Source organism: Daldinia childiae (genome assembly GCF_008694065.1).
Source record: "Daldinia childiae strain JS-1345 chromosome Unknown Scaffold2, whole genome shotgun sequence".
Lineage (NCBI taxonomy): Eukaryota > Fungi > Ascomycota > Sordariomycetes > Xylariales > Hypoxylaceae > Daldinia > Daldinia childiae.
Window position 1 is genome coordinate 4,193,219 of NW_022984643.1, and position 140,939 is coordinate 4,334,157.

The following is a 140,939-nucleotide window of genomic DNA, read 5'->3' on the forward strand; positions in this document are numbered from 1 at the left end:
TAGAGACAGCGACTTGGCTAGACGCCTTCCTAAATCATGTACAAGAAAATATCGAGAATGAATGATAAGGCTGTATGCAACAAGGTATAGGTAGAGATAGGATGCCGGTACTTCAATAGACCTGCATATAAGCGAAGATCGCTGCGGCATCCGAAATCGTGACAATATAAACATGTGATTGGTTCCCCGGCACGGGAGTGGCTAGATAGCCGTGTTTACCAATTCATACTTATTTTTCTTGTCTGCCGCCTTCATTTGTACATGGATATACGTATACGCACCAAGAATATCACACTTATGGAACGCCGCCATAGTGACACGATATCGGGACTGACATCTGCTGCACCCCTGAGATGAGACAATTATCGTCAAGAGAACTCTCCCTATTTTCCCCAGCCGTATCTCCATTCAGAAAAGTATCTATTGGCCGACCTCGTGTTCTCGAATATTATCAACCCCTTACTATTTTTACTATTACCAAAATGTCAAGCGTATGAGAGATGAGCCGTTGGGTATACAGCCAACTTAGCTACCTGGAATCACACCATTTTCTAACAATCCCAACTCACTCACTCTTAGTCATTTAATGTGAAAGAACAAGCCCAGAAATGAGAATATTGTAGGCATAATAGAGATATTCATTGTAGATACCTTTTGAAAGCCACAAGCGTTGACAATAGCAACAAATCGAACTTTGATACTTATTAACGTGAGCTAAGTTGCTCGCTTATCAACTATATAACAAGTGTTTTTAAGTCTTTTAGGGGACGTAAATCAAACTCATTCATCCCAATACTACTTTTAATGAGAGGCGGGATCAGACTACGTTTGTATCCATTTCTAGGCACTCGATGTTATATATCTAGCTAAGCTAGGACTCCTACAGATAGACCAAGCAATGTGCCCCCTATCTTAAGTGGCCGTTAAGGATTTGAGCCTCCTTTCGTTTTTGTGGCTGAACGGCCACTAATTCCGCCATCGATTCTGTATAGGCGTCGATGACTACCTCCTAGCTAGGTAGTCCGGTATCCTTATTAATATAATTCTATATCACTATATGGCTTTTGGATAGATTAGCTACGTTGATAATCTAAAATTATTTGTTTTATGTCCGATAAATGGATATCAAGGGTTTTATACTTTAGATAGGCGAGTGATCAAATATGCCTGGCATATTTCTACTATATCTATTTCTCTAGTAATATTTAATACTAGAGCGTTAGAAATTACCTTAAAGTCTTACAGCGCTGAGGATAAAACTCAGTAGCATCACTAAACAAGTTTAAAATCGGTCACTGTGGAAATTTTATCCCAAAGGTAAACTTAATAAGAATCATCTTCAATATACCAACAAATTCCATTCTCATTCATCCAACAATCTTTTCGTACAACATCCTCTAATGCTATAGGCACCTAAACAAAAAAGGGTAGACCCCAATGATCCATGATATTATCGAGCTAGCGAGAAGCAACGGTAATTGACATAAGAATGAAATAATTTCAGGGTATTACCCTCTCCCGCCCCCTTTCTTATCCCGCCTTGTATATCCTAAACTTCATAATATAGATCCTCTATTAATTACAGCAATGCCATGTAGTATATTAACCAGGATCTGGCGATATATCTATTAGTTGATGACAACAGCGTTTATTTCTGTATAATAGTTAGCACCATGTACATTACTAAATTTGTCTGTGGTGGTTACTCACGCGTCTGCTGGATGATAGCCTGGATTTGAGGAACAAGGGACTGGTCGATGAGAGAAGAGATGTCAAAGCCGCCAATGCCGCCGATGAGACCGAGGTCGAAAACATTGAGCTGGAGGGAGCTAAGGTCGAAGTTGCCGAAGATACCAAGGCCGCCAAGCTGGGACAGGAGAGCAATCTGCTGCAGCTGGAGAAGAGCGTTGATATCAAAGCCGTTGCCGGCGAAGAGCCCCTGGAAGTTGCCAATGTTCAAGTTGTTGAAGGCACCCAACTGAGCAAACGATTGCAAGTCGAATTGGTTGATAGCGAGCAGGTACTGAAGATCCTGGTTGGCAAAGGCGAAGTTGTTGAAAGCGCCAAGGTCGATAGTAGCTCGCTTCTCAGGAGTAGTGATAGCAGTAGGAGCAGCGGTGGCGAAAGCAGCGAGAGCGCTGGCAAGGATAGTGGAGGCCTTCATATTGAATAGGTAGGTATAGTGAATGTTGAAAGATTAAAATATTAATTAATATGAGCACAGCTGTGTGTATCAGTTAGTCTTGTTGATCTTTTTAAGCTCATTGGATGTTATCTGACTTACCTCGAAAGTTTTAATGAGTGTAAGTAAAGAATGAAGTAAACAACGAGCACAGCTATCGAATGTTAGTTGAGGTTGTCGAACCAGTTAAAAGGCTCAAGGCTTACCTCTGAAGGAATGAATGAGAGAATGGATTGAGAGGTCTGAAGATGTCTTTGGATTGGTGGTGGAGGAGAAAAAGAAACATATCTGGATGGGATGAACATCATCTTATATATCAAATGGAAAGCCATGTTGATCGGATGGCATGAGGGCTAGAAACAACGCCAAGCTTTTGAGGAGACAATAATAACCCGGAACATCGTTGAAGGAGAGTTCCGGTGCGTGTCAAAATGTAGAAACCGTTAGGCGGATGTGCGAGTAGTAAAACAAGCCGAGCCTAAGGAACATGTCCGGAATGGAGACATTCAACAGCTCGTGGGAATGTCTTGGCAGAAATAACCATGAGAATACCATAGTGATTGCAACCTTGCATGGACGCAAACATCAATAGCCGATAGCCCCTGCTCATTGCGTGCTGGGCTCAACAGAAAAAAAGAGAGGTTGTCTAACGGGGGGAGCTATAGGTAACATTGATTATTCACGGGAAGGCTTTTTGCCGGAAGCCAAAGCGTAGATCAGAAGTGCATCTCAAGGGTAATAGTAGTCTAATTAACCTTAGCTGGAACAAGATCTGACTATGCTAATCGTCTGTCATGTACTATACCATGAGGTGTACTTCTCTTACTACCCAATTTCCCCGCATGGACTGGTGACTCTTTGACGCCGTTACATTAAGCTAGTTTAACAACTCGCTTGATCGTCGTCAAGGGTTGGCGATATCGTTTTCCGCAATTTTCGCTATCAAAAAAATAGCATACCTGTTAGTAAAGCGTCTTGATCATATAGTAGAGAAATTTGCCTACAACTATCACTTCCAATTAATTCTCGTGTGTACAAAAGTTTGAAGTGGTTTGTATGGCAGATGAGTTGAAGTTGGAAGACTGTTGTTACCAAAGCGCTGTCAAGTTCTTGGCAAAGTCTTAACTAGGACAGGGGTTAAACGCAGGGTCTACTTTTCACTCTCAAGGTGCCGACTAGCCGGCAATACAGACCTGGGTTCGGGTTTTCAAGAAAGTACGTCTCGGACCTACTATTCACTCTCCCGGATGGTGTATTGAGAAGTGACAATCTCATCATGATCAAGGTTATCTTAATGACAGGGCTATATCAGCCAATCATAGAGTCATGTTACTCATTTTAATGTTTTGAAGACCCCAGATCCACAGGGGTCTCTGTCACTCCTAAGAGATCTCCCGACACGGCACTAAAGAAGCCTAGACCAGGTCTGTTCATCTATTAGTCTAGGGTCTCGATGCTACCCCGAGATCCGTTCCTGGATATCGGATGTGTTACAGATACGACACACAGACCTAAGGCATGACTATATTTCGTATACTCCTTACATATGTCATGTAACTATACCCCTCGGCCATGGCTACACTGGAACCTGACATATCCGAACTTGGTACAGAACACATGGTAGTATTTCGGACCCAATATTTGTGTTCATCTGATGATGTTGGGTCTAAACAAACTTGTTTCTTCGACTCACCTTATCCATGGGTTTCCGTGCTATCATGTCAAGTCCCACTGGGACGGATGGCTCTATCTTCGATTTTGAAGATACGTAAAAACATATTAAATAGAGTACGTACATAGAGTACAATGTTTCTCTAAGCGTGTCTGGACTTATGTATGGAACATCCACATGTTTCCTAGTTTATTTAGGTATAAATACAGGTAATCTGTCAAAAAGCCCATTCTAAACTATCTAACCTAATGGGTAGCTAATTAATAGGAATACCGGGAATGCCATTGTGACAGTATATCTTAACTAATATTTTCTCTCAAGTTAAAACACTCGTGGTACCTAGTTGAAAACAATCTTGGGTAGGGACACAGATACAATTAAAATTTCAATAGATTCTAATTTACAAGTCTATATAGACACTATGATTCTGATCATAGCTAGACATAATTTGACCTCGGATTTCGAACAATCAAATCTTTCCTCCTAGTCATATGACCTTATTTGCCATTCTTGTTCTGACACTCCTTTCTAGTCACAAGAGTGCGCTTATTCTCACGGCTAGCCTGCTTGACAGATGCACTAACGGTACGCTTGATGATGTCTAGAAGTCATTAGTAAATCGCTTTTAACACAAGTTAAATTTACTAAGAAGGGCTTACTGAGGTTAAAGTTGTTAAGGAGAAGTTCCTGTTGAATGAGCTGCTCAATGGAGAATGAATTGACGAGTCCAAGTTGTTGAAGCTGAGCAAGTTGCTGGAGTTGAAGGAGAAGCTGGATCTGGTTCCCGACACCAATGTTGCTGATGCTACCGAGGTTGAAGTTGCAGATACCTAGCGAGAGCATGAGATTTCCGATATTCTCCTGAAGATTGCCCTTGATATCATCCTCATTGGCGTTGTCGAGATTCTCATCAAGGTTCTCATCATCATTCTGGTTGTCCTCTTCATTGTCATCTTGGTTTTTGTTCTCTTCGTCAGCATTTTGCTGGTCGTCTGCGTTTTCTTCCTCATTTGCATCATCATTCTGCTCGCCATTTTCATCGACATTCTCTTCCTCGTTTGCATTGTCTTCGGCATTATTCCCGGCGTCATCCTTGTTCTCTTCGCCTTGGTCAGAATTAACCACTTCGGAGCCGTTTCCAGCGGCAGTGCCATTATTTGCTAGCCCGGAACTCAGCACGGCAACTGAACGCTGATTTACGGGAAGTCTTTCCACAGCAAGGATGCTGGGCAAGTAGGCAATCAATGCCAATGTGGTGAAAAGGGGACCGGTCGTAAACTTCATCTTGTCGTTAGGTATGTATAAATATTATAATAAATATACCGCTAGAAAGTTTTATGTTAGCACACGCTCTAGTACTATTGTCAGAGCCAGAGAACGTACTTTCAAACGGGGTTAAAGACAGAAGAGAATCGAAAGAGCGCAGCTACTATTCGTCAGTTACGAGCTAAGAGATTCATGGTCTATAAATACCATACCTCTAAAATATGAAATGTTAAGGAGTGTGGTGTTTGATAGTTTTCTTGAATGATAAGATAGTAAGATTTCTCTAAGTTGGGGAGTGCGTGGGTTATATCTTCATTTTCAAGTATCAATCACTCCTATACTCCTACGACTCTCTTACATCTTCACGTGAGAAGGCATATGGGTATTTTAGCTTTGATGCCATCACCGAAACCTCATTTAGCTTGGCAGCGAATATTATATTGCCATAAGTCAGTTAACATCAGACGTTACTTGATCAAGGAAGAGCAGGAGCATCACCATGATCTCAAGACGAGGACGCCAAGCCTCCTGATCTACTCGGAAGGCATGTTGTTAGTATTTTTTCAGACCATACCATATGCACATATAGAAACGTAAACTTCGGATGATGCTACCCGGGATAAATTATTAGAACGAGCTAATCTTGCAGGATCTCTTAAGAACTGATTCGTATTGTACCGATTCAATGGTAGGAGGTATACTGAGCGAGGTCTGAATTGGTTCGGATGAGTGACAGGCCATCCCCACGCCAAGAACTATTCCTAGCCGGGTGTTATGCTTCCCGAGCTTTTGCCTCCTGTGTCTTAGGTACATATTCTGACACCGCAAACCCGCATGATCGTCATTCCGAAGTATGGCCCAATAGCTTTTCTGTATGGATTGTGTTAGGCCAAGGTGACTAAATCTTTCTTTTGAAATATAACTCTTAATCATATATACCTACTTCACGCCTACTCAATTGATCGGATACGCTCGTTTGTCTATTTACATATTGTATTATATGTAGGGATATGCCGTGTCTTGATACATTTGGGTCTGGAGGATAGATAATAGCGAGACTATTAAGGGCGAGAAAACTACCTAAGGTAAGTCACCTGAATGTGCACCATCTTAGGGGAGTCATCTTGATAGATAGTACCTACCTCCTTGCATATGTCTTGACTACCTAGGTATATCTCTAGCAAACATGTGTATATGGACATGGTTAGAGAATAATTTAACAGTACTAGCCTTTTTTTTAGATGTAGGGGCCACAACTCATCGTAATCCGAAATATTGGCAGACGGCACACTTATTCGTAATTTATTTCTCGCCCCTTATTTAGTATGGTGGAACCTTCTATCAACCGGTCTCTGAAACTATCTCTATGGTCTTGCGACTGGGATGGTTGCAAACAACCAGCCGTTCAAAGAGCTGGAAGCTGTCCCCTCTGCAATAAACATCTATGTCGAACTCATCTGCAGGATGAATGGCATGAATGTCCCAAGCCAGAGGCACGTATATCATTGCTCCTGAATATATACCAGGTAGTCATACTATCCCTAACGTTTCTAGGAAAATTGGAACATGTACGCTTCTCAATACGTGGCCGCGGAAACTCGCCAAATGGACGAACTATGCCGTAGAATAGACAGTGCTAAATTGTGCGCACGCGCGTCGCTGCGTAGAGGAGGAATTCCTTGCACTGTCAACTTGTCGGCAAAGAACCTTTCGTCTATGATGGGTGGCCAAAATTGCCATGCCGAGATTACCTTTGACGACAACGTGAAATGGCTCGCTCGATTCCGTTTGTCAAATATCTCATCGCCTCCACTAGAATGTCGCGACTACATCCTTCGGAGCGAGGCAGCCACAATGGACTTTTTACAGAAGCACACACGTATCCCCTCCCCGAAAGTTTTCGATTGGGCATGCGAATCAGACCCAAGTAACCCATTGGGACGGGTAGGCTATATCTTGATGGAAAAGATGGAAGGGAAACCCTTGGATTGGCAAGGGGCCAACTCGCCGCAGAGAGAGAAGGTCATGCAGCAATTAGTTGACATATTTCTTGAAATCGAGAAACACCCATTCAATACGATGGGGTCAATGGTCCCAGCTAGCAACCCAACAAGGTACGAGATCCAGGGCATCGCCCATCATGAAGTGTATTGTTTAGAAACTACCGGGCCCCTAGGCCCTTTCCACTCTTCCCTAGAGGGAGCCGACGCTCTTATCAAATTGTACCTTGCTATGATAGCAAGCGGTGAGATAGAGGCTACTTATCCGATAGATGTTTTCCTCATGCATCGCTTCCGTTTAGATCTTCTAAACGATATCGAGAAAGATGCTCCGTCGGGAGGACCCTTTTTCCTGAAGCACCCCGACGATAAGGGCGATCACATCCTTGTAAACGAAGATTTCGACATCGTCGGAATGATAGACTGGGAGTGGTGCCAGACAGTTTCAAAGAAAAATGCATTCTCCTCGCCATGTATGATGTGGCCCGTTGCAAAGTTCTACGACGGTTCCAACGAGCTTGCCGAGGAAGAATTGCGACTAGCTATGATCTTTCGGGAAAGAGGTCGTGACGATCTAGCCAAATACATTGTCGAGGGAAGGAAAGTGCAGCGATTCTTCTTTGCTCTGGGCGCTGGCAGCGGATCCCATAATGATCGAAAAACAATGATTGATCTTTTCATGGGCCTTAAACGAGCCTTCGACTCTGGAGAGGAAGATTGGGAGGAGTGGAGGGCTAAAGCATTGGTTAGGTGGAAGGATGATGAATTATTGCAAGTTTTATTGTAGGGAAATACGTAAAGTGCATTGTCTATGTCCTGTAGCTATAACCCTGATCCCACAACCTCTTATCTAGAGAAACATCAATGTTAGCAACTACGCTGGATTTACTATTAGGTATTTTACCTGTGAACGACTTCGTGTTCCCATACAGCTAAACAATTCTACCAAACCATACAACCCCGCTATGGTATGTAAATTATTATACATAAACATCCATGATTCCACTATTCCTTCTAAGGAATACGATTGCTGAACTGCCGGAACGTAAACGGTAAGTACAGCTTTATCATTAGCCTAGTAAAGTAGCAACAATTGACATATCTCCACATCCCCTGATGCGCATCATTCGTCGCTCTCGCTAGGAACTCCGCCATTTAGATGAATTTCAATGGATTCGACGGAGTTCGTATTATTCAATTGGCTAGGTTAGGCCTACCTATAATGCATCCGAGAAGGGCGTCGACCAAGCCATGTTTCTATTTCCGCCAAGTTCGGGTATAAAACCAGATCATCCGCATCTCAGTGCCAAACGAGCGAGCGAAAATATGTCCCGTTATATCTAGGGTACATCTCACCTGCTCAGCCCACTCTGCTCCCGCCTTGGTAACTTCACCTTCTCCGCAGCTCGGGTCTCTGGTTTCGGGGCTTGGTCCTGGAGATCCCGCGAGGCATCCCGCCGGAAAGCCAATACGTCGTGCACATAAAATTGGTCATCATACAGTCAGGAGACGAGCCAATAACAAAGACCCTGGCCGGGTCAACGTTGTGGGTATTTATGGCCCATTTTATAATTTTGGTAAGCCCAGTGCTGTCGCCGCCGCCATTGCGTGTAAGTGACTCTTTACTAGCAATATCCCAACCATAATTGTCATGAACGGAACTGGGGAAAGAGTGATAAACCCTCTGCTCTGCTGTTAGCATATACATTGTAATTGGTTTCTTCCGAGTACTGAGGCCCCGAGAGTAGTATAAATACAGGATATTCCGTCAACTAAGATAAGTTAGGTATGTCTATGATATGCTCCGCCGGGAGAGAAAAGAGGCGAATGATCATGAAGTAGAGGTGGGTTTTATGTGGTCGTAATAACTCACATCTCTCAATCAGGTGCCGATAACATGGGTCACAATAGGAACATCCCGAAATTTAGATGAAGCAGGTTGCAATGCCCAGCACGTAAATGTCACCTTAACACTTCTTTGGGGATATTCCATCATCTATTCGGGTTTTCACCCTTAGTTGCTCAAGTTAGCAGCGGCTTCCAACCTGAATACCTGCATTGCCATTAATATACGTGGAACGGCAGATAGTTAGATGGATTTCTACTTTGTTTATTGATATAATGACTAATATAACCAACATCTGTTCTGAAAAATTGGCTGTTAAAATATAAGAAGAATTTCGTGCTACAATCATTGCCTGCCAATTTTAATAACCCATCATTTCTGCTGGAGGTTATTACGGTGTTCCAATGCCAAACATGGAGAAGCCTATCTTTTTGGCGAAAGGCCAGATTTCTTGGTTGTCCAACAAAGGCATTGTGAAACTAAACTTGATCTTGCTTATCTCCCTTATTTCAAGCTGTTCGTGCGGTTATGATACTTCGATGATGAATGGTTTACAGTCATTAGATACGTGGAAAGCGTCTTTCAACAATCCGGGGGCTATCGAGCTTGGGCTGTAAGGGGCCATGATAATGTCCATCTCTAATGTTTATTGTGATTTACTGATACTCCATAGTCTTAACGCTATTCAAAACGTGGGCCAGTTGATCTCCCTTCCATTTTGTGCCGCGTACTGCGACTTATACGGCCGTCGGAATGCTCTCGTCACTAGTGCTGCTATAGTTCTGCTCGGGGCTGCCCTCCAAGGCGGTGCGCAGAATACCGCAATGTTTATTGGGGCAAGGGGTGTCCTAGGATTCGGCTTAGCTTTGAACATCACAGCTGCACCACTCCTGATTATGGAACTGGCATACCCCCCTCACGCCGCACCTCTAGTCAGTATATACAATAGCCTATGGGGTCTGGGATCGCTGATGGCTGCTTGGATCACGTATGGTTCGTTTCGACTTAACAGTGACTGGGCATGGCGAATCCCCTCGCTTCTCCAAGGCATGACCAGTGCCATACAAATTGGGCTTTGCTTCTTGATTGAGGAGTCACCACGCTGGCTCATGTCTGTTAATCGAACTCAGGAGGCTCGCGACCTCATAACCAAGTACCACGCCAACGGCGACCCCAGCGATCCGATAGTCGCATTGGAACTCGAGGAGATTCGCATAGCCCTCCGTGTTGAATCTGAGAATAGGAGGTCAACCTCATATCTGTCTTTTTTCCAAACTCGTGGAAATCGGCGGCGCTTTTTTATCGTCCTAGCGGTCGGCTTTTTTAGCCAGTGGAGCGGAAACGGCATCATTTCATACTATCTCACGTTAATCCTCGATTCTATCGGCTACAAGACTCAAGACATTCAAACCTTGATCAATGCTATGGTGACACTTTGGAGCTTAATTGTAGGCGTCGGATTTGCCTTGGTGGTAAATCGGTTTAGACGTCGTACGCTCTTCCTCGTCTCTACTGCAGGATGTTGGATGTGTTATGTGGTTTGGACGGGTCTGGAGGCAACATACGAGAAGTCTGTGGACGCAGATGGCAATGGAGGAAATCAAAACGCTGCACGAGGTGTTTTGGCCCTGGTACTAATTTTCAACTTCTTCTATAGTATTGGTTGGGGAACACTTCAAGTAACGTATCCTCTTGAAATAATGCCTTTCAACCTTCGGGCACGTGGCTTGGTCCTATACAATGTCTTTTGTGCATTGGCACTAATCTTCAACCAATACGCCAACCCGGTCGGCATCGAAGCTTTGGGTTGGAAGTTCTACATCATCTACGATGTCTGGATCTTTATTGAGTTAATTGTTGTTTACTTCCTCTTTGTGGAAACAACAGGAAAAAGGAACTTGGAAGAGGTTGCAGCTATTTTGGATGGGGAAAGTGTGGAACCTCCGTTGGAAATAACTAATGAAGGTAAAACTGGGAACGCGGTTATAGCTGTAGCTGGTACTCACTAGAAAGAGTGATACTAATGACATCTTTTTGATTATTATCCTGGTCTACCTGAGGTGTTTTGCTACTTGCCTCGGGGAACGATTAAGCTAGAGTAAGTGTTAAGGGAAAGGGGAAACAAAATGGGGTTATTAAAAGACTTAAGGAAGCTATAAGAAGGGGGTGCTCATATAGACTCTATCCGTGATATATACGCGATGCCATCATGGCTGCTTGTATCGAGCATCATATACCTTCCGCAAGTCGTGGCATGAGCTGTTATAAGGATGGTAGCTCTCCGGGCTAAGTCTCCACCGCCGCAGCCGACCGAGAGCCGTGCGGAGGTTAACATGGGACTCGATCGTGGATAGCTGGTGGATATGACTACGGAGGTGCAGAGGGAACACATTAAAAAAACCCAAAATTTGTCATTATACCCACCCCCACGTATAACCATATTTTTTTTAAAATTCGATAAGCGAATATATGATATAATTTAATGAAATAAATCGATAAAAATAAACGTAATATAGTAAAATTTATATATAATTTTAAATTATTTATATAAATTTTTAAAAAATATAAATGTTTTTATTTATTTTATTTATTTTATTTATTTTATTTATTTTATTTATTTTATTTATTTTATTTATTTTATTTATTTTATTAATTTTATTAATTTTATTACGTAATTTTAATCACGTGTTATTTAAATATTTATTTATAATAAATATTTATAAAAAAGTTTTTTTATCATTAAATTTTATGCAATTAAAAACTTATTATTTAATACATATCATGGCTATAAACTTACCCTATTCATTTAAAGGCTTATATGTAACAAACAATATAGTTCTAATCGGTCTTATTTTGATTTACCCCTTTCACCCTTGGGGTCAGTCCAATAATTTTAGCGTTTTTTTAATGTGTTCCCTCTGCACCTCCGTATATGACGATGCCTGACATGCGAAAATAACCCCCATGACGAGGAACATGTTCTGAGGTATACTATTAATCATCTCAAAGTAGTCGTCCATACTATGGACAATACCCTGGAGTATTTCCTAAGAAAAGCACGTTCGTTCGGGCTCTGTAAAGGCTTAAGGAGTGGCTCACTAAGCCAAATTTGCGATAAAGAAGACAGTGCGACTATGCACTGGAGCCGGGCTTACTCGACCGTTTACTCTTGCGCTTATAACATTAGAGCTAGTGATATGAACTCCGTCCGTTGAGACCCCCGTGTTGTAGATGTTGTGAAGAACTACGATCCGCATTATGATTAGCATAGCACACCATATTCCGCCAAGGTTATAGTATAATGTATTTCTATACGGATTTGTATCGCCATCGGGTATTGCCATTTGATGTTGGCGGAGTCGGGAGGTCCTTTATCTGTTTGGCCCTGGCCAGGTAGGGACTTCGGTTTGGGGTCGATAACGGTTTGGTGTTGTGTGTATTTGGGGTCCTATTATAAGAATATCGCGTGGGAAGGTTTCCTCCGGTCTAACCATCCAGGTTATATAATTACAGTAAGTTCCGAATCTTTCAAGCCTTTAAATCTTAAAGCTCTACATCGAAAATTGTGGTTTAGTAAGTTCTCGACATATTATGTGAACATTTCGGATTTCCTGACCTTGGCTTATCTTTGACATTGAACGTAACCATGGTACTGTACCGTGAGTGTGGGACATCAAAGGGGCCAATCCTAATATTCTTACACTCGAGCCACTCTAACCCCACGTAATTCAAAAAGACCTCCCTTGTTATAATTAGAAACGGTTATTGAATACTGTCCTTAAAAGGTAATCTACCCATGCTGCAATACAAATGCTCGATATCTTCGTCGAGGGCGACTCCATGCGTAGATAGAAGCTAGTTATGATTTTGCCTAAACTCAAATGTGCAAGCAAAGGAGGTAATACATGAAACTCTGAGAACAGAGCAATCTAGCCCGCCGGTACCACAAACGACATATCATTATCGGGGTGCTCGGCCTTTACCTTCTTTGTCCGGTGGATTCGACTTCATCCGTCTTCCAATCTGGCCTCTCTACGCTCACTCAATCTCAGAATATGGAAATGGCTTCCTGGAGCGTGCCCCTGAGAGAACAATATGCGCCGACAATCTCCTCGCCCTTGAACCCGTCAAGGCCCGAGGCATCGAAGCGACGTAGGCGGATATACTACGCACAAGTTACCAGACGCGAACAGAGTCCGACGCAGATATTGCTGCGTCGAAAGGCGAAAGTAGCGTGGAGGTTGATGTCTTCGAGGGACGATGGCATCACGAATTGCCCCCAAACGATACGCAATGGCACGAAAATCACGACGACTAAGCCACAGGAGAACTATTATCCTATTGGAACTATTGCGGAGTACTATTTACGGACCGATCTGGAATGCCATGACTTTGGTCTAGGCGTGGGCATGCGGAGGATGGATATGGAGAAGCAAGCATTTGCTGCTGGCGACTATCAAGGTGGCTCGTTACCAGAAGCGTATCAGCTTTTGCACATGTTAACGACGTGGCGATCAATGGCGACGATTGGGGTTTTATGCATTGTTGGAGTTCTCTTGGCAATCCGCGTGGTCGGTATAGCTCAGGCTTGGCGAACGTGACAGTCATATATCTATTGCTCATGAGAGTACTCTTTTTGAGGACTCCTGTCTGCTACTCGGATACTATCGTAATGAGGAGCGAGGCCGGTTTATCTATCTCCCCTAACCAAATCCGGGTATCATTATCTATGAATTCGTGATCTTGTTATCATGAAATACCCTTTTCGTCACTAGCTTCCCAAAGATCTATCTGTTTTAATTCCGGTACCATGCTATTTTGGCTTCTCAGTATCGGGCGGTTTGGACTTCTCTTCCTGTTCTTTTTGAATCGCTGTCTCAACTTGCCAAATCGCCCGCTCAAGTTCAACTTCGAGTTCCGGTATTTCCAGCGCCTTTACGAGCTGTCGCCTATTCTCTTGCGAAAGTAGCATTCGCTCTTCCACAGACTCTTGGGAACTACTGGTAGTTGATTTGCTCGCTCTATCCGTGTCTGCTATTTGTTCTTTCGAAGTAGGAGGGTTAGGGAGGAGTGGAGTGTATATCGAGTCGAGTACGGGCGATGGAGATAACGATAATATATTCTTTTCGCAAAGGAATTGAATGTGTTTGCCGCCAGCGAGGGCTCGCCAATGAGACCAAGCTCGATACACTAGATAAAAGAAAGGGAGATTGGGGATGCTAATGGTATGTCGATTAGAAGACTGCAAAGGTACGATGTGCCACTGAGACAGGATAATATACTTACACTGGTACAAGAGCAAACGGTGCACTGATAGGCATTCCGATGAAGCACCACATCAACCTAGTTCTATGTAACGCTTCCCGCTCTGTCCCAAGGGTTCGAAGGACGTTTACCGCCTTTGTTGTAGGTATTAATGTTTCTGGGTAAATAAGATGATTTTTGTCTTTTCCTAGCACTTCTTCTTCCCTTCGTCTAGTGGATAGAGGAGGTACCGATTTAAGGCCCCATTCCTCATAAGGAATTCTTTTCAATAGCGAGTTGCCATAAACCACAACTTTCTTCTGCCAACCATTCTCTTTTTTCTCCCAGCCAGACCAAAGCTGTGCGGCACGAACCGTAGCCTTATCGACTAAGGTTTGCTTACTTGTTGGTAAGACTTGAACCTTCTGGCAATATAGCAGAGTTCGCCGGGTTGATATAGGGAGGAGAAAGAATCTCATTATAGCGGGTGAGGGGGAGGATATTATATTGCGACGGGCTTGTGACAGAAACGGACGAAGATAGCGACGAAATAAATTAGAATAAAGGGGTCGCAATGAAGCCTCGTTTACTTCATCTCTCTGTAGACTTTGTGAAAATCATCGTGGTCACGTCAATGAGGTTTGCAAGCGAACTAGCAATGACAACTAGCAATGACGTTGAAAATGTAGATTTTAGACCCTTGTCGAATTCGGAGCAAGTTTCTACTTATGAGGTCCTGGACTTTTTAGGGTAGCAAATGAAGATTCTTTGGTGACGCATGTGCGCAGGGATAGGCTTTGTGGCTTGCATAATGTACGTAGTCGATTAGGTACATCTTATAGAGATACATACCTCATATTACGTGCTTAGGTTAGGTACCTAATAATTAAACCTTCTGTAAAGCTAGATGTAATATATTGAATGTTAGGTTGTGAAGATGTGGTGGTGTAATAGTATATGAATCTGTATTTAATAATATTCATGTGAGATTTAATATTAGATTTATAGTGATACAAAATTTGGATGAAAAGGGAGAAAATAATAATAGAATACCTCTCCCTGTTGTGAACTTCATGATATAAACTTTAAAACCCAAGCAGCCAAGAAAAAAAGGAAGCCAAGAAGCTATGTACCTGTGGCTATGTAAATCGTGCTCCACTGTGAAACGAAATCGATCTATCCCTGCGATTATAGTTTAAAAGCTATGGCCCCATCATCCATATGATATTTTCTATTATGTATATATCTACATCCCTGGTAAGTCTCCCCGGACAACGCGGTCCCTTGCTGGTATAGGTACCTAGAGCTGACTTAATTTATTAAAAAAGCTATCGCAACTTTTTGTCATTTGACTTCTCAGCTGCTTCTTATCTCATCTGCACGCAAAAAGACCGCGTTTGTCGTGTAACCATATTATATTTCCTTTTTTTCTTCTTTCCGTCTTCGATGTATGTAACGACAGTCTAATGTTCATGGAATGGATTTTGGAACTATCTGTTTTAAGTTATACTTACATACCAACCTCCTTGCTTATTTTATCTATCTAACTTAGTCGCGTTAAATCGAAGCTTTGCTTTGTCTTCGCTTTGTCTTGTCCTCGCTCTTCTTATGGTTTTGCGCTTTGCGCTTTTCTCCACTCCTGTCATTGGCGCCCATACATAATACCTATGTCGAAAGTTTGATGGAAGCTGGCGCCTACAGAAACTCATATATACGTACACACATCCGGCGTTATATCCGTACCTTTGGAGCAGTTCTTTTTTCTACTCAACACGCTAATTAGCCACCCCACCTCTTCCGCGTCCTGACGACACAAGCTACCTAATGTTTGTGAGAGGATGACTAGCTATTTTATCTGCTTATTCGACTATCGCCGACCTACTTCGCCTTTATCCTTAGATTTTCGCATCCCTATGCCTCTACTACACCGAGCATTGCGATGACCCGAAATCCTTTGCGGACCACCGTGCCCGCTTGGGTGGAGTTGTATGATGAACACGCTCATGGGCCGAGAAAGGACAAACACATCAATCCTCCTCCGCCAATTGTCCGCCCGGAACAGAATAAGGGAAGCCAATTAAAACGAAGGGTATCAAAGGATGGCTATGTTGACTGGGTCGACGAAAAACACGACCGTGTATCTAAACTCCCTGTGTTTTTGAGGAAACGAGCCGACAGGCCGGGGCGACGATGGGATCATTTGCGCACAGCAGAGCCAGTTATTATGGGACTCGGCTATCGAGCACCTAATGAAGATCCTTACGAGAGATGGCGGGATTTTATCCATTCGTCTTCCTATGGGAGAAATCCCGACGATGAGTACGAAGTAGTACCCTATGATGTCCTCGAACAACAAATGCCAGGCCTCGATCAGCCCGTACGAAGCCCGTTTCATCCGTTAGATCCCAAGACCAAGAGAATATCTAGAAAGGATACGTGGGGGATGAAGATCTCGAATTTTGTATTGCGGCATCCAATAGCGCCGCTTATATTCCGTTTGATCGTTTTGATCACCACCATTGCAGCTCTTGCTGTAGCAACAAATATCTTCCAAAAAGAGAAGAGCCCAGAAACCCCTAACGACAATACTCCGGAGACCTCGCAAGCGATTGTAGCTATAGTCATTGACGCGATAGCTATTCCTTACATTTTATATATGACTTGGGACGAATATACAGGGAAACCTTTAGGACTTAGAGCACCAGCGCAGAAGATATCGTTAACGCTCTTGGACCTTGTTTTCATCGTGTTGAAATCTGCTAGCACGGCACTCGCTTTCGAGGCGTTAGTGTATCATAGTGGGGATGGCCTGTCAACAGTTCCTGAATGGGCAGCAATGGAGAGACTGTCTTTGCATCTGGCTAGGGGTCTTGCGGCGTTGACGCTGGTAGGGTTGATTGCCTGGATTCTGAATTTCACTATTAATGTTTTCAGACTGGCAGAAAAACTCGGTGGGATAGATAACGTAAATGAAAAATGAGTTAGATAAATAGCTTATATGGATAGCGTATAAGGAGATGAATATACCCCAAGATGATAACGTTAATAATATTTACCCTGAGGGTTTTACATAACATCAGCGGGATCCATTGTGATCAATTTTATTCGTGATAATTGACCTTAGATGAGGTATATGTACCTAGGTACCTAAGGTATAAACCTCTAATAATGGATGTTTGTGTTTAGATGAATTGGCTTCGATCAAATGTGCAGGCGTCGTTCCTTATATGCTATAGATAGGCAGGCACACAACAGACGGGAAGCAATATCCTGTACAACATTATAATCTATTGTGAGGTAGGCAGATACCTTAGGTGCCTAGGCAATGTACCTAACCTAAAGGAAGGTAGACTTGAGGAAGGCTAAGGTGACGTGGAGGGGTAGGAGTAAAGACATTTAAGTACCTACGTACCTACGTACCTACCCTGCGTTAGGTAAGTCGAGGTGGGGGCGGAGACTGGCAACCACTCGGCGCTAAACTGCTTTTGGCCGATGCGGGTCAGTTTGGCAGCCTTGGGGGGGACCGGGTCATTTTGCGGTGTCTGCCTTATTACAATTAGTGATGCGGCAACCTGAAATCCAACTCCATCTGTGAATTCTTACTGTAGCAACTGTGACATCGATTTTCAACTTCTTTTGATTTTCGTTTCCATTCACCTTTTCTTTTTCTTTTTTTAACCGTTAGTTCCTTTCAACACATTGTTTTATTTTCAAAATAATTGCGTCGCTAATTGTCCTCCGAATAGTGAGCCTTCCTAGACTAAGGTCACGAGTCTGGAAGATTCACTACCTCAAAGACAATGTATGTGCATTGTTTGTCTTGGTCTTCCTCTATTTTACCTAACATCCACAACATCCACAACATATAAAACATCACAGACCCTCGTACCGAATTCACTTCTCCATCATCTAAAGAATATTCGCTTGCCTTTTACACAATAGATTACCCACATCACTTTGATTGTCTTGTCTATTGCTAACTGAGTTTTTGACATTCGCTTGTCTAGAGACCCGACTCCCACCTTCATACCCGAAAGCCATCTACCTGTCTGTCTATAGTCCTCGCCTGGTACCCTCCTTAGGGGATATCTCTTCCGACATCTTATCACCATGTCCCTAGCCGCGGCACGACCTATGCCCTCGGCGCCGAACCGAGAGGACATCGGTCAAACATGGGAGTACCTTCAGAGTGGTATTTCCAAGATTATGATTAATCTGCAGGAAGGAATGGATATGGCCACTGTAAGTCTTGGGTATTGCTCGCATGGTTTTCTTTGCTAACATCTTCGATAGTATATGGGAATTTATACGTGAGTCTTTCGGTCTTGTTATCTAATTGTACGTATACTAACGCGAAACAGGGCGGTTCATAACTTTTGTACATCACAGAAAGCTGTCGGGTTAGGGAGCTCTAGTGCCGTTGGACAGGCTCACAGAGGAGGTAACGACAGTCTATCTCAAACTCCACAATCTCACACTAACTTGAGCGAAGCGCATCTCCTCGGTGAAGACCTTTACAAGAAATTAAAGGAATACCTTAACAACCACCTAAATGGACTCTACGAACAATCCAAGGGACATGCTGACGAGGCCTTACTGGCATTCTATATCAGAGAATGGAACAGATATACGGTCGCCGCCAAGTACATCCACCACCTCTTTCGATATCTCAACCGGCACTGGGTCAAGCGGGAGATGGACGAGGGTAAGAAGAATACGTACGACGTTTACACTCTACATCTGTACCAATGGCGCACCGAATTCTTTACACTCGTTAACAAGAAGGTTATGGATGCGGTACTCATGCTGGTGGAGAAGCAGAGGAATGGTGAGACAATTGAGCATAGGCAGATCAAGCAGGTTGTCGATTCCTTCGTATCCCTCGGTCTCGATGAACACGATGCAACTAAGTCGACTCTTGATACCTATAGATATCATTTTGAGAAGCCGTTCCTCGCGGCGACGGAGGAGTTCTACAAGGCTGAATCTAAGCAATTTGTTGCTGAGAACAGCGTGGTAGAATACATGAAGAAGGCGGAGGCTCGATTAGCCGAAGAGGAAGAGCGTGTGCGCATGTACCTCCACAACGACATAGCGCTGCCGTTGAAGAAGACGTGCAACAAAGCCTTGATCGCCGACCATTCCGCAATGCTAAGGGATGAGTTCCAAGTTCTCCTTGATAACGACCGAGAGGAAGATATGGCTCGTATGTACAACCTTCTGTCTAGGATTCCGGATGGGCTCGAGCCACTACGACAGAAGTTCGAGGCTCACGTTCGAAACGCGGGCCTTAACGCGGTCGCAAAGGTTGCTTCGGATGCCGAGAAACTTGAGCCTAAGGTCTACGTGGAAGCTTTGCTTGAGACACATACCCGATATCAAGGTTTGGTAAAGCGCGCATTTGCCGATGAGCCAGAATTCACAAGGTCTTTGGATAATGCCTGCAGAGAGTTTGTGAACCGCAACGAGATTTGCAAGGCAGGGAGCAGCAAATCTCCCGAACTTCTCGCCAAGTATACCGATGTGTTACTGAGAAAGAGTGGGGCTGGTGTGGAAGAGGCTGAACTCGATACTACTCTAACGCAAATCATGACCGTTTTCAAGTACATTGAGGACAAGGATGTATTCCAGAAGTTCTACTCGAGAATGTTAGCCAGACGTCTGGTGCACAGCAATTCCTCATCGGATGACGCCGAAACGAGCATGATAAGTAAACTCAAGGAAGCATGCGGTTTCGAATATACAAACAAACTGCAGCGCATGTTCCAGGATATGCAAATCTCCAAGGATCTTAACACTGGGTTTCGAGAGCATACCAAGGGCCTGCAATCAGAGAAGCAGCCGCTCGACTCTTCGTATTCGATCCTGGGAACCAGCTTTTGGCCTCTAACGCCACCTAATACGACATTTAACCCGCCAGCTGAGATTCAAACAGATATTGATCGATTTACGCTATTCTACAAGAACAAACACGAAGGTCGTAAGTTAAGCTGGCTGTGGCAACTCTGCAAAGGAGAGCTCAAGACTGGCTACTGCAGGCAATCAAAGACGCCTTATACCTTTCAAGTGAGCGTTTATCAGATGGCTATTCTTCTGCAATTCAATTCGAAGGATGTCCACTCATACGAAGATATCGCATCGGTTACTCAGCTGACTAGCGAGGTTCTGGATCCTGCCCTCGGTATCCTTCTGAAGGCCAAAGTTCTTCTTATGAAGCCTGACGGGGAGAAGCCTGGTGCCGGAAAGACGTTCCATCTCAACTACGATTTCAAGAGCAAGAAAATCCGCGTCAACCTTAACGTTGGCACCAAGACGGAGCAGAAGCAGGAGGAGGCTGACACCAACAAAACGATTGAGGATGACCGCCAAATGGTCTTACAAGTAAGTATTTATATAATACCCCCCCCTGTTCCCCCTTTTAAATCCTCCGAGTTCTCCAGTAATAGTACTACTATCTGGGTTATTAGTTTATAGTCGAGATGCTAATCAACATTATAGTCTGCCATTGTCCGAATTATGAAGGCACGAAAGAAGATGAAGCACAACCTACTAATTACCGAGTGTATCACTCAGATCAGGTCACGCTTCGTGCCTAAGGTTGGTGATATCAAGAAGTGCATCGAGATCCTTCTTGACAAGGAATACTTGGAGCGGTTGGAAGATGACGATCTCGGTTATCTCGCTTAAGACAGACATGAGCCCTTAGTCTGTAGCAGGATTGCATTATACTCGAGCATATTTCCCCCCGTATTATTTCTCCTGGCATCCGTCGACGGCGGCGGCGGCGGTTATATTCCTCATGACACATTGCGACGGTGGTGCAATAATGAAAGCCCGGAGGTTGGCTCTCCAAACGGACACTGGGAAGGCGCTTTTTTTTACTTTTCTTCCTGGTTCTTGGTTGGCGGGCTATCTGAACGCGAGGCGATTTTCGGAACGATCAACTAGAATTTATTACGCGTTTGACGAGGCCCCGAGTTACTACAGAATGCGACGACGAGCTGGGTGCTTCCCACAATACGTTTGACGGAGAGACCAGATTTGGCACGAGGAGAAGAGGGTTGTGTCGTGTACAGAACGGAAACGCCTCACTTATAGCACCGCAGCTAGCTAGCTGCTCCTTGCTTTTCCCCCCTCCTCTTGTTTTCCTACATATGCCTAGGCTTAGGTAGCTAGGCCAAACCCCGGGTCGTTGTGACGAGTGCTGGTGCTGATACCTCAGGCGCCCCGAGTAGCCCCTGCTATACCATCTGGGTATGTGTCTAGGTGGAACAGTAAATCCCATAGATACGAATAAATACTCTACATTTACGTGCGCCAGTGTTTATGTTGTGAAAATAATGTCTACTTTACTTTGGTATGCCCGTGTTTACTCTACTCCCTATCAATAGCCTCCCGGCGCCTAGGTAGTTTTCGAAGTCAAGTAGGTCCGCGTGGAATAAGATTGCGTTCAGATATTCTTAAAGTCACTTAGATACATACCTCCCCATAGGAACTAACTGGTTATAGCCGTAATACCATATTGACGTATATTAAACAAAAATGGTTTCGTATATAGTATGAATTCCTAGAAGTAATTAGTATACATATCGGCTAGTTACGATATTCCAATATCCCCAGTATCACAAGAGAAAGACGACTGGGTTATAACATATCACCGAAAGCGACACCAACATAACGATTTCTTTTCCTTTTCAACATGAATTTCTTACTTCGTAGGAGCAGACGAATTGTCGTCTATCTACCTTAGGTAGCTAACTAACTTAGAACATCTACTATGAACGTTCGTTTATCCTGCCTATTGAGCGAGGTGTTGAGCATATTTGTTTAGTCTTGTTTCCCTGGCCCGTATCCAAGAGGATAAGGGGTAACCAGATCGCATCTCTCATACTCTATATATACCTAGGTACCTTTCTTTCCTGCTAGCCCTGGTCGCCGTATAGTGAAATTGCGACGTTGCTCTTCCCATTCGTTGACTCGTAGAATGTAGTTATTCACCTAATTAATTATCCAGCGTCTCTCTTTTTAGACCCCCCTTCGTCGTATATAATAATTTGATCGCACATAGGTTGATTCCGTAAGCTCATCACTACGTAGTAGTTTCGGATACCTTGGATTCCTCCCGTTTAGTATCTTCTTTGATATCATCCTTCTCTTCAGTATCATCTACCTTGGCATTATCACCATGGTCATCGCTGTCGAGTTTCGCGTATTGATTCCTACCATTACGTTCTAGAGCGGTGCTCTTTCGTGGGCTGCCCGCACTGGAAGATCCGCTTTCGTCAGCCGAGCCCGCAGCATCGAGCAGGCTCTCGTCAAAGCTATCTTGCGTAAGCGGCCTTCTCTCATGGCCCTCGCTAGCTCGATGCTGTACATCTGACATTTGAATCTTCTCCATGCTGGTAAACCCACGTGAAGAAAGTGCAGGACTGCTTAACGGTGTGTTCTTTTCGCTGCTGGAATCTGTGTTCCCAGACCTCGATTTGCGTCCGCCAAATCCCCAACCACCACCTCCTCCTCCTGTTCCATTGGAAGTATTACTTGATCGGCCCCATCCTTGCTTCCGCTTCTGGTCTGCCCAAGAAGTCCAGCTTCCAATATAAGCGCCGGCTCTCGCTCCAACGGAACTCGGTGCACTTTGAACCTTTGTTGAATCTGCATTAGGTACTGTAGTTCCATTCTTCTCTGCTGTAGCCTGAGTCGCTTGGGATTCTTCAGCACGCTTCCTTTGCGCCTCACGGAGGGCTTCCATATCGGCATATAGCTTGTTGAACACGGTACTTGCTTTATCGCGTCCCGCTGCTAGATTCCTGCCAAGTACTTCCCGGCCAATTGCAAATCTTTCATCTAGATGTAAATCTTGCACCTGCTGCTGAATCCGTCGTTGGACATCATCAATTGAAAGTCCGCCAGCGCAAGGATGCCTCGGTTCTACAATGTCAAATAGATGCGAGTCCGTATGCGACTCCCATATCCGGTAGTTTTCGGTTCTCATCCAGTATTCCACCCATTCATTACCAAAGTCTATAGAGGGGTCTCCTTCGATATGTGGGAGGGTTGCTTTAGGATTGTGTGCATTTTTAGCGAGGTAATTATGATATTTGACGGAAGAAATGAGAGATAGAAGATATTCTTCAAACTGAAGACGGATGAATTCCTCGCTACCACGGTACCCCATCGTTTTCGGCCGGCCTGGATTGGATTCGTCCCATGTGTCATTTACCTCTTGTGTAATAAAATCGATCCATCGTCTGTCTGAATGGGAGAGTACTAATGCGGTGCGAAGTGATGTAGAAGTAATATTGATCGTACTTTCGTCGAGGTTGATTAGTATGTCGCTATACCGGTCTCTTTGTTGTAATAGTAATGAGTTCGTACTGCCAACTATATATGATTTCGTGCCGAAGTCTGCAAGGATATCCAATTGCTGTAAAGGCGTATACGGCCCGAATAGGCTCCCCTATATAGATAATTAACTCATGCCCCTATTTCCAGAACAAACCGTCTTACCTTGCCAAATATTTGTAATGGAAGTCCCATGTATGAGAGCAACGAGTTTCGATCACTAGTTCTCAAACTCGTCGGCTGAGTCAAATTCTTCTCATAGTTATTCAGCTCCGGCCCTGCACAATCTTGGAGATTCCTAAGCAATCCGGGTATTAAAGAGATGAGGGAGAACTGCATCATGCACAGGCGCTCACATCGCGAGCCGAAGAAGAGCATCTAATTTCCTAGTGAGTATAAGTCGGGTCAATAACGAACCGTATTAGACTACTCACCTTCGGCTGCAAGAGGCAGCACTTTAAGAGCACTAAAGTCTGCCAGCGGAATTCCCTCACGAGTTCTCGGAGGCTCATGCCTAGGTATTGATCCCTGTCTACCTCCTCATTCATCTGGCCGCGCGCCTTCTCCTCGGCAAGGCTCTCCTGGAACCTTCGCAGGATCTCGGTATCACTGAACTCGCGCTGGGCAAACCACGCACTGGTAACAACAGATAATCGTTCCCTCAGCATGCCAAAGAACTGTGGGCTATCTGCTATTACTACGACTGCCTTCTGCACCGTTGAGCGCGTCACGTCGGAGGGCCGAACTAGCAATTGCGAGGCGTCCAATTGTCTTGTACATGCTATTCCGAAGAGCGATGTCGCAGGAGAGTCGTCTTTAGCCGGTCGTAAAAGAGTGAAATACGAGAAGTCTTCGGTCGATCTATATAGGCCAATGAGCTCAGATTTGTACTAGATACAGACAGACACTATACTGAAAAGTAAACTCACGCATGGGCTCCGTCACTCAAAGCCATAAACGGGAGCAATGGCCAGTCATATTCGACTGCTGGGTCTTGTCCTTCTTCTACACCAAACCATCTCTCAACTTCAGGGCCTCTGTGATGGTGAAAATCCACAACTGTTACTAAAGGCACGAAGCTCGCTCTACCGCCCTCGGTTCCCTCCCCAGCAGGGGCAGAATTGGGCGTAGCCATAATAAATACCCGCGTGCCTAGAGGCAACCCAAGTTATGGACGAAAGAGACGCGCAGTTGGAAACTCGGGGAAGTAGGTTGTCGATAATAAACGCGTGTAAGTCGATCGTGACAATACCGAGCTAGCAGCAATAATTTCTTTACTTCGAACCGTAAACAGTTAAGAGGCTCGGCGGAACGAGCGGAGGCGGTGAGTTGGTAGCATACAGAGTCTCGGGAAATATAAGTCTAGGCAAAGGTGCGGCGGTTAAGGAGAACCAAGTCAAGATTCTCCAATAGCGGGACAAAGATGTATGTAAGTTCGTCAATTCTCGAGACTAGCTGAATGCCTAGATTCGAGTCGGATTGGAGCTAGGCTGGAAAGTTTAGTGATGCCAATGGCCAGTTTCCAATCCAGGTGTAAGCAGATTCCCAAAGGTCTGACAGCAGTTTTTTTTCCCATCGACGGTCAACAAGGAAATGTTAGGAGAGGAAGAATAACAAGGCAGCTCAGCGTTAAAGTCACATAAATGCCATTGGTGGAGTAATATACATGATCTTCAATGCCTCGTGCGGCATCGAGATGTTGTTTTCATGTAGCGGACTGTTGTTATGGTATGGTATGTATATGGTACGTATTGTAATTTTTTTTTTTGTATTTTTGTATTTGATCATGGAGAAATTCCAGAAGATTGGATAATATCGATTTTCTTTCAGGTGCTGCAGGTGCTACAGAGTGGTCCCACGCCCAATGAATTAGCGATGTCAACGCTGCACAAGACCCCACCTACCCACTATCTACTTACCCACCGCGGTCAATTAGTATCAATTGGTTTTTAGATAACTAGCACTAATAAGTCCTACACACATGTAAGAACAGCCCGTAGATGCGTGTCTACCTGCATTGTGGAAGTTCCATGCAGACATCATCTTCCAATCACGTGTAGCGATTAAGATAGATTTTGCGACGAACTCTTTTTTTATTTATTTATTCTTTAAAACACACTCGCGTTGAGTTTGTAGCATTGGACTTCCTAATATAGATATCTATTTCATACCTACACCCAACCTACACTTACACTACCTACTATACCAACACCTAATTCAATATTACTTCCATTATATATCCCTATTATAACAACAACAACAACACCAGCTACATTCTTCAACAAACAGAAAGTTCCCTTCGGATATCCCGCTGCCGCGTTCTCCTTCGTCCAACCCGCGCTAGGTCGGTTTAGGGGGCTACGAAAGAAGAAAAAAAAAAAGATGTGGCGATATGCCATGCCAACTGTCTTGCATTGCATAAACGACGTCGACTTATCATAGCCCTTCCCGCATCGCAGCATCAACTGTTTGCCAAGCCCCCGAACATTTGTTCATTAAAACCTACCGATCCTGCAGTTCAACGGAATATCCCACCCCCTTTGAGTCAGTCTATGTGTATGTGCCATGTGTATATGTGTATCTGTGTTTTTTTCTTTCTTTCTATCTCCGCGTCTTTGCCCACCGGCACTTTCAACTCCTATCTATACATCTATATTTACATGCCTACCTTATATATACCTATGCATGTGTGCGGCCTGGCTACTAGGTCTCTTCGGCTATCAGTTGCTCGAAGAGGTAGACTTGCATATTCGCTCACCCGTACGAATGGGATGGGATCTCGTCCGGCATAACCCCACGCGAACTCATGTCTCTGGTTTAATCGTATTTGTTAGACTCGACAAATACGTCGAGAGAAATCACTGCCTGCCACCTTCTATTATGCGGCTTGCCGAGACCTTGCCTGTAAGTGAACCCGAGTCTGTAGTCGATTATGCTACGTTAGTTGCCATATCTCATGAGCATTAAATGCTCATATATCATACAATTTACCGTCAATGGTATTATGAACGGCTCTCACCTTTGTGAAAGAATTAGCAAATAGACAGCCTCAAGGTAATATGTAAATATAATGGATTATGAATCCTATGAAGATAATATCCAGCCTCCAACTAAGCTAATGGGCAGCTACCCTCAGTAGACCTTGCGGTTTTAACAGATAGTTTATCACGCATTCTTCCAAGAATAACAATGAGCTCGGAACCTAACAAGCTGTTACGTGTCTAAAGTTGCAATTCGACTGCGATTTTCACCACCAAATACTTGACCAAATACTTGACTTTTTAGAATTCTTAATCATTGCCAGCGTTTCCCTCGTCATCATCGTAACCTCAATCCTTTACTTCCAAGCATTTAGTCCCGCCCACGGATCATTATGTTGCTGTTGCTGCTGCTGTTGCTGTTGAGCTGACCGCGGCGCAGTGTTTTGAGGACCTCCGTATGCGTACTCTTGTGGTTGTTGCGAATAGTGAATAGTCTGTTGTGGTCCTAGCGGCGGAGGTCCGGGAGGTGGCGGAGGCGGTACGAAACCAGGAGGCATGTACTGTTGTGATGTCTGAGCTTGTGGGTTCCCATATGTGCTATATTGGTGCGGTGCAAATGATGTCTGTGAAGGTGGAGGCGAAGCAGGACCTCTACTTCCAACACCAAGCCCAAAGGTGGTCTGGTTTGGTGGTGGTGACGCCGGGCCAGGATTTCGGCCCCAAGCGCTGGGATTGTACGCGGCCTGGCCAAATTGTTGACTATTATGTTGCGGATTAGGAGTGAATGATTGTTGTGGCGCGGGTGCGTATGTAGTATTTGCTGGAGTGTTAGAAAACCCTGGATAATTGACTTGGTTTGGCGGCGGAGAAGCTGGCATTTGATATTGGCCAGAGGCGCTGGTCGTTTGTGGATAACGCGAAGTATTTGAAAAGGAGAGCGGCGTCGGGACAGGTCGGTTCGAGCTCGGGTTCGGCGACGGAGTTGTGCTAGGATCCATAGACATGCGTTCCATCAGACCACGGAGCCTTTCCCGCTCTGCTTCCGCTTGCGTGCTCTTGTTCGCGGCTATCTCTTGCTCGATCTGGCTAAGTAGTTGAGCGCCCTCCGATCTCCTGTTGTTAACAAAAGTCTCAACGTTCTTCTCAAGGCTATCAACCGTCTCTTTCATCTCCGTATACCAGTTCTTAGCACTCTGTAAGCCGGATTCCAAGTCGAGAAATTCTTGATATGCTCTCTTATACTTGCTGACTACCATGTTCCTTTGTCGTTGTATGGCCTCGTATTTGCTGCGTTCCGAGCGTACGCGCTTGTCCTGTAGAAGATGGCCGAAGGATGCTTGCAATTCCTTCAGTAGAGAAGCTTGCTTATGGTTGGCCTGCAGGATACGGTTTTGGTGAGGACGGAACTTCTCTAGTTCGGATTGAAATAATTCTTTCTCGAAGTTCGGGATCGACTTCTTGTTTAGAATTAGGATTTGTGAGATATCATCGTTGTGAACCTATACTTCGTTAGCCTATTAATATGGACGCCTCTGGGCATTACGTATATACCTTTTCTTTGAGGTCTTTTAGTACTTGATTCCGTTCCCTCTGAACTAAGTTCAGCCTCTTGAGGATGTCCTCAACTCTCGCTATCTGCTCCGCAACGCTAGGGCTACCATCGTCGAAATCGGCATCCAACAAGTTCGCTTCACTACTAGCTGGGCTTGTCGCACCGCTAGACTTTGATCTAACTCTATTGACGGCCGTTTGGAATAGCGCATCAACTTCGCCCGTTTGCGCAGCATTCCGCATTTCCTCAAAAGCCACTTCATTTTGACGGAATTTGGTGTAGAGCTGACCATCACTTTTCGATGCTTCATCTAAAGCTTCTCTATAACTTCGAATATTTCCTCGTAAAGTAGTCGTAAGCCGCGAGCTCGGCTGTTGCGTCCATTCGCTCTCGTACTTTGATCTCATCTTCTCGCAAACGCTCTCTTCCATATCCAGCTGTTTCGAACATCGATCCAGCACAGTCACGATTGCGTCCTTATCTATTCGTAGCGTGTCGAATATCGAAATCGGATTCTCATGACCTGCAACATCATCGCACCAAGTTTGGAAGTCTCCATCTGGCCGGATCTCTTGATCAACACCCCCTTTCAGTACCTTTAAAGACATTGGTAACTTCAAATAATCCAAACTGGTGGTCATTTCACTGTTAGCTAGGTCAACTCTTTCGGCCTCTGCGCGGACTAATTTCGCCTTTTCTTCGTCATATAAGCTTGCTGATTCGGTGACTGTGAACGGAACGATCTTCGCGAACAAGTCTGGACCAGTTATGCGCTGAATATCCTGACCAGAATATAGTTCGTTTACAGGTATTGGCTTCGCTGCAGGGAGTTTCGGGACCGGGACCAAACTGGCCTCCGCCGGCACCGTCTGGTGGTAGAGGTAGTCGTTGTCCTTTATCAATTCCTTCAATTTCTCCTGAATAGTAGTGAGGTTCCGTTTTGTGATTTCCGTTAATAAAATACCCGTGTCCGCACTCAAGTTCGAACTAGGTGGCATGGTGTTAGGGAAATTATTTGCCATTCTACTAGCTTCCTTCGCCTGAATTTCGGCGGCCGTAAGCCTCGCGACGGCGACACCATAAGAATTGGCATCTTCATCAGCAAGCGCTTGATAGTATTGAGAATTTGAGCTCATCAAGCTAGCTTTGATCTGGATACGAGTTAGCCGATGATCCTCATTTTGAGCCGCGGAATGACCTACCTGAGTAAAAAGGAGCCAAACTTTCTCGAAGATGGCCTTATTGACATTTTCCTGGACTCCTTCCAGGGCTTGCTGGTATAGGTAGGCTGCTTGGCTAGATAACTTTGCCAGTAGACCTACCTTCTTTTGGTCTGCAACCTGTTTCTCTAGAAATATCTCCTGAGCTTGCGCGAGCATGATCTGAATTAAAGTCTTAACAGTATCTCTGCTCAGATCAGATGAAGGTGCATGTAAGAAGTTTTCGTTTATGTAAGTAAACATGCCAGCAGAGGCTTGGAAGGAATGATAGGCAGTTTTCAGACCAGCCTCTTCGGAACGGGTTTGGTTAGCGGCATGACAAGACAGAACAGCGGATATGTTGAATATTATCGAGGCTTTCTCAAAGGCGAGGGAGTACTGAGATGTCGACTTGTGGGTAAATGCATCGAACCTATCATACTCAAGTCAGAATTGATACAATACTAACACTCAACATTTTTAGGAATATCCATACCAGGTGAAAGAGATCTTAATATGCTGCTCGTCGACAGGAAAGCGGAGATCTAACAGCTCGAGCTGGCCGTAGTATCGATATAACAAATCTCTCCCGGAGGTGCTATCCTTGCCGGCACCTCTCATGTCCTGGCGGAGGCGGTTGAGCGTCGCGCATTCTTCCGCATATCTTTCGGGGTCATCTCCATAAGTATCTCTAATGTAGGTCTTAAGCGGGGTGATCCAATCGATTTCGTTGGTAGCCTTTAGAGGCACCGAGATCATGGGAGTTTGCGTCATGGCGGAAGATGCTAATTACGGTAGAAGACTTCTGCGCGGCAAATTCTCTCTCTAATATTTCCTAAGCCCGTCTATCATAAGGAAATGTGGCTTTCGTAGGAGAGTCTGTCGTCGTATGTACGTATGTACGAATACAAAGAGATGTGGGGTTGGTGTAATTTGATATTGTATCGATCGATGATGGACACTAGATCAGGTTATGAATTGTGCGTCGTGAATTTTGTCACCGTTTCTAACACACGACACTCGCTTCAAGTTAGTTCTTTGAAGGCAAGTTTGTACCAGGGGTCGGTGTATCTTCCAACATGCTGTCGTCCGAAAAGCAAAGTTGTAGAAGACTGAATCGGACAAGGTGGGAGAGAGTGTAAAGTGTATAGTGTATAGGTAGTAATTAATTATGTTGCGACGAGACGGTCAAGTCTAGTAGGACCAAGTGAAAGTTAGTCAACTAAGATGACGCACAAATAAGGTGACACGCGGCGCGTTGATGAATGCAGTGAGACACATGAAAATGGCCATGCGAACGGAGGTTCGGGCTGGTAACGACAAGGACGTTTTGAAGTGTTCTGGGCAGGCGTCTATGAAAAGTAGCCGCCGTAGGTTCAATCTTTAAGGCTTAAATCTATCTACAGTGGGGTCCGGCTAGAAAGGTACATAAGGTTTGGGTGGCAGATGCTGGGGCAGGCAGTTGGGATAGTTATCCCAATGGAAGGTACCACAATAGGTTAGGTACTTACGTAGGTACCTCCTAGGTACAGTGGGGTTTTGGTGCGGAGAATAGGTAGGTACCTAAGATGCACGGTAGGACACTGTTAATCGTCAGCAGCGACTGCCCTGTAGTAAAATCTGCGTATCTGCAAAACTGCTAGGTACCGAACCTCACCGATGTTCTAATTTACCTAACTCACTTAACGTTGGGTAATCTAGGTCATATATTCCGTACATCTATCCTAACTTACGTGATGTGTAACATGGCGCTTAACATACGAGACGCCTCTTAATGGCTTATAATAAGCTTATAATCCTAGGTATATACCTTATGTATCTCATAGTCATGTTGTGCCACCTTCACATTAAGGATGTTAAGGTTACATTGAATTACTGCCATTTTCCAAATGTATTCTACCCCTCTTACAATACAAAGCCATCAACCTAATAATATATCTCTCAATTCATATCTCCTTAAATTCCCTTTCTTTTCTTTCCCAGATACAATCCATAATATCATATAAAATAGCATTAACTTCGGTTTACCAGACAGTAGTATACATATAGTGAGCACACTTATGCAGGTGACGAGGCCGTCAACACGGCAAAGACCCCTCTATTGTACGTCATTGGCTACAACCTATAATCCTCTTCCGCTCTAAATGTATCATGATTGGTCCTTCAGGCGGTTAGCTTCGAGACTCGGAGAAAGAAGCAAGGGATGTAGGCGCTTAGCGGGCCGCCGCTGCGACCTTAAACTCAATAAGGCTGCTCTCTCTTCGCGGCTCGCCCTACCGAGACCACTCCTGCGACCGCCTGTAAGATCAATTCCGTACATTATCAATGCCCCATACCTTACTTACATATATCGTCCATTACATACATAAAGAATGTCCTTGTGGAGAAACTTTGTAGAACTTGACATAGTCGAACGATATACTTTAGTCATCCATCATAAATCAAGTTCATCGTATATCTCGAATTGAGGAGAGTGACCTCGTACTATATGACGTTCCTTAAAGCCCCTATGCGTAGGTAATATACAAGGTAAACATATCCCGTTTTAGGTCCAGTTTTGGGTCCAGTTTTGGGTACCGAGGCGCGCAAGACTACTCTCGCCAGTGAGTCGCTCCCGCGGGCGATGTCCGAATATCACCGATCCAGCCTCAACACCATCCATGCAGTTCCAATCTCTATTTCTAAACTTTTGGTGCTTTATTTAATCACCTATGTCCCGAGGTGTAAGTATTGTACATGCTGTAAGGGGATATATATCGCCCACTCGTCCAGAGACGACACCCAAGAGGTATAGTATAAACCTAACTCGAATCCGAACCAGATTTTTTCTTCGGGTCTTCCTTAGGTTTGTTCTGATCATGCCCTTGGTCTTGGTCCTCTGGCTTTTGATGGGCTGGGTGGTTTGTCAAGTTATGCCATATAGATTTTAGAAATCCTTCGTTTTGATGTGACTCGGGGTCGTCATTTCTCGTTGCTTCACCTGGGGTCCCAGACCTGTAAATCATTTGAGTTAGATATGCTGATGTATCAATGGACATTGACTGATTGCTTACCCCGGCATCCTAACATTCATTATCCGTTTAGCTGTCTTGTCACCCATCTCATCTGCTAACATCTCCACGATTGTCCTCTGGTTGGCTGATAGATACTTCGGCATCGCCACGCGGTATTCAACTTTCAAGTCTCCTGCCGCGTTGCTACGCCGAGCACCTAGCTTCTTCATGCCCAATCCAGGCAGGGTTATCTTGTCACCGGTGTTTGTACCTGTCCCAACCTTTACATTGACTTGTCCATCCAGTGTCGGAATAGTCACCTCACCACCCAACATCGCCGTGGTCAAGGGTATAGTTGCAGTATAGAGGATATCAGAGCCTGATCGCTTGAACTTGGGATCCGATGCTACCCGGACGAAAACGTAAAGATCTCCTCGAGCCGTTCTAGCATTGGATCCTGCCGTGCCGCTAATGATAGGTGCGTCTCCTTCGCCGTCTAATCGTAGCCTCATCCCATCTTCAATACCCGCCGGGATGTCTACGGTAATAGTCTTGCTTTCCCTAACGGCTCCGGCCCCAGAACACGTTCGACATTCTGATCCTTTAGGAGTTGACTGACCACTGCCCCCGCAAGCCCCACAAGTAGTCGCTACTTGGAACCCAGATAGGAGGTGCACTTGTGTACCTGTACCGCCACAAGACTTGCAGTCCGACCGCTTGGTACCCGGCTTGAGACCGCTCCCACTGCAACTATGGCATTGCACGAGGGGGTGTATCGTAACCGTCTTGCTGGTTCCTCTAGCCGCTTCCATGAATGATATGCTCGTTTGTATATCGATATTTTCTCCAACGAGTATTTCTTGGGTGAACGGATTCCTTCCACCAGAACGGCCTCCCGCACCAAACGGCCCCCCTCGTCCACCAGTAAATGCAGAAAAGATATCATCGAAACCGAAGCCTGCACCGAAACCTCCTTGCCCTCCGAAACCCGTGAAAGGATTACCCGCACCCCCGAAAGGATCACCTCCCGGCTGGGGCCCACCATTAGGATCAAAGCCGGCGGCGCCAAATTGATCGTATTGTTCCCTCTTCTTCGTATCGGATAGGATTTCGTACGCGGACTGGATCTCGCCAAATTTGTCTTTCGCCGACGGGTCCTTATTTGTATCTGGGTGGAACTTCTTGGCTAATCCATAGTAAGCTTTTTTTATTTCCGCCGGCGAAGCAGATTTCCCAACACCGAGAGTTTGATATGGGTCTTTAATAGCGAGCGAAGTAGGGCTAGCATGGAAGGACTATATCGACTTTGTTAGTAGAAGTATAACTCAAGTTTGAATAACTAAATCAACATACCCGTCTAGATAATGCGGCTTCGCATCCAGGCTGCTTAGTTATAATATTTGGTCTTTTTGACAGAGAACATATCGTGCTAACTTGCGCGCGCTTTCGCAAGTTACTTCGTAATCTCTGCCTTCGATATATATGAGCAGGGGAGAGTATGCGCGAGGGCAGCGCTGCCTTTGAGAATAGAGTCGAATTCATATTAAATACTCCTAGTCGCACGTCAAATTCTACCGGATTTCAAAACTCCTCATGATATCGTATGCATTTAGAGAGCTAATCAGTCACGCTTGAACATGTCGTAGAGGTAGAAGGGGGAAAAAAAGTGAAGATGATTAACATGCAACTTCGGAGCCGTTTACAATGACGCTCGAACTTTTTTTTTTGCGCTAAGATACGGCGCCGAGTAAACGGGAAGATTCTCGATCCTCCAATGGCCCCATATTTCCAAAAAAGCTTGACATGTGGAAAGCCACATGGGACAAGCCACAGTACGGACGTATCCCGGCATCTGTCCGGTCGGGAGCCGTCAAGCGAGAAATAAACACCTAGCAGCTGAATTACACGTATAAGTCTTGTTCTATTTGAGATTAAAATAGCTATAGGGAAGTCGTTAAATAAAAAGCCTAAAAAGCCACTATTGATATTTCTAAATCTTAATCTTATAATAAACACAGGACAATAAAACAACTTACATTCATGAAGACTTGCAGAATGAAGCGTTCTATGCTTATCGATATGCCCAATTGTCTACGGGCAAATTATCTAGATAACCTCGGCCTCGGGCTAGTTCCAACAGCCATACTATTATTGATAGGTATTTGAATATATTACTGTTAAGCCTTGTTAATTTAGCTTTATTCACGGCGACGCAAGTAAATGTTCAAAGTCTTCTCGGTCCCTTACATGTTCAAATTTACAGGTACATAAACATGCATACATTTTACCCACCTACCTACATGTAAGTTTTCGAATTGAACTCGGAGTTACGCCAGATGCGGTGCCACTTAAAAGAAGCGCGGCCAATCTCAATTTAATTAGTAATAGGAAATGAGAGCGCGTCCAGGTCCCGCGTGAGGGGTTCGGTCCAACGCTATTGCAGAACCGCGAAACTCAAAAAAGTGGCAGCCAGGAACCAAAGAAGTACCCACAAAGTGGAAACAATAATAGAGGTAAACATCTTCTACGATAAGAAACATTTCGTACGAGAAGTAGATAACAACTTCTATTAACTATTTAATAACAACAATATTAATACAATCCCGAATTGGTATTTGACCTAATTGAATAGCAAACCCTCCTTTATATACCTATGAGGCCCTATCCTAGAGCCTCGGAGTGTCCCTTTATGCTACCCATTCGTCATAGTCGTCGGCCCTTGTTCCTCCGTGATAGAGTCCCACCCAAGCGCTAAAACTCCAGGATAATGCAAAAAAAAAAAAATGCGATAAACCCAAACATATGCAAAGACTCACTACGAGCTTAGCGATACGATGATGATGATGCTGTATCTACAACAATAAAAGTAACGCCCAAATCCAGAAGGGCAAATAATTCTCGCTCTCATGGGGTATATAGGTATGTATCATGGTAACGGGGAAGAGTGTGGTAAATCTTTGTTCCTCTTAATCTTCCCAACGCCTGGATTCCTGACCTTGTGAACAAAGTCAACAATAACGTCGGTTTCCTGTACGCCGAGGGCATTGAAGTGTTTTCTAACGACCTTCGTAAGGTTTTCCTTGCTCTGGCGTCGGTATTCTAATTTTCGTGCCATGGTGGGCGATCGCAAGCCGATTCCTGGTCGCGAGAGTACCCAGTGATGGTATGGGTTGGCAAAAGCGGTCGGAGTGTGGAGAAGGTATTTGCGACGGTAGTCGTGGAGGACATCTCGTTCAAAGGATGGCCATTGCAACTATATTGAGAAACAATTGTAAGTTTACTTGGAAGAGTAGCGTAAAATAGTCTAGTTGGTACTTACCCCTGGAGTGTGGTTTGGTTGTGACGCAGAAGTTGGTGCAGTCGAGGAGCCGCCGTTCACGGCTGTTACGTCTCGCAATTGTGAGCCCGTGGAACTACCAACACGTCGAAGTTTTCCATTCGATTGGTTATGGTTAGATCCGTGGCCGTGGCCGTTCCGATCTTTGACGCTCGCCGTCTCCGACTTTGAGTCGTCGTGGTTCGCTTTTGACTTAGCCGGCGGCATTTGGAAAGATTGTGATTAAAGAATGGAAGAAAGTAACGAGACTATAGTTGAACTCAGAAGTATCATTACTAAGGTTGCTGATGCGCGCGAGGAGAAGGGAATAGGATAAAAATGACAAAGCCAGAAGAAGGATTGAAATTGGATCGCCTCGTTTTGACGCATTGGTGTGGGAGTAGAGTAGAAAGAGAAGAGGAGGAGGCAGAGGCAGCAGACCACTTCTGTAGACCGCCCACATTATTAACATGGTCATAATTTTTTTTAGGGATTGATCCCATGTCATTTCTTCGTTTCCAGGTCAGCTAACGTGGTCAAGCCACCAATGACGACAGTGGAACTAAATCGAGCCACCAACCGAGCATCGGACCCTGCATTTGGAAAGCCGTAAAGTGGAGAAGATGGGACGGGAGATCTGTGGGGTGGCCAATGCGTTAAACTTTAAAGGGCAATTGTCAGTTTCAAAGATAGATTGATTCAATATAATCAATAAACTTTATATTCTAGAATAACGTTAAGTGGTACAATCCTTCCTTTTCCTTCAATTCTTCTACTTACATGTAAATATTTGTATTACCAAGACGGCCTTATAAACCTAATAACGCTTCGATGGTATCATCAACAACATCTGACTACAGGATAATAGTCTACTCCGTTCAAAATGTTTACAGGTATACATAGGATAGGCTGTTTAGCAGTCGGCAAAGGAAAATTCAGATGATATTTCTAACTTTACTAGGTAACTTGTGAGATAGCGGCTGAGACGGTTAAGGCTAGTTTATCTACTAAAGAAACGATTACTTTAAGTCAGTGTCTCATTAATACCACGTGGTTAGAACCTGAGAATCAAAGTCGTCCCAGGCTAAAATACACGTAGTGTGCAACTACGTGGGCTAAGTTGCCCTTTAAAGTCGATTTAAAGAGGGTGGCTTCACCGGCTACCGCAATACGCATGGTTACCTATATCATATATCAGATATATATTGCAAGTCAGATGAATCCAGCCATCCTTTACCGCTATAGGGTGATAAACGCATTGATCTAAAAGGCCTCTCAGCTATGAGCTTGGATACGAATGTTACTAGGATAAACAGTATGCGAAAATCCTAGGGTCGGAAACGACTCGTCGATATTATATATTATCTATCACTTTACGCATAGTGGTGTCGATCAGCGCATGCATGTCATCGCAAAGCCGAAAGGCTGTCGAATTCGTGGCTTCTGACGTGCAGAATTGGATTGCGCTCCGTTCCAATGACATCCATCAAGCGTTGCGCCACCAGGTACCAACAAGGCTAGGCTTGGCTTGGTGTCAGGTCGATGACACCTGCATCTCGAGATGGAGCCGAAAGCTAGGAGTGGCTCCGCAATTTGGGAATACATCAGCTATAGAAATCGAGAGGTAGCTTGATAAAAAGCAAATCGAAAGACTAAACTTAATAGCTCTGTGGTGTAAGGTTTCCGTAACAAGCAACATGGAATTTGAATCCTCTGGTAACTAATACTCGTGGATGGGGTGCCATCTATTAGTTTACTCCTATGTGCTAGTAAACTCAACAGATCATCCCCAGAGTCATAGCCAGATAGCGGTCAGACGTTTCTGAGGCGAGCAACTAAGAAAATATGAGTACAGAAGCAACCTAAGGCTATTAGAAATGGTTCTACCATTAGGGACATCCCTCTTGTCGAACATACCTTCAGCTTTAACGCTTTCTACTAAAACAAGTAGGCAGCTGCGAGTTGTAATTATATCGTCGTGAGCCTAACATTTCGTATTTCGTTAGGTATATAGAATCGGAAATTCCACGATACACGGTAGTATGAAATGCTGTTCAAATGTAGAATTCTCAATCATTTCCTAGAGAGAAATCTTCGTCTAGGAGAAGGGCTTAGGTGAAGAAAGAGTCTCGGCGGGCTAAAGTGATAGCAGATCCCCCGAACCCCCAGAACAGCAGCCATAATCGTCTTTATGGGTTTGCACCACTATCCAATACCAAAAAGATCACTCCTCGCCTCCTATTCTCAAGAATTAGTTATGTACCCGGAGTTTGGCCTAGTATCATCTGCTTTCGTCTGCTTGCAAAAGTTGCAGAGTAGCATCAACATCCTATCTAGTAGGTAAGCCCTTAGGAGTACCTGCAAGATCTAAGTGGATGACAGTGGCGGAGTTCACATGGTATACGCTTCTCGGCCTACCACCTCCGCGAATGGCTAGTTGGCACAGCTAGCCGGACTTGTTCGGGGTCTCCACGGCGTCATTCGGCGGCGAGTTCGGCAGGGTCACTTAGGTAAAAGATATACGTGTATATAATAACGACGTTTGCCATGTGACGCTCAGCAGTAACGGCCTTGTTACCGTTGTAGGAAGTTCCTTGCCGATTCATCTCATGGACAACCTTACATTGGTAGTTCCCGGAAAGTTATCAAGCCGCCGGCATGACTTATAGCTATCCCTAAAGTCTCATAGCTCTTAAACCCCCATCACTCAACTTCCTAGCTCATGCAGTCTACTACACTATTTGTAGTTAGTATACGCTTACATACTAATTAACGTTTTGTGAAGAAGGGGTTCTACCCCAGAAAGGAGCCTGTATAGGAAAGATTTACCATGATTAGGAAGGCTATAGGGGCCGATCACTACTAGCCTCTACCTACTTGAGCATAGTGTCCTTGGGGTAGACTAGCGAGCTGATATTGTTATACCTTGCACATCGTTCAGCGGCCCGATGCGGTCTCGTCCGTGCTAATAATATGGTAATAACGAAACTACTTCGGTTTGAAAACGGGAGGGTAGGTGTTGGTATTTAGATTGCTAGTTGTATCGAGAGTTATATTCAGTAGGTAGCAATATATCCATCTCTACAACCCCCCTCGACAATCATGGGTCTTTGCACAGAAAGAGAAACTTGAAGCGAATGACCCCTATTTTCCCCTAGTAAGAGTATAGTGTCGACTTTAGTACGACCGGCTACACATATCCAAAATGACGTGCCTATCTAGCTTCAACTAGCATACTAGCTGTGAGGATGAGTCGCCATCTAGACCGTAGATGGATCAGCCATATCCCCATCTCCTCACAGCCCTCTCCAACTTCTCCCATGGGGTACCGATGGGTTGCTAAAACACAGGGGAAGTCGACTGAGTCAATGTAACAGCCGCAGGCATTTCGATTCATCAGGTCGGAATCGCATCTTTCGCGAACGTCCGCTCGACCCGCTCATAGTCACGAATCCAGCATCGAGCGATGTCATTTCCGAGCAGTACGTAGGTAGCAATCACATCACGGTGCATTCGGAAATAACGACAGTACCTAATTTACTACGCTTGTGGTATGGTGCCGTTCTAAGAATAGGGTCAAAGCTCAGCCCAATGGGGAGCCGCCTTCGCGTTACAATAGGTACATACTACCTCCTACGTGACGCGCAACGTTGTAACTTGACCTGTGGACAGGATGCCGAAAACGGCTGTTTCTATCTATCTTAGGTATCTATCTACCATAGCGGGGCTATATGGGTTCGTGGAACGCACCCAACTTGACATAATTATGCCATGTATAATAAGCATTGGATTCAGACCCAATCGTTCCAACATCGTGAAATAATTCCAATATCGTGGAATGATTCCAATTTGTGGAACGGTCTTATAAAATGTAACGATTCCGCAGATTCACGTGAAAGTCACGTGAAAAAGTGGGTCTAAAAGTCAAAAATGTCAAAAAAAGGGAAAGACTGGTTCTCGAACCCACAGCTCTTGCGTTAGTGTAACCATAAACCCCACAATAAGGTTTAAAGTTTTAACGTTTGAGCTAATGGGACGAGGTGGCCAATCTCATCGAATTATTTCGAAAGTTTCATCCGATTTTAGCCCTTATAACCTTTACTTCGAAAAAGGTAAAATTTTGACTTAGTAAAAAAAAAGTAAAAAAAAAAAAAAGCCATGTGGAATCATTATAAAATGCGGAACGCTACCGACATTTGCGGAACGATTCCATACAAAAATGAAAAATTACAGATATTGGACCCAAAATTCCACAGATTCAACCAATTAGAGGTCCAAAATAGGTGGAGCGTTCCACCCCCACCAATCATTCCGCAATGTCAAATCATTCCACGAACCCATGTTTTGCCGCTATGGTATCTATCATGCGCTTTTGCTTTGTAGGGACTCGGTGGTAGATATGCAGATAGATACCTAGATATACGGCCTAGAGGTAACTATTTTCCATTCGACTAGCTATGCAACTATGTAGAAACGTTGCTCGCAAAGAGTTTCCGTGCGGGAGACGGGAACTTAATGTACGTCGCATGAGGAAGAAGGGTTTTGGTAGGGAGATAACTCTTGAAATGGACGTTGCTTCGTATCTATAGTCTATCTGCTACTATCAGGTATAATGGCTGAAATGGCAAGTCATCAACTCATCGCAGTGCTCGTGAAGCTATCATGTACACACATACGTACGCAAGAGCAAAAGGTAGTAAGTAACCTAGGTAGGCAGGTTGACAAACCTCGAATTCCACCCCATCCTACCCCTATATCGCCCCATTAGCCTCGATCTCCCGTAGCAAGTCATCCGTAAGTTCTGCAACCAGCGCCGGATCATCCTTCTGTATGAAATGGCCACAACCCGTCGCTATCACTGGACCCCAGACCCTCTCCGCATTCGTCAGATGCGTGAGCCCCTCGTTGTAGTCAGCCCAGGGCGGGTTCATGTACGCGTTCGTCAGACCCTTGGGCACGTTCATGGACCCCCGCAAGCCCTCCTCGGCAAAGGTCTCCCAGTCGTGCCCTACAACCGTGATCCACGGCCCCAATTCTTCATCCGGTCCCCGCAGCAGCGGCGCGTCAGAAAGCGGCAGTAGCGACATGATGTTTCGCCGGTCCAGATGCTCCGGGTTCGGCGCCGACGGCTGGAAGTGCGCGGCGTAACCCGCGCGCGTGCGGCGCAGGTCTGCGACTGTCGAGTCCGCGGGGAGTATAGCCGGGTCGAAGCTTGGTGCGTCTGGGTCTGGGAAGAGCGATACTAGGTCGCTGTTGGCGATGTTGCTGTCGAGGAATAGTAGTGCTGCCGTAGACCCCGGATATGTCTCGGCGTAGAAACGTCCGATGACGCAGCCGATGCTGTTGGCGACGAAGATTAACTTCGGCACTTGCGCTGCTCCATCTCCGTTCGAGGCATCCTTTATCTTGGTGCGCCATATCTCTTGCGCCAAGACGTGCAGGTCCGCGACGACCTCGCGGATGTCATGGCTCCCGCCGTGCTGGTCATCGGCAGGATCGCGCGCAGATTCACCCTGGCCGTAGCGGTCATAAGTAAGTAGCGGTGGATGATTAGTACTGCGACTGCCTTCATTCCATCGTCGTTGGAGATCCTCTATAGTTGCACGCCAGCCAGACTGGGGGGCGATAAGTCCGTTGAGGTAGATGATGAGATGCGTGGTTGACAAGGGGCCCTGTCCCGGGACGAATTGGTAAGACAGCGGGGCGTCGGGTTTGTGGGGGAGACGGATTGTCTCGGACATTTTCCGATTGCGTCGTTATGATGTTACTTGTTGAGTTTTTTTGGGGGGATTTTTTTTTGGGTGGTATATTATAGGTAGCTGACGTTTTGATATAGGTGCGGCGGTGTTGAGAAATAAGCAATATATTATATATTATATAAGGACGTATGAGGTAGGTAATTAGGATATGCCGATGAAGGATTGTAGCTCAAAATTATTATCCCCTTTCTTGAACATATGATAAATATGACAGATAAATAGCAGTGACTGATGCGTAAAGTTTGTTTGTGACCTATGAGAGAGTTTTGTGTTACTGAATTCATTCGCAGCCATTGGCAGTCATTACTGCTGTGTAAGACAGACAAGGCATTACCTTAGGTACCTTAGGTACTCATAGAGTTCAGGTGAAGGTTGAATTACACATCGTATCATATGAGTCTTCTATCGTGATATCTAAAGTCCTCATATGAGCTTCCTAAATGATGTCGTTAACACTTTTACTACATCTTTGTTTGCTCTCCTGCTCATCAAGTGGGACATAGTAAACATATGTCACTCTCACGACGTATTAAATACTAGTAAATATTGTAGTCATCTACCACTAACTATCCAGAGTTCCTGATTGGTGGTGACGGCGTTTACATTTACTATGTTATCCATTTAATCTAATTTGATTTGTTGTAACCTAGGAGGGTCCCTGTAATACACAATAATCCCAATCGCGTCTCTTTCACCTAATCGTAGCGTAGTCAACAATCAGTGTAGTATAAGCCACCGTCATTACCTACCAGGTATATAATGTAGGACCATCGCATTAGCTCAAGTTTCATACCTGTGCTGGAAACATGTCCTTCTCAAGTAGTGATCAAGCTCCCGGCGTCCTCCGAAGCAACACGAGATCAACTTATACATTGTTGGTGACAACTTAAAAAGGCAGCACACATACATACACTACATAGATTATCATAGAAGCGATGTAATGCATGTTACGTTGAATTCATCCGAATGGACTCGATAATCTCCACCATATCTGCGAAAACAAATGCAAGGGGCAGCTGCTTGATAGAAGCTAAGGACTCGTGAATACTACGGTGGTATCGATGAGAGGGGAGACCTGGCCATCAAAGAGAGCATACATAATACTACTATGTAAGAGGGTCTTGACCATGTTAGCATGTGAACTCGTCAAGGTGAAGACGATAGGATAAGACATGTCTAACCCCTGAACGGAGGGACCCAAGCAAGCAGGTAAGGTAGTCTTAGGTGGGAATAATCAGTGGGGAACCGACTACATATGTTAGCCGGATGGCTCCATTGAAGGATTCTAGTCTACCAGTACGAGTACAACGCTACAAGGTGAACAAACTCTCCGTAGTCTGTTTTGGCTCATTGGTACCTATCATTCGGTTAGGTACGAGATGTTCCAAGACATTCAGGGTCTTGGGAACCGAATTTTGGAAGGTTGTTGTCGATCTACTCTATCCTACCCCCAATGACACCATCGCATAAACCTAGCTCATGTTACTCAGGGGACCAATTCGCGTTGAGCCTCAATAGGCGCACGTGAGATATGATTATAAGGTAGGTTGCGTCCAATGTCGGGTAAAATACCTAACAGAAGCGCACCGATGAGTCCTCGGAAAGTATCGAGAACAAGTGGAGGATTGGTGATACAGTGCCTGATGCCAAGTGAATATTACCGTGAGGACCGGCAAACTCGTCAATGTTTGACGTCTTCGAGAAGCTTGCTTGCTAAATTTTTAAGCAGTAAAAGAAAATAATATCTGCGTTTGCTGGGACCATGCTGAATCTTTCCGGCTCATGCTCTTCGATACCGAGAATGCGGACAGCGGTAATGGTAACAATACCTCAGCCGCATCGCTCAGCAGGTAGGCAAACATAACACTAAGGTTAAATTGTCCGGCGCCTTGAAATCCTACAAGGCTATTTTATAATTGATTGATCGCGAACTGGATAAAGGGTAAAGTTTTTTGTAGAATCTGCCTTGTCGAATGCCTCCCCTGATACCGAATAATTTTCTCCAGGCTTCCGGGCCGCATACATATACTCTGCCTTATCCCAGCTGTGTGGAAGTCTTCTGTACATACATCAGCCCTGATGCCAAGACGAAGTAATGTAGGCTAGCTCGCACGTACATACGCACTATTTATCAGCTGCATGTCCGGGGTGAAAGTCCCCCCCACTGACTAGGTCATTGACTAGGTGGGATGAAAATGGGGATTGAGAATTGGGTTTGGAACTACTTAATTCTCTCGTCTACTATGACCTCTTTCGTCTTCTTTCTTATCTTTTTTATACGTGTCCCTGTCGATGAGGATCAAAAAGGTATCATTAGTGTTGAGAATATAATCTCCCAACGAGAACCACTAGTTATTTCAACTTCTTAAGACGTAGTTTAGGTAGTACCTGTAACTATACCATGACGTAGAACTAAAACAAAGTGCTATTAATGGTATACTGTATACTGTATTCGTATATGATGCGAATAGGTAATCTAGGTTCGATCCTTTATCAATGCGTGATGCATGTCTCATATCTCTACAGCGTAACGTGGGCAGGCTTGGGTAGCCTTGGATCGCCGTCAGAGGGATGAGCTCAGGGAAGAGAAATGTCTACTATGTATGTACGGTAAGGTAGCCAGTCAGCAAAGCAACCTTCCTTCGCGATAGGCCGAGGTCCTTGATTCGCTCGAAGGGTATAGGATTCGGTGGAGATGCATTTGCCGATGGTGGGTTGACTCAGATCCATCGCGAAGCCCTTTCCGCCCTATGTATCTCGTCAACCAGTCTTTATGCATCTATCCTCAGGTACAAGCAACTCATTTCCAGTCTCCTGGAATCAACAAGGTATCAATTGCCTGTCAATTGTTTAGATGCTTACCTCCCCGGACTCTATTATGGAGAATTTAAATATATAAAAATTAAAAAGTGATCGACAATCCTTGGGATTGTCTGTTTATTGGTCAAGTTTGGCCGAGGTAGAGTCCGTTCATCCCGCTCTTTTACCCCAACCCGAACAAACTGCTGGGTTAGTAAATGGGAGACTGCCGGAGAGTACATACTGTTGAAGTAGGTGACACTGTGATCTGAAGATCGTTCCGTTAGACTTGAGCGATTTCGATTGCTTGGTATATACATAATATAATGTACATAATAACTTTCTAATGTTCCTAATACATAGATGCCATATGTCATGGTTAGTATTACTACGTGGCAGTTCCGCATAGTGTATGGTAGCACCGCCTCAACGGCTGAATCCGATACCGTGTGTAGAATACCTAACTACCTACCTACCTACGCTTTAAAAGCTTGCGGAATTAAAACCCTTCTTTCGGTTTCTCAAACGTTAGTATCTAATAATTTGGAGTCTCGACGTCTCCTATCAAAGCTAGTGCGTCTCATTCGTTCTAGACATACTATATAGATTGTGATAGTGATCGTAACAGGGGTCCTCTAAGACATTAGATTCGCAACCGAGAAGTCTTCACTGTGGATGCTAATAGTAGAGTAGTAGGGAATGGTAGGGGAGCGCTAAGCTGCCGGCCAGTGGAACGTGTGCACCGCCCTTGTCAGTGTCGAACTGCTGGGGGTGATACTAGACGCACCATAACCCCTTAGAGTCCAATCAGAGGCTTGACAGGCGGTGACGCTAGACTTGGATATACCTACGCGGGTATGGAGTACATAGAGTACCTAACCTACCTAACTTCCAACCAGCTTACATAGAGGTAATGGTACTAACTTATATAGTAACATGGAGTTTAGAATACCCTGATACCCTGATACCCTTGAGCGTCCACGGTCTACGGTCCACGGTCCACGGTCCACGCAAGCCAGGGGTCCATGACCTACCATGTACTGGTCTGTTCTGCATTGGCCAAAGACGCCACTCTACCCTTGATAGTTCCGTTATGCCCCGGGCAATCGATGATACTGTGGATGTAAGCTATCGCTGCAGACTCTAGCGAATTCGGGGGTCGCCATTCCAACTTGTATTGTTCAGCCTTCCCTGTGCCGCGGGGTGAACTTCTACATCTGATATCTCATTTTTTTTTCTCTTTCCTGTCTCCTTTTTTCCTTTTCTCATCTCGCATTATGTGTTACCGTCTCCGCCAAACGTTGTTGCGCAACCTTGATGTAAAACTACTGTGAAGGCCGAGTCGCGAGACATCCAGCCTGCCGGCTCGCTGCTCCACTCCTATACCTTCATCCTAGTTACTAAATTTGGAGCTCTCCTCGACTCTCCACGACGATTAATATATATCACCGCGTGCGTTAGACGATATACGCTCTCAATTGTCTAACCTATACTATTAGCCCATCATGACGGACGAAGTCGAACGGCTCGCGATCGCGCCTTTTAGGGAGATCGTAGAAAAGGGCAACGCAGCGATTGAAAATGTACCGAATGCTGACGAAGAAACGTCACCGCTTATGCTCAAGGCAGCACAAAACCTAGTTAGGGAAGGCGAACGGGCACTGAAGCGGATCGAGCCGCTTTGCACTAAGAACTTTGAAGAGTATGGCGTCAACTTTGTTGATGCGATCAAGGAGAATGGTAAGATTTATTCGTCTAAGAATTATAATAGGCCAATCGAGAATTATAAGTTGACGAATCTGTTCGTGCGCAAATAGACGAAATCGCGCAGTTTCGATCCGAACTGGAGGATTTATTATGGGATTTCGACGACTATGTCGAGCCCGACGATTTCGATCCTACCAAGTTCGATGAATTACAAAAAGCTTCGAGAAAAGCTGCACCGAAGATCGTGGATATCCTCAAGAGGATGAAACTGGTTGCTCCCGCACCAACATTATTACAATCTCCATCCCCAAGGAGTAGTAGGGCACCATCGGCAGCCCCTGACCACGTAAATAACTTACATTATGGGCAAATACCATCATCAACAAGTATTATCGTCAACCCTCCAGCGGCCATGTCGACAGAGAAACTGATGGAAGAGACAGAGCTGCAATTAAGAAGTATGATGGGAGCTGTGGCTGGCCCCGATGAAGGACTGGAGGCGAATCTACCCCCGCGATCGGTAAGCGACCTCGACCGAAGAAGCAACTCGCACCGCTCCGAAGTATCCGATGCCACCTCGGAACATCCGCCAAGACCGCCCTCGGCCGATCCGTGGCAGGTCGGAACGGCCCCGCCTGTCAGTCCCGTGGATCTTTCGGTCGAGGGAGACCGATGGGAACGTCGTCCCCCCGTCCCCAATGACTCCCCGACTATCCCTCCAGCACAACCGGTTAGTCCTCTCGGTAGCCACGCCGGCCCCCTGCGCATTCGTAGCAAAACCGACGACTCTCTCAGTCTATCTCAAAGGGACGTCGAAGAAGGTCGAATGCGCGCGGCTTCACAGAGCCAAGGGACGACTAGCGACGGATCTCAGTCTCCTAGGAAAAGGAATCGTTGGACTAACTCTACGCAGGGTTCAACATACAGATCCCACAGCGGCTTTACGTCTGCTGCTAGTAGATCACCTTCTAACGAGGGTTCTGCTAGTTGGCCTGGACAACTCCTTGATCCGTCGTCTAGTCGGTCACCTTCGGATACATCTTCCGTGCTTGGTCGTGCCCCTTCTATCCCCGAGAATATTGCTATTAACACCCAGGGCCCAAAGACTGCCCTTCCACCTATCCCTAGTTTTCCTCCGAGGCAGACATCTTTAGCCAGGGCCCAGGAAAGAGCTCAAGAAAGAGCTCAGGAGAGGGGTCCTCGTCGTACTACACGCCACCCGTCGACTGAGTCAATCAACAGCTCAGTTTTCGATATAGTCGATTGCATGAGCCCTACCACTGCTGCCGCTTCTACCGCACACCGAAATTCGGTCTTATCGGTCGAGCCTCTTAGTCCGGGGCAGCAACCGCCAGAGTATACCGGACTCCCGCCTATTTATCAACGCGCAGCGACTAACGGTAGCATATCATCTAGTATGGGAACCATTACTAACCACTCCTCATCCACGCTCATGGCCCGTCGTCCCAGCGCCCAGGTCCCAGGTACTGTAGATTCAGGCCTAATCCCAGTCGACGCAGAAAACCCGATGCCGGACGAACAGCCCATCCCCGCGCGAGAAGCGGACTGTTCGATAGGTCCGTTTAGCTCTTTCTACAAGCTGAAAGGGTTTTGTAAGGGCGCAGAAGAGGTCATGGCTGGTCGGCTCGGCTTCAAGAAAATCAAACGGCCCGTTGGTGTAAGTCATGATATGGTTTGTATACGTCACATTGATCCTGCGTGCAGTATTGACAGAGGAGATAGGGCTTTTCAATGGCCGTTGTAGCAAAGTGTAATCACTGTTTATTCGAGATCGACTTTAAGTCGGTCGAGCAAGACTTAAATAACGACTGTAAGATATATCTTCCCTGTATTTATATATACATATATAAGTGGATATTGTCTCACATTATTACCCAGCCTCCGGAAGTTTTACGTCCAACTCCATCGGGTTTCGACTACGTATACTCCAAAAGAGCCATCTGCAAATTCGACATGTAGAGGAACAGCTTTACGGATGCTTATTCTGTATTCAGGAGGGCAGAACTGTCGAAGAGAGCGATGCTACAGTCTTCTTCAACCAGAGCCAATTATTCGCTCATCTGGCCCGACATCCTCGTCCACTCCCCGTCATCCCTGGCCTAACAGTAGTCGAAGCGCCAGAGATACCGCCAGCCTTTAGGGATAATTTTGATCTTCACTTACCACACCCGCCCATGCTCTCCGTCATGGTCGGACTCTCGCGAGAGCTCTCCAGACTACCTTCTGCCATTGCGACGGAAACGAGGAAAATACAGAACGGGGTTATGCGCTCACCACCTGGTAGAGATCCAGTCCTGCACTTCGCTATCGGAGCTAGGATAATCGGTATCGAGTTCCCGGTCAAGTATGAAGGTAAATGGGGTATCGGCTGGCACGATGGTGTGCGTGCAGCATTCGAAGCCGACTCTGTACAGATCGATGCACCGGCGAAGACCGAGATCAAAATGCAGGGTACAAGTAACGTACAAGCCGTGGCACGATGGAAGTGGAATCAAAAGAATGGTGATGATAGGTGGCTCAAATTCGATAAGGGGGATGTCATTAAAAACATTGGCTGTAAGTTCCTATCTACCTCTTATTCATACTATGGTGACGGCCGAGCTACTTCGAGCAGCCTCGCAGCTTATCCGAGCTTTGGAAGCCAGAAACTAACACATTACTTTCACCAGGGGCTTACACCGATCACTGGTGCTGGTCCGGCACAACGTCAAAAGGCTGGGGAATCTTCCCGCAGTCCCACCTCGACCCAAGTTCGATCAGGACAGTTCAGCCAGGAGACACTGCTAGCATCAACAGCTGGGAGAAGAAGCCACGATTCCAACTTTCCCTTCGAAAAAACACGGACCGTAAATTTGGGTCTCTCGGCTCAGTCACTCCTACTAGCGAGACTCCGCCTGTCCCTAGCAGAGCAGGCGTCTACTAGTGCGCGCTTATCTATCTAAATAACTTACCTCATTCCTCGAGTCATAATTACCTACCTACACTACTTGATCTCCCCACACGGGGGCCCTCTTACACTACCTAGTAGGAGAACTACTAGTTTCTCTTTAGTACGTATATATATTTACCACACCAATGCTGAGATAGGAAGCTAACGGCGAGGAGAATAAATAGGTGGGTCATAGATCATCACGATGATACCGCACGGCTGCGGTTCTATTTGTCCGGACGCGCAAAAGAAAAAAAAGATATAAACCGTTAATCGACGGCGAAAATATTAATGATATGATACATGGTTGGCACGGTACGATTATCGATATATTAGTTACTTACTCACTCGACGTATACCCCTTTCCCTTTTGGCTTTGTTTTTTAAAAACTTCCTTTCGACAGCAGGAGGGAAGTGTTGTCCCTACACGGTGTGGGGATCTGGGATGGGTAGGCAGGTTGTGTTTTTTTTTTCTCCTCTGGCCTATGGAGGCGTATAGCGATGATACGAGTTGCCGATGTATGTTTGGATATGCGAGTTTGGATAAGTCGAGTCGAGCGGGATACCAGACACCGCCTTACTGAGATTTTTTTATTTGTTTTACTGTTGTAATAACAATGGGGATAACACTACGAGGTTGCGGGTTTGCTTAGACTAGATTGGGTCTGCATACCGTGAGCGTCGATGCTGTCTTGTATCAGATTATTCAGATAGCTTATGCCCTCATTATTGTTTACTAATGTTTCTTGCTGCTTCAAGTGTTATATACCCGTCTTGAGAATTCTGTATAGAGATAATAAGCCACGAGCGTCTAAGTCTAGTTGTTTATAGATGGCCGTATAAGTCTAGTAAGGACTGATATATAGTAGATAATTATCGATCTTGAAATGTTTATAGAGCATTAAACGAACTCAACAAGTTACTATTTTGAGTACCTAACATAAACTGCTAAGGTACCTCTGTAGTAGAGATTCATCTCAAGCTAAAGACTAGCCTAATAGATCTCTTTAACTACAATTGTATAAGATTATCGATCACTTTACAATGAGGATAAAATACCCACTTCGGTACCTATTACCTTTGATCTAGAACTTCTGTGCGTTCCTGTCTAGCAAGTGACGTCATTACTCGAGAGTAAATTGTAGCACTTAGATGATTCGGATTGGAGGTTAATCGAATAATATCTGTCAAAGCTGTCCCGTTATGGAGAGAACAAATTAACAGTTAATAGTTTAATAGAAGGTCTTTAAAAAAGTTTATTGCCATACGAGCTTCTCGAGACCTACCTTGTATAATACATGCTTTGTCTTGTAAATATATCCAAGAGACATAGTCTACGGCCTTACCTCTCCTTACTCAACTCACAGAGCATCTGGTCGTCCCCTATCACAATGAGCTGGATGGACTCATGGTCGCGGCCCGGAAAGTCGCAAGCAACACCGGCGCCATATTACCTTCTTCCGGGTGGCGAGTCAACGCCCTATTGCCGGTCGTGCGGCCGAGTTATAAGCTCACGCCGCGCAAACACCGCAGCTGCGCATGATTCCAATAGTAACGTGCCGAGTTACTGCTCCCAGCGCTGTCGCAACACCAAGCCTCGGAAGCTGGATCGCGAAATCGAAGCTACGTTCGTGCACATGCTCTCCGGCGGAAACGGCGACGGTGCTGGTCAAGTTCACCAGGATGGGAAGGCGAAAAAGCGCTTGGTTAAAGGTGATCCGCGCGTCATTGTCTCCTGTGATGAAGTAGAGACTGCTATGTTCGGGGATCATGCGGACCCGGACAAGACGTTCGGACGAAGGAAGAACCGGGCCTCGAGAGTCCTCCCAGCGACCTCCAACGACGGGACGGAAGGGGATGGTGCCGCTACTATAGGAGAACCAGTAGAGGATGGCGATAGCGCCGTAGGTCTCGACGATAACGAAGACGACTCATCGAAAGACGGCGACATCCTAGCACGCATGGCAGTACGAAGCGGGACTCGAATCCGACCGCCGCAGACCCTGTCGCAAGTCAACGGCAGCGTAGGCGGAGAAAAGGGACGAGCGGAGCGGAGCGAGGAGACGGAAGAAAACACGAAGCGGAGGCTCGAAGGGCAGCGCAAAGCGCAGCAGCGCGAAATGGTCCGCAATGCCGCGCGCAGGGGCGTCGTCTTCGGGTTCGCCGCCGCAGCTCCGAGAAAATGCGAGGCTGTCATGCAAGGGAAAGTCGTCGAGCCAAGTTTCGCGAAAGGCGACTGGGGAATAAGGTGGAGAGAGTGAGGATAAGGGGGAGAAAAAAGACCATCGTCTTGGCCGTCCCTTACTTGTCGTGGCTTGGAGGCGTTCCGACGCGGTTCGCGTGCTATGTAGGTATGGGGAGGTTGGGGTTCACGATGCCCAGGCCCCCTTACCCATACTTGAATCGCGATGCTTGTCTTAATATATCCACCCAATGGTCCCGAATTGAGATTGCGATCGACCCGTCTCACGCCTGCATAATAGGACAAATAACTATGTAACGTAAGACGGGCGATAAACTGCGAAACTAGAGAGACGCGGTTTCGGGACTTAAACCTAGTGTATCTGTGAAGTTGAGTTCCTGTGGTAAGGATGGAATTAGATGGTGGTAGAACCAACTCTTTGGGTAGTTTGCTCTATACCAATTCAGATGGGCCATTCCAGCTAGGGTCACTAGCATACATATTTATATTCTTCTTGGAATCCGCCCTAATTCTCGTATATATTTCGTATCCAAATATGTAGTTGAATAGATAGTATCAAAGTTTTACTTCTTGAAAACATGGCATGCTTGTCGTAGGAACATTATTAATCAAAAAACCCAGGCTGAATCGGCCGACACGTGGTTGGCGCCATGGTTGAAGACCCTGCTAAATCAAAGCACAGACGGGAGATGCCACGTGTGATGCCTGTAGTCAGTATCGTTCCTGGTTAACCGAAGGATTTCCTTTCGGGATGAGAATCAAACTGACGTAAGAGGAGATAAGTACAGTACGAAAACACCATAGGAGTCGGGATCAGGAAAGAATAAAGAAAAGGAGTCCTCGGAAGAACGTGGGTCGCATGAACATGTTCTGGAAGGAATGTAGAAGTTTCGAATGTCCTGCAGTAAGGCTGTGCTAGCATAAACCTGGAGTATCGTGTAACTCCTTTTTACAAATTCTTATGAAACAAGACCTCGTGTTCAAGGCAGCGGTTCTAAATCAGTTGGTCTTGGTATCTATCCTCTGATGCACTATGAGAATGATGGAACACAATCATGGCTTACGCATGGATATTGTGTATATTGATCTCAAGGGAGAGAGAGGGGGGAATGGGGGCTAAACCATGCTAGACTAAGATAACGTTAGTTATAAAGTGTTGTTAAGAGAGTATAGTTATGGAACATTCTATCCTCAGTGAGATTTTCGAGGAGTGCTTAATCAGCGTTATGATAGGGAGTCTAATAAGGCTTGAGAAATTAATTATTCGGCGCCATTGGTTTTTGTCTTTCAAATGCTCTTGTCTAGCACGGAATACACCGAAGGATATCTTAACTACGCGCTTGATGACCGAGGCATAGGGTCCGACACCGAATGCGTGTCTGACTTACGTCAAGTAGGTAAGCGCTCTTCCGCGGCACATCAAACACGTGGGCAGGGAGGTGTCTGACGAGAGACAGAGTAATATGTAGTGTCATCTGCAAGAGGTGAGAAGCTGGCGGTGACCAGTTGGAGACATACCCGGTGGAATTAACCAGCTGAATAGCTCGATTATAAACTAGGTCTCCGCTCACCAAGTCAGCGATAGCCAAAAGGCTTCTCATGATTGGATATAGAAACATAAGTCTTTGAAACCTACTTCACCGCAGAGAGTAAAGAATGCAAAATAATGTTGTCGTGTACGGAGGCCCCGCCATAGTTTGTGGCTCGACCATTAAGCGTGTTGCTGCTGACACATAATATTATCGCTTTATGATAATGACTGTATAATAGCAGTTGTCATGTAGTAATGGGATGCAAGATAGGGGTATTCCGTAATAGTCTCTGATGAAGCCTGAAAAGACAAGACTTTAGCTGACGTATTATCAAAATTTCAGACTTTTTATCTGCATGTAGGTATACCTAACGTTAGTTAATATATATGTATGTACTTGTTATTCGTAATATATAAGTACTCCATGAGCGATCTCTTACATCTCGAGTTCTGACCGGTCATTTTATGTTATTAGGTATCTAAGCTCGTAGGGTAACAGTAACCGAATTGCGAAATACGCAAGCTGTATGCTGTAGGTATGCTGTATGCAATTACAACTCAATATGGTTAGAAAACGAAAGTACAACGATATTGATTATCCTTGTTCAACGGTCGGTGCCGCTGACTGGTCCTCCCGTTTTATGAGCACTATCTACGTACCCGGCCGTTGCTCTAATTATAGAGCGGTGAATGACGCTTAAAGCTTCATTAGCAAGGGATACCGCCTATGAGATGACGAATGGGACCATACCGAGAAGTCAGATCAATATGTAAGTTTAGAAGATACTAGGTTAGTTAGTTACGGTAAGTATGTAATAGTTTCGTAGATAAGGTAAGGTAGCCAGCCACCTGCTTGCCTGCTTGCCTGCTTATCCAACTACCCTTAAGCCTCCATTTTACAAACCAAAACATATTAGATTGCTACACAAGTTTACCCCTGAGCACGTTGTTAGATGCAGTCTTTAGGACGCACAAGGAGCGAATAGCCGGCTCGAATTGGATCGGGAAGCGGTGGCTGCCAATTGGTTATGGGTGCATTACAACATTGTAGCATTGCAGCATACATAGTGTTGAATGCCTTTCCCACAGGTTTTTCTGCAGGTAATAAAATAACACGGTATGGACCGATAACCGGGCCAATGGAATAGAAAAACTATCGCTAGTCAAGAAGAAGCATACCAAAGTACCAAAGGTGGCTTGTTTCCGATTCATTCCGTGTGCTTGACTCGACAATTCGTATCAATTGAACTTGACTAAACGATTTTGATTGCCCTAAAAAAGAATGGATGGGGCCCCATGTGGTTTGCTTTGTTTAACGTCGGCAGCTCGTGGAGATAGGGATGGCATAATCCCCGTTGGTCGGCTTGGTCGGTTTAGTTGGTTTAGGCCAATGGGGATTAAGTGAAGCTCTTGTGGGTCATTTTGTTTTATTTTTTTCGTAAGGCAACGAGCTTTCGTACATAATCAAGATGTACCTCCTAAAGTTACTTACACGTATCTTAAACTTACATAATGTACTATACTTTCCCGGACCTAAACTTAGATTATATACATACATTAGGTACCTCATATATAATATGAGACTTTGCGCAGGTGCGTCTTCAATAGTGCCATTTACATGCTTGTTCCGTTCCAAAAATATTTCAAGTCGAGACATTACATGTATGTAGGGGTAGCATGTACCAAAATATATACATATTTTCAAGTACGGATCGTATGTGCGTACATCAATCAACTCAACGTAAGGTATTATCGCAGTTATGCGGCATAACCCGACGCTACGGGCACTGGACGGGCATGAGCGAAAAAGTCATGCACAACTTCAATTAAAAAAAGTAGTATTGGTACTGTTGGTATTATTGGTACTATTGGTACCTACTGTACATAATATGTATGCTTAGCATACGGGTATAATACAGGTACGAAGGTTGGGGCCAAAAGTTCCGCACATGTCCAAATCTTGGCACCGTATTTTATATGTTCTTTGAATTATCAATACTGTATTAGCCACACGCTAAGCTAAAAACTAAATAGTGGCCTATCCACTAAATCTAGGTGGCTTACCGCTATATTTATAGCGATATCAGCCACTATAGCTTAAATAAAACCGTGCAGTCTTTTTTTAATTCGCACGTGGCTTACCAAGCTTAAATGTGCGAAACTTTTGGCCCCAACCTTTGTATAGTACAATATAATAGGTATCGATTGGAAGCCCCTTGCTCTAAGTCGACAGGCACAGGTTTAAAAACAAGCGTGGGTTGCAAGGGTTACAAGGGTCTACAAGTCTACAACAATGGTACCAAATGCAACCGAATTCATACCAAATCCATACCGCCAATCACCTGACGAAACTCTACCCATCAGCTTCCAATGAACCATTAAAAAGTTCAGCCCTTCGGGGCTCTGGAGACTTTGGAGAATTTGAGAGGGGGAACCCTAGATGCAAGTTGAAGAACGGTGAAGAGGCCCTATCCGCCGTGACCCTGCACAAGTGGAAATTCGAGAAGTATGATTGATTAATATTTGTTTTCTTTATTTTTATGTTTCTTTTTTTTTTCTTTTTCCCTGCAAGAGAGTCACATCGTGAGTCTTGCTTGTGTAAAATCCCATCAACGTCAATTGATTATACCGTGACCGCCGGCATTTTCCCACCGTCTTTCTCCTCATCCCCAATCCATTCTAGAACAATTCTTTCCCCCCCAAACTTAAGAAGCTCATCAAAAAAGAATTCTATTAAGAATTATTACCATTGTTACCGCTATTCACTTACAAGACAATTGGAACTGTGTTGTTTGTTTGTCTGTGCTAATAATTGAAAATTGTAAGTAAATACAACCAGTTTCATATACGTTATCAATATCATCGTCAGTCAATCCCCCCCTCTGCTTATTAGTCGTATGTATATGTGTGTGTGTGTGTGTGTATACGTATATACATTACATACCGATTTCAATTACCTGCCCGATTACTACATTGTATTATCCCGCTATGCCATTGCAAAGCTAAGCCAGTTTTTTTCCTCCCTCAATTATTTCTTTACATTACCATCTCAACCTTCAACCATCTTGCCAGACTTGAAGATCACCATCGCATTTCTGTATACTGCAATCCTTTCCGCGACCCCCTGGACTCGCATCCGTCCCGTCCCGTCTTTAAGACTATTATATTGTACGCCACCCGTTTATGGATTTCCTCATTACGTCGTTACACAGAGAGTCAAGCGACGAAGACGGTATTAGAACTCTAGCTTTATGATACGTAAAGGTAGAGAGGTTCTAGTGATAGTCTAACTAGTAAGTAATTCTATGAGCAAACAGAAAAGGAATACAAGGAATATAAGGAGAAAAGGAATTAGTTAATCTTTTCAATTCCTTCTCGAATACTTTCAAAGTCTTGTTATGTTATTCATCAACAATTATAATATGGACATGAATTATTTTGTATATTTTATATTCCCTTACTTTCACCGGCGCGGCCGGGATTATACCCTTTTTTTATTTTTACCTTTTACCTTTTACCGTTTATCATTTTACACTACAACTTAGCCTGGCACGTTTCTTGCAGCACCGCCTCGCTTCGAAGTTGACTAATACCGTTCTCAACTTATCAAATGCACCTCCATTTTTAATTCCTAAACTTCTTAAGTTATTAAAGCTAAGGGGATAGTTAGCGCTGACCACCTCCCTTCTTTAGATATCCTCTTGCAGCTCTTGCCAATCAATTTCGTCATATTCCATTGATTACCGCACCATTCGCTTCATTCGCTATATTTACATCACCCTCCGTCTTGACAAACAACGCAACCCCGAAACTACTTCAGTCGAGAACCCACAACAAAAGCGCTTCCTTCACCGCTAAGACAGTATCTACCAGGGCAACCTCTACCAACCCACCTGTCGACCCCATCAAACAAAGAAACGCGGTCATATAATCATAAACTATTGTCGACTCCAACTTATTTTCCACGCGGGACTATCGCAACGAATAAAGTCCTACCCGTTCACGAATTCTTGGAGGAAAAAAAGAATGTGCCATTGAGTGACAACTATCGCGGATCACATATGCGCACTGTCGCTTTATAAGTCAACAATTACCACCAGTTAATTTACATACTCACAATCGCGTTGGCTCTCAGACCAACGCGACCTGTATACATGATGGGGGCTTGCATGAGCTCCAATAAGGAGGAAGAGGAGCAAAAGAAACGGAGTCAGGCTATAGACCGCGCACTCGATGAGGACTCGAAGAGGTTAAGGCGAGAATGCAAAATTCTTCTACTAGGTAAGCTTGTCTTTTCTTAGCCATTGGTATCTTCTTCGTGGTCTATGGTACTAACAAGGTCCATCCAATAGGATCCGGCGAGAGCGGAAAATCAACAATTGTCAAGCAGATGAAGATAATACACTTGAAAGGCTACTCGGAAGATGAACTATTCAACTACCGCGCCACGGTCTTTAAAAACCTGATCGAATGCGCCAAAGCCGTTATTATCGCGATGGACCAATTCGATATCGAGGCGAGCAGTGAGGAAACCAAAGAGTACTGCGACTATTTGCTAGGATATACGGTCGAATCAGGCCCATCAGCACATATCGAACCCAAGGTTGCGACGGCAGTACAAGCCTTATGGCACGATCCATGCATCGAGCGACTTATGCAGCACGCCACGGAATTCTACTTGATGGACTCAGCCGAGTAGTAAGTAAAGAGGCCAATACAGTTCGGTCATGTCTTACTTACCACTGCTGCAGTTTCTTCGACGAAGTATCGCGAATTTGCGCCCAGGATTACCTACCAAATGAAATGGATGTCCTCCGCGCGCGGACGAAGACGACCGGTATCTACGAAACCCGATTCCAGATGGGAGCTCTCAGTATTCAGTAAGAATTCCGAAATAACGATTCTGATATAGTACAGATTCTAACTGCGCTTTTAGCATGTTCGATGTTGGTGGGCAGAGGAGTGAGCGTAAGAAGTGGATACACTGCTTCGAGAACGTGACGTCTATCATATTCTGCGTGGCGCTGAGCGAATACGATCAGGTGCTGCTCGAAGAAAGTAGCCAGGTATTTATTGAAAAGCATCCAAAGGCCAGAGTATTTCAGCTAACGTTATGAAGAATCGAATGATGGAAAGCTTGTTGCTATTTGACTCGGTTGTCAACTCGAGATGGTTCATGAGAACGAGCATAATACTGTTCCTGAACAAGGTTGACATATTTAAAGTCAAGCTTCCTAGATCGCCGTTGGGTAATTATTTCCCAGACTACTCCGGGGGCAACGATGTGAATAAAGCTGCAAAATACCTGCTATGGAGATTCAACCAGGTTAATAGAGCTCACCTGAATTTATATCCTCAGTATGTCCAAGCATCCAAAAAAAAAAACCCCCCCTTTTGTTTCTAGTTGCTGACTTTCGTATTTAGCTTAACCCAAGCAACAGACACATCCAACATTCGGTTGGTATTCGCGGCCGTGAAGGAAACGATACTTAATAATGCGCTGAAGGACTCTGGCATCTTGTGATTTCGTCTTTTTAATCGTTTACGGCTTACCGGGGCTTAAGTTATACCCCTAAGAGTGAGAACCACAAAAGCATTGGGCAGGAGTTTTAGGCAGGGAACCACACAGATTTCTTTTGTTTTTTGTGTTTTCTTGCAAGGCGTCAGGGGCCTCGACAATCTCACAGGTTTTTAATATGTTTTCGGCATATGGGAATGACGTGGAATGGCAGGCAGAAAAATACTGACCGCAAGAGTCTGGTGAGAGATGGTTATTGTTCATTTTTACTTAGAAGGAGAAGAAGAAGAAGCTGCCCGATGCTTGACAGGCACCACCATTACATACAACATCCGACATAGGATCGACGAAGGGATAAGGAGGTGCCGAAGGTATTCGTATAGACGAGTCTAGACTGCATAGGCGCTGGGAACAAAGTTGGTAGCTCATAATCGGGCGACGTCCCATGAGATAGTTACCAGTAGATACCCCCTTCTGTCAGGTATTCATGAAATAAGTCAACAAATAGCATCTAAATGATGCGAAACGCATTAAAACCAATAGAAAAAAAATTCATGAATGCATTACGTTGTTTTATGTATGATAGTCGTGTCAAATGTTGATTCGCATCTTTTCGCACGCTCCCTTTTAGTTCCTTCTTATAACAGGTATATACCTAACTTAACGCGAATATTTTAAATATATCGAAAAGTAGAAACTACTGGTATGATAACTTCATCAATATATAAAAATAAAATATACTGCAAACTAGAAAACACAATTCAAAAATCAATATAGTAGGATATTTCATGTAGCCTTGTTATTATCCTTATAAAAAGTTTAGTACAATAGAAACTAAAAGGTCTACCCGCGTATACCGTTCCAATCATATCACCCTATATACCTTTGCCCTATTAGAATCGCAATTCTACAACGTATAGGATTTTCTTTTTCCGTTTTTGAAGCCTTAAAATGCATGGACTTCGTATCACATGCATGTAATATCTTCTCTATGTAAATCATCAATGCCAAGAGAAACGCTACAGCGTATGAATGCGATTATTAATAGCCCGAAACTACAAGGGTTGCGGGGGGGGCCTCTAAATCGAGGCGGGGTTATGGATCTAGAACATTCAGAACTTATAAGGGAAGAGTCTCGATGGGCTTTGTTGTTATTGTTGTTATTGTTATTAACGTTCTTTGCGCACATCTCGGCAATGGGAAAGGGGAGGTGTATGGTTTATATTGCGATGGCGTTGTAAGTACTTACCTGTGAGGTATGTATGTATGTATGTATGTATGGAGGATGGCTATTTCAGTCAGACGACCTTGTTGTGAGAGGTAACGTCTACAAGTGATATGACATAGCCGTCTAGAAGGTGCAGCATATTATCCATGTAAGTTGCTTGACAAGGAAGTATTATGCTGCAGATGCTAGGTCAGATGCGCTACCACTGACTAACAGAGCCGCTGTCTGCGAGTCCCTAACCATGGAAGTTCGGATATTGACCTCCAGCCGCATATTCTAGTTGTCGTTGGGTGGGAGGTTTTGATACTCCGATGTCGACAAAAAGGGGGGGTAATATTAGCTCAACGCTTCACGTTAGTATATCATGCCCATCTAACGTCCCTAAGCAATATAAGGGAACTGGGCCAGTTAACAGTATAGCGAGTTATATCTCTCTAGAAATCATCTTGTGCTCCCCCATGGGAAACAAGTGGTCCTCGAGTTTAGCAAATGTTAGGCTAGCTCGTAAATATATCTTAGACCGTTGGCTAGTACAACGTTAGCTAACAGTTCCAGACTTATACGAGTGGTTCCAATCGTACATGCTAAGGTAGTATACCTCTCCGCACTACCCGTAGAGCTCCATACATCCATCTCCCTATTCGCATATCAGTTCTCTAATAAGACAGAATATAGTGATTGGGATATGTCAGGTTATAACTTATACATTAGGCACTACGTAGAGGTAGAGGCACATTTCTACGACTACCGCTTTTGCCAATTGATCACGGTTCTATACTTCTACAGCATAGTGCATGCAGCTTCCACAGGCTTCCCTTCGTCATCGTGCCTTAGCTGTGGCATGATTTCTTCTGGGAACTCTTCCCCCCCGGTAACTCAGTATCCACCATCGCTCCGATTCCTCTTAAATGTCACCGGGCCATGTTCCCTCTTTATTTGCCTTGATGCCCGCAATTTTTTTCCCTTTGTTTGCCTCCTGAACCTTTCCTCTTTACTTTCGTTCTTACTCCGTTCGTGGGATAGGAAGTGTTGTCGTGTTACGGGAGAGGATATCGACCGTATAAGTACCCCGCGGTGATCGACATCGGACCAGGAACCAGAGCTCTCTACTCTCACAAAGAACGAGCTCCAATCTCCATCGACTAACCCCGCCCCCTCATTCCATCATCCACCATCCTTGCTTCTGCTTATCGTTAGCTCCTCTCTTAGACCTACCTAGGTATGTTAAGTATTGTCGTGCCAACTAGTCTTTGATCGTTCGTCTACTTGTAATAGAGGATGGCGGTTGTTTTTCTTTCTTCCTAATTACTGAGTCTCAGCTTTCCGTGAATTCTAACTACTTCATCCTATTTTAAGGGGTAGCTTCAAACTTATAAGCTCAAAGTTCCAAGATGACGTCGAGTTTACCAACCAGGGAGCGCCGCCCCTCCACAGCCGCTCCTATTGTCGACATAGTCGGTTCTGTAGGCCCCGCGGGCATCTCTCGCCCGAAACATAAGCGTACCTTCACGGGTTTTGGAGCCAACGAGATCAAGAACGTAGAAGGTTCGTATAAGTCATGTGTTCTTCTGGTGGCTTCGATCATTTCCTAAAGGGATCACCTCCTTATCATTATTATAATTGGACCACTTACTAACCCCTATTATCCTCTTGTAGCGGCGATCCCCGAGCCTCAACGTGCGACATGGACTAAGCACCAATTCGATGGCTTCAAGACAAAGGATGAGTTTGAGAAGGAGGTTGTTCGCCATGTCGAGACAACCTTGGCTCGTAGCATGTTCAACTGCGACGAGTCGGCTGCTTACTCGGCTACAAGTTTAGCATTTCGTGATCGTTTAGTTAAGGAGTGGAACAAGACTCAGCAGCGCCAGACCTTCACAGATAGCAAGCGCGTCTATTATCTGAGTTTAGAGTTCTTGATGGGTCGTGCTCTTGACAATGCTATGCTCAATGTTGGTGCTAAACCCACTGCTAAAGGTAAGGCATAGTCGACTTCTCTCTGTTTGATCAGATAACTAGTTAAAAGGTAGCTAATTCTTTTGTAGAGGGACTTGACGAGCTTGGATTTCGCATCGAAGACATCATTGGCCAAGAACACGATGCTGCATTGGGCAATGGTGGACTTGGACGACTTGCGGCTTGCTTTCTCGACAGTCTCGCCTCCTTAAACTATCCCGCCTGGGGTTACGGCTTAAGATATCGCTATGGTATTTTCAAGCAGGAGATTATCGACGGATACCAAGTCGAGGTTCCTGACTACTGGCTCGACTTCAACCCGTGGGAATTTCCAAGACACGATATTACAGTCGACGTGAGTTGCTATCTGATAGCTAGTCTATGTTTACATAACGTTGATTAACAGAAAATATAGATCCAATTCCACGGCAACGTTCGCAAAGCCCAAGACGAGAACGGAAAGACGGTGGCCTTCTGGGAAGGGGGTGAATTTGTCACTGCTGTCGCTTACGACGTACCAATTCCTGGTTATGACACGCCTTCTACTAACAACTTGCGACTGTGGTCCAGCAAAGCCGCTAGTGGTGAATTCGACTTCCAGAAATTCAACAGCGGGGAGTATGAGAGCTCCGTAGCAGACCAGCAAAGAGCGGAGACCATCAGTGCCGTTTTATATCCGAATGACAACCTTGACCGCGGAAAGGAGCTGCGTCTTAAGCAGCAGTACTTCTGGGTTGCTGCTTCGCTCTACGATATCGTCCGTCGATTCAAGAAGACGAAGCGTGCCTGGAGTGAATTCTCCGACCAAGTTGCAATCCAGCTTAACGATACCCACCCAACACTAGCCATTGTAGAGCTCCAGCGGATACTGGTAGACGTAGAAGGCCTTGAATGGGATGAGGCTTGGCAGATAGTCACGTCAACCGTGAGTACTCTCTGAAAATTAGCCATATTTGGCTCTATCTTGTTAACAGGTATCTATGTTTTAGTTTGGCTACACGAACCACACAGTTTTGCCCGAGGCTCTGGAGAAATGGCCCGTCGGTCTAGTACAGAATCTTCTGCCTCGCCATCTCCAGATCATATATGACATCAATCTTTTCTTTTTACAGAGCGTAGAAAAGAAATTCCCAGATGACCGGGACATACTAAGCCGGGTTTCGATTATTGAAGAATCTCAGCCAAAGATGGTCCGCATGGCGTTCTTGGCCGTTGTTGGTTCTCACAAGGTCAATGGCGTTGCCGAACTGCATTCAGACCTCATCCAGACGACTATCTTCAAGGACTTTGTCAACATATTCGGCGCAGACAAATTTACCAACGTCACAAACGGTATCACACCTCGAAGGTGGTTACATCAAGCAAACCCCCGACTTTCGGAATTGATTTCTAGTAAAATTGGCGGTCTCAGTTTCTTGAAAGATCTCACGCTCCTCAATAAGCTAGAGACCTATGTCAACGACAAAGCATTCAGAAAGGAATGGGCCGAGATTAAATACGCCAACAAGGTCCGGCTTGCGAAGTACATAAAGAGCACCACAGGCGTTACGGTAAACCCGTCGTCTCTGTTTGACGTCCAGGTCAAACGTATCCACGAATACAAGCGACAGCAACTGAACATCTTCGGCGTCATCTATCGGTATCTGAAGCTCAAGGCCTTAAGTCCCGAAGAGAGGAAGAAACAGCTACCTCGTGTCTCGATCTTCGGTGGCAAGGCTGCACCTGGCTACTGGATGGCGAAACAGATTATCCACCTCATCAACAGCGTCGGTGCTGTCGTTAACAAGGACCCCGATATTGGTGATCTCCTAAAGGTCATCTTCTTGGAAGACTACAACGTCAGTAAAGCAGAGATGATTACTCCTGCTTCTGACCTCAGCGAGCACATCTCAACTGCCGGCACAGAGTGAGTCCCAGACTATAGGTTGTTATAAATCGGCAGCTAACACACAGATAGGGCGTCCGGAACCAGCAACATGAAATTCGTGCTGAACGGCGGTTTAATCATCGGGACATGCGACGGAGCTAATGTAAGTCCGCTACAATTTTCTTATTGCAGTTTAGAAACTCACGAATATCAGATCGAAATCACCCGAGAAATCGGCCAAGAAAACATCTTCCTCTTCGGCACCCTATCCGAGGACGTGGAGGATCTGCGCCACGCGCACACGTACGGTTCGCACGCAATCGACTCTGGCCTGAACGAAGTGTTCGAGGCTATTAAGAGTGGCAAGTTCGGCGACTCTAACGACTTCAACGCGCTGATCTCGGCCGTTCGCGATCATGGCGACTACTATCTAGTGTCGGATGACTTCCAATCATATATCGATACCCAGAGGATGGTAGACGATGAATACCGCAACCAGGACGAGTGGGTCTCGAAGTGCATCCGTAGCGTTGCTAGGATGGGCTTCTTCAGCTCGGACAGGTGCATCAACGAGTACGCCGAGGGCATCTGGAATGTCGAGCCCCTTGCTGTATAAGTGTCTTCTTCGAAGGTATGCTATCTACATGTGGCTAAGTAGAGGCTCTACATTTAGGGATTGCATATAGTGATTATCCCTCAAGGTGAAAAATGCGTGTCGTAAGGGATTTTTGGTGAACGGCTTAGTAGATGTTGAGATGAGGGATACTACTAGGTTATATGATGAGGAGGCTAGGGATAGGGGCTACGATTATAGTAGGAATGATAATGAATACCATTCTAAGTATCGACCACGCAGTTATATTTTCGTACATACTGCTTCTAATGTGATGGATATATGCGGACTCACAGCAATCAAGATGCCATCTAACAATGAACGTCACTGACAGACATTATCCCAGAATTACAGGTAAAACCTACCATATTACAAAGGTTACGTAAGGTTGGTTAGTCGGTCTAAGGGATATTTCAGAAATAAGCTTCATGTTGCCTCGAATGTAAAGCCGTCGAGGCAATCGTACCTCTTAACCTAGAGTCATCGGAGGGTTACTAGCCATCGACTAACCCTAGCCCTAGTCACATAACTTCTACGTTCGACAACGCCGGCACTGGGCGACTTCCCGTCGGTGTCAGGTACAGTACTTGTTAGTAATCGGTCTATGTATGATGGCTCGTAGAAAAGGGATTTAACGTCTAGTCCTTAAGCGAAAGACCTAGGTCTAGAAGTTTAGAAGATTGGTAGTGGTGTACCCCACGAAGAGGAATATGCCGACGGTGATGTCACCGAGCATGGTGTTTCTGCGCCTAGACATACATACAAGTTTAGGGGTGGTTCATCGTGTATAATGGAGAAGGGGTATTCCTGGTACGAAGGGGAAGTATGTGATTGTTTGATCTTGTCTCGCGGGGTCTGGGGGTGGGAAAAGGTACGATGTCCATGTTTCCCATACCGTCGATACATAGATAGTGACGGCTTCAATTAACATTAGGTGATCCCCTAGACGATCCCCCAGCCTTACAAGAGAATTGATCGTCAGGGTCCAGTTGTTTTTATCTAGGAAACTTATTCAGGGTCCAACCTCGAAGAGTAGGTAATTATGACGATATCTCTAGCTAAAGCTTTTGTTTTTTGCTTACGAAAAGATAACCTATTCTCGTATGATATGACTAAATATTTTGGGCTTTTAATTATATTGGAGATAAGACAGTGGTGTTTTTTTTTTTTTTTTTTTTTTTTTCGTTAGTGCTAACGATGTCATCAGTATGTTGGTTTATGCGTAATACGTAGTGAGTAAGTGTCCAGTTTCTCGTTCTTGAAGAATGACGTCAATAAATCTTATACTATTAACCTAACTACCGGATTTTCTTATCTTAGGTAATAAGTCAGCATCTGGTAAAAGTTAAATCCCCCAAGATCCATCTCCAAGTTCCACAAAATACACAAAGTTATAACTGATGATAACTGACGATAACTGATGGAGCGAATGCTCCGGGTTCTGCATGTCAAAATACGTCCAATACTCGTCCTTCCCTAGCTCTTAGAATTCTTTTTCATATGGTTTTCGTATGGGAATGTCTTGACTCCCGGTTTCTTCATTGGCCCGGTTTATCCTCCGATTGAGAATAAGGAAAGTTGACATACGTCATCGCATGTAAGTTGTGCCCTGGCGCCGTCTCTCCATTTCGAACTCCTCCCCCTCTTCCTCTATTGTACCCTATGTAGGGCTTACCTACCTAATCAGGACGGTGAGCCGAGAAGCCTTTGACCGGATCGTGAGGAACCGCCTTTTAGCACGACCAACTCCACAAGGTTAGGTACCTCGATTGGTATGTAATTTTTGTAGACCGCCTCGTTACCTAAGGATCTCAGGTGCTAGCGCTGCTGGAAAACGGGTCACGAGCCCTCTTTTGCGCTTTGGGGTTAGTACCTTATAGGCCCTATAGACCCTATAGACCCTATAGGGGATGTTATGGCCCATACAGCGGACGAAGGTTGAGGCTGACGGGATACATGCATCGGCGATGGTACGCGTAGAATTCGATTGTCGGATACCTTGCGAAGGCCTACCATGCCAGGCATGCATATGGTCGGATCCTGAAGGACATTTTGCTTGGCCTTTTCGCATCTATGGTGCCTTTTTTTTGTCACTGGCCGACTACCCAGGGTCATTCTTCGTCAAAAACCCAAAGGGCTTATTAGCATAAATCACATTAACAAAATCTCTTCATTGCGGTGTTACTACCATGGATGTTACTACCAGCATACCCGCGCACTTAGAGATGCGGATCAAGTGGGATCAAGTAGGATCAAGTTGCCGACTTGCAGCATATACATTGGATGCATGTCTACATCCTAGGTTAGACATGTCCATGTATGTCTAATCTAGGATGTACCTTGCTTACCTGGGGATTTTGCGCCTATACAAAATTGAGGGGCAATGGAGGAGTAACCAGACATGACGTCATTCGTCTCTAAGAGGAGAACAACGTACACATGATTGGTTGATGATTGGTTACGGATTGGTTGCTGGTGCTGATTTTTAGAGCAGGCATCTTTCATTTTTTATCAAGGTGGTGCCTTCGTCGAGTTATGATTCGGAAGATGGACCTGTACGTGATGACATTCCCGTTGAATTATCCCCCCCCCTAGCCGTCTTCGGAATCGGCAGAGCGATGTAAGGAGGCGGAAGTAATAGATCTTCTGCCGGTCAACCCAGTCTCGTCGGCGTTATTAGCCTACCATTAGGGTGACACTCACCAACGCAAAGCAATACTGCATTTACTATAGTAACATCTACAGTAGTCCTATGCATATATGCATCTTTAACTCAACATATCCCCATACTCGGTGTGCTTGTGCTTGTGCTCGCTTCAACGTCGATGAAGCAAATTATGGGCCAAAAACATTTGTCTGCTAGCTGTTGTCATAAATTCGACAAATAACCTTGCGAGCTGGGGAGGCACCAGATAGAAAAGATAGAAATATATAGAAGGATATCAATACAATATGTAGGTCCTATCATAAATGCAACTTACGAAATAAGAGCCTCATGCTGTGCCGCCTCAGGCTTCTTATCTTTGGGGGGAATAATATGTACAATATGGTCAATCGTTATTCATCTATTGAGTTGAGACTTCAAAAGCCCTTGCTTCTACCAAGGTAGTTTTACTATATGTACATTATATGGTACCTATATATAATCGCAACAGGTAGCTCTAACGGGCCGATCCTCGTGTAACACCTATAGGTACTGAGACCCGGTCGGCACCTCATTCTTCCCACCACTTCAAGAATTTATATTGTCGAACGCTACCTATCAACGGATGCCAGCAGAGATCGACACTCTAATTTTCCCACCACGTGCGGTCAGGTTCGCATTTAGAATATTAGGACAACTTTAGGACGGCATTTCTGTCAAATCCCATCCTTAAAAAGTTTTTTTTCTCTTTTTTTTCTTTGTACGATACATTCAAGTTTTAAGGAGGTGAGCGCGGTTGATCTTGTTACTTTATTGTTACTGTTACTATTCATAGATAATATAAATAATATAAATAATATAACTAGTTAGTTACATATAACCTAAAACTATACATATATGTATGCACTGGTATCTTTTAGTCTCTATTATTACATAAGGATACAACATGCCAACTGCCATGTTGGGGAACCGGCTGCAAGTTAGGTACATAAGGTATCAGAGATGGGAAACATCAGATAGTCGTGCATCATGCTAACCGGCATGGCATGGCATCGTCTCTTCGCATGATTGACTGGTTATATCCTATATCTGATATTCTCGTACTATCGCTAAACTAAGCCTAGTTGATATTCTTCCACGGACGTTGCAATACAATAACGGCAACAGCACGAAATTAATAACGCATTCGTTATTGGAGGCTCTCCGTCTTGAAAAACGACACCTATTTATTGCTAAGAAGATACGACTAAACCCGTGTGGTTATGGTACTTGAAATTATGAGGTATGAATGTACCTTACTATACCTACATAAGTTACCAAGGTACATGTAGTTTCTTTTATAAGCGGGCCTAGTTTCTCCTACTAGTGTACCTAAGTGATTCAAGCACATAAGGGTAAGAGCGATATGTAGCTCATACTTACCTGGTATTATCATTAGGTACCTACCTTGACTTTCCTACCTCTTCTATCTACATCTGTTTAGTACAAGTACTTCTTCGACAGGTTATATAAGCCTATACTTATAAGTAGTCTTTGTACCTACATATTATTATAGGTAAGGTAGGTTCTTTCGCATAGCATCAGCCACTTGTCACAACTTGCCCGCAACGCCCGCACCACGAATGGCCAGGGGTAGCCCTTAATAGGTGGATAGCGTACCTTAGGTACCTAACATACTACATAGGTAGCGTTACTTGCTAAGTGATAAAAGGTCTAGCATTTTTGTTTCTTATTTTTACATAGAAATCCTCGATCGCGATCGCCACTGGAAAAAGTGTCTTCGAATCGCCGTTCCAACGTGTTCCAAAACCTTATCCACAGCACAGCCCAACTCTCTCAACTGGAAAATCCTGTTCTTTCATCCCACTTTTTTCCCATCTCTCAACGGCATTTCAAGATTGCCATTCATTTTGACCTTAGCCTTCTCTATACCTTTTTCTATATTCCCACCCTTCAAAAATTAGAACAAGAAGGAAAGAAAAAAAAAAAAGGAAGAGGAGAAAAAGGATTAACTAACAGAAAGTAAAGGTCGTTAAACTCTACCTATACTTATCTACGCCACGCTTATCCCCCTACCGATTTATACAGTAAACTTAACCTAACTGTACACGGCTATCATCTGAATTTCTGCCCCTCGTTTCCCCCCCCCCTCGTTTCGATAGCTAACAACGCTCCGTCGTCTCACCCTTATTTATTTTTTGATCGCCGTCCAAACTTTCTCACCAACCCCGCCTCCTATAATAAACTATAGCTCGTTATTCGCCATGGCCGAATTCGTACGAGCTCAGATCTTCGGAACGACGTTCGAGATCACTTCTAGGTATGCTGGCTTTTCGCGGCACCGTCTACCAACCGAATCCGAATTGACATAATACTCTACAATAGATACTCGGATCTGCAGCCTGTGGGCATGGGTGCTTTTGGTCTGGTCTGGTACGTCATGTTGTTGCCCAACGGCTACAACTGCACCGAACAATTTCGATCCTAGAACTTAACAACTAACTATATTTGAAATTGTTCTCGTGCAGCTCCGCGAAAGATCAGCTCACAAACCAAAATGTCGCTGTCAAGAAGATTATGAAGCCCTTCAGCACTCCCGTCCTAGCTAAGAGGACATATCGAGAGTTAAAGCTACTGAAACACCTCAGGCATGAAAATGTTAGTTCAAGTTGTCTCCCTAGAGAAGATTTATATCATTACTCACGCTAGTCTCTAGGTCATCTCCCTCAACGACATCTTCATCTCGCCCCTTGAAGATATGTATGCACGCCCAGAACAGAGCCTAAAACCTACTACATTGCGCTAACACGCCTACCAGCTACTTCGTCACAGAACTGCTTGGGACAGACCTACACCGACTCCTCACGTCGAGACCTCTAGAAAAGCAGTTCATCCAATATTTCCTTTACCAAATCATGGTGCGTGTACACCTTTCGTTTTTGGCGGGTGAAAGAGGACGAAAGGCTAATGGGTAAAAAATATAGCGAGGTCTGAAGTATGTCCATTCCGCTGGCGTCGTCCATCGCGATCTGAAACCTAGCAATATTTTGGTCAACGAGAACTGCGATCTGAAGATTTGCGATTTTGGCCTTGCCCGAGTTCAAGATCCCCAGATGACCGGATACGTCTCGACAAGATACTACCGTGCCCCGGAGATCATGCTCACTTGGCAGAAATACGACGTGGAAGTCGATATCTGGAGTGCAGGGTGTATTTTTGCCGAAATGCTCGAGGGAAAGCCGTTATTCCCTGGAAAGGACCACGTCAATCAGTTCTCTATCATCACTGAGCTGCTCGGTACTCCTCCAGATGATGTTATCAACACAATTGCTAGCGAGAATGTATGTCGGCGCTCCTATCGCTTGGTGACTTCTACTGACTGAGAGTGTAGACGTTGAGATTTGTTAAGTCTTTGCCAAAACGGGAACGACAACCTCTTAAGAACAAGTTCAAGAACGCTGACCCAGCAGGTTTGTTTTCAAAGTCTATGCGCTATTTTGTAAACATTACTGACAGTTGAGTAGCTGTCGATCTACTTGAACGTATGCTAGTATTCGACCCTAAGAAGCGAGTCACTGCAGCCGACGCGCTAGCACACGAGTACCTTGCTCCTTATCACGACCCTACTGACGAACCTGTTGCTGAGGAGAAATTCGACTGGAGTTTTAACGATGCTGATTTACCTGTAGACACATGGAAGATCATGATGTGAGTATTTTTATAACTCTTGGATTAGCACTCGTCTGGTCGAAATTACGCGTGAGGCGTCGATGACTAACAATTTCGAGGCAACAGGTACTCGGAGATTCTTGACTATCATAACATGGAGTCAAGTGCGGCCGGATTTGAGGATCATTTCAACGGCCAATAGAGAGCGTTACAGTTCTCAGAGCGGTTCTACAGGCGGCAAGCATAGTTTACGGCGACGATCCTACGGTTAAAGGTAATTCGCATACAACCCAAAACTCGAATCTTGTTCTAGCGTTTCGAGACAGTGTTATTGGCTTGGACTGCGCCATGAAAAATCTCCTTCGAGGGAGAAGGGGGATTTGCCATCAGCGAGGTGTATACGACGGGAATATATGAGGATATATGCATTCGGCTGCTGATGGACAATGAGCAGCGAGGCTCCACGCGGTGGTAATATAAAGCGTAACACGGGGGTCAAGGGGAGGGCACACGCGCTAGCTGTGGGATGGGCATTCTCCTTTTCTCGGGATTGGACATGTGAGGGAGGGGAGAATGCGCAAGCTTACATGTAGCGTCAAAAGCAATTCTTGACGCCGCGAGGCGACGAAGTAACAATGAAGCATTCAAAGGCGCGAGGGACAGTTAGCCAGGAGCTTGGGCCTTTTTTTTTTTTTTTTCAATCAATAAGAGACAGACCGACCGACCTTTTTTCGAATATGAGGCCGAACGAATAGATACTCCCGGTATGGATATGATAAAAGGGATAAAATAATAGAAAGCTTTAGCCCCAACGTAAATATATCGGCTTCATCGGTGATGTTACATGGTGTGATGGTTTGTTTTAGATAGGCTGTTTCTTAGGGGTATGTTGAGGTCCTTGGAAAAGGGATGGAGTTTCTGCGCAAGCCATTTTTAGGTTTATAATAAGGGGGTAGGGGATTAGATGGTAGTGTATGGTGATGGGTGCTTTACCGGTGTATTTCTACTGGGCAGTGTCTTGGGAGTTGGGAATTAACGTGGAATGAGGAGGACCTACTTGCTTGTTTTGTTTTGACGGGTCTCTGTGGTAGGTGGTGTTTCTGGAAAGAAGTCATCGATAGGGGATGTATATAGATGAATGGTCTTAGTGGAGAGGGGATATATTAGATTGAAGAGAGGGTGATGTTAGATAGATAGGCGGTGGATAGTTGGTTAGTGGGGATATGTTGAGAGAGATATGTCTACGTGTATCATGTATCTAGTCCGGGTTTCTTTTAGATGATATTAGTCTATTGATGGGTAACTAAACTATAGCAATGATAGAGTGTTTTCTTTGGTAGGATTGTGAAGGGGCCATAATTCGTGGGCTAGCAATTTGTTCTTTATCTGCTACGAGGTATATAGATCATATAAGGCGAATATTATATTCTTCGCCTCTCTACGAGCTGGTCACTTGGACAACCATGTTGAATCTTTCTTACGAGAGACACTCTAAGCGGGAAAACTCTTGAGGCTATCGCTAAGTGCTTCATAGTTTTGGCTCTCGTTAGCGTCCAAGTCAAGATGGAAATCTTTAGTCTCTCCATAGGGCTATTTGCTTCTTCAGAGTAGACTCTGTGGTAAGTAGTATAATATATGCCTCTATGTTCGGTAGTATTTAAATATCCACCTCTGGGGTTATACAGCTTAAAAGGGGTTATCCGGTCGTTTTCGTGCAGAACCAAGCCGTTGCCCATTAAGGGTGGGCTGTGAAGCGTGTTACTAGGTACTGACCGTGTGTCACTGACTACATATTCTCGGAATCGAAACTACCTAGGTAAGTAGACTCTAAAGTTGCTTAGAAGTACTAGAAGTTAAGATAGTTTCACTGAGAACGCATGTTTTACTCTGGCCTTGTGTATCGACGAAGAAATTCAGCCGGGGAGAATATATAGTTGCTGTATCGATCAAAGCGCAATGAAACTGTTTCATCTGCCTGGTATGATAACCATAGTCAGGGGTAGGCCAATCTGAGTTCCCCCTGATTGAGATGCGACTTACAAAGGCTAGATGATAATGTCAGTTTCAAATTTATAATACTTCGAAGGCCACTCTAATAACAACTTATATACTGTACTCTGTTGCCCATTGTTCAGATCGGTTAGCACGCTCTATACCCTTATGACAATCGATTTTAGGTTATACACATGGTAACGGTCCTATCCCCATGGAATACGTCATAAAATGTAGCACTCATATCTTCATTAAAACCAGGCACACCAATGCTGCGGTTGCCAGATTAGGAAACAGTCAGGACCAAATTATGCATCAGACTGGCCTGTTTTAAGGAGCTCAAGGAGTAAAAAAAAGAGAGAGACCCCCTCACCAAAGCTGGGGAATCTATTCCCGAGGTAGGACCTGAACTCATATCGGTTATGTCTGACTGCAGTAAGTGATGCAAGGATGTATGTGTATACATATTCAATGCTGATATCCGGATCCAGCTCCTGTCTCCTTTACTGGCGGTATTCGTTACTGGTCCTTCATGTGATCAGAACCGTTACTCAAGAGATTCTGGGCGACTAACTCAGGCGAATTCTCAAGCTGCATATCCGGGTTTTGTGATGTAATCTGATGAGAATACAATCTTTAGCTGAGGGATGTCTTGCTTTAGCGTGGGGGTGAAAGGAAAAGGGGGGGCCGTGGGCCGCTAGTATATTGCTTCTAATAATGAGGTAGATGGTCAATATTCAGTAGAGAATTGAAACTACGATGGCGGTTATAGCATATCTGGTTTGAAGTACGTTATACACAAACTAATTGGCACCTGAGAAAAGTAAAAGATGTAGTAAACGTCTGCCTGTACATTGACTAAGGTATTAGAATATTAGAGCTTGAGTACGACGATCTATACCTAAAGGTTTGCTAGGCAACTAGGATTCGAAGGAATGTTAGGAGAATTCTACTCAACTACCGTCAAAGAAATATATGCGCGTTGTATATTAAAACAAGAGGATCAGATAGACTGGTGGCTATAGATGTAGGGATTTAAGGGTCAGGGGCGGGCTGCATTAATTCACAGCATAGCTAACGTTCAACTTGATCCTGTCTACTAGGTATATCTATAGATAAAATGACTAGCTTAGCTACTAGTATGAAAGTAGCTCTCATAACATGATATAGTACGTTAAGTAGGCAGTTATCGTGTTGTCGTTTCATAGAAACAAGTTGTTCCCATATCCAATACCGAGGTATCCTTTTTTACTAACCATGTTTCTATGGCGGTTAATCTATTCTTAGATACCTAATCTGGTGATTATAACCACAGTTAGCCTAGCTCTACCGCAGTTCCAAGTAGTTAAGCGAGCGCTTTCTAGCACATGTGAATACGAACGTGCATATTTGCCGCGAAGCAAAAAAAAAAAATCATTAAGGTTCGGGATAAGCCGTGCTTCTAGAACATATCCCAGATCGTCCAGGAAGAAAAATTTCTGCTTCGAGTTTCGTGTTCTGTCGGTGTTCTGGATCGAATTAAGCCTACATCGGTTTGACCTACCTATTCCGTGACCGACTCATTTTGATTCCGTAATCGATATACATACGCCAGACGTTGGGTATATATGGAACATGAAGAACCTGACCATGGTGTTGAATCACCTGGTCGTACATCTAGTTGTCTCAGACGATTTTTGACGCAGTCACTCAAACTGGAGTACACATTAGTAAGTCCAGATGTGGAAAAGACAAGGGAGCACGTATGACAAAAACGTTCATCGTCCAAGCGTGAGGAGAAGTCTTAGCTACCTAATGTATAAAGTTAGATAATAAATATGGTTAGCTGTATATTAAAAGGCAGATATGTACGGCAACGCCTGTATTGTAATAGACCTCTGTGGCTTTCTATCCACTTAATTACGGGATACCCCTAAACCATACGACACCTCGGTGAAGATATGGTCTCAGCCTTCAAGACGGCATGGAAAAGTATTGCTCAAGACACAGTGTATATAACTCGAATTTTGGATGAATCGTTATACAACCGTTGCCAGAGAATAGCGATACTTACATCGTCACCGAAATCTAGATGATCCTTGATATTCCGGGAAAATCTTAATCGGTTTAAAGTTGATCTAGCGGTCAGCCTCCAAAGACGATGTCACTATGGTTCCTGGCTACGGGAATGAGATACCGGCCTTACGCCAACTGCGGTGGTTTCCATCGGAGTAGGTAAGGAGTAGATCCGATACATTTCGATTCGGCCACATCGTTCGGCCGGTGCCAAGACCTAGGCTTTTCGATATATCATTTCCACAAAACCGTCGACTGCGTGCTTACGGGCTTCGGCATTCTTGTACATGAAATATTCGCTACCAAAACTACCTTTGTAGATCTCGGACGCTGAAGAGAAATGATGGCGTCAGAGATGTTTCTAAGCGGTCGTCATCGCTGTCTCGTTCGGATTTCATGCAGGAGGTTAGGAGGTACCATAGGGGAAGATCTCTGCTACCCACGGGTGGTGGATGGATAGTCACCAAGATCTCATCCGTCCGAGCAGGGCTATGGTAGGAAAGGGGAACGTCTGTCGGGATGCCGATCATGAGCCTCACTTTAGACTCTATCCGCAAATCAGTTCCCGAGTCGTAACTGGACGTAAGCTAGGCACGTGGAGTTACAGAATTTCCTCAACGTTATGCGGTTTGTCAGCACCATTACTCGTCTTTCCTTGGCGGGGAGGACATATGCGATGGAACTGCAGACGGGCCCTGCTGGGTATAATGCTGCCCCTAATGGGGGACAAAACTGGTTATAGTAGGTGATAGCGATGTCCGTTGAGTTACTCCTGGCTTGCTGGAGTTGTAACTCTTATTAAATAGAAACTGCCGGGAAATAGAAAATGAACGATACTTCTATAGCCGTTATGATAGATGGAAGAAACGGACGAACTTACTTACCCTCCACTACGGATTGTCCGATAATTCTTTTACGCCGAGACTAGAGAGCGCACCTATCGTGGCCCGACTTCACTTGTCCGACCTTCCCACACTCAGCTGCCACCTCAAATAATAAGAGACTGCCATATTGGTGTGCTGAGCTGTCTATCATGCACTCCAGTTTTTTCGTTGTGCGACTCGTCCCCTTCCCCGACTATCCCTTTTCGTCGACTTGCAGCCGGACTCCCTGCCAACTTACCTGTGGCTGAAGTCTTTGCCTCTCTTCTGTTTGCCTCTTACTACCGCTTCCGCCCGCCCCCTTGACGGCGCCAACAAATCATATTTCCGCCAATTGATCAGCTGCCAAAACGGCCGCCTCGAGCAATGGATCTATACATATGGACCATGAGGGGATCCATGGCGGGAGTCCGGCAGGCAGGTCATCGACTTGAAGTTGGCTGGGATGCCGAGAGGAATTTGACTGAGCCGAATGGGCAATTCCGACACTTCCGTGCGTCTCTTCCTCAGCTTCCAGAAGCTTTCCCAAACGTGCCGCTGCGACACGACCCTCCACGGGAGCTTTTTCTGCCTTCTAGCCAAAGTGAACACCTGCGGGGTTACTTGCAGAATGCACTATACTCGATTTATGCTATGGTTTATGTATGTAGATGTAACATACCTGGCTTACTTGTACCATGGCTCTCGTATTGTAGTGAGATGCGCGTAGTCGCCGCATCGATACTTGCTTCATCTGTGAACACTGATCTTCTAACCATACATCCTTCGTTGTAGGTTGGTACGGAAACTACGGATCTGAGCCCTGTCTAAGTCCTTGGCTACCTACGAACCTTGTCTGCCTAGCCAGATTATAAATGTCACTTTGATCCTGGTTTTCTGAAATTCTGACCTAATTGAATAGCGAGACTAACCGGGGGTTCTGTGACCAAGTTTCAACATTCAAAGTTTTAGGGACGGCGTCGAGCTTTTAGATGATGTGAAGGAATAATACGGCTATTAAGTTGCTAACCGCTTGGAACCACTTTCTTGGTCCAATGCCTCGACCGATCCTTAAAATCAATACGATCACGCAAGCGTCCCACCAGTTTGGACCCTGAGCTTACCGAGCCCACGGGACGCCCTCCATTTGATGACGGCAATGATCTGACGGTCTTGGGGTTTCGTGCTCTGCAATCTAAGTAAGGATGGCAAAAAATGGGGGGCGCGGGGGCAAAGTAAAGAGCTATTGCCAATGAATAGATATTTCTTGAGGTGTCAGCTGTTGGCGTAGTGGCTAGGCGGTTATATAGTTGCTCACGATGTCCCTCTGCATGCTGGTGGGCGGTGCTAGCGTCATCCAGCTGAAAATAACCTTGACCGAGAACAGTTAAGGGTATATTGTGGCCAGGTTTGACCCCAGTTTGGAAGATATTAACGAACACTAAGAACTATTCTGATAGCTCGTGACCACGATGCAGACTTACGAGAATTATAGCCGTATGTTATTTTCTTATGAGTTATGTGATCATATGTTTTTGAGTATTTCGAGCTAATGCATATTACTTTTTCTTCTTCTTCTTGCGATTCGTGACTTTAAATATAGGTAATTAATAGGTACCTCTTAATTCTTGTGAAACAAATGAGAGACTGTCTTATGAGAGATGTGATGGAGATGGAGGGGAAAAAAAGCGTTTTTAGGCTGCATAGTGGAACTTGTGTAGAAACCCAATGCATCCCGTGCATAATGATCCACGCGTTAATGCATTATGTAGCAGATGCTCCCAGCTAAATCTTGCCAAGACCTGGAGAAATCGACCAATCAATCGGCTTGACCCCAGTCCCCACAAACCGACCCTTCCTCTCTTGAGATTTTAGACTTTGATCCGCCAGTAGATTATTGTCCTGGGGTTCCCTGGTTTTGAAGCCACCGCGAATCCCATGTTCATGTACCTATATTATATCTAATGCAATATGTAAATATGTATGAAACATTTATTCGGCGCAACCCGATGAGTTCAACTTTTACGTACCTTGAATGACATTACTATTTGTCAATGATTTTTCAAGCCGTTCAAGCCGTTTTAACCCATGCCAGACCTATAGAATAATTTTATAATATCCTAAAGCGGTACCTTGCATCTATTATACTCACACATATATGTACCTCATGTATATCAGGAATCACACTGCTACATACAGTCATCCCACTCTGCAGATACGTATATATAAATATATCATATATTAGGCTGCGGGGCTAACGGTAAAAAAGCTACGTCTACTACCACGTAGGTACCTTTATGATGTAGGTAAGACGACATGAGCAGCAAGGGACCATGGCACATTTATCCCGTGGCTTCGTAGATAATTCGTAACCACTGGCGCTAGTGATTTGGTTGTTTTCCGAATGGAGGGGTCCACGCGACTGGATCATACATCTAATATACCCACGGAGTATTCAACAAAGCGGTAAGTCACTAATACATAAGTCAAGACTTTTGTTTTTAGATCTCGAGAATGGTACAGTACCCGTCAGGATTCTAAACATCCGACCTTTTACCGGGGCTTCGCCCCTAAGGTCAGGGACTTTTAGATGGAAACGTACTTTTAGATGGAAATTTCTGTAGCTACTTTATTTAGTATGGGTCCCGCACCTAAAATCCAAGTACCATCGGAATAATGAAATATCACATTAGTTACAAATCCAAACCCTTCATTATTTACATTTGCCAATCTTAACATCATCAAATACGTTGATTTTAACATCTAAATCAGTCACCCACAACTGACTTAAATCCCCAAAACCACGTAATCTATTTATATTACAAGGTCTTTTACCCTTAATCAATTAACAAAGGCATCAAAAGGTGTATTGTGTGTAAATGAAGCATTTGTAAATATTACTATAAATAACGGACTTTGTCCTGGATAATCAAGTAAAATGAGGGGTTTATTACATAATATGGAGTTAAGGTATTAGACACTTGCATGTAAAATAGACTATTCATTTCAAACGAGATACAAAATTTTGTATGAGAAACGCTAGTAAAATTTTGTATTGAAATTTCCATCTAAAAGTACGTTTCCATTTAAAAGTCCCTGACCTTAGGGGCGAAGCCCCGGTAAAAGGTCGGATGTTTAGAATCCTGACGGGTAGATGGTACTAGGCAAGTAAATAACTTAGTTATGGGCTTAGGAGTTAGGACTAACTGGTAACAGTCCATACGCAATCAAATATAAGACTTGAATTATAGATTCTGTCTTCATAGATTCTATCTTTGAGTTAAATAAAGACTAACTAGCAATCTCTGAGTTAGCTTGTTGTAAGTGTACATCCCACCTGGCCGGAGTCGAAGGCCCGTCTTACCTCGCTTGCCATAGTCGCTAACCTATAAGAAGAGTTCTAACATCAACCGATCCTATCAGTGTTGTTCCAATTGGTTGATTCTCTTCTCTTAGTTGTGAATTTCCTCTATAGTAAAAATGAGGGGGAATGTCTTCAAAGTTTGATATTATCTTATAGAGGTAACTGGTAAACACTGCGGACTTTCTTCGCAATTGGAGACGTTAATGGTAACTTAGTAACGAATAACTCAGACTTCAACGTATGCTTCTATAACCAACACTAAAAGAAATGATTGATAGGTTCGGGGTAGCTTGTGTGTATGCATACATGTCATATTTTTCTGACTCTCGTGTGCCGTTTGCCCCCAAAATACGATTATACGATCGAATGGAGAGAGGCATACAAGCGTCATGTGTATACTTACATATAACGATGCATGCATTTATTAGACGCAGGTGGTTGTCTTGGCTTCGTACAGGGGACTGCACTCCACAGTTCGGGCGAGCCATCAGCATCCTTCCTATGTACAAGGTATCCTAGTTGGATTATCCCAGTTAGAAATAGTCATATGTGCTCAAGTATTAGCAGCTATTAAGAATGAGGACCCCCACCTCGATTTTCTGCCTTCTCCCACACTTCCATACTACTGCTATCCTATTCTTTGGGTCTTTTAGTTGTTATTTTAGCAATTTGACCCTCCGCCGCTACGACTCCCCTTTTCAGCCGCTTCACCCGATTCACCATTACACGAGTGTTTCCTATTGTCTATTTCTCCTCAATCGATTTTAACCGCTAGTTTGTAGCAAATACCGATCAATACCGGTCAGACTCGGGTCGTTCGGGGGGGCAACTTCAGACTAAAGGATTTACAGTACTGCATTTGTCGGTATTGTTGGAGATGATTCGTACATGATAATTTGTAAGAAGCTGTCATCTAGTTTGGTATGTTTCATATGCATCTATTTCATTAGCTTAGTTGGTACCCTTCCTACATTGTCCTACCAACCTATCGTCCTACTTGTCCGACGGTTTCGCGTGCGACTTAGACACACGGTTTCGGACCAAGTTCTGGTGCCGCATTATTATCTTCGCCGACCTCTTCCCGCTCAACAACACACACTTATTCTTTCTCCCCCGACAATAGCCCTCTACCCTGTCTTCCTGTTCATACGCGAACCAGTCAAGACCCCTTGTCAAGTGTCATGTCTTCGCAACAACGTGCAGCCCGAGACTTTTCTTTTCTGCAATGGAACCCTAAGCAAGTAGGTACTCGAGCGCGGATAGATTCTCTCTTCGCCTCTACCATATATAAGCGTCTTCCTGGTTCACGTACCTAACCGATCTTTACTTTTGAGGATTCTGTATTTCGTATATACCTGACCTGTCCGTCCACTACCGAGTAGCATATGTGTTTCGATATATGAGCTATGTATGTGTTTGTTAGTTGGTATATATATATATATATATATATATCTACCTACATACCTAACCTACATACCACATACATAGGTGCATATAGCGAGCGTACAGCACTTAGTAGTTTGTGGCAGGTTTTCAAATTCAGTTATTGTCTTTTTTTTAAAAGGATATCTATTAGTAATAGTAGTTCTATTTTAACTGAGTATAGGTAGTTCCGACTTTAGTATTTGTCCCGATCGATTTTATTATATAAACTCTTAACCAATCCCGAACGGCGCATAGTGTGCTCCGTGCTGCTATTTACTATTTTGTAGCTAATTGGCCTTCCCGCTCGTCGTTTCCCTGCATCTACAAATCAAGACTCCCCCATGTCTTGTCACTGGACTCCAGTCTACTCCGGGACCCTCCCCCTACCTGCATGTACTTACTTGGGTATCCGAAGTATTGTACTCTAACCTATTAGATCATGTACCTCACTACGCACTTTATACCTAATTTGGTACTTTCCTTCGTCTTCGGTGTTACATCCTTCCTCGAAAATTCCCACTTAATTGCATCGCACCTGAACCCCGCCCAGACGCGCTAGCTTCGTTAAGGTAACTACCAGTACCTAGCCACCTACGAGGATAGGCTGCTAGGTGTGTACTGGGCTCCTTAAAAGAGCGCCTTCCGTTCCATGGGCAATTTACCGCAATGGGCGGCATTTACAAATTTCGAACTCTCTATCCCGTCCTTAGACGTGGGACCCCCCCAGAACTAAAAGACTAATCATCTTCCTCCCGACCTAGGCATTATAGGTAAATCCAGATATAATCTTATGTTCATGTCTTTCTGGCTCGAACATCGCGTGTCCCTCCTTCGCATCGAATCAGTTCCAGCTCCGTCTCTCGCTTACTACCCGGCGATCGATTCCTTCAAGAAGATATAATTCCCCCTCGGTACATAATTCCTTGATTTGGACTGTTATGTGGTAACCGCACCATAATTCTTTAATTTGGGCCATGTTGTTTGTTTCGAGGTCATCTTAAATCATCGTCACTGTTAGCTCTTAGCGCAGCCGATTATTCAAGGGAAATCAAGTTGCTCTTCGTTTGCTTGTCCCTCTCTCCCTTTGCGCGCTTGCACGCTTGCAGTAGTTTGGGTCTTCCGTTGTAACACATTTAGATCGTCCGACTGTGGCACCAACGGGCGTCTTGGAGTGGCTTCTTAATCCAATACTTTACTACTTAGGACTGCACATAGAGAAGAGGTAGAGAGAAGGTGTGCGCGTGCGACAAAGCGTTACTGGCCAATTATCATTCTGCTCGAGGTGCGACAGGAAGCTCCCCACGAGGGGTGCGACAACATTCGCCGCGAGCGGCCCGGTATTGAAGCGCTACGATTCTTTAGCAAGACCATGATGCTTTAATGGAACATGACTTCTGTTCTCCCCGCACTGCTTAGAGACGTTAAACCATCTATACCTTTCGTGCGATCGAGCCCCATCATGACCGAGGTCCAGGAGCCGACGCCGCCTCAGAATATCCAGCATGAAGATGACCCGCAGCGAGGGCGTCGCCGAAGCCGCTCTCCTGACAAGGATATCGATGGCAATGAGAGTGACCAGGCAGGCGACGGTGACACCAAAAACGGAAATTCATCAAACTCGGATGGTCCCGTAAGAAAGCGGAGACGGAGTCGCAAAGGTTTGGATAAGAAATTCGAATGTCCTACTGAGGGATGCGGTAAGAGTTATTCAAGGGCTGAACATCTGTGAGTTTTTATTAAAATACTAATTCTTAAATATACTTGCTCTACTGACTAGGTGGAATTTGAAAAAGTTATCGGCACCAATTGAATCATTCGCCGAAACAAATATATAGATGCGACTTTCAGGATTGTAAGCGCCAGTTCGTCCGACTCGACTTGTGTAACCGTCATAAAGATCGCCATACTGCGAAAGGGTCTGCGCTGAATCGGAAAGATTCTTTGATTAGCCAGTCTTCTCCCGTCGACAACGTAAGACCTCCGTACCCTACGCCTAGTGCCGTTTCCCCCGATTCCGATAGACTCGGGCCAAGCTATACTCAAGGACGCGGAGCTCACTATGAATACCAGTCACCAAAAGATACTATCGGCACCCCTTATACTCCGATATCAAATACACCACCCGCGAACTTTTCTCATGTCGGTCATCCAAACGGAGTTGACGGTTATATGCATCATGAGCAGGGTTATTCTGCTCCTCATGGTGCGCGACATCCGCACCACTCCCCTTCAGGCCCTCCACGACCGACAATCCAAACCGGCGTCGGTGCCCCTTACGGCGTTTTATCGCCAGTTCCCACGCAACACGGTAGCTATCATGGGCATCTCGCTAATACCCCTCAGTCTGCCCCAACGATGCCATACGTCACCCAGCAAAATTTAACACCTTTTACCTTACCCCCTTCAGATTTTGCGACAACAACTGCTGGTAACATGCCAAGGGAATCTGGGCAAGCTTATGCACCACAAAATTCTAACGATTATGATCATTCGCATTCTCAATCGAATGGTGAAATGGTGCTGCTGGATCAGATGGCAACGCAAACTACCATTCCAATTTTTGGTAGTGACGGCGTCTTGAATAAGTCCCCATACGTTGCTATTCCCGAAGACTTTTTTGCGTATCTCTTTAATACCAATGATCCTAACGGGTCACCACAGGTGGGCCATGTAATGCCACCAAATCAATACGCTAAGTACGTATCAATGGCTAATTTTAAATTCTGTATTATTCCTCGAACTAACATAATTGTATTTAGCTATGCGGAGCATCAATATGGCATGCCGTATTACGAAAGTGCATCTCTGGGATATTTTCCGCCGTCTAACCAACCACAGCAGGTCATGGCTGTCACAAATCTTCTTGACCCGAACCTCCCGGAGTCGCTCTTATCTGAAGAAAAGAGCCAAGAGATTTTTGACTTTATTAAAGAGAGGTTCCACGAGAACGATCATGCGCCAGTGGAGCGCCAACGAGAAAGCATATTAGAAGGTGATAGGAGTGATGAGAACCATATGTTAAGCCGAAAGATGATGCAGCAGTATATAGGTTCTTACTGGGTTCACTTCAGCGATCAGATACCCATTCTCCACAAACCGACGTTTTCGCCAGATAGGACGCCGAATTTGTTGTTAATAGCAGTGATGGCAATAGGTGCTGCCTGTCTAGATAGAACGCACGGGCCGAAGGTCATCATGGCTGGATCTCAACTCTCTAACTTCCTTGCGTGGCACCTAAGGTGGGAAATATTCATGGACGTGAATTGCCGACCGCCGGCGAAGATCTGGGCCTTTCAGACTCTGTTATTATTGGAGCTTTATGAGAAGATGTACTCAACAAGGGAGCTTCATGAACGAGCACACATCCACCATGCGACTACCATTACGCTTATGCGGAGAGGGAGGGCTCTAATTGGGAAATCTGCTCTCGACTCACCGCCAAATCCACGAGATGAGAAATCGGGAGCAAATAGTTCTCGGCATTCTTCTACTTCGGGGCTCGCGCATACGCCGGATGAGTGGTGGAACCACTGGATAACGAACGAGACTACCAGACGTGCAGCGTTTGCGGCGTTTCTTATCGATTCGATTCATGCTACGATGTTTGGGCATTCGACCGTGATGGTGGCACACGAAATGCGTTTGCCCCTCCCTTGTGACGATCAGCTATGGAAGGCTACAAGCGGCGCTGAGGTTGGTAGGATCGAGGCGAATCTCATGTCTAATGGGATTAAACCCATCTCATTCCTCGAAGGACTCAAGCGGACTCTTGCGGGGCATGAAGTACAGACGAATCCTTTCGGCCGACAGATCCTCATGGCAGGTTTGCTAAGCGTGAGTTGGCATATGAACCAACGTGACCTGCAAGTCAGCTCGCTCGGCGGCGGCGTGCAACAAGCGCTTGGGGGTCGTGACAAATGGCGATCAACACTTACGAAAGCGTTCGACTCGTGGAAGACAGACTTCGACAAGTCGCTACAACGCGCTGATACGGTGGTCGATCCGTATAGCTACGACAAGCGGAACGAAGCTAATGTGGTATTCGAAAGTAGGACAGTGTTACATCATCTAGCACATATGGCAATGCACGTGGACATCGTCGACTGTCAGATATTTGCTCGCGCCAAACGCCTGCTTGGTAGGGCGATCGGTACACAAGATTTAAATAGCGCGCAGCGTCGAATGAAGGACCTCTGGGCGCCGTCTGCAAAAGCTCGCGATGCCACATTTTACGCTGCTAAATTCCTATGCTCAGTTCTGCTCCCTGAAAATGCAGGATCGCCTTCGGAGGGTTATAGCCACCAATCGGGTATCTTGATGTATCTAGCCAGAGACGACGTCCTCCTGAACCGGCCATGGGTGCTCTACTTCGCAGCATTGGTTGTATGGTGTTACGGTTTCGCGCTGGAGGGCCCCTGTCCCGGAGTTCCCATTCCGAATACTACCGAGGAGAAAATGAGCCAGATGCGCGAGTACCTATTGAGAGTTGGTTCGGTGGCTTCGCCGGAAGATCTCAAGGGCATGAGGGGTGTCAACAACAACAGTACTCTACTCATAGTTCTTAAGGACTCGTTTGAATCGACGCGGTGGGAGCTACTGCACGAAGGAGCAACACTACTGAGCAATTGTATCCAGCTCAACAGTGGTGCAACCGTGGTCTAGCGAAGCCTATTACAAATAAAACACGAAAAAGAAACTCATTCCCTAAGAAGGAAGAAACATGGAATATACGGGAGCATGATGAACGAGAATCTGAGGATGGCTAACTGATGTATGAGGAGGAACGGATTACGGACAAGCGATATCGAAAACATTTCTTAACGAAGATCATAGCGTCTACCAGGGGGTATCTGGACCCTTGAACTTTTTTACTATTGTAACTATGCAAAAACAGCGACTTCGCATCATATACCCAACACGACGTAACGGTGTCGCACAACCACATCGCTGTCGCATTCGTGTGATATTTACTGTTGTTCGATACGTATATACACGATCTACCAAAAACTGGCGAAATTTATTCGAATATTCGTTACAAAGCATGCGGAGGCATACTCATCATCATTTTGAATATGGGGGAGTTTTCATCTTGATATTCTGCAGTCTAAGTGCCGACATGTTCAGTTTAGCAATTAGTGCCTGAAGGAGGTCAAATAGTGTAGAATCCTTCGGGTATTACACGTACGTTAACACCGTCTAGAAAGAAGCACGAGTGTTGAATTTATAATACTTCTGCCAAGGCTAGAATTCTTATTGCATTTTATCGTGAGTTGTTGGGACTATACTACACGCCTTTAGGTAGTATGAGCTAGGTGTTATACCTACCAGCTAGAAATGCAGAACGTGGGGGTTTAATACCCCGTATAAACTAGTAACCTAGAAATGTAGTTTGGGTATATCCTTGTTAGAGAATGTGACACTAGGAGATATGTATCCATTTTTACCTTGTATTATGTAGGTAGGTACCTACATACGGGTCTGGTAAGGTAGTAGCTGTTGCAAAATGAGGCCCTGGCTGCCGGCTAATTGAGTACGGCTAGATAGATGACGGGAAGTCCGGGGGTTCCATAGATACAAGTATACATCTAAATTTATGAAGTCATATGTCGACAGTGATATGTACATGTAGGAAAGCGATATCTAAGCTTAAGTGGGTAAGAGCTGGACTTTTAGAATTGCCTAGGTTTAAATAATAGAAATGGCGCAATGGGTTATTCGTAGAAGGAACGCTCTTACATTAAATCCGAGGACTTACATATGTATAAGGTTATAATTATTAATCCCGAGGTAGGACTAGTTTACGTGCAGCAATTCCCAATCGTACCTAAAAGTAATCATCCAACTCTCCACCTCTTTACCTCTTTACCTTCATCGAACCCCGGTCAGCAAAACTTCTAACGAGCCATCATTGCAACCTTGATAGGAGAAACGAGAGTGCGAGAGGGATTGCCTCTCTCGCCCTCTAGTATATGTCAGAAAGATGGTCCTTTTAACTGAACTTCCGCCTGAGATCGTGCAACATGTTCTCGGCTATATTGAACCCTCCGACTTAGGATGGGTCCCCCGCGTTTGCAAGAATCTCTATCATATTGTCAATGGGAATACCTCACTTTTCAGAATTGTTTATCTTAACAATTATGATAATCCTCTAAATAAGCCCGTCGTGAATTGGACACAGGCAGTTCACGATATCGTCCGTTTACAGGGTATAGGTCGAAGAGATCGTGTCCAAGATAAGGTACGATACTTCTCGAACCTCATCTGCTTGCATTTACTATGCCTAGCTGGCTCGCGATTCAAAATCGTTCAATGTCTAACTCTTTCCTACGTAGAAGAACGAACTCTCCTTCGTTTATGACACTGTCAAGTCTTTCCTTCAGAATGCTGCCACCGATACTGACCGATTCCCGTTAACAACTTATCTGACATCCCGTAACACTGAAATACTACGCTCCATATTCGAAGAAGAGACTAACCAATCTGCCTTCTTGTGCCGGTCTACCATCTTCGGGCGCGCCCGCAAGGAATGCATCTGTTCGGATAACCACATCTCATCCGTACAGGGGGACCACCAGAAGAGCGCACATTTACACTGCCTTTTTGGAATGCCGATTTTGTATGCGCGGCCAGAGTCCCATCAGACGAGAGAAAGCAAGATGAGCCCGTATGCCTGCTCTGTGGTATACGACTTAAGACGATATACAGAAAACACGAAATGGGGCCCGTTTATGGATGACGATACAGACCGGGTGGACTGGGAGAAAGCTGAAGCTATCATGATCGTGATCGGATCGAACCTTCGAAGGCTTGGCCTTGCGAGGTTTCCACTATGTAGGAGCTTTTGGGACTCGCCTTTCGCAGGAGCATGGCCCCAAAGCTATATACCACATCCTATCTCGCGGAAGCCAGATTCTTTGGAAGTCCCGGATCCACTGGAACTTCAGGACCCATATGGAGTTACAGGGACTTGGCTACGCATAGTATGCTTCCTAGACTATACAGACTTTCATATATATAACTTCGCTGAAGGCGCACAACTTCCACGGAATATCCCTCGACCTGCTCTCGATGTTGGCCAGGCCACGCGCCTAATCCTTATGAGGATTCGCGTAACTAGTATCGAGCCCCCCGGACCCGAGGACGGACAAGAACTACCAGTTGTACATTTCAAGGGAATTTCCCAGTCGCTCGACGATAGCTATGATGATAATGCCAATTCAGACTTGAGAGGTATGAAAGGTACGCTCCCCTTTTCATCTCCAGGACATCTGAATTTGCTAATAAGTGTTTGGAGAGAAAGGCACCGTTCGCTTGACTCGTGAAGGTGAGGTACACTGGACAACCTTCTCGATTTTTAACGGTGAAGAGAGATGGCGTAGTGAGAGTGTCCAGATTGGTGGTGTCAAGAGCTCCAAGGGGGTATTGGGTCATTGGTTTGATAAGTAAGTCAATTGGATCTTAGCTGCTATTACTTGTTAAGTATCTATGTGTCGTGTGTATGCTAAATATATTCCTAGGGATTTCGATCCACATGGCCCAGCTGGTCCAAGTGCATTTTGGAAGGTTTCGGACGATATCGCAGCAGAATACAGCGAAATTATGCAGAATTTCCTGCCTAGTGTCCATGATACCTCCTTCGATAAGCTAGGCGACGAGGATGAATTTGACCGGCCGGCCTACCGGTCAGACGATGATGAAGATGAGGAAGATGAGCCTGGACTTGAGTTGGAAATCACGGGTATCTCTTGGGTGACTTGGACGGATAACTAGATTTTTTTCGTGCAGTCTCTTTTATATTATTGTCCTATTTCTAAGCTCGGTTTAGTTAGAATTTAGAGAGATATTCTGTGCTTTACAACAATTCGTTCTTTTTTTGATGCTCAAGTATGTATCATGACTATTATTTCTATGGCTATAAATTATACATATTGTACGGAATAGGAACAATTCATATAGGAGGCGGGATGGATACTATCGAGGTATTTAGGTACCTAATGTCTATAGTGTATTGGATTAGGTAAGCAAGAATTATGGCCTTAGCTCCTTTCATTTTACGTCAACCTCGGCATCTTGTCGATCTTGTACCGAATAATGTACATATTTGGAATTTGGATTGGATCGTGTCTTGTTAGCTTGTGCATCAATTCACTTTTTAAATAATTCTTACAAAACATGCTCTACCCTTAACAATCAACCAATTTAAACAACTAAGGTGTAGCTTGCGCTAATAATTAATAGTCAGGATGGAATTCGTCACAGCCCTTCGGGGCACCTTCGATGACCAGAAACCATCATTGTTTGAATTACTCTCAGAACAACAGCTCAACTCACTTCTACCACCGACATTACGATACCTTCTTACTGTCGCGACTCATCGATACCCTCGTTACTTACTACGTGTTCTCAACTCATTCGATGAGCTTTACGCGCTTGCCATGCTCGTTATCGAGCGCCACTATTTACGAACACGCGGCGGTGGCTTTACTGAACACTTTTATGGCCTCAAACGAGAAAAGTCGCTACAGGCAGAAGTCCCTCGTGCTACCGCCCGCGCTCCGGAGCTAGTACGGGAAACTCTTAAGCTGAGTGAGAAGGATATCTGGAAGAATCTGGCTGTTATGGTTGCTCTACCGTACCTAAAGCGGAAGCTGGACGAGAGCCACGAGATCGAAGCCCCAAGAGCCCTCCTAGGTGCAAACTATACCCGCATGCCTACGAATCCGACATTCAAGCAGCGGCTATTACATTATTACAAGTGGTTCATACGTAATATCTATCCGAGCGTACATGCTGCCTACTACTTCAGCATTATTGCCTTCAATCTAGCATATCTATTTGACGGCAGTAAATACCACAATCCATTCTTATGGCTTATCGGTACTAGGATGCGTAGGATGAATGGAGCAGATTTCCAGGCCATTGAGGCTTTGGGCAAGCCAAAGGCGGGAAACCTACCCCTTACGGCTGCCAGTCTCCTTAATCCGAGAGTAATAGGACCGAGGTTGCTAAGTAGCTTGTCAGTCCTACTACCGACTAGCATATTTGCGCTGAAGTTCCTCGAATGGTGGTATGCATCGGACTTTGCGAAGCAGTTGTCAAGGAAGGCTGCCGAGAACCTCGAGCTACCGCCACCTGTCGTATCTGGGTTATCCGCATTAGGAGTCAAGGTATCGCAAAAGAAGGGTCACGACGAGAAGAGTAAGAAGGAAGAAGAGGAACGACCTAAGATATCGTCAGCAGAAGATGCGCCAATTGCTACTCCATCATTGCTCCCTATATTCACTGTACCTGCGCCAGAAGATTCTGAGCTATGCCCCATCTGCGAAGACGAAATCACAACGGCGACGGCTTGCCAGACGGGTGTGGTCTACTGCTATGCCTGCATACATAGGTGGCTCGAAGGTTCACATCAGAGACAGGAGGAGTTTATGGCCGATCAAGCCGGCAAGTGGGAAAGCGGCCAGGGTAGATGTGCCGTAACAGGACGTCGGGTCCTCGGCGGCACGGAGGGTCTTAGACGTATCATGGTTTGATTACGATTTGAGATCTGGGTTATATTGCAGCTGCATGTATCATTGGGTCAGGCACCGGCGTCTGGGGTAGCATCTAAAAAAAGCTACGGGCTGGGGAGAGTATCTGATAAACAACATGAAGTTTTGAGGTATACTATTAATGAACGACATATATTTGTCAAGGCCTATCGCTATGAGACGTCCGTCTAGATGGGCCGGTTTTATTCCAATAAGCTATGGATGCCGACTAGAGCTTCTTATAACGAAGGAGTAATCTCGTTTATTGGTACTGTAGATGGCTCCAGAAGAGCTTTCAATCATTTGCAAAACTCTTCGACAGTCTATAATTGCAATGATGCAAGCAATTCAGATGATAATGGACCGATTACGTTGGTCTAGGCTTGCTTTACTCACCGACAAGGGAGATTAGAGCTACGACGACATATTCCATAAATAGAAGCAGGACGAGATCTAGACTCGGTGCGAAAATAAACACCACGCTTTCGTCGCCGACGCAGCACGTCGGAACGGGCCTAGGAATATATTCGTTACCAAGTCTTTTGATGCAAAACTGTCCACAATGCACGCCCGAGCATTGGGTTGGAAGACTTCTTAGACTGACCCAGTCTCGCGCACCGCAAATTAAAACCTGACATCTGGACTGAGCGAGGCATTCTAGACCAGCTTTGCTATCACGGATACCCTGCTCGCACCGTTTGTCTTTCTTCTTATTACCCGGGGCGCTGGGATGGGTCTGGGTCTGGTGGGAAGATTGGGAGTCTCACCTAACTACTTCAGGGTCCCGGGGCTCCAACAGCCTTTTTTCCCGGGCACGCGATGGGTAACTGGTTAATATGGCTAAAGTGCCCACGCCCTAGCTGCTTGTCGTTGGTTGGCAAGACTGGCGAGAATTAGCGAAGAAAGCTCGCTACCGCTATCTGTTGCTTTGCTTGGATGCGATAGTGGGCGGACAGACGCGCGTGTGTGTACCTAAGGTAAGGTGATGACGATAATATGGAATGGGATGGGATGAAATGGGATGGTATTCTTGATTAGGAGGCGAAATTATCGAAAAGGGCCGGGTTCCATGGACCCCGGCCTAGAATGGCAGTCCTATTTTCGATTTACAGACGTCGATGGCGTTCGAGATTTCTTTTCTAACTTCTCGGAGCTGATCCGTGAGTTGCGCTCCTGGGTTATCTCATGTGATGGATCGGACGAGACGTCTTCTATAAAGACTCGTGTTGTCCGCTTGTTGTTGTTGTTGGAATAGAAGGTCTATATACTCATCAGATAATCAGACAGACAAGCAAAGTCATATATATATATCTACTTATTAATTAGAAGTCCTCGAGCTCTATTTCTATCCCCAACTTCCTCTATATATATATAATACACAAACCCAAACAAACGCACCCTCACACCCATCCACAAAAACCAAGATGCGCACCTCAACCCTGCTCCCCATCTTCGCCAGCCTCGCTGCCGCCGCACCCGCCGCAAACCCCCAACTGACGACGCGAGACGCGCCGTCGCCCCCGCCGCGCATCGTATCAGTATCCTACTCGGGCAGCGGATGTCCGTCGGCGTCGCCGGCGGTGGACCGCACGGGCGGCTTCGACGACATATCGCTGCGGCTGAACTCGTTCGAGGCGCGCACCACGTCCGCGGCCGACTCCTCCGTCAACTGCCAGGCCCACCTGTCGATCGCCGGGTCCGCGGCCGGCTGGCAGGTCGGCGTCAAGGACGTCTACGTCAAGGGCCACTTGGTGCTCGACCCCGGCGCGTCGCTGGATTACTACGTTACGAGCTTTTGGAGCGAGGATGCTGATAAGACTGTATGATATTTTCCCCCGTTTCCTTTCCCTTTGTCGTCTTGTCTTTTCCATTTTTGATTCTTGCGCAATACCAATACCTAGGTACCTTAGGTAGTCAATCGCTAACCATCTCATCCCCCCAACAGGCCACCATCAAGGGCTCCCTAGCCAACAGCGGCACCGGCCGCGTAAACCAAGACGTCACGGCGCACAGCACCGTTCCCGACAACCAGGTCGTGTACTCGCCCTGCACGAGCTCCAAGGGCAACGTCGGCCTGCTCAACGTCAACTTCCGCGTTGCTCTCCAGGCCGACGGCGCGCAGTACGGCTACTTCGGCAAGGACCCTGATACTACTGCCTCTGAGAGCTGGAGCTACGTCTGGCGCCGGTGTTAGATTGCTTATTGTTATTATTATTGTTTTATTCTTCTTCGTTATTCTATAGTTATTTGGACTTTTTGGTTAAAGTTAGTCTCACCGGAGATGAATAGGAGACGCGAAACGAGCGAGCGTTTCTTGTAGGGTGGGTTTAGCGGAAAACATTGACTTTCTGTTCCTTTTGTTTAGCGGCATGGGTTGGGCTTGTATTGGGTGGATTTTGGGGTTATTAAAAATCTGATAGATGATATCAACATATACTTCGTAAATACCTATTTATCTTTGACTTGCGTTTCAAGGTTTTACATCAAAATCTATAATGATATATGTCTCGACACCCCGGAGAGACCACCCGTATGTAGATAGTGACAACAACTTATGAAATTGTCTTATGTTACAATTGCCTTATTTAACAGTGTAAAGTACGTGAATAATAATATACTATTGTTTTAATTACAACACCAATCTCGACCACTCAACCACTAAGCTTATCGTTATGGTCAACAACACAACTACAAGGACCTCTTCTACAACCCGCTAGGTGATACAAAGTTGCCCGGACACCTAATTCTTGGCCGCTTTCCCCTGTGAAATTAGGGTACGACCTATTTGAATCGTTTCATCCATTCCTTGCTGTCGTAGCCAGAATCTAAAAAAAATATTAGTATGACGGCTCTCTAGTTAGGCTTAGAAGAAACTTACAGTTGTTCAGGGGTTCCTCCACCGTGAGTGGATATCTCGCGAGCTTGGTCCTCTAAAGACTCCCGGGTAATCTTTTCCCCAACTCGTGGTGTGGGAGGCAGGGGTTTCTCTGTAGCTTCAGGCCCCAAGCTCTCCTCTAACACCTGTTTCCTTATAGCAAAGCGTTCGGCTCGCTCCTTTTGAAGCCCAGGCGAATCCATCTGCTTTAACGCGTACCGAACTACAAATTGCGCCGTCAAGTACACATGTTCGGAAAGGAGGATGCTTAATAAAAGACCCCAAGCAACAATGTTGGACGGGTCGCCGCTGGGGCCCTCGGAATCACCACTAAAGAGATACACGATTGCGGAGCTTACAAGGCTTCCAAACCAAGATAAGAAGCCGAGTGCATTAAGCCATGGTCCGATTGAGTCGTCTCTCCAAGGAATGGGCCTCTTGCTGTTAACCGCGATTTTCATAGCGTCTGATCGGAGCTCAACCCAGTTATTGATTAAGAAGCAAAGCGGCGTAAGTGGCCAAATCGCAGAGAAGAGTGATAGGTAACCAAATTGAACAACCATCTCTCTGTAATCGACAGTAACGTCGTATATGTCAAGTTGAGCCTCGTTACGAACTCTTTCAAGGAACTCGTGTTCTTCGGGGACGTCGCTGGACACTGAGACCTTACCCTTGGATTGAACTCTCTCGACTTCCTTGAATGCCTTGCGCTTCACGTAGGGAACAACAGCTTCGAGCGCGAAGTTCACAATTTGCGCTGTCACCGTGAAATATATCATCTGCTTCTTTAAACGATCAGGATTGATCTGAAAGCCCTGAGTAGTGATCGACTCCTTGCTGGAGAATTGCTCGGCGGTAATCTTAAAAATATCCAAATATGGCACGAGAAGATTCCCGAAGGGCATGTAAACAAATGCACTCAAGAAAAGGGGAGTATAAGAGGTGATAAAGTTAATGATGAATAACTTTCGAACGAGAGCGGCATGATGATCTATATAGATGTTAACGGGATAGAAACGGAAAAATATTGGGAAAATTCACTCACTGTCTATCGTCTCATAATTTTCCATGTCAGTGAGCTTCTCTGCAAAACTACTAAGAATAGTTGACAGTGCTGGCAGTAATCCCGTGAGTATTATTGTAGGTGTGAAAGTCTAAAAACGCATTAGAAAAAATATTATCCGACTAGGAGGTTCTACAAACCAGGTAAGATTTGAATGGGCCGTTATAGATTTCGGTGAGGAAGATCTCGATAGAGAAACAGAAGACATAGAGAGCCCCAAGTATAGCCAGACAGCCAAATGCAAATGGGATCTGTAACAGCTGCGTCTGCAACCTCTTCATCGGAGGGTAGACTTTCACAGCTTCGCCAGTGACAGGATCTATAGCCTCATGCTCCCATTTAAACTGTGTTCGGGGACGTTGGATCCGAGATACTCCACGAACGCCCCATTGGACAGCGAGATCGACCTCCTTCTTTTTCCACCATTCAAAAAAGGTGATAGACCAGAGGGAGCTAATAATGGCATAAAACCACGAATATTGACCAAGAATAAGCCAAGCGCCGAATCCGAATGCCGCTGGGAATATTAGAAATGCGAAATAGGATTGCATAAACGCAAAGTAGAAAGCAACGCTTTCGCCGAACTTATCGCGAATCTGGTCGAGATCCTGGTCGTCCAGGAAGTACTTGGTACTCCATTGCTTGATCCATTGTCGGTTGAAGGCGTGATTATGAAGTGGGAAGATAGATTCCACGTCCTTCCACCTGCCAACCTTGGGCGCAATACCCGCACCACCTTCGTTCTTGGGCTTCGTGATCAGCAAGTAAACGGTACGAAGCCTCTCAGCTTCGGTGGCAGGCTGGTCGGCGAATTCTTTAGCCACGTCCTTATTGGGAGTAGTAATTCGCACGCCGTACAGCCAATCTTGAACACGTTCGCGATAAATATGATTGGTTAGATGTTTCTCAGATGCCACTTTAAGAAAGACCAATAAGGAAGAGCCGTCGCCGTATCGAACTTCTGAAGCGAGCCCAACCCTAGTGAGGGCTTCAATTAGCTGGGTGAAGCCAGCTGCGGCCTCAGCTTTGTCGCTGGAAACCTTGTACTGGACGACATAATCTACGTCCATGTTACCCCCGAGGTGACCGCCGTCGGAGGCATAGAGAGACCGGATGCTCGACATGATCTAGCAATGGTTGTAGTTATGCCGGCTCGGTGAGGCCTTTCGCCTTAAGTTGCCCAAGTATAGATGCCCAACTAATTATAACGTGTTAGGTCTACGATCTGGATGTAGTAGAATAGTAGGATATTAAAGTATTAATAGAGAAAACCGAGGGTATAAGAAGTCTATTAGGAGAAGTGATCGTAGGAAGTAAATTACCTAGGTAGGAGGTAGATATACTACTATAAGGTTGTGTCCCTCTACAAAGACGAATTTAAAAGTAAAAGATAAAATTGGTAGATTGTATTAAATTTGCTAAGTGTGCATGTGTTACATACGCGCACATGTGTGTAGCTGAATGGTCCGATATCAAGGAAAATCGGCAATAATAGAATCAAGTTGTTGATCAACGTCATCTCGCATTTGATACGATTGGGACCACTTGGATCCCACTTGGATCGATGACATGTTTTAGGTACCATGGCCCGTGCAGTCCCTGTAAGTGCCCCGCGATAAACTTTGGGTGATGTACGCTATAAATTGCTCTAAACAGTCTAAAGTTATCGCTTGCAGCAAGCTTTAGCGTATTTTTACAGGATTAACAGGTATCATTAGCGAACACGTTCCGCTGGGATCTATACCGAATGGGCCTCTACAGTTAGCCGGGGTCCCTGTTGCTGTTACATTTTGCGGCGGTAAGAACACAACGACATCTCTGTCAGGTCCAACTTTATATTAAACCTCAGAACTAGGATATAGCTATGTGGCTTCTTGTCTGTCTAATAAAAGGCGATGCTCCTCTTACATCCTTGGAATTTACCCCTTAACATTCATAGATTATCAACTACCTACCCAAAATATTCTTAGTGAGCTTAACACCTAATTAGGCCCGCTCTCTAAGTCATAGGGCACCAAATAGGGCACCAAACAGAAATACCATCGCCATGGGACTGCTCGTTAAGCTGGGCCTACGCCGTCCCATCATTTGGGAGAGTCCGACAATACTGGATTGGCTCCTGGAGGCACCTCTTCAGGGGCTTATATTCTATATGTACCACATAATCTTATGGCTACGCAGTAACCGAACTAAGCCGCCACGGGGAAAGCATCCCATCAAGATTGTATGCTTATCGGATACGCACGAGTCTATCGTTCAAAACGTTCCTAATGGCGACTTATTAATCCACTGTGGTGACCTGGTGAATGACGGTAAAGCCGCCTCCATTCAAAAACAGATCGACTGGCTGGCTTCTTTACCGCACCAACACAAGATTGTTATCTGTGGTAATCACGATAGTTGGTTCGATATCAACTCTAGGACGGAGGAAGACAAGCTGAATGGTAATTCTGTCGATATGAGAACGATCCATTATCTTGAGCATAGATCTATCACCCTTGACTTTCAGGATGGACGGAAATTGAATATCTATGGTGCCCCTGACATCCCTGAGTGCGGTGGGCCTGATAATGCGTATGTATAAGCTAACCCCCTTTTATGATATTTGGACATGACTCCTAAACATAGTTACTATTACAGGTTCCAATACACATCATACCAAAACCCGTGGGAAGACGCCGTACCTATAGATACAGATATTCTTGTAACGCATACTCCGCCAGTAAGTGAGCACTCTTGTGAATTGGAGCAACTATATCTAAATATATCGCTTTAGAAACATCATCTGGATCTATCCCTCGGTTGTCCTCATCTACTTCGAGAGATATGGAGGAAGAAGCCCAAAGTGCATATGTTTGGCCATGTCCACTGTGGCCGAGGGTTCCAGCACGTGTTCTGGGATGAGTGTCAAAAGCAGTATGAGAGAGCCATGTCTCGTCCGAAGCCAGGGTTGTTTTACAACGTACTTGACTACCGAGCCTGGCTGGATGTATACAGCGTGCTATATTACGGCGTCATCAGCATTTTATGGCACTGGCTATTCCTCGGCGGAGTCGCAAATCGGAGCATTCTGATCAATGCTGGCATGCAGAATGGGACTTCAGGGAAATTGACCAAAAAGTCCCCTATAACGATCACAATTTGAGATCACAGGAAAACTGCGTGAGGATTTATTAGTAAGGAGTAGCACCCAGGTGATAATTAAACCCCTATCCTAAGTTGGGAGGCGGGTTTATACCACAGGGGCTCGATGCCGTAATACCCGGGTCTAGGACATTTCGATTGGCTTGATACCGGAATACCGTGCCGGTTTGGATGAGTCGAAAGTTAGCGACAGCATTTATAAATACCAAAATAAAAGATGAAGAAATAAAACTTGATGGTTCAAGAAGAGGATTTATTGGGTATTTACACGGGCTAGCCGGTAATTGAACATAGCATAAAAGCTCATAAACCGAATCCTACTTCCAGAAATTCATCATCGTTATCATGCTGCCGTACCGCAGCCTCTACACCAGATGTAAACCGAATCGCGCCAAACCTCCCTCGATTCCATAAACTCCACACCATACACGTTATTTAAAAGAGACCAAGGAAAGGAAATATAGACAACCGACCAACCCAAAGAAATGAAATCAAGATAGGTAAAAAAAAACGTAGAAAGGAGTCTTTATCATAAGATAAGCATAATCCCAAATATACCAAACCACGCTACCACGCCCCAGCCAACGATTTGCGCAGCGCTAAAAGTCTCGCTGCGAGGAGGGGCGGCGGCTACGAGGGGCGTTACGTTAATGCTGCTGGGCCGAGGACTATGTGGGGGTGGAGGAGTAACAGTAGCCATCGCCACGGCCGCGGTCGTCGCGTTCGTGAGATAAGTTCCGTTGCTGACGAGAGGAATGACTGTCTGCACGGCCGTAGCAGTAACGACGACCTTAGATGTGTACACGGCTTTCGGCACGGTCAACGTCACGGTACTCTCGCCGTGCGGACCGCATGCTCGACACGTTGTCTTGTACATCTTCATGGGTATGGCGGCGAGCGCTGCTGGGGGAAGGACCTTGGTCGTTGGGTAGGCTGGGTTGGGCTGGGATTTGGTGCAGGTGCATGGCGCGTATGTTACTGTCGTGTGGTATTCCACTTCGATCAGTTTTGCTGGGTTTGAGGCACATACGGTTGTGTATGTTATAGTTACGTCGGTTGTCACCGTCGCGTTGTGTGCTGGCTTTGCTGAGGGGTGGTAGTGGCTGCCGCCCATTGCGGGTGCGGCCGGAGGCGCCGGGTCGTTGGATAGGTTTCCGTAGACTGTGAGTAGGATATCGTCTATAGTGGTATGGTGGTGGGGCTTAGATGCCGATGCGGAGGAGTTCGTTAGAAGAGAGTAGCTAGGCGAGTCGATGAGGCCGCCGCAGATTTCGTGGTCGTTTCCAGGACATGGCGTATTACATCGCTCGTTCTCAACTCCGCTTGATCCCCCAAGTGTATCGGCGCAGTAGCACGTTCTATGATGCGGGTTAGTATAACTGATGACTAGCAGGTTACTTAATATGTTAGGTACTTACTCGCCCCGTACACCAGCATACTTGTGTCCAGCACAAGCAGATACGCAGGCTCTGTTGTCCATATCTGCCGCCGATATAACTCGTGAGAATGATTTGAAGTTCTCGTGTGATTGGAAACATCCGAGAAGAGTGTGGTCGTTAATGTCCCTGCGATTTATCGGGGCGCCACCGGTCTCGGTAGGTTTTACTGTGGATAGCGTGATGGTGCGGGTATGAGTTGGGGCTACGCCGGTTGGTGCCTCTGTTACGCTGGATGTTGATGAGATACTCGAGGGTGTGGTGTTGGTGGAAAGGGGCGGTATCGTCAGGTCTGACAACGGTCCCATTTGATATACGTCGATGAAATTGATATCCCAGTAACTTCCATTAAACTTAGTTGCTAAACGGCACTCCTTGGTTTATACGATTACTTACGCGCTTTGGAAACTATCCGGATTCTCAGCAACGAATTCCTCACACGTAGGGGCGAGACGGTTGCACTGGTCAGCTTTACCCCAGAATTTGCCTGCATAATCGCCACAGAAGTTCTGTCACCTCGTATAAGTATATTGTAGTCCTATCGGAGATATGAACTTACTATATTTAGTACGAGGCTCATGTTGAAGAAGTATTCATCAGGACTGCAAGAAGAGCCGCCGAAAACAGCGTGTGGTGGTCCCCATGTCGATGGATCAGGTCCTACGACGTGAGCGTACACGATGTTATCGGGGATTATAGAGCGTGGGAAATGCCATAATTTCAGGTCTTCAGAATCCCACTCAAGAGCGTACACTCCACCCCCTTCAGCGTTAAAGGCGTCGCCGTATGAAGTAGTATCAGATGGAGGGGATACAGTATAACAGCCGATGTTATCAAGCTAAGTGCCAGGTATTAGCTATGTCCCGAAGTGATCATCATACTTGACTTACCGTCGGCGAACAGTTTGCTCGACCTTGCTCCCCAGTGAAACCAGCGCTGGGAGATCTGCATCCTGTAGTTCTACTATACTTAGCTGGGCTTCGTAGCTTGCAGACAAATATACTTACGTATGAGCAGAGTATAAGTTTCGTTGAGCGGTATTAGCGCCATCTATAATATCTAGTTCGCCTCCCAAAGGCCATTCCGCTCCGTTGTCTTCGTTATTGAAAGCCCAGACTAACGAACATGTCAGATCAAACTACAATAGTTGGGATAATTAGAACCAACAGGAAGGCCAAGTGCCGCATGTCGATGCTGGCATATGATAGATATCCGCAATAAAAAGACCGTGAGTAAACGCATCATCACTCGTCAGTCGTACGCTAGGTCGCCCCTTATCGCTAGTCGAATATGTATTGTTTGAATCAACGCCGAGTCTCACGCTATTGTAATCGTTCTCGACAGAAACTAGATTCTTAGCCAAAGCGTCCTCTTTGCTCTGATAACTATTATGAGACAGTTAGATATCTATATAAGACAGTATTATTTAATAATAGCTGAACACAGATGCATACTCAACAAAGCCATGGCTGGGATCGTTCCCGGTAAAGAAACTGAAGCTATCAAGCAGCCCCTGGCCGGCATAATGCGTAGTGAGTGAATATCCGGTTGCCATTGCGGCGACTAGCCTAAACGAATGTCCAAAATGACGAATAAAGTAAAGGAGCGACTTAAAGATTTAGAAAAGAGTGAAATAAGAAGAGAAGTTGATGGTAAAAGAGTGACTAAGCTTGTTAGCAGAGAAAAGAATGAATTGTAAGAAACGACCTGGCCTGGGATTGGAAGACCAAACCGATGGACGTTAAGCCCGTATTTGAAGCCAACAGTTGATATAGCCATGGTCGCGGTTTTGGTGGAATGTCTACAAAGACGCGGTAGTGGGATGGAGAATGCTAATAAGACCTAGAGTTGCAGCGGAAGCTTTAGCTAATGCGGGTGAGACATGGGCGCTCTGGCAACGCGGAGAAGAGTCTCAGGTTCAACTCAGATACTAAACTTGCCCGTGAAGATATCTCGTCATCTTCATTACTAGATTCTAATATATTACATAGAGGTTAAATGATCAAATAGTCTCTTGAAGGTTGTAATATAAACTTCGATGCATTAGAAAATAGTGAGTTGATTAAAATCAGCTTTGAAGTATAATACTTTTGAAAACTGCTGAACTAATTCAATAGTTTTTTTATGTAGGCGTAGGTAAACACAAGCTTCCCGCACGTCAAGCGCGGATCTCCATTCCTTATATCACTCAACAAACTATAATGCCATTGAATAGTAATCGGAACTGGCTATTTTTAATACTTAGATCTTTGCTGTTGGTTTCCAAGGGAGGAGATCGGAAAGCGATCTTATTAAGTTGCTTGAATTTCGCTTAGCACTCGACACTGATAGTCTATAGATTCAAGTTCACTAACATAACAACAATATATCTTCTATATGCAGATCTGGCCCGTGTAATGCTATCCGTCCAATCACTTCAAAGTCTAAACCAAGCATCTGGGTCACATCGTTCTAGAATATTTCGAAATTATATGAAGCAGTAAGTAGGTACCTAAGCGTTACGCAGCAGCGATGATGTAATGAGATGTTGGATTGGATCCAATGCGAAATACGCTTTGCATGTGAAAATGGAAATGGAGAGGATGTGTGGCTCGGACATTTGACAATTGATCTTGAGTGGAATGGATCTTGTGAGGCTAAGCCACAAGATAAATTCCCGCAAGTCGCGGTTAAAGCATTTAAAATAGTCTGGGGAAAGAAAGATCCATAGATTTGATTTACCTCGGCATTGGAGATCTGGCAGCCGAAGCAACCCACTTGCACAGCCAATTTCCAGATGCGGCTGTAGCTCGAGTACTTCCGGTCATACTGCCGACGCCATTTTGTTAAGGTTCGCGGTTGAACATTTGAAGAAGTTACGGTTTATCGGCTAACCGCTGGAAGTACGAAGCTTAGAGTTAGGTACCCTTAGCCCTTAACCCGCCAGCCCCAACCCGCCTTTAATTCCCTTAATTAATTAAACTCCATTGACGGCGCCCCGTTCAAGGAAAATAGCCTAGGTCCCACACTTACAAGGACACCATACCGCATCATACCGCGGTTCCTTTGATTACCTGGTATCCACGAGATAGCTTACGAGCTTGTTGGTCATTGCTTTTCTTTTTCCCTTTTCCTTTTCGTATTCTACTCTGTATTCAGAGACAACACCTTTGGTAATGTTGAGTTCGTTGGCAAAGAGTCGGGCACAGGCTACCGCTCTGAGAATACCCGTAATAAGACAAACTATAACACCTAAGGTGCGTATTCTGAATTCTGATCTTGAATATCGAGTAATAGCGCAAAACTAATATTTATCTAATTTAAAGAGTATATTGATGGCGCCGGCAGCAAGACGGAGCAACAGCTCCCTTCCCGCAGGTTAGTTCTATGAGCGCAAGAGAGAAGCAACTCGGCTTTTCATAATCGCTAATAAAACGATATAGGGTATGCGGAGGACAAATCAAAAGGCGCAATGCTTCGATTTCAAGAATCGCTTCCTCGATTACCAGTCCCGACCCTCGAAGAGACCGCAGCCCGCTACGTGAAGAGCTTACATCCCTTGTTAAGCCCCGTCGAATATGCCGCAAGTAAAAAGGCTGTTGACGAGTTTATAAAACCTGGGGGTGTAGGACAGAAGTTACAGGAGAAACTGATCGCACGGCGTGAAAACCCCAATGTCAAGAACTGGATATACGAGTGGTGGAACGACGCAGCGTATTTAAGTTATCGAGATCCCGTTGTTCCCTATGTCAGTTACTTCTACTCTCACCGAGATGACCGGCGGCGGAGAAACCCCGCAAAGCGCGCCGCGGCCCTGACCACCGCCGCACTCGAATTCAAGAAACAAGTCGACACTGGCTCGCTCGAGCCTGAGTACATGAAGAAGCTGCCGATTTGCATGGACAGCTACAAGTGGATGTTCAATACCAGTCGCGTACCAGCTAGACCTGCCGATCACCCTGTCAAATATGACCCCAAGGACCATAAGCACATTATCGTCATCCGAAAGAACCAATTCTTTAAGGTTGCTCACGAAGTCGACGGAAATCAGCTCAACACCTCTGAGCTTGAGTCGCAGTTTGCCCGCATTTATGACCTTGCAGAGGGCGCTCCTGCAGTGGGTGCTCTCACTTCTGAGAACAGAGATGTTTGGACGGACGCGCGCAAGGTGTTACTAGACGCTTCTCCTAAGAACAAGGCGGCCATCGAAGCCATTGAATCGGCCTCTTTCGTCGTATGCTTAGACGATGCTTCCCCAGTTACTCTCGAAGAGCGCGCACATCAGTACTGGCACGGCGATGGTCAGAACCGATGGTATGACAAGCCTCTACAGTTTATCGTGAACGACAACGGTACATCCGGTTTTCTGGGCGAGCACAGCATGATGGATGGTACACCTACACACCGTCTAAACGACTATGTCAACGACGTTATCTTTGGTAACAAGCTCGACTTCAGCAACCCGTCAGTGCGATCTAACCTGCCCGAGCCAACTCCGGTCAACTTTGAAATCACCAAGGACGTACAGGCAGAGATCGACCGCGCAATCCGGGACTTCAACGAGGTCATCGGAAAGCACGAGCTCGCAGTCCAGGCCTACCAGGCCTACGGCAAGGGTTTGATCAAGAAGTTTAAGTGCTCTCCCGATGCGTACGTGCAGATGGTGATCCAGCTGGCGTACCACAAGATGTACGGCAAGAACCGGCCAACGTACGAGTCTGCCGCGACCCGGCGTTTCCAGCAGGGGCGCACAGAGACATGTCGCACGGTCTCAGACGAGAGCGTCGCTTTCTGCAACGCTATGGCCGACTCCGAGGTTTCTGAGAAGGACCGCGCAGACCTGTTCCGCAAGGCCGTCGCTGCGCATATCGAGTACATCGGCGCTGCGTCCGACGGCAAGGGCGTCGACCGCCATCTCTTCGGTCTTAAGAAGTTGCTTGAGCCTGGAGAGGATCTCCCTGCTATTTACAAGGACCCGGCTTACGGCTACAGTAGCTCCTGGTTCTTGTCTACTAGCCAGCTTAGTTCCGAGTTCTTCAATGGGTATGGCTGGAGCCAGGTCATTGATGATGGGTTCGGAATTGCGTATATGATTAATGAGAACAGGTGAGTCTTTTCTTCTTTTTCTAGTTGCCTATAATATGGTAATATGCAAGAGGCAAAAATGCTAATGTACTCTTAACAGTCTCAACTTCAACATTGTGTCCAAGGGCCTCGGCAGCAATAAGATGAGCTACTACATCAACGAGGCCGCTAATGACCTCCGCGACTTACTGCTCCCTACTATCGAGCCGCCCAAGGCCAAGCTGTAAGGAATAGGTCGTTTGTTGCGTACGCTTTTATGTATGTCGTTAGCGAGAGGAATAGAGGGTATATGTATCTTTCCCCCTATATTTTGGGTATATACCGTCGCGTGACTTGTTGGCGCATTGAGCGCTTCTCTCCGACAGTTTTGGTTTCGCTAGGTTTCTAGAGCATCGGACCGGTGTTGGTGGATATATTCTATATGTACCTAGAAGCTAGCTATAGTGGCTACATGTAGCTTTGTTAGAATAAATCAAAGAGTTTAAGAAGACAAGTCACAGTCGTATATTCTAGTTCGATTCCATTTAAAGATATGAGAATATTTCTAGTTGTGAATGCTTTAAATACGACATGCTATCTAGGCGATACAGTAGACACTGTAGGCACCCAGAGGCCGCGAGTGCGCCCGGGTATATCCTGGCTTTACACTACTTTAGTTTCTTCAACCGCGCTCTCGACCCCCGGGTAGAACGTGCCTTCAAACGTATCTGGTCTTACATCTAAACGAGCTGCACAATCCAATACAACTTCCACAGTCGCCCATGACCTAAGTGTGTATGCACTTAATATATATACGCATGGTACAAAACCCTACAACCGCTTAACCAGCGTGGTCGACGATCTCATTAACCATGTCGCCCTTCGCCTCGTCGTAATACGAGCAGATCTGGCCAGGGAGGGGAATCTCCTTGTAATCATCGTCGGGGCCGGCGACGATGTTGATGTTGATGCCGGAGGACTTAGAGGAGAAGATGCGGGTGGAAGAACTCTCCTTGCTGAGGTAGACCTGAGCGCCGTCGAGCTGGTCGAGGAGAACGGTGGGTAGAGTGCCGAGGACCTGGAGCGCGAAGTTGGACGACTTGACCACGTCGACGGTCGATACGAGAGAATCGACCACGATGCTAAGTCGCTGTGTGTTCTCAACTGTAACCGCGTTTGCTTTGCCCTTTATAATGATGGTCGTCTGGTTGCATCGGCTGATTAGGATCGAGTGTGACATCTCGGCCTCAATCTCGATCGGCTCGGGGTGCTTATCGAAGTTTTCCTGGTGGCTGTTAGTTTCTGGAATACATAGGAATAAATGAGCCTAGGAAAAGAGATAAAGAGAGACGCATACGATTAACCATTTATTGCTATCAAGCTCCTGCCTGGGAGGCTTCTTGAGGCGCATGCTCTCAGGCTTCGGTTTCTTCCCAGGTGCGGGACTCTTGCCCCTGGCGGAGGAATCCGAGACGGTCGAGTTTGCTCTTAGCGCCGGGTTCTTATGTGTCATTTCTGACCTGTCGACCTTCCTTAAGCCTCTGGTTACGCTCTCACCCTTATTTAATTCACTAAACACTGCGCCCATCCCTTCTGACTTGGAGCCCCCGGCTTGATCCTTGATCTGAAGAACAGGCGGCGGACCCGGGGGTGGTGGCGGCGGGGCACCACCTGCGGCTGGGGGAGGAGGCGGCGGCGGAGCTGCGACGCCAACAGCCGGAACGGACTCCAGTGACTTCGCAACCTCAGATGCAGGCTGTCCGGACGGGTTCCAGGGGATACCATTGGGGAAGTATTGCTTAACGTAGTCGGCAAGATCACGGAATACTTGATAGAAGGACTGGATCCATTCAACCTGGTCAGCATTCCTAAAACTTGGGTTAGCACTGGCTTTATGCTTAGATATAACTAATCTCTTACTTCTCCTTATGCTCCTTCAGCACTCGGTTTCCAAAGAATTGTGCCGATCCTAAAGATTCTTCAACATGCTTGAACGGCCTGTTTTCGACTGTGACCCAAGCCAGCACCATGATACCCTCCGAGACAGCGCTTAGCTGGGAGAAAACGGCAGAACCGCGGTTGGATTCTTTAATGCTACCGACGGCCATGAGGGCCTCGTTGATTGGCTTGAGTAGTTCTTGGTAGACGACCATCTCTGATCCCGTTATGTCAGGCTTCTTAGCCTTGGTAGATATCAGCAGGAATCGACGCTGCTGCCTGAACCCCTCCAACACCTTAGCAGCCTGTTCGGCAATTAAGCCGCCTAACTTGTTGCTAGCCGTAACATATTTATTAACCGACTGACCGATGAAAGCATCGAATTCTTCAATAGATTCGGGTAAAGGTTCTTGAGGCACTTGCACGGGTGCAGGAGGGGCCGGCGCGGAGATAGCCTGCTGTGGCGTAGGGCTCGATGTGTTAGACGGAGTTGCGACGGTAGCCGTGAGGGCGGGGACAACTTGAGGTAGCTCTATTGTCGATGAAGCAATATCCTCTAGGCGAGTAGTAGCAGCTTCTAGCCTAAGTTTAGAAGTTAGAATATCAGTAGATCTCAGATGTGGATGGGGTAGGTATAAGAGCTAAGATGTTGAAGATGCATAACGCTTGCCATAGGGAGGGGAGGTAATATGGAAAGGGAATTAGGGATAGTTCAAGCCAGCCTACCTCTTGATTAGAGTAACTAAATTATGTATGTGATTTTGCGCCATATTGGCAGTTGCGCCTAGCTGGTAGTGACAGATGCAGCTTAAGTATATCTAAAGTTAGGATTTAACAACGTAATAACGTTTCGACGTTTCGACGTTTCGAAGCTTCGATCAGGGGGGAAAAGACAACGTTGAACTCCCGACACAAAGAGGCGCTTTAATTCGATATATAATAGAACGAACAATACTTAAGTCGAACTAGCGACTATAAGTAGAGATTTATGTGTTTGCAAAATGCTGATGCCTAGGTAAGCTATGAAAGGCAGAAGAAATAATTGAGATGATGACGACGAGGTCAACGATACATAAGAGTAGGAATTTCGAAATTCAGACAATCGCCTGCCGCCAAGAATCTGGATTGAAGCTTTACCAACAGGGATACGTACCCTTTTTTTCACCTTCCCTTACCAAACGCGATTGGTCTCTTATCCTAAATAGTATAGGTGGGTCTATGTAACTGCAACGTTGATTGGTTATAGATGCATTTACCTGCAGGCATTAAGTCTTAAACACAAAGACGTGTACTAAAGTATTTGGAGAATACACACAGCTTAGGTGTACCTAACCTTATGTACCTAACCTACATAATCTACCTTAAGCTACCTCACATTGCAACTCGAATGTTGTAATTTACATCCCACCTTAAAAACCAACAAATTTCATATTAAAAAAAAAAATACAACCGTCAAAAGTGAGGCTGCATGCAGAAGCTCAGCCTGGTTGATTATTTTCTACCTATCAAATATTCCCTTGACCGTTGAGGCGCGAACCTTCTGACTGTTACTCACTGCCACATTTAAGAGGGCGGTCTAGGGTTGAGGTTCATGCACTCCAAAATCTACACCGACCGTATGATATCGTACATGACATGACATGACATCTAACAGTCATCTGAGGAGAATTAGAATATTAAGTTAAGACTCGAAAAAAAAAAAAGAGAAACAGAAAAATAAGCTATGGATGACCAAAATGTACCCAAAACCGAGGATGGTGAGACGCCTTCTCAAGAGATAGACTTCGTCACTTTAGGAATGTTTATTATAGGTACGGTACATCCCCCTTCCTTAGTTCGTCCCTCGAGATCAGGTACCCGTTTCTCATTGGATCCGCTCGTCGTCATTCATCGACCCGTGATCGTGAATACCAAAGCTTTGGTGGCACCTGAGGGTCGGATCGGTTGACTGCATTTGGACCAAGTGGGATCGATCAAAGGAGAACTATGATACTAGGTTACTAAACTTTACACTTGGGACTTGGGACTTGGGATATGTTACTATTCGAATTCTCAACCATATGCCATATTGATATTTGATCACTATCGCTATATCTACTACAAAACTAATATATTCTAACTAACGTAAATAATCTCAAGATGAAATTGAATACCAGCCGCCGCAACCCCCGGTAAGAGATATCCTCGGCGGCGCCGGCACCTACTCCGCCCTGGGGGCACGGTTGTTCTCACCGCCACCGCTCTCAAGCTCCGTAGGTTGGATCATCGACAAAGGTTCCGACTTCCCGGAAGCGCTAGAAGACCTCATATCTACCTGGGAGACTTCCGTGCTAATTCGGCCTACGCCCGAGCGTCTTACTACCCGCGGCTGGAATGGCTATGACGAGCATCAGAACCGTGCTTTCCGCTACATGACCCCCAAAAAGCGTCTGACCGCCGAGGATCTAACCCCAACTCTACTCGCCTCCCGCTCCTTTCATCTCATCTGCTCGCCGACCCGATGCCGTGAGCTCGTAGCCGAGATCCGCGCTAGGCGGAGCGGTCTAACCAGCGCAGATGGTGGCGCATTGCCTAGGCCTATCTTTATCTGGGAGCCCGTACCGGATCTGTGTACGCCGGACGAGCTGCTAAACTGCACTAACACCCTCCCTCTTATCGACATTATTAGCCCAAACCACTCCGAGCTGGCCGGCTTCATGGGCGACTCGGGGTTAGACCCAGACACGGGTGAGATCAGCACGAAAGCTATCGAGCGGGCCTGCGAGCAGCTGCTAGGCTCTATGCCGCTGCAGTCCTTCGCCATCGTGGTCCGCGCCGGCGAAAAGGGCTGTTACCTAGCGCGGAATGGCGGGCGAAAGCGCAAAGTACCCGGCAAGCAGCCGAAGCGCAAGAAGCCTTCCGCCTTATTACATGGTGGCTTACAGCCAGACACGGATATGGAGGCGTTATTCGCGGGGCTCCTGCAGGACCCTGAAGGCATGGTCTCCCGCGAGGAAATCGAAGTCGACCCCGGCGTCGAGCGTTGGCTCCCCGCGTACCACGCTGGCTCGCCCGACCGTGTCGTCGACCCCACCGGTGGCGGAAATACCTTCCTCGGCGCCCTAGCCGTCGCCTTGGCAAGGGGGAAGAGCCTCGAAGAAGCAGCCGCATGGGGCAGCGTGGCGGCTAGCTTTGCCATCGAGCAAGTCGGCACACCAGCGCTAGGCAAGACCGACGACGGGAAAGAAGGCGGCGAAACGTGGAACGGAGTTCGTGTCGACGACAGGTTTGAAGAATTTAAGGATAGGCTGGCTTTTACTAGCTGACTACCGTGACGGAATACTACAAAGAGAAAAAAAACCCCCCCACCGGAAGGAGAGGAAAAGAGAGAGCGCATGGATGTATAGATGGGTAGGCGGGTGGGCAGGTTAGATGAATTCGAGGATATGATGTTTATCTTGCGGAGACGCGAGGGTAATAAAAAAAAACCGAGAGGGGTTGCGGCTTGGTATAGATCAACAGTCAATCAATTAATCACGTTAGGGGTCTGGTAACGGGGACGGGTGGTTTTTTTTTCTTTTCATTTCATTTCTGGTTAACGGCTTTTTTACCTGTCTAGAGTGGCGATGAATTCTTATACTACCAGGTTGATTAGACTAGAAATGAGTATACAAGATTCTAAGCATTTGATAAATCTTTAGCATAGTCGTATTAGTCGAGTTATCGCAGACAAAACATTTACTAGGTACTTGACCTATACTTCAGGTCGCTTATTTAGAAATCTTGACTCTTAAGAATCTCTCTGAAATAGGTCACGCCGAATTTACAAGACAATAGGGCAGGCTAGGTAGATAATCAAGTTTCATTACTATGCGTACCGTGCCAATTGCTCTATAACGTCCAAGTCGTGGGCTGGCAAAGCCGTTTGTATTCATAACAGCCCCTTTACCATCCGATCGACCGTCTCCTATACAGGTCTCAGCGTCAGCTTGATAGCGACACCACCATGCCTCCCAAGACCCGCCAACCCCGTCGATAGTGTAGAGACTGAGTCTAACTTTTCTTTCCCCGCTTGTGAAATGTGAAGTTCCCACTACTTTTTCTAACTACTGTCGTTTACTTCGGTAGATCGCTTAACTGTTCAAGTAGTTACGAATAGCACCCTGGAGTCTGGTAGCGCCTTCGCCTAGCGCGCTTGTAAGGTTATCCAAATCGTCGCCGGCAGTGATACCGAATTTGCGGACGAAATCCTTGGCGGCCGTTTCGAGGTCACCATAATCATCCGCGGGATCTTCATCCTCGGGTCGACCAAAGTACGCGTTGGAGGAAATAGCAGTGGCACCTTCGAATCCTTGCAGACGTGTCTTTGCCTCGGCCTGAGCGTTGGGATCGAAAGAGCCTTTTCCGAAGAATTCGTCCGAGGAAATTCCCTTTTGGTTACCAAATTTGTTACGGGCGTAGCGCTCGTCGTCATCTGGTATAAGATTTAGTACATATTGCTAAACAGTGGATACGATTGTAAAAATAATAGAACCTACCTTCGGTAGTTGCTTTAACCGGTCCAACTGAGCCGAATCCGCCGGCGTTCTTCTTAGGGGCGGCGCTGGCGGCGGCTTTGCCACCACCAACCTGTCCAAAGCCTAATCTTCCTAGGCCCATGCCTAACCTCTCAACCTCAGCTGCTGACTTCTCGCGAGAGTGACCAGATCCGTATCCACGCGGACTCACTGGCGTGGGCGAAATGACATTGGAAGCCTCGGTCTTAGATGTAGTAGTCTGCTTTACCTCGGCCTCTTCGGCTTCAGGATCGTAGCCCAATTTGGCAATTCGCTCTGCCTCCTCCTTGGCTTTCTTCTCGGCCTCGTCAAAGTCGATGATATCTCCTGTAACCTTCTTTGCTCCAAGCTTGGCAGTAGTCTTCTTTGCGCCCAGCACATTAGCTTTGCGAGGCGCTGAGGGGTTTGTCTTGCGAAGCGCAGCAGAGGTGGTGACTCTACTAGCGGCAGGTTTGGCTTCAGATGCGGAGTCAGACTTAGATAGAGGGGACGAAGACCTGGAAATCTCCTTGCCGTTGGCGCCGGCGTTGAGAAATGGGGAGGCAGTACGGCCGACAACGGGCGGCGTATTAGTTCGCGAGATAGGTGGCGTAGGCCTCTTGATGGACGGCTTGTCCCATGAAGAAAAGAAGTCGTCATTTGGCTCACTAGAAGGAGTTGCACTACCCTCGGCGCCTTCTCCAGCTACGTCGGTGACGACAACCTCTTCTGGGTACTCGAGCGCGTCTCGTGCAGCCCGCTTCTTAAGCTCCTCTTTGTACTTGGTCGCAACGTTAGATTGGTACTTGGTCTTTGGGTCCTTGCTAGCGAGTGCGGCGCTACCGCCATTTGCGCGGAAGTACTTGGTGGCGGACTCGTTACCGCCAACTTTCATAACACGTAACTGATCCCATTGCCACTCTATGTATATTATTAGTGCTATGTGGTTATGGGAAGCGAGGCTCGAGGTTAAACTCGTGAAAGCGACGTACGATCAAGGTTGGTGGAGCGAACAAAGGAGATATGGACACCGAGATTTCGGTGGTTAGAGGAACAGTCGAGACATAAGTAAATGCCAAAAGGGACCGAGGTCCAAGTAGGATTCTTCTGGCCGCAATCAAAGCATATCTTTGAGTGCGCGTTAGTAATTGAAAACACGTATTCATCGCGACGATAAGTGGATTATCACGCACCCTATTTGCTGACTTGGTCTTCAACTTCTCGAAGATCTTCTGCGATTGCTGCTTGGTTGCAAGCGCACTCATCTTGCTGATTAAGCCCCCGTTCGGGCAGGATGCACAATATAGGGTATAGGGGTTGTTGAGTCGTAGGGGAAAGATGTCGTTATTCGTTGTTATTCGACGTGTTGAGGAAAAAAGGGACAAGTTGGCGGTTGAAAGTCAAGAAGTCGAGAAGTCGACGTTGAAATCAGGAGTTCGGCCAGATTTCGCCAAATGCCAACTTCAAAAGAATGGGCCAATGGACCAATGGACCCACATGCTATTAAGCAAAATAAAGCTAGCCTAGAATTAGAATAGTCCTTGATTACCTCCGTTCAACGGTAGTAGGGTGGGTCCGGAGGTACCGGTGTACCTAACATTCCCCTGTCTTCCCCACATTACATCGCATTTGCAGAAGCTTCAACTAACTTCCATTTTAAAGCTCTATTCATTACTTTTTCTTCCTTTGTCGCAAAGCTTCAAACTATTTGAAGAAGTAGTCCCTTCGACAGCACAAGTACCGATGGACTTAATACCGCCGTAATGAAACTCCCACTCCGGTCATTCGGCTCTCCCGCTATTATCACACGATTACAACCCTCCATTGCCTGTCGCACTTACGCTACTCATCATAGCCAAGGAACGAATTCAGCTGCTTCGAAGAGGAGGGCTGTGACGCCATTCAACGATAATGGATTCGTGCCTTGGAGTGAGCTCTCAGCCGGTGAGAAGGCGTCGCGTGCAACACAGCAAACCTTCAACTTCGGCCTTGTCGTAGTTGGCTTGGTTCTAACAGTATAGCTCCCGTCTATCGCATCACTTAACAGTATGCTAAGGTATTATTCATTAGGGAGGTGTTGGCTATTTCCTCTATACGGACGTATTTTCTCCTGATAGTAAAACTGCCTACTTCAATCGAGCCGTCGACCGAATCAAGAAAGATCCACAGTGTGTACGGCTGCTTGGCGAAAGTAAGAAGATCATAGCACACGGCGAAGAGACTATGAATAAATGGCGCCGTGCTCGTCCAATTGCGTATGATTCTTCCGAAGCAGACTTGTCTGTTTCATTACTAATGATAATAGGTCGACGTTTAATACGGATGCGCGAGGTAACCAACATCTAATCATGCACTTTTATGTAAGTCTACCTGGTCAACCATGAGTTTTGACGAGTCTAACGTCCTATAGGTCGAAGGACCGCTAAATAATGGTGTGGTGAATGTGCATTTGGTAAAATATGCCAATCACGACGACTTTGAATATAAGTACTTCTGTGTCGATATCAGGGGCCATTCGAGGATTTACCTAGAGAACGCCGACTCTAAGCCCGCGGGTGAAGGAACGAGGAATTTCAAACTGTTCGGAGTGAACTGGAAATAGGATGTATTATATATATTACCCCCCTTACTAGCCTAATAGATATCGAAATCACCGTGCGTGTAAATCGCGGCCCAAAATAACTAGAGGTAGCCCGTCTTCCGTGCGCGCTCTTCTATGGAGATTTAGGCTGGATACTCTTCACCTACTTTTAATGCTACTCCTCTTCTAAGTTCAAGTTACTCTTTTTTGAATTATATATTCCAACATGGTTGCTTTTAGATTCATTATGTACTCTCCTCTCCGCCGCTTCTTCCGTGTTCATGTAATGACGAAAAATCTCTTTTCTACTCTATGTAACTATATAATACGTAAGAAATTCTATAAAACTTCCTATTCTGGCTTTCTCTTATTCAAACTATAAACTCAATGTTCATTTATTTTTGAGTATGGCAACTTGACAGGACCATATGCGTACCGAAACATTTCTTATCTTTATGATATCCTATGATTGTTACTAAATATTTAAAAATATTTTTAAATAGGAGTCGTCCTCGGTGCTTTACTTGTCTATCTAAACACCTAATACATTAGGTACTTATATACACACTGGTGGATCAACAGTGAATGCCTGTTACTCAATGATAAGCCCCTTTTCTATTATTAACAAGGCTCAAATTCAAAATAAGGGCTTCCGTTAAATAACCTCAACTGGGAATAGTCCGCGTTAATAAAATAACTACACGATCATTATGGTCCGTACGAGGTATTTAACAGCCGTATCAAACTTATGGCAGGTAGCCTTAAGGCTCACTTAGAAAGGAGTTACAACTCAAGCGCCGTGTCCAGGTTCCTATATCGGCGAGAGTAGCGTATTAATGTAGTAATAGTAATAATTGATTAACTAGGAGAGTACTTAATTTCTAGCTATCTGTTAAATGAGTATATAAATATAGCATAGATAACTCTGTGGAGGTAGTTGAAAGACTATTCATATAATGAAAGTTCAGGGCTATAAGGTTTTCTCTTCAGGTGATTAACCACGATAGCTACCTACCTAGATACCTAGGTAGTGTCTCATTTAGTTTGAAGGGCCTATGCATATATATATACCCGTGAATCATGACTTATAAATTGAATTCAAACTACTATTAACTATGTAGAATACAAACTCAGTTGGCAATCTTTGGGATTTATGACTACGTTGGATTGCTTTTCGTATCTCAATCCTCTGATGGGACCATCGTTATTTCTTATGGGTTATATTTGAGTATAGGTAGTTGTCGTAAATTTTAGTGGTGGATAAGTTGGCCTTTGTTTTATGATTGTAGATATCTTCTAACAAAAAAGAAATCTCCTTATTCTAAACATTTATAAATTCTTATACCTCCCCTAGTTAGAACTTCCGTCAGAATAACTACCAACTTAATGATAAGGCAACAATCTACTTTAAATTGTGAGAGACAATTCAATTTTAGTTTTGGTATAGGTATGATATAGACATAGATACACTGATGACTACCCTCGAAGTTCTAAGTTCATGACGCCTATCAAAAATAACATAGTAGTGAGCCGCGAGTTTGCTGGAAGATACATAGTTCAATAGAGCCTATTAATTTCTATCTCTTTTTCTAAGCTATGAAGTCTTCTACGTGGACCTACTTATTCGGGCTACGTAATCTGTGCCCTTCCCCCCTAACAGCTAGGAAATTTGGATGCTGCTGAACACACTTCTCATATCAACTTAGATTAAGAGGAAATTATGAGGTATCCATACATTTATATCGATCTGCTTTTTCGCCAAGACTTCGAGAGTTCTCTTATCTGGCTAAAAAAATGTAGGCTATTGTGAATCTATATCTGATTTTACGCTAAGAGAAGGTGTTATTATTGATCTTCTACGAGATGTGTGTTGGCTATGGGCTATTAAAATGCGAGTAACAGATAAGAGATATGAGTATATTTATGAACACTATCTCATATATCTAAAGTCTTTCTGTTTTCATTTTTAACTCTTACCGGTAGTTATACCTACCTATCTAGGTACATATGGACATGTTTACTCTTACTCAAAGTGACGTTATTTCATGTAAAGCAGTCAAACTATCTGAGTCAACTGTTGAAGGGGCCTTTAGCTGTCTGGCCTAAGTATTATGATCTCTGATAATGGCTTTGACGATCCTGTTTTCGAAGTGCATAGTACCTCGTATCTGTTTCAATGAAGTATAAATGCCACTCACAGATGATCTACAATGGCTTTAAGCGGACGTTCCCCAATTCGGTTAAGTTTCTAACTTGTAAGACATTGTATCACAAAAGATAGAGGATGAAAACATTCACAATCCACATAAACGCTAACGGAGAAAAGTCCGGGGTTGTTTGTGATACGTACATCCTATCCTTCGGCAAACTACGTAAAGTCAGAACCAAGTTTTTAGAACAAGTATATAGAATATTAGTTCTGGTATCTTAGCAAGACTGTATGGCGCCTAGCTATCATATGATAGTTTCTTTTGTTTTATATACGAACACTTATTCTGATATTCACGAGGACTTTGATAATTAATGGTTCGATATTTATTTAAGAGGTAGCTACTGGAGTACGACTGAAATAAAATTATTAGAACTAAGGCAGAGTATAAATACCTGTTGTATTGTAACGAAATGTAATAGGAGAAGCATGTAAGTTGGTGCTGTTAGGTTTTAACGCAATTATCGCAAAGTACCTCAGGTAAAACTTGATTTGCCACTATGTAGGACTTACAGAAATTCCCAAGTACATCTATGGGCTAGAAAATGAAACCTACAGCAGAAAATCAGCTGGGACATTCTATATGCTGGACCGGAACCGAGCCTGAGGATCTGGGTCGAAAACTAATGCATGATCAAGCCTAAAGGTTAAACATACATTAAGTATTTTGGGTTTTCACAACTAGTGTACTTCGTTGGGCTATCATTAGGTGGGGTGAAGACAAGTCGGGATGACCCCCGGAACCTGGAGAAGTTGCCAAGGGGGTACAAAGTCTAGCACTTACAGATGGCGTCTATTTATTATAGGGGGCTAAGAACAAGTTAGATAACGGAAAATGGTGTAAAGAAAATCTCATAACCAAGATCAACAGTACTCCCGGGCTTTGATCAACGCCTTACTCCTTACTCCTCGAGTCTGGGGTCTGATTTTGGTATAGGATGAGCAGGCATATTGCCATTGAACTGGATGGGTCATGTATACATCTGCTACTAACAGATAATTCGTGTATGACGGAGAACCCGGAACTCTTCTAAACTTCAGGTAGCACAACGATTTCGTTTTGTTTCGTCATGCCCGATGGTGTCGTGATACTCGAACTGGTCCCTGCCGGGCCTCTCAGGCTTCCCCCTTTACGAATTCCAGTAATGCGGTAGGACTTCGACGCGTTTCAAACCGTTTCAATTGTGGTGCCCTATCGGTCCTTCCAGGTAGTTGGGCTAGATTTCTAGATTACTAGCAGATATGTAGGTTTCGGTGCCTAACGACTATTTACCAGGACATCGCCTGTCTCCTGCTCGGCCGTAAGATATCGACAAACTTAGCAGCTATCTAAAGCTGAGAGCCTCCGAAGAACTAAGCCGCGACAGATCATCTCGATCTAGGCCTCCATAGGCCTCTCCGGGAGACACAGGACTGCTAAATGCCGTCAACTGTACAGGGTTTACGTGGCCTAGAACGTGTAGTTGCAATCAAATAATTTTCCCGAATCATTCTCTTACTTCACCTAATTCGGTCACTACCCGGCCTACCGGTTGGCCGACGGTAATCAGATGACTATGCGGCTAGGAAATCATGTCATGATCAACATGTGAACAGGGAAGCCCAGGGCTATGCTAAATTAGATACGGGATAGTTATGACCCGAAGGAAGGGCGCTCATCCGAATATGAATTCGCTAGCTTGATTGGTGGCAGATTGGTCGGGAAAGTGTACGCGTTGGTAGTTGAACAGGTTACGTCCGGAGCAAGCTAACTCCACCTCGATAGGAATTGCTGACGAAGTCTAGAACCCCTATTTCTAAAATAACTCTTAGAATAAGCCACTAAGAGGGCCTATAGGATAGATATCATTAGTTTAGGGCATGCCATCGAGAACACTAAGTCCCCCATATTTCTATCCCCTAGCCGGAGCGGTTAGGGATATATTTTATGTAAAGGGGTAACAATACTAGTATAATGGGAGACCAGTATACTGATTAGTTGATTTTCTATTATAGCGTTTGAAATATAATTACCTTTAAGACTCTAAATTATCATATTACTTCAATTAAGAGCAGATAAATATCATCCTCCATTTGTCATATTCGTAAATTAATATGAATTTAAATTTGCCGGTATAGTAGAAGTTCCAAGAATTAATCAACTATTTATATTTGTGTTCATCAGAATAAACAAATCGACAGTAAAGGTATCTAATACTTGTTATTCATTCGTCGAGGGACCTTAGGTACATAGGATCAGCCCTTTTTATTACTTTGCCCTGGAAGTAGTCTATATTCATAAACAGTAACTATGTAACCTAGGTACCTACAGTCATAGCACAAGACGATATAGAATGATCATATGGAACTTATAAGCTATATTATCTTTCAACTGGCTACTCGATGAACCTGGCTACTGGAAGTTCGTATGCCTATACATTTTCACTGATGACACTAAGTAAGCCCTTGCTTTAGAGTGAACTTATTTAACGAAGTTGAAATAACACTCCAAGTTAGATCTGTGCTTACTATGTGTAAGTTGAAATAATTAAGTCCTTCGGCTTTAAGGTAAATATCGGCGTTTCAAGTGATTAACCAAGTCTCCGGCAAATGATTTGCTACTCTAAGTTGCGAAGCTAATAAACTGGTTTCTGTAAGCCCTCCTGCTGCAAGGCAGTACTAATAGTATGTCATCATCACACTAGTAACGCGGGCGTAACATTTAAGTATATTTTTCAGTGTAATACTTAGGTACAGTCTAGATAGAAGTCTTCAGATTCAATATTGAAATATAAAATTGAAGGAAAAGAAATCCCTCGTTGCGTATATGCTAGAATATCTATGATATAAGACATTTAGCAGATCAGCGGTAGATTTAGCCACTCAACCTGTTAGGGAGAGTAGGCATACTAACTCCCAGCAAAGGGGGTAGAAAGAGAAACTATATCCGAGTGTGTGCCTTATGAAGATCCCGATCATACGTAATTCTAAGACATATATACGTATAACGAAGTTCGTAAGATTTATCTTTGTAGTACGGAATACGCTTTCAATGCCCGCTGAGCCACGTTCTAATGTCGTCTTCTGGATGATGAAATTGGTAACGCCCGAAGGTCGTAATAGACTAGATATCTAAGTACCTAACTAATAGTAATTTATATCTATACTAAGACAATTCGGCGCGTAGCTATAGCGTATAGGAATACTGGGGCACTAAGGTAGAGTTAGCGTACTGTCTAATATAGGGGGACAAAAAACTATATCCCAGAGTGATAGTAGGATGCCACCTAAAACAATTCTGACAATATTCGGAAGGCTTCAGCGAGGACGAAGCTATATGAAAACAACCACATAATTAGAAGCACATATTCCTATTACTCAAGTAAACATAAGATTTTGATAAGCTACTTGGCAAGTGAGAAATCTAGATTCTACTATGCGTTGTGGTTAAGCAAAAGACCCAATTACCACCTTATTTCATCTTAAGAAGCACTCTTACTGATAAAATAGCTGCTATATTAACGAAATGAAAAGGATATAAAATCATCATAACCCACCTAGGTACCTATTCAAAAAGGGAAGTTCTTCATATATAATTCTCTACTTACCATGCCTTTATGGGTTACGATAGATGTACGCGTTAAATATCTTAGGTGCCTTACGTAAGATATAGTCTAGGGTTTGAATTGTAAGGTATATTGCTCTATTATGAATAGAGGTTTGGTTGTGAAAGGCAACGCTTATACTAAAGAGGCCTTTAGAAGCATTGAAAGTCAGATACATAGACACGGATTAAGTCTTATACGTGACTACTTTATCTATAATAACTAGCTAATTATCGTGAAAGACGTATTAGCCTCTCTTGAAACAAAGCGGCTAGGGAAATCACAGCAAAGGCACAGTTTACTACGTAGGAATTGGATACTATACTACTAACGAATCATAAATAATAAAAATTAACTCTTTATATTCTTTAAATCTCTAGTTGAACTATTGGGTTATAGTGGCAAGGTAAACTCTATGTGCGGTTGCCGGTAGGAAGTGGCTCGGTGATGGATGTGAATGAGTGTGTTTCTTCTCTGATAGACTCGGAGCCCGCTCCGTGAGGCTATGGAGAATATCTATCGACGACTACTACTCATATCCTAGTTTCCCATCTCCCTGTAGGCACAGTATATGTGGAGACCTTACCTGCTTGCTTATCCACTTTGTCACTTCCATATCTAAAATCCGCGAGGGTATTATGAAGCCTACCCTCCTGTAGAATTATCTAATGCCGCGTTATGCTATTTAAGGGGCCGAGATGATAATACGAATCAGGGTATATCTACAATGCTGTCATATGATATCTGATCGGTAGGTATATGGAAGAAGGATGCGTGGACTATTTGGAACCGCATGGTGGATGTCTGGTCTTCCGAAATCCTCATTGTCAGTCCACTTCGTTCCGCGGTCAAGGGGATATTTCCGAAGGACTGCACCATCTTAGTGTTCGGAGACAGGATGGCATCCATGGTTCGATGTTGTCTTGTATGTCAAGTAAAGATCGCTAAAGGCCCGAGTCGATCGACGGATGGGATGAGGCCTGGCAGCCAATACACAGATCCGACTCTAGGGTTGGAATGCATACCGGGGCAGGCTTCGACGGGCATCCTGCGGGAAAGCGGCATTAAAGGTATGGCTAGCGTGCATCGCGCGGAAGCGATCCAAATTAACGTGGATGCTATCCAGGCGCTTCCGATAGTTTCCGTCGACAAGAATCTATAATCGTAAACTTCGCTCGAACGGGCGACCGGCGATTCTTCTCGATGCGAGAGCTGACCAGTTGGGGATATATTACTGCTGGAGGCCTAAGATGGTAAAGTAGTCGACTACCAATGCCTGCGTCTGGCTCAAGCCACCGCTACTTTCTTCTGACAAATTCATCGCCGAATCAAGGATATGGGTTGATGCTACGGCCCTAAGGGTAGGTACCGATGTGTTGAAACCCTACAACAAATAAACCTTCGAACCATGATCTGAAATAACAGGAGGATCTAGAAAACCTAATGATCTCGAAAATATTATGAAGAGTAAGGAAATAACTTCCATATCGGCAGATAGGCAGTGCCAGCTAGTTTCTTAAAATTACACGAGGCTCTATGTCGGATAACGGTATGACGACAGGAACTAGGAACTCTGTTGCATGTAATCCTTACATGCTTCCAGGCCGAAATGGGACGTAAGGTGATATCTTCTTAGTAGGGTGCCTCGTTCCCGTATCTCATAGGGGATGTTACACAGTGGCTTATAAGGTGAACCGGTCAGACTTACGATGGCGAGATTATGAAGAATACAGCTTCATGAAATAAGCCATTTCGTTAGCTATTTCTATATTATTGTATTCTATTAGAGACACTAGTACTGATCCTAAGGACCTTCCTTTCAAGTTCTTAGGGGACCTAGACACTTATTATTAATGGGAGGGTATCTCTACAGTGTAGAAAAGCCGGTACTCTAAGACCGGTGGAGGATAACACTGGAGCCTTGCAGGCGGTGAGAGTTTATATCCCTTGATATTGGGTATTTCCCCTCCCGACCTCTCGCTCGAAATATGAATACAGTGTGACCGGTCAAATCTATATGAAAAAGAACCGTCTCACGGAGATTGTACGGATATCTACTAATCTATACCACGACAAAAAGGGTTGAATCTCCGAGAGCTTCTGTCATTATTATCAGTCATCTTTATCCTTATTTCAGGATATATCAGCAGTTGCGCAGGTATGCTGATGCAGACAGGGGAGGGTAACTCGGTCAGTAGACATAGATTTTACGCTACATAGTTCAATGATTCTATCGGAAGTGTGATTTCAAGAACAGCCCAAGATTGGACGAGAAGTTTTCAACCGTAAGCCGTAAGAATTCCTTGGCAGAAATTTACATTCGGGAGTAGGCTATCAGAGCTAGGAGACAGGGAAGCCCAATATGAGGTCTTATTGGGTTTAGGCAACGGATTGTTGTCGCTCATCGGAGAACGCCTTGCGCGGTGATAAGATTTATTCGTCGGCAAGGCGTGTAACTAGTTGATTCCGTGCAAATCAAAGGTGGGATAGAACTTTGTAGACGGTAGACAGAATACCCCTAGCGCACCCTTTATAGCAATGCGGAATGTCATCATTAAAGATCGAGCAGAGCCTCACGATGTTCTACAGAGACTGAGGGAATGTCGAACCCGGTAATCTTGAAACATGGGCCTCTAAGATGACATATAGATTCGCTAATACGGGTTGAGCTAAAAGAAATGGGCCAGCAACGATAGGAGGGATCTCGTGCCACGTTACAAGAACTAAGATGCATCCTTCTTCACCTTCACTCTGCATTTGTGCTTGCTCGAGGATTTATCGGCATATTTTTAATCCATGACAGAATGTGCTGGTTTGACCTTTCCTAAAACTAGGCCCTAAGCCAGCCACGTATACGCAAGCCATGTGCTTCAGGCATGATCCTGTTTGTAGGACGACGCTAGTGTAGATATACCAACTCTTTCAACCCTTTTGGAATCATACGGACAATCTGCCTGCTTAGAGAAACCTGAAATGATCACAACAGAAGCTAGCAACGTGGATGATTGTTGGCTCAGGGGTAAAAAAAGGTATGTTTGACAAATAATTTAATAGCAGCAGCCCCCAATCTGGAAATGGGAAGCGAACAAATGCGGATAACCAAGGTCAAATGCACGCTAGTATTGACGCACATAGAGAGTTTGAGCAACGTAGAAGAAGGAAGGAGAAGCTAATAAAGATTTGCTTCAAGTTGAATGCTGAGCGTTCGCGGGTGAGGTGGCCGGCAGATGAAAAGGGGGGAATGCGGATTTTCGAGTGTATAGCGTCTGTCGATCGATTCGATAAGGCACCAAGCGGGATTAATCCATTTCTCTGTAGCTCCGAGGCACGCGAGTGCAAGAAGCGAAATGACCATGCCAGAATGTGTATGTAGTTGTTGAGATATACGAACAGTGAACTTACCAGTAAAAGTGAGGAGATAGCTTCCTGAATATCCTTGTTGTCGATCAAGACCCAACTAAGCGCCAACCCGCTGACAGTTCGCCAGCGAGTGCCACAGCACCAAGCTTTTGTAATACCATTGGCTTAATAGTCTAATTGTCTAAGCATTGAGACGCCCGGCTATACTTGAGAAGGTAGGTAGGTGGAGGAAAAGGCTTCGGGTAAGGCCCTCCTCGTGCAACTACAAGTCGCATGCAAGACACGCCACCTTCATCGAGTAGCCTCGGTCAAGTTCTTGGTCTATGTTCCTTGTTCCTTGGCCCTGCCACGATGGTTGGATGGATGAGTTGGTCCGTATCAAATGATGCTAAAATGTGACAGGCCTTAATGCTACTGTTGCTATAGAGTTCTGCTGACATTTGACCCCCCATCGTTGAAGGCTTAGGGCGCGATGGCTTGAGCCCTGCTGTCGTGTAGCAAATACAATTTTGAAGAATCAATATCCACGCCGGACTACTATTGGGTTCGCAAGCAGTCCTAAAATTACTTACCACAGTCTACCCGGATCCTGGATGCCGAAGCCTCACACAAATTACTAATACTTCGGTCATGGCGGGCTTTCTCGTGAGAGTACGAAGGCACTGCGCTCTCGGACCGTGAGAACCAGAGCAATAAAACGTGCAAAGGAACCTGAACTGCGACCAACACAATCACTACAGCAATTTGATAAGAGTATGAATGTAACGGTGGGTGGCTGCATGAGGAGCGCATGTCAAGCCACCCCTTTTCGAAATTTCTTGCAGAGGGTCACAGAGATACTTCGGTCCAATCTAACGCTATGTCCCTGATGGGGTATAATGTGAGTATCTAAATGTCTCATGTATTCATTAGCTCCAAATTGATGTTGACTGAGGAATACTGGGGTTAGGGCTCGACTGAAATGACTGAAATGACTGAAATGACTGAAATTGACCGTTGCGATCAGTCTAGCTAAAGGCTAGGACCTGTTCGGTAAAGATGTCAACAAACAATGCTAACATCACGTCATATTCTAATATAACTAATGTGTCTGTTAGGATTATGTCTCGCATATATGTAGTGTATACCTACCTACTTATCTATACTGTTACTTATAATAGTTAGCCGGTAAGGGCTTGGTGGTAGATGCAGGACGGGGCAGCTTTATGTTAGTCAGTTACAGATATATAAGAAATAGCAGCTAGACCTTCGCAGCTATGAAGAAATAGCGGATATAAGTCTCATAAAGTACCTATACTTGCGCGAGATACGCACAGTTTGGACGAATAAACGGATGAGCAGGTTTCTTAGTGAATAAGCGACGGCGACCTTTCCCGCAAGGTCTTAAAGGTCTAATATGCATAACTGTAAAAGCTAAGAAGGGATGATAGGCTACAAACCCTAAATGAAAGAACATGAGCTCCAATTATATCTCATTAAACAAGTCATCTCAAGCTTCAAAGAGGCTTCACACAGTGCCCGTGGCTCGAGCACCTATGTTTAGATAGATTCCGGCTAGGTATCCGTATATATGTTCGGTTGAAGGCTCTGACGTCGGGAATGGGAAAATCCCGAATTCTTTAGCACTCATGATTATATAGAAACAGTAAAGAGAACTTCTTTGTAAGGCTTTGAGGTCCCGGGGGGTTTATTGAAACATACCACGATCCGGCAAGTAAAAGTGCGCTGGGGACTTTTCAATTACCTATCTGACTTGCGTAAACATGCATAACAAAACGATCGAAAACAGGAAACAAGGCAAAAGTCAACATAACCTAGGATTATAATGTGAGGCTGATCTACAATTAGATACGCACTTAAGCATTTGATCGAAAGTTCGATCCGTGGCTCTGATGTGGGTGAAGTCATATTGCAAGTACATAGGTAAACAAGTAACCGCTGGAAACATTATCCTCATTTGTATTTCTTCCTTTTTTTCTTCTATTATTAAATTAAATACAAACTCCCTTGCTTTTTATTTCTAGAAAGCTCCAAAAAAGCTCCAACACAAATTGCAGCAAGGAGGTATACAAAGTTAGGTTAGTTACCTGATACTGTAGTAGTTATGATGAAAGTCATGATATGGATGTTGAACAATGAAGTGGTAATACTTTGCACCATACATGTATACATGCAGGTTAGGTGGTAATATACAGCTTATGTACTTAGGTATAATACACTTACATAGTATATGTACCTAAAATATAAACACGATCAAGTCAGTACATCTAGATTTCAAGGTAGTATGTGCACGACAGTACCTAGGTACGTATTTCCCGAAAGGGACGTACTAATACATGCTATGCACCTCTTTGGGCTGGTGGGTACTCATCTTGCACCATTACCGGACGTGAGGCCCTGGTATGACAAGGGTGATGACTGGCCATTCGGCTTATGATTGGGGGATCGGTCAATTCAATAACAAGTATTTTCTGTCCTGTCAGATTCCTAAATACAAATTATTATGTACCTCTATACTTATTAACTTCGCAGGGGCACTTTTACACCGGTCGTTATAAGCAAACCGACAGTGCGGATTATAACGATTAAATATGTACTATCTTCTAATTGATTTGGCTTTCTCCTATTACAACTTAGGTTTAGTGTCATCTCCAAAGAATTACATATGCTAGGTAGATATGTTATGTTTGCTTTTTTTTTCTTTTTTTTCTTATGCCTGCAATAACCTGACTTCCCTAGATAGGATTAGAAGGTGAAGACTTGCCTGATATGTTGAGTCCCGTGGTATGATCATACTTGGCTAATGTCTGTCCCCGCGTCTACAGCGCCCATTATCTTCTGTGGTAAAAGAACAAGTTGCTCGAACCTATTTCTCTACCCCAGGAAAAAGTAATAACCAAGCCGGTCAACCCTACTTGATTCCTTGCCAGTTACCATGTGTTACCCCTGCCTCTTGTCGGTGATATGCATACCTACTTAGGTAATTACATATCTACCTGTATTTACGTACGTTTTATACTTTCAACATTTACTTGAAGACTTGGGGGATTTATATACTATTTAGGATGATAGAAACGAGGCTGACTTAGAGAAAACAACAGCGTAAAAAAGAAAAGGAAAAGATAGCAGAAACCAAATACAGAAACACAAGGCACCAGATATGGTAATTAAGAATATATATAAATTTGAATCCAGGGCCCTCCTTGACTATTCAAATTGTCAATGAGTAGTCACCTCGTACAAGATCTAGAATCGTCGCGTGGGCATCATTCGTTCAGCTTGCGCAACCCTCTCTACACCCATTCAGTAAGAACAAGATGCTTTAGGAAAAGCATGGCTTTTCGGTATTGCTCTGTCTGAGTGTGCCAAACGTGGCACCGCTGCGTCGTGTAGATCATGATGTGCATTAACATGACAGAAAGATTGCTGCATTATCATTCTAGATTGACGAGAATTATATTAGAATCCGCGGTCCGATCCGGATGGACCGAAGCCTTGTTGCGTAGTAAATAAATCCCTCTTATATGTAGGTATAATGCCACATTCCGCCTTGCTAACTTCGGAATACCGATTCTAACAATAAGAAAAACGTATTAGCCAATGCTATAAGATAATGATATCACCTTAGTGAACAGTTTACAGTGTGTTATAACAATTGACACTCGGTGCTAAATAATGTAAGGGCACTGAAGCCCCAATAGTAGCTAAATAATTCGTGGTTTAAAGCAGTTCGTGGGGTTACACTCTTTAGGGGCTTGATATGTGGGGGACAGACCATGCTGGATGGACACATGTAATTCATCAAACCAACGGCAGTTCGCATTTACTACTATAGTTTAAGGGGTAGAATAAACACGCAGGGCCCGTTCTTCGCAAAGCCGTATAGATAGGTATATTAATAGCTCTGCATTAGGGGTGAAGTGATAAAGATGATCCTACTTCTTTGAGTTTCTGTGATCTATAGGGAACGGCCTCCAGCTCTATCCTTTTGACGTGGTCAACAGTTATCGCTCCCGATCCCAGCCTCGAAACCTCGGGTAATAAGGGTAAACCATTGGTCATCGCATCAATTTCGTAGATCAAGTGCGTAGAGATGATCACGAATTGGGCTCTATCAATGTGTATACCTTTTTATTTGCCACTCTAGTAGTCAAAAGCTCAACTTTACCTTAGGTTTTAAGAATGGTGTCATACTTTGGGACCACGGAGGGCTACGAGAGTGAGCTGTGAGCTCATCTTCTGACCTGGCTCTCTCGTAAGATATGTCCAGCAGGTCTTATTCATGTCAGCCCTATTTCTCACGTGTTCTTTACTTGATAAGTCGTAGAACTCTCATGGCTTGAGACATTTGAGATCGTGGCTTCAGGTGGTCTATTGCTACGTCCGTACCTTGCGGATCTATCCCGCTAGGCGTGCTAGATTAGCCTACCAAAAGCATGCAAGTACGCCCTGCTCGATGCTCGATGTCGACCGGATACTGCCGAGGATTCGTCAGAGAGATGTCACAGCCAGGCTCAAGGCCATGACCGTATGCTAACAATGTAGGGCCGAAACCCAAACTAATAAAATGGTCGTAGGTGTAGTGAGTCACGTATGTATACAAGCCTAAATTCTCAAGTCCCGATGCCCTCCATCTACACAGGCCAAAGGAAATGAAAACTTCCCTTAGAAGAAGTACGATCTTTCCAGGACGCGGCCCCTAACTTGTGGACTGCTTAATGTTTGCCTGACTATGCTTCTCATGTTAGGGGTCATCAATTTCTCAAGAGAAGAACTGCATCAGATCCTGCTCGTTTCTGATCAAATAAGGATCTCGGCAGAGATACCTTACGACTAGGACTTCTAACTAAAAGTGGCGACGGTTGGTCCAGATTTGACCAAACGGTCGTAGGCTTGCCATGCAGTCTCCCGAAGACTGGGCACAACTCGACCAAGCAGATCCCTTCCCAATTACCAGGAGATGTTTGTGGCGTCTCGTAGAGGCACTGACGGTAGGATACGTGCAGACATGATGCATAGGGGAACGGAGTTCCTCATCCATCGGCTCCCAAGGTCTCGGTGCTCTTGATATCTCTAACTACCTAGGTACTTTACATTGTCCTCTATGGCCTCAAAAGAACTACATTCAGGTTCCTTATAAAATATTATAGAAAATTACCTAATATATCCTTAGCGGGGACTGTAGAGCTGAATAATTCAAGTGGAATTCCAAGTTGCACTAGAACCCTCTTTGGGAGAAGCCTGACTTTCCTAATCTTAGGAATACCAATTACAGTACCGAGAAGATTAGGGGTCCGTGGCCACACCCTAGGACTTGTTTGGCCTTGAGGCTGGGGAGACTAAAACAACTTGAAGCATAAGCCCTGCAACGAACGGCTTCTTGCCTTGATTGTCATGAGGAAAAGATGGAGCTGAGTTGCCCCAGATGCTTTGTGTCTAATTCGGTAGAATCTTCACTTGACCTCGCTTGACGCACTCCGCATCTTTGCCAACATTGATGCCAGGCACACAGGCTGTGCTGCCCACCCCGTAGGTTCTCATCTATGGGATTCTTTGACCAGACACATAGGGCTACACCCAGATACCTTGTCCAGCTCATACATTACTGCGCAGCTCGCCGGTTCATTTGAAATTCAAAGGAGCGGCACACCGGCCCCTAACAATAGAAAAGACTGAACAAGCCTCGAGTTCTCCGCATAATATACAGATGACCCTAATACTTGCTGTCTCAAAAATCCCCCAGCTTGCACTACCACTGCTACCATTATCACCTCACCCAGTCCCAAGAGGGAATAGACAATACCCACTTCGCCTATCTACCAGTCCTATCAAAGATTTTATTATCCCGTCATTGAAGCCTCGAGGACCGCAGTGTGGCCGATATATGGATTTGCTGCTGCGAGTCTGAAGAAGTTGGCTTCATCCATATGCACCATTTCGTGGCACTGCCCTTTTGTCTCTTCTTACAAGCCTTAATAGATCTGCGCGGCATATGCCACCGTACGAGTCGAAGCCACCACGTTAAGCTTTAAATACATTTCCCGTGAGGGTATATAGATTCCCTTCCGTCTCGGACTTCGCAGCTCTTGTGTTGTCAACCTGCACTTGTCACCTGCTCAGAATACTCACATAGATTAAACAACCTCCCTTACATTGATTCGAGGAACAACTTAGGTCAGGGCCTATCATATTTTCTGGATCCACGAACCGGCTACGCGGACCCCATACCCGGCAGGCGGCGGTACGGGAGCTGATTATTTGATAGCGTGAGGCTTGGTGCGGATAAGAGAAAAAGGTACGCCAGGTTACTGAACGTTTTTGGAGGCTGATTATCACGAGGCGCCCCCTTGGGATGATCGAATGGCGCCCGTATGGTTTCATTTGAGTACCATCCCATGCCCTGTTGCAAATTGATACGCATGGCGCCATCGACCCAAGTTGGCGGTAGGCAAGTTGGTGTGCATTTAGCCTCCACCATGTTAATCAATCACAGATCGCGCTGGAATTCTGCAGCAAAGAAGCAGTACTGACACATATTCTCAGGGCCTCCCTTCGATTTGCTTAAGACATAAAGATATTCGCATATTTAGGGCCCCTTTCCGATAGGGAGAGTAGGTACTTAGTTCTTTTCTACTCGGGATATTGTGCAGGCGCCACGCGCGAAATCTCGATGAAAAACCGCACTGGGCTACTGGGTTAGGCAGATCGTGGAGCTAGGACATATACACAGCGACGCATGATACAAGATAGATACGGGTCAGAAACTAAAACGATGACGCTCTAGTCGACGTCAAAGATACCTAACCTTCAGGCTGATTTAATCAGACCTGCCTATCTACGAATTTAATACCTATCTACCTATTTATCTACCTAGGAGGTATCAAGGTACTCGATCCGACATTGATTCGGCATAACTAAATCCAACTCAAGCCGGCGCGGCTCAGTTTCTATCTTACATTATTGGCTCTACGAGAAGATGCTAGGAACTGTTATGTCTTGGCTAACCCGCACTGTCAATCCATTTTGCTTCCCTTTCCTACCTTCCCCTAGCCCGGTTGTTCTTATTATTTTCTTTTCTCGAGGGTTAGAAGCTGACAGAATTTTGGATCGTCTAGGTTTACTATTCGCTGCATGACTGTGCATGTATTCGCGGAAGCGTTAATTACTTGGCACTGATGGTTACAGTGGACTATTCAAAGGTCGGTGTACATCCTGGCCCCCTGGACTTCTCATATCTGCAACGCAGCAAGTCCATTTTTTGTATCCCTGCCCTATTTCTAAAGATTAACATACCTACATCAATTACATACTTTTACTACTACCATCTACCATGACATCTGCTACCGATCGAGGTCGGAAAGTGGTTAGTCGATGAGAGGTATACTTACAATGCAGAATGCAGAAGGGAAAAAAAAGAAATCCTAAAAATAAGATAAAAAGAAAAAGGGAAAAAGAAGAGAAGATTTAAAAAAAAAAAAAAAAAAAAAAAAGAAAAAAACCTACGAACATGTGGCCACCATCTCCCCATCTACTCAAAATGGGTAGTATACCTATATGACATTTATCTAGTTATATCTCTTTTACCTATGTGTATTTACTTAAAGTACCGTATTGCAGGTACATTGTTAGAGTTTCGGCACGTTGTGACGGGACAAGCCTTATTAGTGGATAAAGTACCTGGTCTCAAGTGAAGCCGGCGTGTGGTGTCGTCTTGGATTTCTTTTTTTGGGAACCCTGCAAAGAATACGGAACTAACAACCGTTATTGGAACAGCTAATCCACGATCCGTCTTCGAATCCTCCGTCGTCAGCTCTATTAGCATCATCAGCCACTTTTCGGCCGAATGAAGCACGCCTCTCTTCTAACAGAGAGGCTCCTCGAATGAATCAACAACTTAATCCCAAGGTATTTATCATATTTATCATATTCATCATATTCATCATATTTATTATTATATACATATTAATTTATTAACTTGTTAAAATTTCCACTTCATTCACTTATGCACCTTCTTGTCTTTTTTTTTTATTCTCCGATTATTTCCCATCTCCTTTTACATCAGCTTCCGCCGAAGAACAAAAACAACAAATAGTTCGAGAAAGTCCGCATTCGCCGAGCCCGGTCTGTGGGAGGGCGCTTTTAATTAAGGGAAGCCAATTGGATTAAATGGGTCATGCATTGTCGATGTTGAGGATATCGGAGACGAATGTCCAAGGCAGCTCCGAATATGCTTGTTGCTTGCTACTTGCTTAAGCTTTGAGATCAAAGTAGCAAGCAGGGTCAACAAAGGGCCAACCAAGGTCAGTTCAATCATCTCAACTCCAAGTATACGTATTGTCATGTTCGTATGCATGCGCACTAAGCACGAACCCACCATACGCGCTCGCGCACACAAACATATACACGCGCATATACACAAACACATTCACCTCACCAAATTCGTATATACATACATACATTACCTTACATGTTATTCGCAGCCGCATATGGCAATTCCCATCTCATCTTCCTGCCACATCTTCTAGTTTCCCCCCACACGATATACCAAATAAGGATCGGAAAAAATCAAAGTCAAAGTCAAAATCAAAATCACAATCAAAATCAAGAAAGAGATGATAATGCAAATCGGAAACCGGGGAGGACGTGCGCCTCGTAAGCTTTTAAACCGTCTTCCGGCGGTTTGCCAGACCGGTGTTCTCGAAAAAAGCTTTGCGTTATTGTAGGCAAGAAAAGGCCTGTCGCATTAGATGAAAATATGAATCAGCAATCCCCGGTTTCCTTTATGTCGCACAAGAAAAAAAAAACGCCCCCCGGGTCTTTTAGCGTGGTACATCTCGAGGGAATTCTCTACCTTTACCTACCCTACCTTCCAGGTACATATACTTTTGTACCTGAAGGCTGCTTCTGGAACCTCGACTGCCATTATCCTTGCGAGGGTGCTTGCCCTTAGGTACATCAATCCTAAGGTACCTCCTACCTTACCTACCGGGGCAGTCAGCTCACTAAACCACGTATCTTGCACCATGCCCGCGGTGTCACAGTGCCACGCACGGAATGACAAGGTATATGTCACTGAACTGGAAGCAGCCGGAGCAAACACCGTGCTATTCTTGCACATTCACTGAAGCAGTCACTCTACTTACCTCCTACTAGTCTCGCTTTCTTTCTCTCTTTCTCGTGTTCCCATATCCGCTGCCAGCCTACTAGCCTACATAGTTACTTTGACTTAGCCTACATCTTGGCCGGCATACCCATCTACATATCTACATACATCATACATCCCCCATTTGATCTACTTGCCTACCTCATAACCATACATACATACATAACCATACATGACCAACTCCTAAATACTTGTCCACTCGCCCACATACCCGACAAGCCATCATACATATACAAAAAGTACTTACATACTCGTCAACAACTCGCCAGTCTTCCCCGGTGCCAACCGTGCTTTTTATGATTTTGTATTAGCACATCCAATACAGGGACAATCTTTCAATCTCGTGTACTAACATTTGTTGCCGCTTTCTACAGGGCCTACTCACAAACCCTCGAGCCCTCAATTTCCCTGCCGGCAATGCCAAAGCCCGGTAATGACTGCAGCTCACCTCCAATGGGCCTCCTCTATTAATTAGACCTGTCACCTCTATGCCAATTATCTTTACCATCATTACCCTCCTTTGTCACTGACTATTTTTACCCTTCTAGCAGGACTTTGAGTCTTCGCCGCCTTCGTGTCCTGGGCTGGAATATCTAGACATACCAGCTACAGGTGATATGAGGTTAGTTTCATGTTTCCCCTTCCCGCTAAGAAACGAAAAAAAAAAAGAAAAAAGAAAGAAAAAAAAGGAAGAAAAAGAGAATATTCTTGATCATATCTGCACTTCTATCGTCTTTGTTACCTTTATGTTATTTCAACCTTATTTCACTTTGATTGTCTTAGATCGCATCATATCACATTGTCATCTCCATCTTCGCACCTTATCTCAACAGCAATACTCGGGCACTTATGGAGGTGTGCCGGCTGGGTTGCTCTCTGGTTCTACTAGCACACCCATATGATCTACCTACCTTACAATCTGCACCTAACTGCTACTGCCTGTAAATCCCTCTTACTATAGGCGCGGAGACGAGTTGCATGGGTGGCTGTTGTAGCTACACAAAATGCCTGTGACTCTTCCGCTGTTCGCCGCTATGTGGCGTGGTGTATAGCTCCCGTATCCGCTACCCCTGTGCTACGCAACGTTGGCAGTACCACATCTCTTGGTCGCACTGAACACTTGGGCATTGTCTCGCATGGAATTGCGATACAGGCATTTTCGCTAGCCTGCCCAGAGCCTCGCACACCAACTTCTATTTGCTAGGACCCCTGCTAATACTTTCTCTAGATACAACCAAGATTCCAATATCTCTTCCTTGACGATAGAAAACCCTCCTCAGCCGCCTTCTGTGCTCAGCGGTTTTTCTGCACCTCTCCTAAACACTACTACGACGGGGTACTCCCCTGATACAGGATCATTCTATTCTCCAGCCTCACAGATCTTCCCCGGGATCGACGTCAGGCCACCGCGCCTGAGCTCCAAGTAAGTTGCACATTGATCACAGTCCCTTCATAGTGTTCAATAACACACCCGTTTGGAACTCATCCAGATGTTGCCTTACTCACTGCCTTAGCAGTAGCACCTCATCCACGGGCATGGCACATGCCAACCGCTCCGCTGCGTTACCAAATCCAGCATCAGCGTACAACGTAAGAGATCTCTACTCTGGATCGAGGCCATCCTTTGGAAGACCAACGGAGCACACGAGGTCGCCTTCTTTTGCAGCGCCTTTGCGACGCCATCCCCTATCTCCAACTCCTAGTCCCAGCATTAGCTTTACAAGCCCTGTCAGAATGGACACCAGTCAGTATGGAAAATCCGGGGGGTCGCATATCCCTCCGCTTCTAGCAATGAGCACAAACGGCCAGCTAGTGTACAGCGATTCCGGGGCGCCCATAAAGATTGACATCCACGGAACTATCGACAAAGGTTTCTTCATGTCAGAGGGAGATTGGACGTGTTACAGGAGGAATTACTTCTCCTGCATCTGCTCATACGGTTTGTCGCCGTATTCGCCCAATACGACGATGCAGTATGTTCCTAGCGGATCGTCAACATCTTATCAAGTATTTGGGTTTGCGATGTGCATTTCTGCCGTGGTTTCCGACAGTGACTCGCACACAATTGATTTGGTGCAGCATACACCAAAGAGAGATAAAGGACCGGTACAGAAACCGGAGAAAGTTAGGCTTACACCGAAGCAGCCACAGCAAACACCGCACCCATTACTATATCAAGACCATCACGCTATGCCCGGAAGTTCGAGACCCTTGTACGAAAGTGGTTATGGGCAGAGTACGCAGGGGTCCTACCCAAGCGAGCACACGTTCGAAAGGATCCAATTCAAGCAGGCGACGGCAAACAATGGTAAACGAAGAGCGGCTCAGCAGTACTACCATTTGGTTGTGGAGCTATACGCAGATGTGGGAAATCAAGCCCAGGATCAGTTCATGAAGATCGCATCTCGGAAATCTGCAAAGATGATTGTAAGAGGGCGCTCCCCTGGGCATTACCAAACAGAAAGGCGTGGGAGCACCAGTAGCGGACCCGGTGGATCAAGTGGAATGGGCGGTTACTCCGGATCCCAAGTATTAGGGCCAGATTACGGTAGCTCGGGCGGTCCTTCGCTTCTTCCAGGCTCGTACGCCAGCGGCGGAGCGTACGATCCAAGATCGGGGCATTATGGGGGGACTCGCCATCACGAGCTACCAGCGGAGCCGATCATCCCAACCGAGGAAGCCAAGGCTATCGACAACACAAGGGAGTACCAATACTATCCTGCGCCTATCTACGAAGGTACCGATGCGAGACAGGGTGTTGAGATGTTCTCTCACCGAGGCGAGCCGGACAGCTTAATGACTTCGGCCCCACCGGCGGGAGACTCGAGCTCGTCGAAAGTCAAACACGAATACGACGGTCCCCTTCCGAGTATTCTATACAACCCCGGAAATGCTTACTACCGGGGCTGCAGTCGGTTTGAAGGGAAGTCAACATCGACAGGTTATTACCCAACCATGCCGACCATGCTTCCCCAATCTGGGTGATACGAAAATTGTGTGGCATAAAGAAGTGTACTCGGCCGCATTCTGGCTGGTCTACACAGTATATTTCCTTGGCAAATTACCGCCACTTGCGTTAAGTTCTACTGCGTCTAGCATGACCATCGGAGATGAAAAGCATATCTGTTTTCTGGATTTTGGTTTTCCCGCATCTATCACTAGAGGCGGGACTGGCGGCGCACGATGGGATACGGTAGAAGGAAAGAATCTGAGAGAGGCTATGGTTTTATGGGGGATTCAGGCGAATGTGGGAATATACGAAGAATGAACTACGACCCCGGCAATGCGGTCGGGATATACTACAAAATATGGACTTTACCTGGTGGGATAACGGAAAGGATACCCCGGTGCGATGCTTTATGGTGTTTTCGAGACGGTTCGAGAAACGAAGGATAAGCGACTTTCATTCATCTACTTGAAAATTTGACGAAGACTACGCAAAAAAAATACTCATGGGCGGCGTTGGGAAAGACGGATTATACGGGTGTCTGCGTTTAACTTCCCCAACTCGGCAACTGCTGTGGCCCGTTAGTCGAGTCCTCCTGGTGAGACTAACTTGATGCAACTCGCCTTCTCCTGTCTCAATGTGATCAGAGGAATGCTTGGGCGGAATGTGTGTTTACGAGTCTCGCGAGACGGCTAGGTTTAGGGTGGACCGAAGAGCAGGGTCCCAGTTTGTGGCGCAAGGTGGAAATAGAAAGGCCCTTCTGTCGCTGCTGATGGTGCTTATGCGCTCAGAATTGCTTTCCCTGTATCTTCTTGGTCGAAAGATAAAACATAGCATTCTTTCCAATTTTTCTCCTCTCGGCCACGGGAATGGATCCTTTGTCTTGCGGGAGAGCGGATCAGTGCATGCCTATGGATCAAAAGCAGAGACGCCTTATCCACGCATAACTCCACACTAATACGCATCAGCCAATTAAAGAGAATGTTGAACTAGACTCGAGAAAAAAGAACTTGTTCGGCTTAGGTAGGTAGATGCAAACTTAATAGCGAAAGGGGGAGCGGGGCAATGCACTGCACCAATGAGTACCCCTACATGAGAGCGCAACGGCGAAGAGGTGCTTGGCAGAACGAAGTGTGCGTAGTAGTGTATGGGGGATATGAGGAATTTTGCTTTTTTTCGTGAGAGCCAGCAGCTCATCAGGTTGAGAGGTCGTTCAAATTGGACTTGCAAAGCCTCATTATGCCCCACAACGGGAACTAGGTTGCACTAAAGGCACGACACCATGATAGGAGCATAGTGTAGTAGGGCCTGGCAAAAGACGTAAGGCCAAGGCAGCTTTTTTCAGCCAGGGTTCAGGCGATGCAGCGGGCGGGTGTAAGGCAACTGGACAGGGGGGACGGGGGGGATCCTCCTTATGGAACCTATGGAATTCTTTGGAGCTAAGCAACTAGGGTCCTAGTACATATCGGTATGCGATCAAAGAGATCCTTGGTATCAATGCTATCTAAACAGTGGAACTTAGTAGATGAAAATCACCCCACATTTGACGTTACAAGTAAGTACCAGTCCAGGACGTAATCTACGCGCTAAACTTGGGGTTTGAGCTACACTAATAAAAACCTTGGGCTCCAGTAGCTTATCCTAACGATACCTTTAGGCGGGTACTAAGTAGATTAGGTACCTAAACCATTAGGTTAGGTTAGGTAGTCACAGAAGGTTAGATACGGTGGATTACGGAACTCTACTTATTAGAAACGGGATAGCTTTATCTTGCCAAGGTACATACCTCCTAAATAGGAAGCGGTATTCGCGCTGGACATAGGACCTCGTAGTTTCCTTGCTATACGTAATATAGGCTGCTGCTGCCTACTACCTATTTGCTACTTCTACTTTGTCCAACTAATTTCGGGACCGAAGAGACTTTTATTTTCTTTTATCTCATTATTTTCTATCTTTACGCCTTTCCTTCACGGTTGCAGTTCCCCGCCATCGTTGACATCGCGTCTATTGCGACATGATAAGTTGTTGAGCTCCTTTTTCCTTTTTCCTTTTCCCCTTTCCCCCTCCGATATCCAATCATGCGCGCATATATACATGGCTTGGCACTTATTTACACACCCTCCCTTTCCTCTATACAGTACGTAAATTCTCTAAGCTCAAGCAGGTTATATCTTTCCAGGCTCTGTTTACTGTCGCAGTGATGTTTACTACAACCACACTCGTCTAGCCGATGCTTTATCCTTATTCACCGGTGAATTTGGGCTTATTGGCTTAACAGTCGGGATGAGCCGTACGAGTCATAGTGAAGAGACCGGTCAGTTAGCTCCCCGGGATCCAGCCGCTATCGTTGACGGCCCAATAGATTTTTTAGTTTCTTAAGTCATGGCTTTTGTCAGATTTGAAAGCAAGTTTCAGTATCAGCAATGAGATTACGGCCGAGAAAACAATTATAACATAAGCAATAACCAAACATAATTGCTTAGCGTACGAGCAATGTTGTATAGGTATGCAAGTAAGATGCGGCCCGAGGTTCTCTCCTACCTACGTCTTTTACTTCCCCCCCCCCCCCTTCCCCCTCCTTCAACTTCTTAAGAGAATACCTCTACAATACAATATAAGAAACTTGTACCTGCGCTAATTGGTGCGCGGTCTAAATAAGCTTTTGTGGAGCTCTCACAGATCGTCGTGGAGAGTGGTCGGGGAAACCGGACGGTGAGTTTTTTCGTGTCTTCGATTGACTTTGTACTCCCAATCGCAAAGTCTGTTCCTGTTCAGTTACCCGTCGAGAGAAAGATCATCCGATCCCCCTGCACTCATAGTTGCAGTCACTATTACTTCAAGTAAAGAAAATTTTCTAGCTGGACCCGCCATCGCGGATCCGGAACCTACCAATGCATGAGTGATAGACCCGCCGCAGCTTTGATAGAATAGCGATAGCACCCTTGGCGCACGTTGTCGACCATCTGTTGGTCGACATTGGTTGTCTTGGGGGCCGCGTATCCTTATTCTATATCTTACACCTTTTATACACCCCTTGACACCCTTGCTGAAGAGGTGAGGTGAAAACAAGCCAAGGTTAGGCAACTACCAATCGTTGTAGTGTAATTTCTTTTACCACATTATACACCCTTTTCATGTTCAAATCGTGAGATCCAGCGATCCAGTCTACCAGCCTATATAGTTGGACCGGACCAGCGGTGTCGCATCAAGCCCCGATGTTCCGCAGGAGGGAATTTTGAAATTTTGATTTCAAACGGGAGGTAAATGTACCATCCCGCAAACGCGTGGACAATGGCTGTTGTCCTGCATATCCGGGCTTGGTATTGAATGCTTTGAATGCCTTAAATGCCCCGTGTTCTCACCGGAAGGCTTACTACCTTAGGTACTTTAGGTATTATATCTGACGCCCGCTTAGCATATCTAAATTCCCTCAATCTAGGTAACTAGGTTAATAGCTTCTCCTAACCCCCTCCCTGCGTGCCCCTTCATTTCCCATTTCCCATTTTCCTAATTTCCTATCTACTAACCACTTATTGCTAATGATTTCAAAGGCGGGATCTCTATCATTATCTTCTTTGCCGAGTTCCGGTAAGTGCCGAGATCAAATCCTTCCTCCTGTACCATCCAATCCTTTTGCTCGGTGCAGCATCTCTTCTAGTGGTAAGCCTATTACAGGACCAGCTTCTACTCGAATCGACGCTGCTACCTAATAGGACTTAACTCGCCACCACCCTCAAAACAACGATCATGTCTACTTAATTAAGTTCTCACCGCTCTGGCCTGGCAGACGAGTTATCGCGACATCCCTTCCAAGCATTCCCTGCCTAATCCGCCAAGATGGTTTTGGTCTAGGCAATCATAGATGGACATGGGATGAACATGGGTGAGTCAGTCAGCTTGTATCTTGGGGGCTAAACTCTCCACGCGGACATGTGGTTGCTTGCATGGATGCATCTGATTGGACCGTGCATGTATCGACGGCGTGCTCGGATCATCTTGCCATTCGCAAAAAGCTTCTCTCTTCGCAAGCCACACAATGTTACCATAGTAGGTACATGCGCAGATGCGGGACCGTAAGTAATCCTCTACGGGACTCCGGTCTGGTTGTGATGTCACTCCACTGGCCTACAATACGTCGGCAACTAATTGAAGATAGGTCCATGGCGAGCAATCACGATCTTCCCGAGTGCTCCCCCCTATTACGGTCTGCAGTATGTACGTACATACACCCCGAAGATGTGTCTGACGTGCATCTACAGCCATCTGTTACACTACTTCCGTTGTCTACTCAGCCCTACGCGGTACCTTGTGCTACTTTATATGGAGAGGATACCGCAACACGACATCGCGGCTTGATCCCGCTTGGATGTGGCTGAGTCAGACGACGATGCTTGATGCTGCTTGGCGTTGCTTGACGATACTTTGACGATACCTTGTCCAACTCGACAAACAATATATGTACAAAAAAGGTATGAAGATGACAGGTCGGTTTAACTCCCTTAGGCACATGTGTTTTAGTGTGATACAAAGTTTGCACTGTGTTTGCGTCTAAATCGAAAAATATGACAGCTCATTCTTACAACCGTGGGACCATGGGACCGCGGGACCGTGGGGAGGGGCAGTACCAAATGCAAAATACTGTCGTACAAAAAACCGTGCCGTACACATACATACAGGATTGGGGATTGGGGGGGACTATGTATGTTATCTCGTTAAGTCCTTCTGTGCAACGTATTGCGAGTACTACAAACCACTGCGACGCGCTTCTTGCGACACGGGTGCGGCATATTTGTGGCACATTTAGTCTGTCTCTCGACGACATATGTGCTACATAGTATATAGCACGTACAGTTCGTGCCAGGGGGGTAATTGTTTGGGAACCAAGAGCCAATGAAACCACCTTTTTCTAGTGTGACATTCGACAGATCATGTCCGCTAGGGAACCTCCCCTTTTAAACCTATCAACAAGCGAAATGCCGATCAGTACGGGACAATTACCAAACATGCACTCAATTTAATCCAAATTTCTTGAAGGATCCGCTGTAACTGCCGTCAGCAAGCAAAAGCTTACCATACCACTTATCTAAAAAACTAAGAGGGCATGTGGTGTTTGTTATCTACACCGCCGCGGCGCCGCCAATGATTCAAATATTGGCCGGGTAGTATTCCTCCAATCATAACGCTTTTCCACGGTTACAATATTCCAAAGATTACGTAGTACAGGGACTCTCTCAACTGACGGTGTAACCAACATAAACGCCCGTGTAACTCTAGACTCTTCCCTATTGCTGTTGGTTTTTTGCTAACTTGGGGGATAAAGAGCTAAGGTCAAGTCGAGTAAGCGCGGGGTGTCACAAAAGCAGGGTTTCCTAAGAGGAACTTTTGTGGCTTGCAGGATTACCTAGCAGTAGATCACTGACGATTTGCTGCTGTAATACGGGCTTACGCATGACGAAAATGTGTGCCACCCGGAGTTCCTGGAGCCTTCCATGAATCTTGATTCGTGACGCAGTTTTGTTTTATCTACCTAGAGGTTGTATTGTTGGCTTTCCCTAATCTAACTCCGGATACTTAAAATCATTTTGGGGAGGTTTTTTTTTTTTTTTTTCATTATTATTTTACCTTATTTACCTAGGTATAGTTTGATTACCTACCTACCTACCTACCTACCTACCTCTTACCTCATTTCACCTTACTAGACAGTGTGCGGTTTGCAAGTTTAATACACTACGGGGCAAGGTCTCGAATCCTGGCTCGCGGGTAATATACTAAGCCGTTTATGATATGATAGTAGTACCGATATTTGTTCTACGCTGGTTCCAAGAGCTTCTCATGACTTATCTTGGTTCTGTGTGTGGAGAAGGGAGAAAGGAGAAGCCAATACGACTTGGGTATCTACCTGTTTTACATAACTCATCAGGAGTAAAGATGGTAAATTTGGTTCATACTACCTTAGCATGCTGGTTCATGTTGAAACGTATTCTGGACCCCGAATATCTACCCCTAATATCTACCCCTAGGTGGAACAATCTAGGTTATTGATCTGGTGTACCCCTTTTCTCTCTATACTGTAATTGACATCCTGGACGTTATAGCTACTGTGTGGCGAAGGCGAAGGCGAAGGCGAAGACATATTGAGGCGGGATCGTCAGAATACGGTGAACCCGGATTTTGCGTAAGTAGGGCTGGATGTAAGGGCTGTTAGGCTATGATTTATTAACCATATACATACTTTACACGTGCATTAAAGTAGACCCCGTACGTAAGGGAGTAACAATGTGGAGAGGTGTGTTGGACAAGACGGCTAAAAATAGAATCACGAAGTGGGAATCTAATAGATAGAGCACTCTAATAGACCAAGCGAATTTCACATGTGACTAAATTCTGTATGTTATGTAGGGTTTGTTTGGGTGAGAGATAAAGGGGGATGGTGTAGGTAGAACTGAATAGGAGTAATTAGGTAGTAAAGGTACCTACCCTACCTAAGAAGCCTAAGAAGCCAAAGCAGCAAAATCTTCAACATCGGCCGGAACCGCCCCCAATATCGCCATGCAGGCGAAGACGGCATTGGAATGGACACATATGTACCTACATACATAGGTACCTGGATCTATATTTACATGTCGCTATACCCCGTACGCGTAGGCTGCTACTGCTGTGGCATAGGGGCCAAGCCACGCCACTCCCGAGACACCAGCCCCCATCGTCGCACAGCGCTAGTGTTTTTTCTCCCCAGAGGATCTAGGACCAAGGCAAGGTAGGTGAGACTCGACTTGGAGACTACTGAGTTGTCGAAGGCGGAGAGAGTATTATGTAGTTTGATGGAGTCGGCCTTGGGTTGGGATAGATAGGAGTTGAGAAGCTAGAAATGTAGACACGCTAATAGAGATGAGGAATGGGGGAAAGTTGAGGATGTAGAAGTAGAAGTGGCACAGCATTAGTTGCCGCGAGGGAGCTCCCGAGTCGCTGAGCCGAGAAGTTAAGTATTGTATCACCACCACTCACCTATCATCCAACTTCGTAGTGGGAGTTGTTGTACCTATGAGTCTCAACACTACAGGACCTGGTATTTACCTTTGAGGCTTTCTAGGCCTTGCGTAAGTTTTATGATGGGAATTGGTGGTGTTTATATGATGTTGAAATTACGTAAGGTAGTTTAACAGTTGCTTGATGTGGCACTGCGATTAAATATTAAGAAGCTCTACCCGAGTTGATATCACAAGCTTCGAAAGGATATGTGAGCTACCCATATAGATTGAACTTTCAAACATTCAACCCATACAAGGCAGCCATCGTATATAATACATGTTAGATACGTCGTCACAGCTCTCTAAATACTTAGTTGTTTCTAACGCCAAATTATTTTATTTGTCTTCTGTAGTTCTAATTTGTTACCATCTTGAATGTTCTCGTGCACGATAATAAGACGTACCTGAACAGAAATGTTAAGAACGGCTGACTAGAATCTTAGGTTACTGAGGCAACCAGGACAGAAGTATTGTACCTATATCGACGGCCTTACTTTAATTTAGGCACTTAATTTTATAATTTTTCATGCTTTATTATAGCCGTGTCCTCGTTTCGTGTTCCCCTTCTCATTATTCTGTATCGACACTGTTCTAGGGGTCCTCATATATGATAAAGCGCACTTAGATGGGGATATTAGGAATAGTCGTCACCTTTGACCATGAGTTTTGGAGCGTTTTCATATTTATTATAGCCGTAAATAGGTCATGCTAAGTCGTAGTTCTATGGGAGAGGCAGGCAACTCTGTCAACTGAATCAACAAAATACAGTTTCTGCTCAAATGTATTGC

The 140,939-nt window shown here is 45.2% G+C and overlaps 30 protein-coding genes across 31 annotated transcripts; 18 read left to right on the forward strand and 12 right to left on the reverse strand.

Moving 5' to 3' along the window:
* Positions 1-1,628: 1,628 nt before the first annotated feature.
* Positions 1,629-2,164, reverse strand: GL218_02028 (uncharacterized protein; the record flags this gene model as incomplete). Its single annotated transcript, XM_033578516.1, has 2 exons — positions 1,629-1,654; positions 1,711-2,164. The coding sequence occupies 2 exons, from the start codon at positions 2,162-2,164 to the stop codon at positions 1,629-1,631; spliced, it is 480 nt and encodes a 159-aa protein (XP_033439614.1).
* Positions 2,165-4,351: 2,187 nt separating this feature from the next.
* On the reverse strand, positions 4,352-5,138 carry GL218_02029 (uncharacterized protein; the record flags this gene model as incomplete). The annotated part of the gene is made up of 2 exons (XM_033578517.1): positions 4,352-4,455; positions 4,514-5,138. The coding sequence occupies 2 exons, from the start codon at positions 5,136-5,138 to the stop codon at positions 4,352-4,354; spliced, it is 729 nt and encodes a 242-aa protein (XP_033439615.1).
* A 1,548-nt stretch (positions 5,139-6,686) lies between these two features.
* GL218_02030 (uncharacterized protein) lies at positions 6,687-7,907 on the forward strand (the record flags this gene model as incomplete). The annotated part of the gene is made up of 1 exon (XM_033578518.1): positions 6,687-7,907. One exon carries the CDS (start codon positions 6,687-6,689, stop codon positions 7,905-7,907), a length of 1,221 nt encoding a protein of 406 aa, XP_033438573.1.
* A 1,472-nt stretch (positions 7,908-9,379) lies between these two features.
* On the forward strand, positions 9,380-10,975 carry GL218_02031 (Lactose permease; the record flags this gene model as incomplete). The annotated part of the gene is made up of 2 exons (XM_033578519.1): positions 9,380-9,579; positions 9,640-10,975. 2 exons carry the CDS (start codon positions 9,380-9,382, stop codon positions 10,973-10,975), a joined length of 1,536 nt encoding a protein of 511 aa, XP_033438572.1.
* A 2,804-nt stretch (positions 10,976-13,779) lies between these two features.
* GL218_02032 (uncharacterized protein) lies at positions 13,780-14,689 on the reverse strand (the record flags this gene model as incomplete). Its single annotated transcript, XM_033578520.1, has 2 exons — positions 13,780-14,185; positions 14,253-14,689. 2 exons carry the CDS (start codon positions 14,687-14,689, stop codon positions 13,780-13,782), a joined length of 843 nt encoding a protein of 280 aa, XP_033438571.1.
* A 1,460-nt stretch (positions 14,690-16,149) lies between these two features.
* On the forward strand, positions 16,150-17,190 carry GL218_02033 (Regulator of phospholipase D SRF1; the record flags this gene model as incomplete). Its single annotated transcript, XM_033578521.1, has 1 exon — positions 16,150-17,190. The coding sequence occupies one exon, from the start codon at positions 16,150-16,152 to the stop codon at positions 17,188-17,190; it is 1,041 nt and encodes a 346-aa protein (XP_033438570.1).
* A 1,130-nt stretch (positions 17,191-18,320) lies between these two features.
* Positions 18,321-20,897, forward strand: GL218_02034 (Cullin-1; the record flags this gene model as incomplete). 2 transcript variants are annotated; one of them, XM_033578523.1, is made up of 5 exons in its annotated part: positions 18,321-18,452; positions 18,504-18,520; positions 18,572-18,651; positions 18,703-20,591; positions 20,709-20,897. In XM_033578523.1, the coding sequence occupies 5 exons, from the start codon at positions 18,321-18,323 to the stop codon at positions 20,895-20,897; spliced, it is 2,307 nt and encodes a 768-aa protein (XP_033438577.1). The 2 variants fall into 2 exon arrangements, with proteins under 2 accessions (XP_033438577.1, XP_033438578.1); XM_033578522.1 differs by having other exon boundaries at positions 18,572-20,591.
* A 1,402-nt stretch (positions 20,898-22,299) lies between these two features.
* On the reverse strand, positions 22,300-24,690 carry GL218_02035 (Late secretory pathway protein AVL9; the record flags this gene model as incomplete). Its single annotated transcript, XM_033578524.1, has 4 exons — positions 22,300-23,670; positions 23,721-23,933; positions 23,990-24,416; positions 24,485-24,690. 4 exons carry the CDS (start codon positions 24,688-24,690, stop codon positions 22,300-22,302), a joined length of 2,217 nt encoding a protein of 738 aa, XP_033438576.1.
* A 2,202-nt stretch (positions 24,691-26,892) lies between these two features.
* GL218_02036 (Vacuolar protein-sorting protein BRO1) lies at positions 26,893-30,061 on the reverse strand (the record flags this gene model as incomplete). Its single annotated transcript, XM_033578525.1, has 4 exons — positions 26,893-28,035; positions 28,088-29,239; positions 29,291-29,720; positions 29,784-30,061. 4 exons carry the CDS (start codon positions 30,059-30,061, stop codon positions 26,893-26,895), a joined length of 3,003 nt encoding a protein of 1,000 aa, XP_033438575.1.
* Positions 30,062-32,088: 2,027 nt separating this feature from the next.
* Positions 32,089-33,822, reverse strand: GL218_02037 (DnaJ like protein 1, mitochondrial; the record flags this gene model as incomplete). Its single annotated transcript, XM_033578526.1, has 3 exons — positions 32,089-32,281; positions 32,341-33,575; positions 33,634-33,822. The coding sequence occupies 3 exons, from the start codon at positions 33,820-33,822 to the stop codon at positions 32,089-32,091; spliced, it is 1,617 nt and encodes a 538-aa protein (XP_033438574.1).
* A 1,384-nt stretch (positions 33,823-35,206) lies between these two features.
* GL218_02038 (uncharacterized protein) lies at positions 35,207-35,824 on the reverse strand (the record flags this gene model as incomplete). The annotated part of the gene is made up of 2 exons (XM_033578527.1): positions 35,207-35,533; positions 35,600-35,824. The coding sequence occupies 2 exons, from the start codon at positions 35,822-35,824 to the stop codon at positions 35,207-35,209; spliced, it is 552 nt and encodes a 183-aa protein (XP_033438580.1).
* Positions 35,825-40,347: 4,523 nt separating this feature from the next.
* GL218_02039 (uncharacterized protein) lies at positions 40,348-41,337 on the reverse strand (the record flags this gene model as incomplete). Its single annotated transcript, XM_033578528.1, has 1 exon — positions 40,348-41,337. One exon carries the CDS (start codon positions 41,335-41,337, stop codon positions 40,348-40,350), a length of 990 nt encoding a protein of 329 aa, XP_033438579.1.
* Positions 41,338-45,659: 4,322 nt separating this feature from the next.
* Positions 45,660-48,805, forward strand: GL218_02040 (uncharacterized protein; the record flags this gene model as incomplete). The annotated part of the gene is made up of 6 exons (XM_033578529.1): positions 45,660-45,894; positions 45,972-46,591; positions 46,775-47,539; positions 47,605-47,692; positions 47,761-48,438; positions 48,552-48,805. The coding sequence occupies 6 exons, from the start codon at positions 45,660-45,662 to the stop codon at positions 48,803-48,805; spliced, it is 2,640 nt and encodes an 879-aa protein (XP_033438165.1).
* A 1,397-nt stretch (positions 48,806-50,202) lies between these two features.
* Positions 50,203-51,072, forward strand: GL218_02041 (uncharacterized protein; the record flags this gene model as incomplete). The annotated part of the gene is made up of 1 exon (XM_033578530.1): positions 50,203-51,072. One exon carries the CDS (start codon positions 50,203-50,205, stop codon positions 51,070-51,072), a length of 870 nt encoding a protein of 289 aa, XP_033438207.1.
* Positions 51,073-56,699: 5,627 nt separating this feature from the next.
* Positions 56,700-58,069, forward strand: GL218_02042 (Guanine nucleotide-binding protein alpha-3 subunit; the record flags this gene model as incomplete). The annotated part of the gene is made up of 6 exons (XM_033578531.1): positions 56,700-56,826; positions 56,898-57,243; positions 57,297-57,425; positions 57,482-57,611; positions 57,665-57,903; positions 57,970-58,069. 6 exons carry the CDS (start codon positions 56,700-56,702, stop codon positions 58,067-58,069), a joined length of 1,071 nt encoding a protein of 356 aa, XP_033438195.1.
* A 2,613-nt stretch (positions 58,070-60,682) lies between these two features.
* On the forward strand, positions 60,683-63,730 carry GL218_02043 (Glycogen phosphorylase; the record flags this gene model as incomplete). The annotated part of the gene is made up of 7 exons (XM_033578532.1): positions 60,683-60,836; positions 60,948-61,268; positions 61,337-61,602; positions 61,663-62,172; positions 62,237-63,153; positions 63,205-63,277; positions 63,329-63,730. 7 exons carry the CDS (start codon positions 60,683-60,685, stop codon positions 63,728-63,730), a joined length of 2,643 nt encoding a protein of 880 aa, XP_033438164.1.
* Positions 63,731-68,635: 4,905 nt separating this feature from the next.
* On the forward strand, positions 68,636-70,242 carry GL218_02044 (Mitogen-activated protein kinase HOG1; the record flags this gene model as incomplete). Its single annotated transcript, XM_033578533.1, has 9 exons — positions 68,636-68,691; positions 68,757-68,804; positions 68,900-69,029; positions 69,088-69,131; positions 69,190-69,289; positions 69,356-69,712; positions 69,763-69,841; positions 69,896-70,079; positions 70,167-70,242. The coding sequence occupies 9 exons, from the start codon at positions 68,636-68,638 to the stop codon at positions 70,240-70,242; spliced, it is 1,074 nt and encodes a 357-aa protein (XP_033438210.1).
* A 10,953-nt stretch (positions 70,243-81,195) lies between these two features.
* Positions 81,196-84,398, forward strand: GL218_02045 (uncharacterized protein; the record flags this gene model as incomplete). The annotated part of the gene is made up of 3 exons (XM_033578534.1): positions 81,196-81,433; positions 81,634-82,432; positions 82,496-84,398. 3 exons carry the CDS (start codon positions 81,196-81,198, stop codon positions 84,396-84,398), a joined length of 2,940 nt encoding a protein of 979 aa, XP_033438211.1.
* A 1,318-nt stretch (positions 84,399-85,716) lies between these two features.
* Positions 85,717-87,506, forward strand: GL218_02046 (putative f-box domain-containing protein; the record flags this gene model as incomplete). Its single annotated transcript, XM_033578535.1, has 4 exons — positions 85,717-85,974; positions 86,069-86,966; positions 87,022-87,178; positions 87,254-87,506. The coding sequence occupies 4 exons, from the start codon at positions 85,717-85,719 to the stop codon at positions 87,504-87,506; spliced, it is 1,566 nt and encodes a 521-aa protein (XP_033438208.1).
* A 473-nt stretch (positions 87,507-87,979) lies between these two features.
* GL218_02047 (Peroxisome assembly protein 12) lies at positions 87,980-89,269 on the forward strand (the record flags this gene model as incomplete). Its single annotated transcript, XM_033578536.1, has 1 exon — positions 87,980-89,269. The coding sequence occupies one exon, from the start codon at positions 87,980-87,982 to the stop codon at positions 89,267-89,269; it is 1,290 nt and encodes a 429-aa protein (XP_033438209.1).
* Positions 89,270-90,690: 1,421 nt separating this feature from the next.
* GL218_02048 (uncharacterized protein) lies at positions 90,691-91,460 on the forward strand (the record flags this gene model as incomplete). The annotated part of the gene is made up of 2 exons (XM_033578537.1): positions 90,691-91,086; positions 91,212-91,460. The coding sequence occupies 2 exons, from the start codon at positions 90,691-90,693 to the stop codon at positions 91,458-91,460; spliced, it is 645 nt and encodes a 214-aa protein (XP_033439389.1).
* A 546-nt stretch (positions 91,461-92,006) lies between these two features.
* GL218_02049 (uncharacterized protein) lies at positions 92,007-94,328 on the reverse strand (the record flags this gene model as incomplete). Its single annotated transcript, XM_033578538.1, has 4 exons — positions 92,007-92,091; positions 92,145-93,132; positions 93,187-93,295; positions 93,345-94,328. 4 exons carry the CDS (start codon positions 94,326-94,328, stop codon positions 92,007-92,009), a joined length of 2,166 nt encoding a protein of 721 aa, XP_033439390.1.
* Positions 94,329-95,251: 923 nt separating this feature from the next.
* GL218_02050 (putative rhamnogalacturonate lyase C) lies at positions 95,252-96,349 on the forward strand (the record flags this gene model as incomplete). Its single annotated transcript, XM_033578539.1, has 3 exons — positions 95,252-95,778; positions 95,833-95,926; positions 95,981-96,349. The coding sequence occupies 3 exons, from the start codon at positions 95,252-95,254 to the stop codon at positions 96,347-96,349; spliced, it is 990 nt and encodes a 329-aa protein (XP_033437983.1).
* A 528-nt stretch (positions 96,350-96,877) lies between these two features.
* On the reverse strand, positions 96,878-99,339 carry GL218_02051 (Endo-1,3(4)-beta-glucanase xgeA; the record flags this gene model as incomplete). Its single annotated transcript, XM_033578540.1, has 8 exons — positions 96,878-97,706; positions 97,767-98,126; positions 98,181-98,293; positions 98,344-98,622; positions 98,675-98,729; positions 98,792-98,900; positions 98,952-99,169; positions 99,239-99,339. 8 exons carry the CDS (start codon positions 99,337-99,339, stop codon positions 96,878-96,880), a joined length of 2,064 nt encoding a protein of 687 aa, XP_033438359.1.
* Positions 99,340-101,098: 1,759 nt separating this feature from the next.
* On the forward strand, positions 101,099-103,075 carry GL218_02052 (Carnitine O-acetyltransferase, mitochondrial; the record flags this gene model as incomplete). The annotated part of the gene is made up of 3 exons (XM_033578541.1): positions 101,099-101,141; positions 101,207-102,869; positions 102,949-103,075. 3 exons carry the CDS (start codon positions 101,099-101,101, stop codon positions 103,073-103,075), a joined length of 1,833 nt encoding a protein of 610 aa, XP_033438362.1.
* A 593-nt stretch (positions 103,076-103,668) lies between these two features.
* GL218_02053 (Adenylyl cyclase-associated protein) lies at positions 103,669-105,535 on the reverse strand (the record flags this gene model as incomplete). The annotated part of the gene is made up of 4 exons (XM_033578542.1): positions 103,669-104,112; positions 104,185-104,695; positions 104,748-105,347; positions 105,492-105,535. 4 exons carry the CDS (start codon positions 105,533-105,535, stop codon positions 103,669-103,671), a joined length of 1,599 nt encoding a protein of 532 aa, XP_033437985.1.
* A 953-nt stretch (positions 105,536-106,488) lies between these two features.
* Positions 106,489-108,070, forward strand: GL218_02054 (uncharacterized protein; the record flags this gene model as incomplete). Its single annotated transcript, XM_033578543.1, has 2 exons — positions 106,489-106,576; positions 106,905-108,070. 2 exons carry the CDS (start codon positions 106,489-106,491, stop codon positions 108,068-108,070), a joined length of 1,254 nt encoding a protein of 417 aa, XP_033438364.1.
* Positions 108,071-108,877: 807 nt separating this feature from the next.
* GL218_02055 (ADP-ribosylation factor GTPase-activating protein glo3) lies at positions 108,878-110,544 on the reverse strand (the record flags this gene model as incomplete). The annotated part of the gene is made up of 4 exons (XM_033578544.1): positions 108,878-109,218; positions 109,283-110,200; positions 110,272-110,407; positions 110,473-110,544. 4 exons carry the CDS (start codon positions 110,542-110,544, stop codon positions 108,878-108,880), a joined length of 1,467 nt encoding a protein of 488 aa, XP_033438363.1.
* A 498-nt stretch (positions 110,545-111,042) lies between these two features.
* GL218_02056 (Mitochondrial import inner membrane translocase subunit TIM21) lies at positions 111,043-111,881 on the forward strand (the record flags this gene model as incomplete). The annotated part of the gene is made up of 4 exons (XM_033578545.1): positions 111,043-111,294; positions 111,350-111,534; positions 111,585-111,639; positions 111,690-111,881. 4 exons carry the CDS (start codon positions 111,043-111,045, stop codon positions 111,879-111,881), a joined length of 684 nt encoding a protein of 227 aa, XP_033438366.1.
* Positions 111,882-131,910: 20,029 nt separating this feature from the next.
* Positions 131,911-133,161, forward strand: GL218_02057 (Transcription factor vib-1; the record flags this gene model as incomplete). Its single annotated transcript, XM_033578546.1, has 1 exon — positions 131,911-133,161. The coding sequence occupies one exon, from the start codon at positions 131,911-131,913 to the stop codon at positions 133,159-133,161; it is 1,251 nt and encodes a 416-aa protein (XP_033438365.1).
* Positions 133,162-140,939: the final 7,778 nt, after the last annotated feature.